We start from the raw sequence: 144,179 nt of genomic DNA on the forward strand, positions 1-144,179 counted from the left end.
ACATACTACTACAACATACAACATACAACATCTATACCTTCGCACATAAGGATACAAACATCCTTACAACAAGGTATTAGTACTTGTTTTACATTACAGACATTTACATTTACAGCATTGCTCATTTCTTGGTTAATTCCAAAACCGGGGTTTGACCTAAAGGCAAACCCCTAATCCCTAACCCCCCAATCGTCTTTGCTTTTCTATGTGTAGGTTGCAGGTACGCGGCTGAAATTGAAGATCTGGAATCCTTGTGCAGAGACGAACAGATCCCCCTTCGTTTCGCGGATTTTTCGGAGGACCGTGGCGCTGGGGCGCCATCGTCTCGACAACTTTTGCTCAAATTTGCAGGACAGTGCCGTATCGACATTTTACTGCTAATTCCAGGTCCGCAGCTTCATCCTATATCCCTATCTCAGTTTATAAGCGAATCTTTGTCACTTTCTATGCATTCCTAGCTTAATTCTTCTATCAACATTCTTTACAAAAGAGGGTAGCCTTGCTTTCTTAACCCTTGAAACACATTTAGCATCCAATCTTGCATTGTGTGGGATTGGATCTTGTGGGTTTCAACCCCTCTTTTGAATGTAAAGTCTCTCCCCTAAGTGAAAACCATCAACACTAGTGAATCTCCCTTCTCTCTCCTTGGAGTTGGAAGAGGGGAGAGCAACTAGGGTTCGATCGCGATTTTCCGCTTTACATCAGCTATGCCCATTTACCAGCTCTCCTGTCAACATTTATCTTCTTCTAAACTTCCAAAGCTCAACAAGCATCTCAGGACTTTCTTTTGGCAAGGTGCTAATGACAATCGTAAAATATCACTCATATCCTAGGACAAGATATGCAAACCTAAAGAAGAAGGTGGAATTGGCATTAAAAACCTTCATGATCAGGGCAAAGCCTTGGGTGCCAAGTTGGTTTGGAGGATGTTTAGTAGCCCCCACCTCAAATGGGCTCACTTACTGCACTAAAAATACCTTAATGGAGGGAATCCTATCCAAAAATTCAGAGAAACCAACCCTCCCAGAGGGTCCTACTTATGGAATTTTATGTTAGATTGTAGGAGGATTATCTCAGATAGACTTACTTGGAACCTGGGGTCCGGGGATAAAGGTCTTTTCTAGTCGGATTCATGGGGTGGATATAAGGCTATTGATAATATCCATAACTTTGGTGCTACTCGTATCCTTCTTGAATCTCATAGAGGACCCCTGTTAAACAACTATATCTCCCCTTCAGAGGATGGGGCTGGTTGGTAGTGGGTCGAGAAGGAATATGAGGATATCCCGGTAAGGGATAAACAAAAAATTATGGCAATTCTTGAATCAAGGAACATTGCCTTAGGTTAGAATGAGGGCAAGCTCATCTAGGATGGCTCCCTAAGAGGAGAATACAACTCCAAGGATGGGTACTCTCTCATCTCCAAATCATTTTTAAGACCTATGACTGAGCTTCCCTTGAAACTTTGCTGGGATAAATACTGTTTTCCTAAGGCAGGTATCTTCTCCTGGCTTGCGGCTTAGAACAAGCTCCTAACTACGGACAAATTTATAAGAATGGGGTATGAGGGCCCTAGTAGATGTCCTATTTGCGAGGCAGATCAGGAAGACACCAATCATATCCTCCTTAATTGCCCCTTTGCTCACAAATGTTGGATCTGGTTCACCAAGAAACTTGAATGATCTGCGGCCTTCCCCCACACAGTCTTTGGAATGCTCAAGGCATGGCCTCTCCTCAGGCATGGTTGTCTCTTTGAAGGTTTATGGACAACTCTTCCTTCTTCCATTATGTGGGAACTATGGAAGGAGAGAAATAGACATCTCTTTAAGAATGAAAAACTAGAGGTTCCCAAAATTATTAACAGGATAGAGTCAGCTATCACTGAGCTCATGAACAACTGACTGTCATCAGGCACTTTGAAGAATGCCTCTATCTCTTATTGGGATGAAAATATGATAAAACATTGGGAAGGCTTACCCTTTCCTCCCTTTGTAGGAGATGGTCCTATTTATAGTCTTCGATCAAGGGATGCATGCAGGTGGCAGCCCCTAGGCGATGGTTGGGTGAAGCTCAACTTTGATGGGGCATCCCGTGGCAACCTAGGGCAAGCAGGGATAGGATGTGTTGTTCATAATTGGGAAGGAAAGGAACTAACGACCCTTGCCTCTCTGGTTGGCATCAACACCAACAATTGGGCAGAACTTATGGCCCTTGTGGAGGGTCTGCATTTATGTAGGAAACTAGGAGTTAAGAACTTGGAAATTGAAGGAGATTTGGCTATAATTGTCAATGCTCTAAGGAAAGGTAGTATGCCTAATTGGAGACTAAATACTTTGCTGTCAAAAGCTCTTGACGTATGCAGAGATTTTGATAGGTTCACAATTAATCATATTTATAGGGAGGGCAATAAAAGAGTGGATGAGTTGGCCAACTTGGGAGCTGATGGCATCAATCTCCCATCTATGCCAACTTAAGGCAACCCCCTCCTTTGTTTTCATGTCCTAGGTGGTTGTTAGCATGTTTCTCCTTTCATCTCCTTATGTTTCTCTTTCCCAGACTCTATTTTAACCCCCTTATTTATTCCTCTTCTTGCCTCCTGTATTTACATGATTTCTTTTAACAACAGGGGGCTTTTATAATTTAACTTCACTGATAATCCTTCTTTCATCGAAATACTGTATACGGTCACTATGGCTATTTCCTCACCGATACCTATCTGATATCGAGTGGGTTATTATGTTGAAGAAACCGCGGGCTTCAGTGACCTCCTTTATTTTTTCCACCATAACACTTCTTCCATCGAAATCATCATGCTCTATTGGTGAATGGAACTATTGTCCCACCGAAGCCTTTCTTTATCCTCCCTTATCATCTTCCACCGATATAGTCACATCAGTGAAACCATGCATATTGGAGGCATGCCTTTTAGCTTTCTCAAAACCTATTTCCTCATCGGTATCTTTTATCGATGTAGCTTCCTTTTGTCTGATCGACATTATTCTTTTGATGAGAAAATTCCTCTCGGTGAGGTCTTTTTATGTTACACCGATGGTATTATCTCCTTGAAGACCTTTTCCCATCGATGAAAACCATCTCCGCCTTCCTCGATATCTTCTGTCAATGGAATTACTATCCTCAATGAGTCTTTTCAGAAGTTCATCAGTGCTTCCTTTCATTGATGGCCCTTCTATATCGATGAGACATCGTTGGGTCTCATCGATATTTTTTGAACCCGGATATCTTAATAGGATGCTATTTCACATGCTTGATGACTTATGGGCTACCATGGTATTAATGAATATGATGATTTCTTTGAACAATAGCGGGCTTTTATAATTTAACTCCACAGATAATCCTTTAGTTTTGGATACGTATTAGCCTCCTCGAAACCTATTTCCTCATCGATATCCTTTATCGATGTAGCTTCCTTTTGTCTGATCGACATTATTCTTTCGATGAGAACATTCCTCTCGGTGAGGTCTTTTTATGTTACACCGATGGTATTATCTCCTCAAAGTCCTTTTTCTGTCAATGAAAACCATCTTCGTTTTGCTTGATATCTTCTGTCGATGGAATTACTATCTTCAGTGAGTCTTTTCTGAAGTTCATCGATGCTTCCTTTCATCGCTGGCCCTTCTATATCGATGAGACATCGTTGGGTCTCATCGATATTATTTGAACCTAGATATCTTAATAGGATGCTATTACACTCACTTGATGACTTGTGGGCCACCATGGTATTAATGAAAATGATGATTTCTTTTAACAATAGGGGGATTTTATAATTTTTATGTCGAAGAAACTGCGGGCTTCGGTGACCACCTTTATTTTTTCCACCAAAATACTTCTTCCATCGAAATCATCATGCCTTGACGGTGAATGGATCTAGTGTCTCACCGAAGCCTCTCTTTACCCTCACTTATCATCTTCCATCGATAAAGTTCCATCGGTGAAACCATGCATATCAGAGGCATGCCTTTTAGCCTCCTCGAAACCTACTTCCTCATCGATATCTTTTATCAATGTAGCCTCCTTTTTGTCTGATCGACATTATTCTTTCGATGAGAACATTCCTTTCGGTGAGTCCCTTTTATGTTACACCAATTGTTTTATCTCCTCGTACACCTTTTCCCGTCGATGAAAACCATCTCTGGTTTCCTCGATATCTTTTTTTGATGGAATTTTTGTCTTCGATGAGTCTTTTCTGAAGTTCATTGGCACTTCCTTTCTTTGATGACCCTTCTATATCGATGAAGACATCGTTGGGTCTCATCGATATTTTTTTGAACCTGGATATCTTAATAGGTTACTATTACACCTGCTTGATGACTTATGGGATACCATGGTATTAATAAAAATGATGATTTCTTTTGGTGAGTCCTTTTTATGTTACACCGATGGTATTATCTGCTCGAAGACCTTTTCCTATCGATGAAAACCATCTACAATTTCCTCAATATCTTCTGTCGATGGAATTACAATCTTTGATGAGTGTTTTCTAAAGCTCATCAGTGCTTCCTTTTATCGATGGCCCTTCTATATCGATGAGACATCGTTGGGTCTCATCGATATTATTTGAACCCACATATCTTAATAGGATGCTATTACACCCGCTTGATGACTTGCGGGCTACCATGGTATTAATGAAAATGATGATTTCTTTTAACAATAGGAGGCTTTTATAATTTTATGTCGAAGAAACCATGGGCTTCGGTGACCTCCTTTAGTTTTTTCCACCGAAACACTTCTTCCATCAAAATCATCATGCCCTATCGGTGAATGGATCTAGTGTCTCACCGAAGCCACTCTTTATCCTCCCTTATCATATTCCATCGATAAAGTCGCATTGGTGAAACCATGTGTATCGGAGGCATGCCTTTTAGCCTCCTCGAAACCTATTTCCTCATCGATATCTTTTATCGATGTAGCCTCCTTTTGTCTGATCGACATTATTCTTTCGATGAGAACATTCCTTTCGGTGAGTCATTTTTATGTTACATCGATGGTTTTATCTCCTCATAGACCTTTTCCCATCGATAAAAACCATCTCCACTTTCCTCGATATCTTTTGTCGATGGAATTTCTGTCTTCAATGAGTCTTTTCTGAAGTTCATCGATGCTTCCTTTCTTCGATGGCCCTTCTATATCAATGAAGACATCATTGGGTCTCATCGATATTTTTTGAACCCAGATATCTTAATAGGTTACTATTACTCCCGCTTGATGACTTATGGGCTACGATGGTATTAATAAAAATGATGATTTCTTTCGGTGAGTCCTTTTTATGTTACATCGATGGTATTATCTCCTCAAAGACCTTTTTCGGTCAATGAAAACCATCTCTACTTTCCTTGTTATCTTTTGTCGATGGAATTACTATCTTTGGTGAGTCTTTTCTGAAGTTCATCGCCACTCTGCTAGGATAAGCTTTAAGACTAGAAGGAGGCAATACCTTACATTAATGAGCATAGGTATATAAACATGCTGGCATATCTTGCTCCCGGATATATGTGATCATGGATGTATAGCTATTATTATTGATGTAGATATTGCCTTCTTTTAGGACTAACACTTACCTAGCTATCCTCATCTCTATTTTACCTTTTCGGTCTCCTATATTCTTGATGTTTTGTCTCAAGTTCTGTTCTTTAGAAGCTTTTAGGATTTAATGTCTCTAGGATGCTTATCTTAGCTTCGTAATCTTGTTAAGTTGTGTATTTTCTTTAAGATGGTAGCTCCCCACAATCTCTTTGTAGGAATACTTATGGAATTTGCCTCATTAATATGTATTGAGTTTATGTTCTCCAATGGGTAATCACTCTCGCATTATGTTTCTAGAGATTTTTTGAGACTAATATTTTGCGCTGTGTATCCTAATAGGGCGACCATCCAGGTAGGTATGATATATTGTATAAGTTGACCTATTCGGTTTTGCTTTTCCTAACATTCTGGTGAGAGATTTTCTCAAGATTTTGTGCAGGATATGGAGCAGAGCATGCTTAACCCTATGTTTCAGGAATAGCAAGAACTGTTGCTCACAAATGGCAGCATCACCCCAAGAAAGGGGCAATTTGTTGCTCAACTTTACACAGAGGATTTCTACATACAATCCTCATTATTGTGGACAAGTTCCCTTTGTGATCTTTCTTTTCCATTTTGTATCATTCTTAATTTTTTCTGATCCTTGTGGGATCTGGGCTGGACAAGAGATTTTCTTCTCTCCATTCTTTCCTACCGGTGCCCACACCGAATGGAGGTGCAAACGTAATTCTCTATTTTTTAAAATTAATAAAATTCTTTGGCCTCGGCCTTTTATCGATCAAAAAATAATAATAATAATAATAATAATAATAATAATAAATTTTAAAAAAAATTAAAAAAAAGTATAATAATAATAATAATAATAATAATAATAATAATAATAATAATAACAGTAGCAGGAGCAGGAGCAGGAGCAGAAGCAGGAGCAGTAGCAGTAGCGGTAGTAGTAGTAGTAGTAGTTGTTCTTCTTCATGTAAGAATATAACACTTAAAAGAATTATAACATTTAGAATACTCCCATCAAAACCAGCTTAAAACATAATGAAAAATCAGCAGTAGTAGTAGCTATTCTTTAAAATTTTCAAACAATGTTCATCATCCCAATCATGCAAAATCCTCCGTAAACCAAAAAAAATATTGAAAAAATAAATTATTGTTTAAAAAATAAATTTTCATTAAATAAAATAAAATATTTTAAAATACCACTGTACCTTCATGAAAACTGCATCTGCTGATGGCATTTGGTCAAACATATTACCCTCCACATGCTCTACTCCTGAAATTTCAAATCTCTATGAGAAAATGAACTTGATTTAACATTTGCCACATTAATAATATTTGAAATAATGATGTTATTAATTATTGTAACCTATCTCAAGCAGAACATTCTTCCTAGATCAAGCACAACCTAAGATCTGCATGCAGATTATAAAGAAAACAACTTAAACATAAAAAATTAACCATTAACCATTAACTATGTTTTTTACTCGAAGGATAAATCATGAAATCTTATACAATAAAATCTAAAAACTAAATAATAATTATAATACACTGTGTCTCTCTTAATAAGAAACTGTTGGTTACAGACCTTTTGCTGGAGCAGCAGTCCTTACAACATGAGGAAGGTCGAAATTGATGCCATGAATATGGGGATATTCCTTAACAATTGTAGATATTGCAGAACCTTCTCCTCCTCCAACATCCACCACACTCTTGAAGCTCTTAAACCCATCATACACCTTACACACAGAAGCCATTACAGAGCTTGTCTGAGCAGTCATGGCATCATTGAACATTCTATTTGCCTCAGGATTCTTGCTGTTGTACTCGAAAATACTCATCCCATTGGCCTTCCTGAATGCTTGGCAGCCATCTATGACATTATCATGAAGATACTGATAACCTTGTGTCATAATATTCTGATTCAAGAACAATAGAGTGGGTGCACAAGACTGTTGCGGCTCACAAGACTGTGGGCTGCTGTAAGAAATATTTCATAGAGCTGGAGATGTGCTTCCATGGAAGACTCTACGGAAGGCATTTTTGTCTGATCAATTGTAAACTTGACAGAGGAAGGCATATATGTCTGATGTACAAACAATTGTCGTCAATTTATAGAAAAATCGTTGATGTTCTAGAGACGAAGGGAGCCGTGAAATGTTGGTTATTCTTAGATATTGAAATGTGTTCAACGGAATGTCGTCTGAGATGATGTTTACGAGTACCCAATTGTCAAAGTTTTTTTTGCATGTTTCGCTTGGTGTGATATATTCAAACTAGCCATTGATGTAGTCATATATTTAAACTAGCCATTATGTTTTTTTATGCATGAAGGTGGTCTGGTTCTCTTGTCCTTTGTGTGATATTAAGACCAGCCATTAATGTGTCGTATATTCAAACTAGCAATTAAGTTTTTTATGCATGAAGATGGTCTGGTTCACTTGTCCTTTGCGTGATATATTCAAACTTGCCATCACAATCCTAGACTTTGATTCCAAAGAAGATTATACAGCTTGCGTGTATTGTCATCCTTCGCTAATTAAAGAATAGACATAAATTACACATATACTCCCATCTTTTGCTACTGTCAACTCTTCTAATGTTGAAGACCGACAAAATCCGTACACATTTCAAAGTGTAGTCTAATACCTGTTTAAAGATGTTTCAATAACCATTCACTTAAAATTGCCAATACTTATGCTCAAATACCCTAGTAGTCACACGCTATGGGTACCAAGAAAGGTGCACAAATGGACCAATTATGGTCCAAAAATGCTAAAATATGGTCGGCTATTGGTACATGTGAAATTTTTTAATGGCCTTTTAGTTTTTTTTTGTGGTTTCTTTAAAGTTAGTAATTGGGCATTGAGTGTGCAAGGATTGTTCAGTTATTGGAATGGTAACAGTTGCTCGTTCTTTTCCCCTATATCAATGTTTTCTTGAATTTGTGCTATTATATTTTTAGGTCTATTAGAAACGTAACTAAAATTTATTTATTCAAAACTATTAATAATTTTACAACTTATCTAGGGGAAGCGTACTAGTGGTCAATAAAGTTGATTTCACACAACATAGATTCTAAATGGTACATCAGATTTTGATGATTTTTTTGTTGTCTTCGTATGCAACTTAACTGCTTATAGCTATTGTTTTGGCTTCTAAGTAGTTACAACTAATGCTATGGGATTCATTATGCATGCAATGGTAAAAAAAGTGGTCAATAGGCCCTTGGTCTACTGGTGAAGTTGAATGGCTCCAAATGAGCCCACCAGGGATCAAGTCTTACTGAGTGCAAGACTTCGATGTCATAAGGGATGAGGCCAGGATCGTGCCCCGGGCCAATTTGGCGGAATGGATACCCCTCAATCCTTGGCTCTTAGCCGAAGAGGTTCAACCAATTGGCTTGTGCCCCCATACCAGGTAGCAAAAATTACTTTGTGACGACCCTTGCTAGGCTGGTAGCTCGCGGGCTTCATGCCCATGCTGGGTTGTCATGCTCACAGGTCTAGACCTCCATAAAAAAAAAAAGTGGTCATTTCAAACTGTTCCCAAATACCTACTTAAAGATGCCCCAATAATTGTGCACTACAACCACCTCAATAATGGCCAATACTTATGCACCAATACCCCAATAGTCATGCATTATAGGTACGAATAAAGTTGCCCAACTCCTCAAATTAAACTCCAAAAATTCTAACTACTCGAGGTAAATTGGGTGGCTATTGGTACATGTGAAATTTATTAATGGGCTTTTAGTTATCATTTTTTTGGTTTCTTTAAAGTTAACAATTGGGGGGGTTGGGTGAGCAAGGAGTGAACAATAATTGGAACATGGACAATAATTGATGTTCTTCACATATATTTGATGAATAATGATGAACTACTAAGGTCCTAACCGGTACTGAGAGGGGGGGGGTGAATTAGTACACACAAAAACTGCTTCAACACTTTTTCATATCAAAACACAGCTGACTGGTTATCTTCACCACTAAACTTAACCATAGCTATACTAGTTAAACACAGATACTTCAGACAGCTAAATTGGTTAAACAAAAAGTACTTCAGACAATATTCAACAGATCTCAAATCTTGATGACTACTTCACCGATATAATCATGCATGAGTTGCATCAATAATACTACAACCATTTAACACTGTATGCATATCTAACTTAATCAAATAACACAATAATCACATGAAAAACTCACAACCCATAACACATAGATTTTTCACGTGGAAACCCAAATGGGAAAAACCACGGTGGGGATGAATACCCACAAGCTTGTTTGTGAACTCTTTTGAAGTCTGCTCTGTTAGGAGCCTAGTCCGATTAAAGAGTTTACAATAAAGGTTCTGTTAGGAACCGATCCTGTTAGTGATCACCCGGTTAACGGATGGCTATATACCCTATTAAAGGTTGAAACCTTGTTAAGAGTTACCTCGCTAGAGGATTTAAATAACTCAATGAACTTGAGCCACCTGGTTAGAGGATTTACAACAAAGACTGTTAAAGCTACTCAGTCAAGGGATTTACCCTCTATTGAAATGGTTAGAAGACAATATAAAACACTCTGATTTGATAACAACACTCTTTGCTAGGGCAAATCCTTTTCAGTTCCTTTCATCTGCAATCACACTTTGCAGATTCCTCACTCTGGTTTGGCAAGTATCAAATCTCCAACATGCGGACACAAACACAAATTTTGCCAACCGCTACAATAAAAACACTCATCGAGCTTATAGACAAAAATTAGGTCGGTAGCATAAACCTTAAACCCTAAATATATTTGGTTTATAATTACAAGCGGTGCAATCCTGACCCTCCAAACACATTACATAGAATGAAATGATCTAAGACAGATCTCAAGATATTCTGCATTGTCCAATCTTCATTGCATCTGGAAAATAGTAACCCATCACGTGCTCTTCACACACCGCTAAGAAAATCACTCATTCCCAAGGTAGGCATTCAATGCATTCAATCTTCACACAAAAGATCCTCAAAGATATCCTTCACGTGTACACAACTGACGTGGCACCTCAATCCTTATCCTTAACATTCACAAAACATCATCAATTGCACCACACAAGCCACACCAGAAACCCTAGAGCTGAACAGAGACTACCAACCGGTAGTCACACTTAGTGAATGCCAACACCAGTCCACTCCATCCCGGTTGACCATAACCGCTTCCAATCTCCATACCGTTGCATACTACTTCACCTGCTTGAGCACTTATTGGCATCAATGACAACACATATTATCATTGCTTCATCATATGCCAACAATCTCCCTCTTTGGCATTGATGACAATACTCAGTGTATCAGTGCTCAGTATATGCACAATTCTGAATAACATATATCAGTTGACATATACAACTTAAAGGATCACCACCACGACCTGAACTGGTTAGTGTGCACTTACTCAATCACTTCTGACATATAGATCTTCTCCCCCATATATCTTCATCATCATATATCTTCTCCCCCTTTGACAACAATGCCAAAGTGGAGGCACAATCTTCCAAGCTCCACTATGCTGCTCCCCCTATGGAGTAGCATCCTTCAACACATCAATCTTGTAAGATCTGACATGGTAGTATCTGACTGATGTTGAGAACACATCTTTAATTTACTTCATGAAGGGGCAGAACCCATAATTCACCTCTCAAATAGGTAAATGTAGTCTTCAGTAAGGGCTTAGTGAATGCGTCTGCTAGCTACTCCTTACTGGAAACATGTTCTAATACAACCTCTTTATTCTAAAATTTTTATCTCAGGAAATGATACTTGAGCTCAATGTGCTTGGTCCTAGCATGAAATACCAAATTTTTGGAAATGTTTATTGCACTAGTATTATCACAGAAAATACTCACTGATTAAGATATAGTCACTTTGAATCCATTTAGTACATGCTTCATCCAGATTGCCTGAGTGCACTTCATAAATGCTGCCACATACTCCGCTTCAACTATAGACTGGGAAATACAACTTTGCTTCTTGCTCATCCATGAGACTAGTCTTCCACTAAGGAAGAACGCTCCACCGGTTGTGCTCTTCTGGTCGTCCACAGTACCTGCCCAATCTGCATCGGTAAACACTTTGAGATCAAAGTCACCATTGTATTGATACCACAATCCATGATCAACTTTCCCTTTTACGTATCTAAGAATCCTCTTTACTGCTACCAAGTGGGATTCTCTTGGACTCTTCTGAAAATGGGCCACTATGCCCGCTACATGAGCAATATCTAGTCTGTTGTGCACCACATAGTGCAGCTTACCAATCATTGACTAGTACTCCTTCTTATCCACCAATGCTGTATCATCCTCCTTTCTTAATTTGGAGCCTGTCACCATCAGCGTTCTATCTGATTTTCTCTCCTCCATGCCAAAGGTCTTCAATACCTCTTTGATATACTTGGATTGGTAATGAAGATACCCTCTTTCATCTGCTGAATCTATAGACCAATGAAAAAATTTATCACTCCAATGAGAGACATCTCAAACTCCTTTTTCATCTCATCTGCAAACGCATGACTCATATCATCATCTCCACCAAAGATTATATCATCTACAAATACTTCACATATCAGAATCTGATCACCTATAGATTTTAGGTAGATGTTGTTGTCCTCACTTGTCCTCTAAAATCCTATCTTCACAAGATGAAAGTGTAACCATTCGTACCATGCCCTTGGTGCCTATTTCAATCCATACAAGGCCTTGTGTAATCTGCACACCATTTCACTATCTTCTGACAAAGCAAATCCGTCTGGTTGCTCAATATACACTTCTTCCTCCAAGATTCCATTCAAGAAGGTAGACTTCACATCCATCTGGTATACCTTAAATCCCTTTAATGCTGCAAATGCAAGTAGAATTCGGACACCTTCCAATCGAGCCATTGGGGCAAAGGTTTCTCCATAATCTTCTCCTTCTTCTTGAGCATATCCCTTGCATACAAGTCTTGCCTTGTTCCTTACCAATGTGCCTTCTTCATTCATCTTGTTCCTAAAGACCCATTTGGTACCTATGACATTCTTGTGTTCTAGTCTAGGTACCAAGGACCATGTTGCATTCTTCTCTATCTGGTCCAACTCCTCTTCCATTGCCTTTATCAAGTCTTCATCGGTAAGTGCCTCTGTAGTCATCTTAGGCTCAAATTCTGAAATCATGCAAGAAATTTCTTTCACCTTTCTTCTTTTAAGTATTCCTGCATCTTTGTCTCCTATGATCTGCTTTGGATCATGATGCAGTCTTACATACCCAGGAATGACCGTAGCAGGTTCCGCTTTCTTTTCCTCTTCTTTTTTTGCTTCATCTTCTTCTTCACTCACTGAAGCTTCTACTAGTACAGAAACACTGAGGTCTTTGCAGTGTTTGTCACTTGTTTCTTTCTTGATCAGTTCCCAAAAGGCTAAACCTAGTTAATCTTTCATTTCCTTGATGTCGGTTTCCTCAGGCTTCTCAGGGGTTTCATAAACCCTGACATTGATACTCTCAACAATCCTCTAGGTGCTGCTGTTGTACCACTTGAGAGATTTGATTTTAGTGGAATATCCCAGAAATATTCCTTCATCAGACTTAGCATCAAACTTACTTAGATGCTCACCTCTCCTAATATAGCATTTACTCCCAAACACTTTGAGATAACTCACATTAGGAGTTCTCCCATTCTAGTGGTTTTTCCTCTTTGAGGTTTTCCACGTATAATTATCTATGTTATGGTATTCATTTGTGTGATTGGCTTATTGATGACTTTACTTTTTTCAATTATATATGTACCGGTTTACCGGTTGGTGAATGCATGTTATAATAAGGTTAAAATTGAATATTCTGGTAGAACACTAATTCACCCTCCCTCTCAGTGTTCTTGGATTCCAACAATTGTTATTAGAGCCTTGAGCCTCAAAGGAATTTTAATAGCTTGATGGAGATTCTAAATCTGGAATCCATGGATATGAGTTTGGAAAAGCAACTTGAGGTAGCACTTGAACATTATGATGCTGAAAGGATGAAGAACTTAAAGTTGTAAGATGAATTGAATTCTACCAAGGAATTCATTCTTTTCCCAAAGGAGAGGCTGTCATTTGTTCAAGACAGGAGGAAGGAACTTCTACAAAGTTAGGACAATGAAGAGAAATATGCCTTTAACGAAAAATGTCAGAAGCCGAGTCAGGAGAGTATGGTCATGAGGAATTAAATGCAAGCCTTAAGTATGAGGATGTCAAAGGACATTGAAGACCAGAAGATGAATGAAGAAAACCTTGGGAGATATCTGAAAGATAGATCTGAAGAATGCATTCGGTTGGTACATGAAAATGATATGTTGAGAATTGATTTAGTGCAATCCCAAAGTAATGAACAAGAACTATTGCAAGTGAGTAAAAGGACAAATTCAAGGCTGGTTCAACATAGCTTGATGAATTATTGAAAAGTGAAACACAAAATGGAGATTGCAGTGGACTTGGATTTGAACAAGGACAAAGCTCTGGTACTGCAAATGAAGATCAAAACAAGAAGACACCGGTAAAGAAGCTTAATGTTTAAAAATTTAATGTTAGATGCTTTGTTTGTAATAAATTTGGTCACATGGCTAGACAATATAGAAATAGAGCAAATCATAACTTCAATTTTGCTCCCGATCAATGTTCTAAATGCAACAAGTATGGTCATAAGACAAAAGATTGCAGAATGAATGTAAAATGTTATGCATGTGGAAAATTTGGACATATGGCTAATCAGTGCATGTCAATCAATTATACCGGTTATAGAAAAGTAATTCAAAAGAACAATGGTACATGTTATGTATTCAACAAGACTGGACACATAGCTAAGTTCTGTAGAAGCAAAAATCCACTAGTTAACAATGATGGATCAAATGATAAAGGGAAAGAGAAGGTCAATTAAATCCGGTAAGATCATATCAAGAAATGGGTCATGAAGTCAGATGATCAATCAGGAGATGGAAATGCTCTAGTTACTCAGCTATCAGAGGAGTTTGTTTCTACACCGGCAAGAAGCTCATCCGGTAACTAAGGCAGATACCTTAGGGGTAGGCAAAACTCATGATAATACTACTTTAGCCCTAGGAAGAGATTCTAGAAGATGTTCCAGACATTGGAAAATTTTATCTGGTATGGAGATTTTTGACCGAGATCTGGTATGTTCCACCGGAAGTCATTCATATCAATGATAGATTAGGGTTTCTTGAAGTTTAAAAGGTTGAATCCACTTCCTTTTTTATCACCTTACATTCATAGTGATTGAGAGAGAGTATAAGGGGATTTAGTGTGATTAGATATCTTCTTCAATGTTTCTACCAGTGATCAAAAGAGTTTTTTAGGATTTCACCAAAAACTATTTCTCAGGTATTTATCATTCATTATGGAAGTGGCATCATCCTCTACACCTACTTTTATTGGAAATCCTACTGTTGTCGAGGTAAAGGATCATCTTGGGCTGATTTTCAAGCAATGTCCTCATATTGCCACCTTGGATGATTTGGTTGGCACATTTTCCTATGTTTTGGAAGGAGTTGTATATGGGGAAGATGTCAGAGCATGCATTCACTGGCACATTGAGGATCTAGGTACCATTAATATTAAAAGCATGTATATGAGTGAGTTGATGGGAGACTCTAGAAAGATCAAGTCTGAGTATAAGCACATTGAGGATCTAGGGTTTACTACCTGTAGCATCCTAAAATTGCGACACTTGAAATTTCGACCGCATTTGGGTCTTCACGATGGCGACGCAACACTAAACCTGAATGGAGACCCCGAAACTTGCTCATGACACCAAAAACTGCATTTTTCCAGCACCCTGCCTGATCCTCCTTGCACCCTGTTGTCCCAGGAGGTGGGACCAGAGTGCCCAACGCCCTGGTCCTTCAGGACCAGGGCGCCCAACGTCCTGGTCCCTGGCCCTATTTTGGGCCCGGTCTCCTATGGGACTTCAGGCCTTTTTGTTTGCAAATTGGAAAATAATATTTCCTGGTCGGCCTAAGGTCGGAAAAATCAGTCTTTTAACCCTAATTGGCAAGTATATAAACTACTTTTCCTCTCACATTTTGGGGAGGAGGGAAAAAGGTAGAAACGATATTCAAACATTCAAGCATTCAAGCACTCAAGCATTCAAGCATTCCTTCAAGCAACTGATCATTCTAAGTCTCCATTCAAGGCTAAGTGTTGCATTCAAGACAAGGATTCAACCATTGAAGAGGAGATCACTTACAACACATTACATACTACAACATACAACATACAACATACAACAACATCTATACCTTCGCATATAAGGATACAAACATCCTTACAACAAGGTATTAGTACTTGTTTTACATTACATTTACAAGCATTTCTCATTTCTTGGTTAATTCCAAAACTGGGGTTTGACCGAAGGGCAAACCCCTAATCCCTAACCCCCCAATCGTCTTCACTTTTCTGTGTGTAGGTTGCAGGTACGCGGCTGAAATTGAAGATCTGGAATCCTTGTGCAGAGACGAACAGATCCCCCTTCGTTTCGCGGATTTTTCGGAGGACCGTGTGCATGCCGGGCACCATCGTCCCGTCAACTTTTGCTCAAATTTGCAGGACAGCGCCGTCTCGACATTTTACTGCTAATTCCAGGTCTCCAGCTTCATATCATATCCCTATCTCAGTTTATAAGCAAATCTTTCACTTTCTATGTATTCCTAGCTTAATCTTTCTATCTACATTCTTTACAAAAGAGGGTATCCTTGCTATCACAACCCTTGACACTCATATAGAATCCAATCTTGCATTGCGTGGGATTGGATCTTGTGGGTTTCAACCCCTCTTTTGAATGTAAAGTCCCTCCTAAGTGAAAACCATCAACCCTAGTGACTCTCCCTTCTCTCTCCTCGGAGTTGGGGAGGGGAGAACGACTAGGGTTCGATTATTTTCCACTTTACATTTTGGTGAACCCGAAGTGAACATCCTTTCTGATTATTCATAGTTAGATCTGAAAATTGGATTCCTTGATTACATTTCCATGTTTGATCTTTTGCAAAATTTTAGAGGTTAATTGCATAAAAAACCTAAATTTTCTTTTTAAGTAATTAAACTTGTGAAATGTTTAATTGTTAATGCTTGTTTCAGATCTGCCCTTCTATTACAAATTATCAATTCATATTTGTGCTTTAATTTTGAAAATTAAGTGGTTAAGTGTCAAAACCCTAATTTTTGAAACCCTCTTGATTCAACCTTTGTCCGACAATTTCACTGATCAAAACATCTCCAAATCAGCTGTAACTTTGGATTCCGCAATAAAATCACAATATCTTTCATCCCTAAAAATTTGGAAAAAAGTTGCGAGGACCGTGTGCACCCCGAGCGCCATCGTCCCCGACATTTTTTTCGAAATTTCGGGAGCTAGATCTTACTGTATTTTTCTGCTAAAATCCAGAATTTTGGCTAATTTTATCAATTTTAACACCTTCAAAATTACAGTCAAAGTTGGTCTAGTGATTGCTTGGATTGAGGCTTCTAATCATTCAAAAAATTGTTGAAATCGAAATCTGTATCAAAATTGTGTTTCTTACAGTCCTAAATCTGAAAAATGTGTTAGCATTCATTCGAAATTTCATGATTTATTCAAATTTTTGCAATTTGCGACTTTTGAAATTAAGTGCTTAATTACAACAACTTTGATTTCCACTTTCAAAATTGAATTTTGTGTGAAATTGAGTCAACTTTCAAATTTCAAAACTTGCATTGCTTTTGGTATTCGCTCTAAAATCATAAAATTCAAAATTTCAGTTTCCCTCTCTTTTTCAAAATTCAAATTTTGCATTTTTCGACAATCTTGGTAGGGTTCAATTTTGAAATTGCAACTTTAATTTGGCCTATCTACAGATCGTAAAATCACTCAATTTTTTCAGGTTAGCTGTAAAATCATCATAAATTTCATCCCTGAAAATTTTGAAAAAAGTTGCGAGGACCGTGTGCACTCTGAGCGCCACGGTCCCGGACATTTTTTCCGAAATTTCGGGAGATTGTCCTGATTGTATTTAACAACTTAAATCTGGAAGATTGGCTGGCTTTATTGAAATTTTCTACCTCTAAAATTCAAAATCTTCTCTCTCTCTTTAGTGCATGAGTTTTACAACAATAAGCCCTACTTACACTATTCCCGTTAGACGAAGCCGTAGAATTAAGTCTTTCGAAGGTTTAATTACTGAGGAGATGGAACCTAATTTGAATGGTCTTTTTAATGAGGACATGGGTAATTCCTCTAATCCTCTTAATGATGAAGAAGCTCTCCATGAGGTTTCTGTAGAACAACTTTCAAAATTGGATAACCAATTTGATGATTTTCGACAGTGGATGTCTCAAGAATACCCTGATAGTCAAGCTCTTCCTTTAATTGAGGGTCTAAAACGTATGCTTCAAAGTGATAAGAATGGAATTGATATTTTGCGTGGTATTGCACACATTATGGATTCGAAAGTGATGCCTATGAAAAGTTGTGCCGAAACCTTAGGTTATACACAACCTCCTACTCAAGACAATCATTCTATTCCTTTGACAACTCCTATTGCTAGTATACCTACTTTTACATCAAACATAATGACTACTTCAACACAAGACATTCCTCCTATGATCACTAGTCATGGGGGCAATCCTTCTTCTTCAATTAACCCTCTTCCTTCATTCAATCCAATTGCTTCATTCATTCCTTCAATGAGTGTTCCTATTATATCTTTGCAAATGAACATGACGCAAGGGGGCAATTCATTTAACTATTCCATTCCTCCTTGTAGTGTTCCTCCTATCCAATCATCTCCTATGACTAACTATCATAGTGTCCCACCACCTTACTCTCTACCTTCTTTCAATAACATAACACCTCCATCACAATCCAACACATCTAATATGAACTCTTCGACTGAAGCGACCATTAACAATCTTGCAAAAAAACTGTCTCTTCTTTACAGCAACAAATTGCCTCTATGAATCAATCTAAGTTTAGTGTGCCCACATTTGATGTTGTGAGTTCACTTTCTCTTGAAATTGTTCGAGCTATCCCCCCTAAACATGTTGAAATTCCACATTTGGAGCTTTATAATGGTAAGGGTGATCCTCTAACACATGTTAAGACCTTTCAAACAATATGTACTGATTTTGCTTATGACCAAAGGTTGCTTGCAAAACTGTTTACTAGAACATTAAGAGACAAAGCCCTACAATGGTATTGCTCGTTGCCTTCCTATTCTATTACTTCTTTCGAACAACTTGCAAATGCTTTCATTCAACAATTTCAAAACAATATAAGTCCTAAAGTTACTTTGATTGATTTAATGTATTGTAAACAAGGTGTTAAAGAAAAAGTGACTGATTTCATTGGTAGATATAAGTATTTGTATGCTCAAATTTCTTTTCCAGTGCCTGACAATGATATTCAAAGAATCTTTATTTCTAATTTACAAAAAGACATTAGAGAAAAACTCCTATTTTTCTGATTTTACTTCTTTCCGACAGTTGTGCGCAACTCTTCACAATTATCAACTGACTGTGAGTGAAATGGAACAATCAAATCCTATGGCTCCGAGTGATAAGGGTGATAGTAGTCAACAACCATTTGGGAAGTTTAAACTGAATAGAGAGTCCATTAAATTCAATGAACACATCATCAACAACAATGTGAATGCAGCATCAGGTGCACCTCCTATTTCTAAGTTTTTCAGGAAAGAAAGAAAGTTTACTCCTTTGAATGAATCATTGCATAGTATTATGAATAAGTTATTGGAACAAAATGTGCTTACTCTTCCTCCTATAAGGCAAATTGATCCTGCAAAGATTAATTCACCTTATTTTGATAACAAATCTTTTTGTCAATTTCATCGTCAACCTGGGCATGATACTGAAAAATGTTTTTCTTTAACGGGGAAAATTCAAGATTTGATTGATAATAATACTATCTTTGTTTCTGGTGTGAATGATAAAGGCAACAAATCTGTAGCTCCTCCTAACCAAAATCTTCAGATTTTTACTGATCCATTGCCTTGTCATACCTCTAATGCGATTGATACTACTGATTCCTCTGTCTCACCTGATGATCTTGTGTCTATGACTCCGAATGTGATTAATTTTGTGGAGCAACAGAAAATCCCTAAAGAACCTTCCATCACATTTGATTCCAGTGAAACTGTCAGGGCACCTAATGGTCCTTTATATATAGTTGCAAAAGTCAAGAACACACCTTGTCGTGGAGTGCTTATTGATCCTTCTTGTATGGTTAATGTCATTACTGAAGAATTTATTTTTACTTTGCAATTGAATCAAGTTATCTATGACAAAACAGATGTGGTTGTGAAACTATTTGATGCATTTTCTTCTCCTACAATTGGTTCTATTACATTACCTATTGAGGTCCGTAACAAATCCCTTGATGTGAACTTTTCTATTATTCCATCTTCCGAACAATTTCGTGTGAAGCTTGGCTATCCTTGGCTATCTTGGATGAAAGCTATTGCTTCTCCTATTCACAAGTGTTTGAAATTTCCCCATAATGGTGAAGTTGTTACTGTCAATCATAGTCTCTTTAAACCAGCTGAAAGAGCTTCTAGCGTTCCTATTGATTATTTTTGGCGTAAACAATTCCAATCTCTTCCTCCGTGAAGTGATCATCTTTTCAAATCTTAACAAAAGTGGAAAACAGATATGATCCTATCTCTAAGTGAACCTAGAACACCCAAACTTGACATTCCTATCGTTCTTGAGAAGGAAGCTCTTCCTTTGAAAGATAAAGCTAATCTCTTTCCTCAAGAAGATTCCCAACCCATCCCTATGGATGTGACTATGCCTATGCCGAATAAACTTCCTAAAAGTAGACCTATACCTCCTCGTCATGATGGACTTGGTCTCCTTCCTAAACTAAATATTCCTCCCTTATATGGAGCAGTTCCTCCTCCTTCCTCTTATGGAGAGAAGAGACCTTCCTCTTCTCCTATTGTTCAACCTAAGAGACCACAACCTAAACACCCAAGTGATAAGGATGAGAACATTCCTCCTTCTCAATCTTCGCAACTTCCTACTAAGACTAGACGAAATCGTTCTGCACGTGAACGCCGACGAAAGCATCGTCTTAGAGCTCAGGTAGCTGCCTCTCAAACTTTGCAATCCCCAAAAACACCTTCAACAAGCATTATTCCATTTTCTCTTCAGCCGACGATTGAGCCGAAATCTCCTAAACATAAGATGCATGATGGTCTTGATCCTGTGCGAGTTAAAGATCCTATTTTTATAAATCTTGATGATGATATAGATGAAAATGTTATTCATGATGAAAATGCTACTTCTCCTGTTCATTCTGATAGTGAATATGAACTTGTTGATATTGATAACCATTTATCTAATGAATTTTCTAAAGCACTTATCCTAGCTCCTAGACAAGAACAACATGGCTTGGAACATGAACATAGCCCTTGTTTGGATCTTGTGAAAGCTCCATCTGCTGTGTTGGATGTTCCTCCTCTAGCGTGTTCCCTACCTTCCCGAAACATTGATCAGCAAGATCGGGGGGTAGATGACGTGCTAGACTAGTTTCATTAGCATAGCAGATTCTCTCCTCCTCTCTTTTGTTACTTCTTCTATATGTTATTCTCATTCTTCTATTTGTTGTCCTTAGTGTTGTCTACTTGAGGACGATGCAAAGAATTGAGATCTCTTGATCTCTCTCATGTTGACTCAAAAGACACATGTGTTCCCTTCTTCTAAGTGACCTTCCTTGATTGGGGAATGAAGAACAATTATGCATACATACATATGATATACATGAATTATCATACAGCATACTGACCCCGAGGAAAGTGAAGTCACCTTGTGCTTTGTGTTTTGTGTCTATTATCCTTGGGCTTATCTCGCACTTGGGGGCTAAATCCTTGTGATAACGTGCTCCTTTCCTTTCTCATTCTTATATGTATCACTACCTTAAAGCAATCACCCCCGGTGAGGCATGTGCGATCGCTTTAACGTAGGGGGGCATACATCCCGTTCATATCTTTTCGAGATACTTGAAAATTTCTTGACAAATTTAGCTTTGCCTTGAAAATTTTTGATATCTTTCTTGCATGACTCATAGTGAGGGAACTTTACTACTGACAGTCATGGTTCTCCCTTGTGATCTTCCTTTTTACTTTGTCAATCGAAGTCGTAAGATCCTTAGTCCACTGGGGGCTTGGTGTATCTTGCCTCCTTGACGTGGTGAAAGTTTTTCAATGTTGTTTCCTTGTACTTTACCAGAAGTATGAGCTTACGCATATACTCCCGCTAAAGTGGGGGCTAAATGTAGCATCCTAAAATTGCGACACCTGCAATTTCGACTGCATTTGGGTCTTCACGATGGTGATGCAACACTAAACCTGAATGGAGACCCCAAAACTTGCTCATGACACCAAAAACTGCATTTTTCTAGGACCCTGCCTGATCCTCCTTGCACCCTGTTGTCCCGGGAGGTGGGACCAGAGCACCCAGCGCCCTGGTCCTTCAGGACCAGGGCGCCCAGCACCCTGCGCCCAGTGCCCTGGTCCCTGGCCCTATTTTGGGCCTGGTCTCCTATGGGACTTCGGGCCTTTTTGTTTGCAAATTGGAAAATAATATTTCCTGGTCGGCCTAAGGTCAGGAAAATCAGTCTTTTAACCCTAATTGGAAAGTATATAAACTACTTTTCCTCTCTCATTTTGGGGAGGAGGGAAAATGGTAGAAACGATATTCAAACATTCAAGCATTCAAGCACTCAAGCATTCAAGCATTCCTTCAAGCAATTGATCATTCTAAGTCTCCATTCAAGGCTAAGTGTTGCATTCAAGACAAGGATTCAACCATTGAAGAGAAGATCACTTACAACACATTACATACTACAACATACAGCATACAACATACAACAACATCTATACCTTTGCATATAAGGATACAAACATCCTTACAACAAGGTATTAGTACTTGTTTTACATTACATTTACAAGCATTTCTCATTTCTTGGTTAATTCCAAAACAGGGGTTTGACCTAAGGGCAAACCCCTAATCCCTAACCCCCCAATCATCTTCACTTTTCTGTGTGTAGGTTGCAGGTATGCGGCTGAAATTGAAGATCTGGAATCCTTGTGCAGAGACGAACAGATCCCCCTTCGTTTCGCGGATTTTTCGGAGGACCGTGTGCACGCCGGGTGCCATCGTCCTGTCAACTTTTGCTCAAATTTGCAGGACAGCGCTGTCTCGACATTTTACTGCTAATTCCAGGTCCGCAGCTTCATATCATATCCCTATCTCAGTTTATAAGCAAATCTTTCTCACTTTCTATGTATTCCTAGCTTAATCTTTCTATCTACATTCTTTACAAAAGAGGGTATCCTTGCTATCACAACCCTTGAAACTCATATAGAATCCAATCTTGCATTGCGTGGGATTGGATCTTGTGGGTTTCAACCCCTCTTTTGAATGTAAATTCCCTCCTAAGTGAAAACCATCAACCCTAGTGACTCTCCCTTCTCTCTCCTCGGAGTTGGGGAGGGGAGAACGACTAGCATTCGATTATTTTCCGCTTTACACTACCATTTTGGATACCTGAAATTTGAAGATGAGATCATCATATATGTATTGAGTAGAGTGCATGGAGAATTCATCTAGTTGGACAAGCCTTATAAGATCACGAAGGAGGCCATTAAGACCATCACCGATTTGCCACAAATTGGTCAACGTCTAGAGAAAAAGATTTCAAATGACTAGGTTAACAAACTCACCAGCACAACTTCGGACCCATGATCGATGAGGTTCAACACCATTACCGATAGAGACATCAAATTTGGTAGCATGATCATTGGATACAAGGTAACTCAATCCAATCATCTCAATTCTATTTCTAGATTCTATATTTATGCCGCTTATAAAATCATGAGGGAAAATGATAAGTTAGATCTCTGGGGATGGATGTTAGATGAATTGTTAATTAACCTTAGGAAGATCAAAAGAGAGAAGAAGGGGACATTCTTGTATGGGAATCTTATTGTATGTTTGATGTTATTTTTCATTAATGAAACTCCGGGTTTAGGGAAGAGACAGTGGGCATTTGATATCTCGGTAGGAAGACAACTGAAACAATCTTTTTCTACTCAGGGTAGTCAGTGAGATGATAAGGTTTGGGGTTACTTCAAGGCATTCCAGAAGGCAATGAAATCTAGAGAAAGGGTTCCAAAATAAATTATTGAGAAATAATTAACTGAGATCTATTTTATGGTTAAAAAGGATGAAACCTTGATGGAAGGACTCAAATCCCAAAAGATATGGATAGAGGAAATGGGATATGAGGTTGATGTTGATATTCTGGATGCTTATGCAAAGATATTAATTGATGCACCTATTGATGAAACTGAGTAATCCTTTGGTGCTGCAAAACAAAAGAAGCAAGAGATTCAAACTAAATTTAACCAAAAGAAGAGGGAGAAACAACAAGGCAAGACCAACAAATTTGTTGAACAAGTTTCCCAAGACATCAAAGCATTAATGGATCTTGTTCCAGAGAAAGGAAGGAAGAGGAAAGAGCCTGAAGTTTTTATTGAGCCTATTCCATCAGACTTTGGAACTGAAGATGACACACCTTTAGCATTGAAGAGGGTATTGAGTAAGAAAGGTGAGGATCCTAAGGAGCAAGAAAGGAAGCAACTGGTAAGGAAGCTCACAAACAAGGTACTGACAAAGAAACGAGCTCCAAAGGAAACACCTTCTGCTCCAAAGGAATTATTGATCACTCTATCTATTGTTGGTCATATTTTGGTATTGGAAGCTCAAGTTTCAGCTTTGAAAGGGAAAAAGACAAAATCATAAGGAGAGTTTAAGGACTTAGAGGATTGGTGAGTCCTCGGTTGGACTCTTTGAGTGTACATAAGAGGCATGCATTGATTTGTTTTGTAGGCCCACACTGACAGAGCTTGAGGATAAAGATTCATATGCTCGCATGCTTAATGGACTTGTATCTATTTCTAGCACATTCAAATCCGTTTAGGATACTTATCTAGAGATTTTGCAGAAAGCCTATCCAGATATTTTCAACTATATTCAGCTTCGACAAGGTATTTTGGGACACATTCTTTGCATAGAATTTCATTCTTCGTCTCGATTTTTGGTTTTTTTTGGCATTGATGTCAAAGGGGGAGGTACAAGGGAAAAATATATTCTTCTCATCAGGAGATCGGGAGATATGGAGTATTTTGTACAGATCATGATCACAGATGGATATTCAGCTCAGGGGGAGTAGTCTTAGGGTGAAATCGACAGATGGAAACCATTATCATTTTTCACATGAGTGTAGCCATCAATGTCAAACAGAGAGATTGTTGGCAATTGACACTCATTTGATTTGTTTCATATGTTGTCATTGATGGAAACATGTTCCATCTTTCATTTCTTGGTTTGGTTTTTTATCGGCAGACACTTCACCGACACCAACATGTATCTTCACTGGTAGGAAGGATTCTTTAGGTACCGGCATTGGAGGTCAACATGACTTACAACAGGATCCGACAATCGGCAATTGATTTTGATATTTATGTATATATTTAATGAGCCGACATGTATATTCATTTTGTAATTATCTATGTAAGCAGACATGAGGCATGGAGGATTGTAAGGGTATATAGGTCATTTGATTAGATAATTTTGTGATATGTATGAGAGTGATCTTTTTTAATGAGAGGAATGTTGTAATGCAAAGATTATGTAAGAGGTTATTCCGGTAAGGGTTTAGGGTTTCAGAACCAGAACAGTCAGAGCTTGAACCAGAACTCTATTAGGCATAGAAGATGCAGTAAATGAGTTCAGTTTTATGTTTTCTTATTCAAAGTGATTGTAGTCAGTGAGACTTCTTTGTGATGAGAAGTGTGCTCTAGGATGTAAGCCTTCCTATAAGTGAAGGCCCCCATATTATGTAATATCTTTTCATGTGGCCAGTGGATTGATATTGTGGGTCACAAATCCCACCATGGTTTTTCCTCTTTGAGGTTTTCCACATATAATTCTCTGTGTTATGGTATTCATTTGTGTGATTGGCTTATTCATTGATTTAGTTCTTTCAATTATATATGTACTAGTTTACTAGTTGGTGAATGCATGTTATAATAAGGTAAAAATTGAATATTCCTGTAGAACACTGATTCATCCTCCCCTCTCGGTGTTCTTGGATTCCAATAGAAATATGGGAAGCGATTTCCTCCATGGAGAGGTTATTTTCACTACCAATAATGTCAGTTTTGTTAAGCAAGACAATTGCTTGAAGGGCCATGGGCTTGGCTACTGTAAGAAATATTTCATACAACTAGAGATGTGCTTTCATTTTTGTTTGAGAAATTGTAAACCTGACAAAGGAAGGCATATATTTCTGCTCAATTACAAACAAGTGACAATTTATAGAAAAATCATGTATATTCCATAGATGAAGGGAGTTGTGAAATGTGTTTAACGCAATGTCATCTGCGATGGCTGCGGCTAAAATGGTTCTAAAACCGCACGTCAGTAACATGAAAAGTCAATAACATATTTTTTTTCAAAAATTACACATCATTGATTGTAATTAGTAGTAGCAGCTATGGTTTTGATTTTTCAATTTAAAAAAAAAAAATCAATAACACAAATTTTATAACCCCATTTTGGAGCCAGTTTAACCGCATCCATTTGCAATGAAGTTTACGAGTACCCAATTGTCAAAACTATTTTGTACACGCATTGTAAAAAGTAACCATTGAATTCAATATGGTTCTCTTATCCTTGTGACATTCAAACTAGTCATTAATGTATCTAGCCTTTAAGTTTTTTATGCATGAAAGTGGTTTGTTTCACTTGTCCTTTGTGTGATACATTCAAAGTAGCCATTAATGTACTGGCATCCTTTGCTAATCAATGAATAGACATAAATTACAGACATTCTCCTATTTTTTTGTTGTTGTCAACTCTTCTATTGCTAAAGAGGGACAAAATAGGGAGGAAATTTGACAGATTTTGCATTTGGCAAAATTTTTTAATTGTTTTCATATGTGACTTAGCTGCTTATAGTTATTGTTTTGGCTTCTTGGTAGTAACAACTCATGTCATGGGATCTGTTGTGCATGCAAGGGTAAACAAGTATACATTTCAAAGGGTCACCTAATAGCCACTTAAAGATGCACTAGTAATCGTGCACTTGAAATTGTCAATACTTATGCACAAATGCTCCAATAGTTGTGCACTATGGGTATCGATAAAGGTGCACAAATGGATGAATCATGGTCCAAAAATGATAAAAAATGATCATCTATTAGTACATTAGAAATTTATTAATGGGATTTTAATTATTTTCTTTTAGTTTCTTTAAAGTTAGTAATTGGGGGGTTGGGTGTGCAAGGAGTGTTAAGTTATTGGAACTATAATGGCTATTAGTGCTCTTCCTTTGTAGCAATATTTTTTTGAATTATGTGCTATTATAGTTTTAGGTCTATTAAAAAGGTAACTAAAATTTATTTATCAAAAATTATACATTTATCTATTTTAAGTTAAATTAAAATTATTAATAATTTAACATCTTAGCTAGAGGAAGCATAATAGTAATCATTAAAGATGATTTTGCACGCTCACAAATTCCTAATGGTACATCAAATTTCGATAATTTTTATTTGTTTCTTTGTATGTGACTTAACTTCTTATAGATATTGTTTTGGCTTTTGAGTAGTAACGACATAATCTATCGGATCCATTATGCACACAAGGGTCAAAAAGTACACATTGCAAAGTGTCACTCAATATCTCCCTAGTAACCGTGCACTTAAAATTGCCAATACTTATGCACATATGCCCTAATAGTTGTGTCTTATGGGTACCAATAAAGGTTCACAAATGGGCAAACCATGATAAAAAATGCTAAAAAATGGTCGACTATTGGTACATGTGAAATTTATTAATGGAATTTTAACTATTTTATTTTGCTTTCATTAAGGTTAGTAATTGGGAGGTTGGATGTGCAAGGAGTGCTTCGCTATGAGAACTACAATAGCTACTAGTGCTCTTCTCCTATATCAATGTTTTTCTCAATTATGTGATATTATTTTTTACGTCTATTAGAAAGGTAACTAAAATTTAGTTATTGAAAAAATAAATTTATCTATTTTAAATTATAATCAAAATTATTAATAATTTCACACCTTATCTAGGGCAAGCATACTAGTAGTCATTAAAGAATATTGTGCACACTCGCAATTTTTAATGGTACATTAGATTTCGATGATTTTTTATGCTATCTATGTATGCAACTCAACTAGTTATAGCTAATTTTTTTGGCTTTTCGGTAGTAAAGATGCATGATATGGGATCCATTATGTGCATAAGGGCCAAAAAGTACACATTTCAAAGTGTTGCCCAATATCTCCTCACTAACCGTACACTTAAAATTGCTAATAATTTTGTACAAATGCCTCAATAGTCATGCACTATGGATACCTATAAAGGTGCACAAATGGACTAATTATGGTCATCCAAAAATGCTAAAAATTAGTTGACTGTTGCTATAAGGGAAATTTATTAATGAGATTTTAGTTTTTTTTCTTTTGGTTTCTTTAAAGTTAGTAATTGGGGGCTTAGTTGTGCAAGGAGTGTTTAGTTATTGGAAATCTAATAGCTAGTGGTGTTCTTCCTCTATATCAATATTTTTTTGAATTATGTGCTATTATATCTTTAGGTCTATTAAAATGTTAACACTAATCTATTTATTGAAAAAATAAAGTTATCTATTTTAAATTATAATCAGAAGTATTAATAGTTTTACATCTTATCTAGGGGAAGTGTACTAGTAGTCATTAAAGCTAATTTCGCACACTCATAGATTCTAAATGGTAAATTAGATTTTGATAAAAATTTTACTGTCTCTGTATACATCTTAACTACTTATAGCTATTGATTTCACTTTTGGCTAGTAACGACAGATGCTATGGGATTTGTTATGCGCGCATTAGTAAAAAAGTGGCCATTTCAAAGTGTCACTTCATACCTACTAACAGATGGCCCAATAACTATGCACTACAACCACCTCAAAAGTGGCCAATACTTATCCACAAATGCCCTAGTAGTCATGCACTATGGGTACCAATAAATTTTAACAACTCCTCAAATTAAAGTCTAGAAATTCTAACTACTAGAGGTGAAGTGGGCAGTTAATCGTAAATGTAAAATTTATTAATGGGCTTTTAGTTATCTATTTTTTGTTTTGTTTTGTTTTAAGTTAGTAATTGGAGGTTCCAATAAGAAAGGAGTGAACAATAATTGGAACATAAGAAGCAATTTATATTCTTCCCATATATTAAAATGCACTCATAAATAATTATCTAAAAATATACATTTTATTGAACCCTTATGAGTAAGGGTTAAAAAGAACTTTTTTGTTAAAAATAAAAGATGAGCCATAGGCTATCTTCTTCATGCATTATAAGTATGAAACTAATAAATGGATTGTATGTAATTATCATTAGATATAAATTTGATTAAAAAAATGAATTGTGAAGCTGAAGCATTCACCGGTTAGGAGCGACCTCAAAGAGATCAATCTAGACCGGTCAGCAAGAGTAAACACAATAGAAACACAAATATATGATGGAGGAAATGCAGAAAAGATCAAATTATTTCATGAAAATTGATTACTACCAACCGGTAACAACTGGGTTAAAGAAACCGGCTCACAGGCCTGCTAGAACTTGCTCAAAGTACAAAATAGGTCACAACGGAGACCTTAAATCTGAAGATCTATCTTCTACACACAATCTAACTTACTTAATTACATTATAATGTGCAATTACAATTATATATACAATCCAAGGGGATCTGGTCAGCCCAAAAAGGGATCAAAGCTTGAAGAACAAGACCTAACGTGTAAAACCAACAAGGTCGGCCACCACTAAGCGATTCCTCCAAAAAATCCAAAGGATGAAGTGTAGATAATGGGAAAAGGTTGACCACATGCAAAGGAACATCAAAATCAATGCCCAAGGCTCTTCAAGCTTTGGAAGGGGTTCTGGTAGATCACCAAAATAGGTCCAGGCAATCGGTAACAAGAAACTTTCAACCGGTAACAAGGAACTGTCATGGAAACTGATAACGATATCTTGATGAAAAATGATCCAAATGCGATGTGGTTTGGAAAAAAGAAATATGATCAAGTCTTCAAGTACAATCCAACTCCACAAGATCCAGTGAGCCAAAATCGGTACACATAGAAAGAAATGTTGAAACTGCAAACATAAAGAAAATGTTTTTGGTTGATGCAAGATTGCCATGAATTGGGGATGCTCCTGTATCAGACATAAGGGGTTATTGAAAAAGTGAGTCTCTCACTTTGCTGGGAATAGAGGAAAACCAAGGTGGTCTACCTCTGCTTAAGAAATCCAAGATGAATCTTCAACGGGTCTATCCTTCCACTTCACAAGATACTCATGAAGATCTACAATGTTAAACACTATTATATATTTTTTTAACCCCAAAGACACTGAGAGGTAGGGGTGAATGAGTGTCTGACTAGTAGATGAAAGATTTAAACTTATTTGCAACTTTATAACTGAAATTAATATAACGGTAAGAAAATAATAATGCAGTAAAGAGAAGAAAAAGAATCAACATCAATGCACACCATAACACAAATATTTTTTGTGAGGAAACCCGGTAGGGGAAAAACCTCGGTGGGATTTGTGACCCACAATATTTACTCACTCGCCAATATGAATAAATATTACTTAGTACAAAAGGGGTGTGCACATGCAGGAAGGCCAACTACCTAGAGTTCACTGCTCAACACAAAATGGAGTCCCACTGACTACACAATTGGATGGTTAAATCCAATAACAATGTACTTCTTTAAAATAGCATCTGCAATGCTGGATTTAAGCTCTGTCTGATACCTCTACCAAAACCTTGCTGGTAAATGGTTCTACTTTCACAGAATAATCTTTGGTCTGCTCTTCTTCTTATTCACTCTCAAAATAAATACATCAAAGTGCATATACGTTTATCCGATATCATACATACATTTTATTACCTACTTCACATACAACTACTTCTTACAAAATGACCTACAAGATCTCATACTTATATGAGTATTTACAATACATCATATTGGCCATATAATTACAATTTACATTACATAAACAATATTATTGCCAAGTCAGCTTTGGATGCCATTATGATCTATTGCCGATGTAAACTGGATGGCGGTGTGAATAAACCTTGTTGTATCTTTCGGTGTCGGTATGTGAAGTCTATTGTTGGTTAAACCTGTGAACCATGTTGAAGCTTGTTGCCACTTAGTTGAACCTAGTTTCCATCAATGACAACATCTACCATTCTCATCTGAGTGTATAATGCCAACAATCTCCCCCTTTGGCATTGATGGTAACACTCATGAGAAAAATAAAAAACTGTGAAATCCAAAACTGAAAGTGCTCCCCTTGAGAAAATAATCTCCTTCTATTCACTGTTCACCATGCCTTACTCTGTACATTTTTCTCATTATACCATTCCCCCTTTGACATCAATGACAAAGGATGTCAAAAGTACCAAAAAATCAAAAATTACTTAGATACCTGTAGCCGGTTATGTACAATCTGAAAAATATCTGCCAAAACCAAGTTAAGACTCTAGAAAAACTGTTGCTCCAGTGATCTGACTCCTTGAATTTTTGCCCTGGATAGTTCATTCTGGTGTGTTAGTAGATTATCCAATCTAGGACCAAGTTTATTCTTCAACTCCCAGGTTTTCATCTTCAACCTTGCTTTTTCCTTTTCCAGATTTTCAATCTTTTCTTCATATATAGCCATTTCTTGATCCAAAACTAATGTTAGTTACGAAGAACTAATCATGTTATCTGCAATGTCATCAATCTTCTTCTGAGTTTTCTTTATCTGTTCATTAATGTATTCAGTTAAATGATGAGGTTTGTAGGCTTCCCTATATAATTCCTTATATTCCAAAATAGTTGAATTCAATGACAGTAGCAATGAATCAATCAGTTATGTACAATCCTTTATTGTTTTTTCAAAGAAATCTTTCTTTTCCTTTTTTTACTCTTTTCTTAATAGTTTCCTCATTTATTTTATCTATAGACTGAATGTTAGAAGAAATGAATTTGGACAATGTGTCCAATTTACTTATTGAGCCAAGAATGTGATCTACCTTGCATGTTGGTGTAATCATTTGCGAAATCGATAGATATTCATCAATAGCCTTAAATTCTAAGGCATTGCATTCAGTTATCTTCTTTATTGAATCCAATAGTACATTAGTGACATTTGTTAGTCTAGAATCTACAGTAGAAGTATTCGGAGAAGTGCTAGGTTTTGCAATAATTTTATTCTCTTCTCCAGATACCTGTTCAGCCATCTTAACCCCTTCCTTATTCACTTTCTCTTCCTTATATTCATCCTTTTTTTCATTCTTATTCCCTACCAGTTCAAATTGTGTCTGTTCATTTTCTTTTTCTACAGATATATCAACATTCTATTGAGTGTCAACTACCTTTACCGGTTGTTGTTCTGATTTTCTTTCTTCTACAACAACACCTCTCATCAGATCAAGTTGCATCAATCCCTTGTAACAATTTTAACAAACTTTGAAGCATCTTTCATTATTTTATCTCTTTTCTTCCTCTGATTTTCAATAGTAACATCACTCTCTATAGTTTCTGCAGTGCCAAAGATCTTTTCAGTAGGTTCCCATGGGGCATCTAGAAGTATCTTGGCATAAGATTCCCAAATGTTGGAGTCCGCTTCATATCCCATCTTAGTTATCAAGATTTTTGTACGTATAAGTGCCTCCATTCATATTTCATCTCTTTTAATTACAAAGCAGATATGTTTGTCATATTTATCAACAATTCTTTGAGGGATTCATTCCCTTTGTCTCTTTTTTGCTTGAAAGTCTTTGAAATGCTCTTTTACCTTCTAGTCACCATCTAAGCGGATGTCGGTAATTGCCTCCTTTATATGTTTTCCAACAAAAATATCATAGGCAAAGTCTTTGTGGCCTATATCAGGAATCTCCTTTCAGAAATATAGCATCAGACATACAAGTAAATTGCAAAACTTGAAAGTTCTCTTCTTATCACCTTTAATCTTATCCAAATTTTCTATCAATTCATCTTTCAACCACTCACAAATATCAATTTGAGCATTTTTCATTACCATATCATTAGCACTATGAATGCATAGACTTGAAACAGAATTCAGCCTATTAGTATGTGCCACCTTATATCCAATAACCATACTAGCATATTTGACATTGTTATCAGTTATATCACTAACCCTAAGTGATATATTATCTAATGTTGCACTGGTTAAGTTCATAACCTCTTTGTTTGGAATTTTCTATTTCTTCTCAGGCCTTTTGTCAGTAGAAGGTAAACCAGTAACAACCTTAATTGCTTCCTTAGTGATTTTCAAAACTGAGTCTAGCCATAAAAATTCACTGTGAACTCTGCTAAGAACATAACAAACAATCTCATCTGAAAATTCAGGAATGTGAAGGATGTCTACAAACCCTAAAACTTCTACAATCTTGTTTTCTAGTTTGACTACACCTTCTTTGTCAATGATAACATTCATGAACATGTTCTTTATATCCTTGGACCCTAAATCTTCGATGTTACAGTGAATGTATGCCCTAGGGTCTTCAGCAAATTCAACTCCCTTCAGAATATTTGAAAATACACGAATGGAGTCATCCAAATTAGCTATCTTAGGGATTATTTTAAATACTAGTCTAGGACACTTGATATTTTCTACAATAGTAGGGTTTTCAATGAATTCAGGAACTAAAGATGAAGAAACCATGTCGTAAGATAAATACCTTTTAACTGAAAACCTTGGATGCCCTGAAAAATCCTTGTTGCTTTGCTTCTAGAATGTCGATACTCAACTTTTTCTCTCTTTGAATGCTTAAAATCTTAGGTTAATTGAAATGAGAAATTTCAATGCTTTATAACCAAAAAGTTAACTTACAACCACAATAAATGCTTTTCCGGTTAAGTGAATACTGAACATATGTGCTAGTAAAGAAGAATTGACTTATTACCACCATTTGAGGGTAAAATGCATGATCTTCAATTTGTTGCCTTACCCCTAAGGATTACTCCTTAGTTAGATGAAGAATCTCCTTCCGATGCAGGAATCCTCTATTCTGCTGGTGCAGAGACAGATTCATCATTTCTCTGATCTCTCTTCTTGACCCATTGTTTGGTGAATTCTTGCTTGATTTCATTTACCTTTCCTTACCTTTGTCATTAGATCCTTTGTTGTTTGTCGGTACATTCTTGCTTCTACAAAATCTTGCAATATGCCCAATCTTGTTACATGCATAACAAGTTACATTGTTTCTTTGAATAGTTTTTCCACAACCTTGACTAGTTTGAGTTTTGCATTGATTAGATAGATGTCCAAATATACCTCAAACATAGCATTTTACATTCATTCTACAATTGTATGAGTTATGACCATGTTTATTGCATTTGGAACATTGACCAGTGGACGAGTTTGTATTTTGATTATTCCTAAATCTACACTGATTTGCTCTATGACCAAATTTGTTGCAATTAAAACATATCTCATTGAATTTATAAGCATTAGGTTACCTTACCGGTTTGTTGTGATCATGATTGTTTGTAGTTCTGAAACTTTCTCCATGTTCAAATCCAAGTCCAACTGTTTCTCCATCTGGTTTTTGACTTTTCAGCATATGATCAAGCTTGTCTAAACTCTTTTTGAATTTGTCTTTGTATTCATTTGCAGCGACCAAATCACTTTCCAGAGTGATAACTTGTCTCATAAGTTCCTCTTTGTCATGTTGCATTTGAATCAAATTTGTTTTAAGCATATAATTTTCATAACTAAGCCTTAGAGATTCATTTGATCTTTCATTAAGTCTTTTGGCCAAATCTTCCTGATTCTTCTTTCTATCTTCAATATCCTTACATAGTCTCATGGTTAAATCTTGCATCTCATTCTTCCTCAAGTTGTTAGGCTTCTGCAAATAGAGGACCAGGCTCTGATAACAATTTTTAGATATTTGGTTAACCCCAAAGACACTGAGAGGGGGGGATGAATCGGTGTCTGACTGGTAGATGAAAGATTTAAACTTATTTGCAACATTATAACTAAAATTAATATATCGACAAGCAAATAATAATGCAGTAAAGAGAAATAATAGAATCAGCATCAATGCAGACCATAACACAAATATATTTGGTGAGGAAACCTAGTAGGGGAAAAACCTCGGCAGGATCTGTGACCCACAATATTTACTCACTAGCCAATATGAATAAATATTACTTAGTTCAAAAGGGGTCTACACATGCAGGAAGGCAAACTGCCTAGAGCTCAGTGCTCAACACAAAATGGAGTCCCACTGACTACACAATTGGATGGTTAAATCCAATAACAATGTACTTCTTCAAAATAGCATCTACAATACTGGATTTAGTACCGGTTTAAGCTCTGTCTGATACCTCTACCAAAAACTTGCTGGTAAATGATTCTGCTTTCACATAATTGTCTTCACTCTACTCTGCTTCTTATTCGTTCTCAAAATAAATACATCAAAGTGCATATACAATTATGTGGTATCATACATACATTTTATTACCTACTTCGCACACAACTACTCCTTAAAAAATGACCTACAAGATCTCGTACATATATGAGTTTTTACAATACATCATATCGGCTATAAAAATACAATTTACATTACATAAATAATATTATTACCAAGTCGGCTTTGGATGCCGATATGATCTGTTGCCGATGTAAACTGGATGTCAGTGTGAATAAACCTTGTTATATCTGTCGATGCCAGTATGTGAAGTCTATCGCCGGTTGAACCTGTGAACCATGTTGAACCTTGTTGCCACTTAGTTGAACCTAGTTGCAATCAATGACAACATCTACCATTGTCATCTAATGTATAATGCCAACAAACACAGGTGAAATACTCAGACTATCCTATAGCTCCACTTCATATGCATTTTCAAAACGAAACTTCCTCAAAATCTTGCAAGGTCCAAACTTTCTCATTTGCAACTTGTTATAAGTTCCAACTAGGAATCTTTCTTTTCTCAGATATACCATCGCTTGATCACCAACTTCAAATTCCTTATGTCTCCTCTTGTCATCTGCCTTCTCCTTATACTTTTTTTTCATGTCCTCCAAATGTTGCTTAACTTGAATATGCAAGGCTTCCATGTGATATGCAAAGTCTTCTTCTTCTGAACTTCTTTGGTCTTTACTACTAATATCTCTTAATTTTGATATACCTCTAGGATGCACTCTAGTAACAATCTTAAAATGTGTTCTTTCAGTACTCCTATTTACTAAATTATTATAGGCAAACTCTACTTGTGCAAGAATCAAATCCCAACTTCTGGTTTTATCTCCAACTAAACATCTTAACAAATTCCCCAAGCTTTGGTTAACTACTTCTATATGTCCATAAGTCTATGGGTGAAAAGTAGAATTGAACTTCAAATCTGTCTTCATCTTCTTCCAAAGTGTTCTCCAAAAATAGCCAGCAAACTTAATGTCTCTATCTAAAACTGTGCTCTTAGGTAATCCATGCAATCTCACCACTTCCTTTAAAAATAGGTCTGCTACATGTAATACATTTGATGTCTTCTTACAAGGTATAAAATGAGCCATCTTTGAGAATCTCTCCACTACCACAAATATAGAATCATTCCCTCTCAGTGTTTTAGGAAATCCAAGTATGAAATCCATGCTTATATCCTCCCAAGTTCTTATTGATACAGTCAAAGGTTTATACAATCCCACATTCTGACTACTACCCTTTGCTACTTGACAAACTCTACAAATTTGCATATATTTCTTTACATCCTTATCAATCTGGTACCAAAAGTACTACTCATTCACCAATGCTACTATTTTGTCAATACCAAAATGTCCATCTAATCCTCCACTATGTTTCTCCTTTATCAGATTCTCCCTCATAGAACTCTTAGGTATGCACAACTGAACTCCTCTGAACAACATCTCACTCTGAATTAAGTAATCCAACCACTTGATTCTATCTACCATAACCTATTCTCTACATGCTTTCCAAGGTTCTACAAAATCTGGGTCATCATCATACAAGGTCTTCAATTCCTCATTTTCTAATACCATCACTCTCATCTATGTCAGAAAATTCTCCCTTCTACTCAATGCATTAGCAACTTTGTTAGATTTGTTACTATTTACTAAGTTGTCATTAGTTTTATGTCCAAAGTCATTCTACATACTCTAGTCAGTTATTACTACCGAAATAGTTAGTCAGTAAGCACAGAGCAGTCGGTTACAGAAGTTACAAGTCACAGAGTTTAGTATACACCAAGCTGTCTACCAAGTAACATTCTATAACTACCGAGCAGCAAAGATGGCATATCGAGTTGATACACACTGAGTGCAACATGTTACCAGATTCATTGAACCTAGACACATATGGGAAACGTGTTACAAATATCGAGGAACAAGAAACCGTTAACACATTGGAAATCGCACTTATAGATTTTATATGATTTTGAGGTCATCTATCCAATGAAGTAATTTTGTATGATTATTCATTTAATGAATCATGTTTGTAAGATCAAAGCATGAACAAGATTACCGTCACAAGAGATCTATTTATACAGCATGAATTGAGGATCAAATGTGTGTATGTGTGTGAAGCAAGACATATGTGAAAAGAAAAATCATGGGAAAGCACAGAGTGTTATGACTATTATGATTGACAGAGACACACAAAGGTCACCGAGAAGGATTTCTGAGAATAGTCAAGGAACAGAGTAAACAGAAATGGTTGCCGAGTTATTTTATGATTTACCGAGGTATGCTATAAGCAAGGTAATTTCATTTTGAGCACATAGAATTTGCTATAACATTTCATAGGTGAAGTTGCAGATATTTTGTAAGATTTTGATAGAAATATTTTGAGTTGTAAGAGAAACCTTTAACAGGGTAAAAGACAATAAACAAAGTCTATAAATTGTAAAGCCTTTAACCAGGGGCAACATTTAGAATAACTATTGTAAAATCCTTTAGCAAGGTAGATCTAAAGATCTTGATACTCCTAACAGGGTAAGCTATCAGAAATAGCTAAACATGTAGCTCTAACTGAGCAACCTTTATTATTGTAGTAGTGAAGTTGTGGGTGCCATCCCCACCGTAGTTTTTCTCTCTAACAAGGAGTTTCTGCATAAGCAAAATATATGTGTTATGGAGTGAATCATGTATGATTGTAATTTATTTGTTTTAGCATTATATTATGTTACAGTAGTTTTCAGTTTATGTTTAATAGTAAAGTTATTGTTGAAGAAAAGATTTGAAGTACCCTAAAGAGAAAGATCTTATCAATGGAAGGCTACAAACAATCTCAGAGAATTGTGAATCTCTAAAATGAATTGGATCATGCTAATCAAGTGATTGCTGACATGCAGAAACAAATGCAAAAATCTCTAAAAGTTAGAAGAAGATTGTCTGATGATCTGCGGGACTCTCAAGAGCTAGTTGAACAAATTGAGACATCATCTAAGAACAGTATATCTGAAGAAACTAAAGAAATGATTGGAGCATTGAAATAAAAGAACAATAGACTGACTGATCAGATAAAAGAAATGAAAAGAGAACATGAACATTTTAGCACACAGATGACTGAAAATCTTGATGCATTGAGGATAGTCAAGGATAAATTAAGAGATCAAGAAAGAGAAAAACAACAACTTGAAGCATTAGTATCTGAAAAGAATGATGAAATCACAAGGTTGACTAGAATTCAACAAAATTTGTTAGATCAATTGGGTTATGCACATCATGAAGCAAATCTAAAAGATGATGAGAATTAAGCATTGAAACTTGAAGTATCAAGGATGACCAATGAACTTGAAACAATAAAGAAGAGTTATGAAGCATCAAAGATGTTGGATGAGCAACTGAATACAAAAAGACCCAACAAAGTTGTAGGACTCGGTTACAAAGGAAAAGACTCTATCGAGAAGAGAATCCACACTACCGAGAGAGGAGAATCATCAAAGCAAGCTAGAAACAAGAAGAACATCAAAGGAAAGAAGCCTATTTGCAACTACTGTGGAAAAAAAGGACATAGTGCCAACATGTGCCAAATCAAAAAAGGTAAGCAACCGAATGTCACTAGATCTAATGGTTATTGTTACAATTGCAATAAATATGGTCACACATCTAACCAATGTAGGACAAAGTTTGCTAGCAATTATCAGAAAGAAAAATTCAAAGGGTTTTGTAAAAACTATAATAAATATGGACACAGTACCGAGAAGTGTTGGTTTAAGAAGAAGAACTATATGTGGTTTGCACACCAAGCAAATACTAGAGGCTACCTCCTCATCCACTCAGCCAGAGGGAAGCACTTTAGATGGACTGATTTCACTATTAGCTTATATCACAACTCAGAATTCACTCATGGATAGTGTCAAGGATGCACTCTCTGCTGCTCTCACCGATGCTAGAACAAAGTACAAATCCATTTTTGACTAGTTGCCTCCACCGAACAGTAACTAGTTTTGATGTTTGTCAAAAAGGGGGAGTATAGTATATACCGAGCAGATCAGCGTATAGATAATTTTGATAGGAGGAGCAGTGATCACCGAGCAGTGAACATAGAATATTGATCACAGCGCATGCATAATCAAAGTTATGTATAGTATATTGATAAGGGGAGTATATCTGAGTATACTAGTTTATTGACAAATGTATATACTGTCATTTTAATCAATTTTGTAAGTATATAGATTTTTGAGTTATGACTTTGAAAGAAGTTTTGCCAAACATTTCAAAACTAATGTCAAAAGGGGAGATTTTTCCTATTTACTAAGTTGTCATTAATTTTATGTCCAAAGTCATTCTATATACTCTAGTCAGTTATTACTACCAAAATAGTTAGTCGGTAAGCATAGAGCAGTCAGTTACAAAAGTTACAAGTCACAAAGTTTAGTATAAACCAAGCTGTCTACCAAGTAACGTTCTATAACTACCAAGCAGCAAAGATGTTATACCAAGTTGATACACACCGGGTGAAACGTGTTACCAAATTCATTGAACCTAGACACATTTGGGAAGCATGTTACAAAGATCGACGAACAAGAAACTGTTAACACATTGGAAATTGCACTTATAGGTTTTATATGATTTTGAGGTCATCTATCCAATGAAGTAATTTTGTATGATTATTCATTTAATGAATCATGTTTGTAAGATCGAAGCATGAACAAGATCATTGCCACAAGAGATCTATTTATACAGCATGAATTGAGGATCAAATGTTTGTATGTGTATGAAGCAAGACATATGTGAAAAGAAAAATCATGGGAAAGCACAAAGTGTTATGACTGTTATGATTGACAGAGATACACAAAGGTCATTGAGAAGGATTTCTAAGAACAGTCAAGGAACAGAGTAAATAGAAAGGTTTACTGAGTTATTTTATGATTTACCGAGGTATGCTATAAGCAAGGTAATTTCATTTTGAGCACATAGAATTTGCTATAACATTTCATAGGTGAAGTTGCAGATATTTTGTAAGATTTTGATAGAAATATTTTGAGTTGTAAGAGAAACCTTTAACAGGGTAAAAGACAATAAACAAAGTCTATAAATTGTAAAGCCTTTAACCAGGGGCAACATTTAGAATAACTATTGTAAAATCCCTTAGCAAGGTAGATCTAAAGATCTTGATACTCCTAACAGGGTAAGCTATCAAAAATAGCTAAACATGTAGCTCTAACCGAGCAACCTTTATTATTGCAGTAGTAAAGTTGTGGGTGCCATCCCCACCGCAGTTTTTCTCTCTAACAAGGAGTTTCTGCGTAACCAAAATATATGTATTATGGAGTGAATCATGTATGATTGTTATTTATTTATTTTAGCATTATATTATGTTATAGCAGTTTTCAGTTTATGCTTAACAGTAAAGTTATTGTTGAAGAAAAGATTTGAAGTACTGATTCACCCCTCCCCTCTCAGTACATTAGCTTTCCATATTGGGCCTAACAAGATTCCCCACTTCTATGCTTCAATACAAAGGTGTAACTTTGCAAAAAATCTACCCATCTCATATGTCTATGATTCAACTTACTCTAATGGTTCAAATACTACAAAGTTTGATGATTTGTATACAACACAAACTCCTTAGGCGACAAGTAATGTCTCTACTTCTTCAAGGCTTGAACTATGGCATAAAAGTCCTTATCATACACTGAATATCTCTTCTAGGCATGATTCAATTTTTCATTGAAATAGGCTACTTCTCTCCCTTCCTGACTCAAGACTACTCCTATTTTTATTCCACTTGCATCACAATCCACTTGAAATATTTTATTGAAATCTGGTAAAGCCAACATAGGCTATTTAGTCACCTTCTACTTCAATAGTTCAAAACTTTTTCTTTCTCTGGTGGTCCAGTTAAATTCCTTTGTATCCCCTCTCATGGTCTTAGTCACAGGGTTACAAACTGAACTAAAATTTCTAATGAACTTTCAGTAGAAACTAGCCAAACCATGAAATGATCTTACCTCTCCAATGCTTTCCAGTGTATGCCACTCAACAATTTCATTCACTTTCTCAAGGTACATCTTCAAACCATCTTTAGCTATCATAAATTCCAAATAGACTAACTCATCCTTCATGAAAATACACTTCTTGATATTTATTAGCAACTTTTTTTCTCTCAACCTCTACAAAACGCATCTCAAATGCAACAAATGCTCACCCTTTGTCTTACTGAAAATCAAAATGCCATCCAAATACACAATAATAAACTTACCCAATAATTTTTTCAATACCTCATTCATCAGCCTCATGAAAGTACTCGGCACATTAGTTAACCCGAAAGGCATCATCAACCATTCATACAGTCCTTCATTTGTCTTGAATGTCATCTTCCACTCATCTCCTTCTCTCATCCTAATCTGATGATATCCACTCTTCAAATCTATCTTCTAAAAGTATTTTGGTCCACTCAAATAGTCCATTATGTCATCCATCCTAGGCAAAGGAAATCTGTATTTCACTGTGATATTATTTTTTTCTCTGGAATCGGTACACATTCTCCATTCTCCATTCTTCTTAGGTGCTAATATTTTTGGTACTGCACAAGGGCTCAAACTATCTTTGATCAAACCTTTCTTCAACAACTCCTGCACTTGTCTATTCATTTCTTCATTCTCTATCAGTGTCATCTAGTGTGCAGTTTTGTTAGGCAAACTAGCTCTGGGAACCAGGTCCATGCAATGACTGATGCTTCTCATAGGTGGAAATCCATCAAACACATTATCTGAAATGGTGTCTTCATATTCTGTTAGAAAATCTTTAATCTCTTCTGGTTGTTTTTCTTCTGATTCCAGTTTCTCGGTCTTCTTAGCAATTAAGGGAAAACATACATTCTCATGTCTTAATCAATCTATGAATCTCCTTCCATCCACCAAATAGATTCTAGCATTCATGCAGACTTCATTCTTCAAAGGTTCCTCCAAGGGCAACAAGGGTTTCTTCATCCCATTGGCCACAATAGTGTATGTATTCTTCCTCCCATCATGTAAATTACCTGTCTATCAAACTGCCAAGGTCTACCCAACAAAAGATGACAAATATCCATAGGCATAATATCACACAGGGCTTCATCATGATAATTCCCAATTTTTAATTTCACTTAACATTTCTCACTTACGAACAACTTGTGTTCATCGTGAATCCATGATATCTGATAAGGCTTAGGGTGTTTCAATCTTTCCAAATTTAACTTATTCACCATATCTTCTAAAATAAGATTATATGAATTACCCATATCAATAACAACTTTAGAGCACTGACTAGATATCTTATATCTTGTCTTGAACAAATTCTTCCTCTGCAAGGGCTCTTCATCTATCTTCGTATGACACGAAGCTCTCCTCACCATCAATAGTTCTCCATCTTCTAGTTTATTATCTGATCTGATGGGGTTTTCTTCCACCACTGCTTCTCTTCTGGTATTCTCTATCTTCTTACACTCACAAGCATGATGTCCTTCTCCTCCACACTTAGAGAAAGTTCCCCTAAATGCTCTTTTATCTTGTCTTTTAACATTCTCAATTAGGTACCCATCCAGTTCTCTCCTCCGGTAGAAATTTCTATCATATTTCTGGTATGAATTAACTTCTTTGCTTACTTCCTTGTCCTTGTTTTGATATGTATAGGTACCTCTTCCTCTGATATATCCTCTTCCTCTTTGAAATCTACCTCTGATAAACCTTCCACCTCTATGTCTGCTCATGTCTTTTTTTTAGCTTCTCTTAGCCTTTAGGGCATACTAGTAAGCCTCTTCAACACTTTGTAATTTGATCAAACTGAGTTCATCTTGTATAGACATACATAATCTATTCAAATATCTAGAAACTTGTTCAACTTCATCATCGACATGTCCGGATCTGATATTCAACTTGTAAAATGCTTCAGTGTACTCCTTCACAATAGATTCCTTCTGTCTCAAATTCTACAACTTCTAGAATAGATCCACTTGATAATTCACTAGCATAGATTTTGATTTCAACTTAGCAACCATCCAGTGCCATGTCTTGATCTCCTCTTTACCTCTCCTTTGTCTATCAACTTGTAGATTCTCCCACCAAAGAGATGCATGACCTTTCAACCAGGTATAGGCATATTTTACCTTTGTTTCTTCTGCAATGCTGTCAAAATCAAAATATTTCTCCATCTCTGAGATCCAATCCATCGATTCATCTGAATCCAACTTTTCATCATATTCCGATGGTGTAAAATGAGGTTTAGTATTCACCCTATTCAAAACCCTCAAAAACCTTTCATCATCCGGATCAACCACCGGTGGGTTTACTTGTTCTACTGGGGCTTCTTCTCCTTCATCTTCACTTACATCTTCAATATGTTGGCCTCTTCTCTAGGCTATCTTCACTGCTTCCAAGGGGGATTCTATACCTTGCAACATTTCCATCACAATAGGGTCGGAATTCCCACGTGCTTCACTATTCTTAATTCCTCTTCATGCCATCTTTTACGTCAGTCCTCTACAGCTATAGGTTGGATCTAGAGTCTATTAGCCTACAACAAAATTCTTAGGATACACAATCTCTTGAATGAAGCTCACTCTAATACCACTTGAAGCAGTCACCGGTTAGCAGGGACCTCAAAGAGATCAATCTAGACCAGTCAGTAGAGTAAACACAATGGAAACACAAAGATATGATGGAGGCCTGCTAGAACATGCTCAAAGTATAGAATAGGTCACAACTGGGACCTTAAATCTCAATATCTGTCTTCTATGCTCACTCTAACTTACTTCATTACATTCTAATGCACAATTGCAATTATATATACGATCCAAGGGGATTTGGTCAGACCAAAAAGGGATTAAAATCTAAAGAACAATTCCTAATGTTTAAAACCAACAAGGTCGGCCATCACCAAGAGATTCCTCCAAAAAATCCAAAGGATTAAGTGTAGATCATGGGAAAAGGTCAACCACATGCTAAGGAACATCGAAATCAATGCCCAAGGCTCCACAAGCTTCAAAAGGGGTTCCGATAGATCACTAAAATAGGTCTAGGAAACCAGTAACAAGAAACCGTCAACTGATAATAGGGAACTATCATAGAAACCGATAGTAATATCTTGACAGAAAATGATCCAAATGCAATGTGGTTTGGAAATAAGAAAGGTGATCAAGTTTTCAAGTAGAATCCAACTCCACAGGATCCGGTGAGCCAAAACCGGTACATGTAGAAGGAAATGCTAAAATTGCAAACATAAAGTAAAACAAAAAGAAAATGTTTTTGGTTGATGCAAGATTGCCATGAATCAGGGATGCTCCTACATCAGAAGCATTGTAGATTTTGTAAAAGGTTACAATTTATGACACTACAATAGGCTTGGATGAGAGCTAAAAAGGGATAGACTAAGGAAGGTCGACAAAAAATGGTGTAAATTCTACAAGTTTACAATTTTTGATGCTACAATAATAGACATGGTGAGACATAGAGATGGGTGTAGGGTGCCCCATTATTAAGGTGTCTGAAATTGATGAGGGTGAGAAAAAGTGTAGTTACAAGGTTTCAAATTCTATTCTTTAAAAAAATCAACTCAAAATAGTAGGAAAGAAGTGCCCAAATATATAGCCTAGGTGTTTTGAAAATCTCAGAATCTATTGTAACCTATTATAGTCCTTTCTACACTCTTTTACTGGTTTTATTATTATACTTGAACCTAAAAACACAAGAAATAAAGAAAAAGGATTGTTATATATAGGGGATGCACTAAGCTATACCCACTTTTAGTTTTTCCACCTCCACAACAACTACGATAATGAAAAAGAGTGCATGACCTAGGGATGATAAAGCCTAAATAGTAATAGAAATGCTAAATTGAAATTTATATTAACTCAAGTATGAAATCCTTGGAATGAAGTCTCCCATAATGCTTGACATTGATAGAATCAATTCCTACAAGATATTAGTGCATGCTTTCAACATGGGGGAATTTGTATTTGATCATGGTTGTTGTAATAAATTTGTATTCTTAAATGCCTTGCTTGTTGAATACAAATATATTATTGATTTTTTTGACTAAATGTGCTTGATTGTAGGCTAAGATGTATACTTTTCAATTGAGAGGGATTTGTATTTATATTCAACTTGCACCTTTTCAAATTTAAATTTTGGGGAAGGTTGACAATAGAATTAGATTACCACTATTTGCAAAGCCAAATTTTGTGCTTTAAAAAATGGGCTCTAATTGCATACATGGGCACATAGTGACCTTGTCCTATCACAACAAGCCATAGAAAATGTATTGAATAAGGGAATGCACAGTCTCAAAACTGAGCACAATTGGGTATAAATGAGGCATGCTCATCAAAATGGTTCCAAGAATAGTGTGAAATTATAATAGTATACAATTTACAATACTACGTGCTGATACTATTATAAATAGATAGCTTTTTTTCCTTTCTTCTTTTTCCTTCTATGGAGAAATGTGTTGCTAATGGTGTCTACCCAAATTTGCATTAACGTCAAATATATGTTATTATATATATTATCTAAAAGCTACCACCACCCTAAATTCTACTCTGCCCCATAATGCTAGACCTCCTAGCCAAGGTACTAACCCCTCCTAGGTTCATGGTTCACAATTAAAAATTTCTTTCAATGATGATGGTACCTCTTCTTCTAGAGCCATTTATCTAATAAATGCACTTATTTACTTATAAAAAAGACAAAATTTAAGCCTAGGACATGACTCCCCATTGCTTGTTGTTGATATCAACCTATAACCTATGCTTGAAAAGGGCAAAAAATATCTCAACACCCTAGCCAACTCTAAAATTCCTACTATTCGCAATGGAAAAGAGAAACTTTTTTGTCTTCTCCAACCTTCCCCTATTATAGATATTTTAGATGGTGATGGTGCCAAGGATGACATTACTAATTTCTTTAGAGATAGAAGGTTTACTACATTCCTTAAGCTCAATAAAATAGCAAAAATTGCCACTACTAATGGAAAAACTCTCTAGGTGTAGAAATCAAATCACACTCTAAGGACTCTACTTAAATAGTGAAGAAACCTTGAATGCCCCACCAAGGAACCCTAGAGGATAAGATCTAGTTTCAACTAAAATGTATGGAAACACTTTTTTTTTTTAAGTAATGAAGTCTCATCATGCATCTCATATATGAGTCGCAGTGGTCAACTTCAATATAAATTTGACTAATTGAAAATCAACTAAGCACAAGCGAAATACTACACTCTTGAAACTCCAAATGAGTTAACTGAAGTCACCTCTAAGGGTCCCCTAACATGGCTACATTAGTAATGCATTTAAAATAAACCAATAAATCTAATATCAACTAGGAGATGACTAAATCAACCTCCAACACTATAAGAGACACATATATGTTCATTCTAAAGCACCAATCAAAATGTTCCTATGATAACTACATCTTATCACATGAATGATAAACATACCAAATCATACTTTTGGCCAATTCCAACATTGTCCCACATAAAGATACATCAATTTATTACAATATGATACAAATTACATTTAATTTCTTTTGGAGTGTTCATAATACATAGTTCATCAATAAATATAATATTATATTAAATTACATATATTACAACCTTGCAAGGAATGAAGGAAGAAGAAGACTAGTGTTGAGGAAGGAGGAAATACTCTTTAGCTACTCACAATAAAAGTCCTCTTGTCTCGAATGATGGTTGGAAATTCCACTTGAGCATGTGGAACCCTTAGGTCCACCCATGCATGCCCATAGAAATAGTCACACTACCCAAATACTCATTTTCACAAGTAATGGACATAATAGGATCACATTAGAGTAAATATGAATCAACACCCAACATAAAGCATATCAAAAATTCAAGAATCACTAATCCATAGTAACCTGTTGGATCTCCATCAACACATTACTTAAAACATAGAGCAGTAGTCAAATAAGAATGGGTTCCTAACCAACAATAAAAAATACCAAAAATGGGAGGAAGCATCCTCACATGACAACAATGAAGTAAAGGAGGCACCATCAATACTAACATCAAACTTGTCATCCAACATAAATCACAACAAGATAACTAATTGCTTGACAACAATAATACCATAATGCACTACTCATATCTATAGCCTGCTAGGTACATAGGGAAAAACAGTAGTGAGTATCATCGTGTATCTCAAAGGGATGACTCATGCAGAACTTATTAGTCCACTCATATGAACAAGTAGACTAGATCTTGTCATTATTTTGCTTATGGTTGATTGTATGTTCGTGTTGAGTGTTACTCCATATTTTCTCTTGTGTGAGCATATTTATTTCCCTTTCTTTAGTGTGTGATTGTCTAGGCGATGTGACTATCTCCACAAGAAGAGAGGGGTTGGAAACTATGGGTTCCACATGGTTGTGTGGCATTTACAAACACTGTTGGGGACTAGAGGACTTGGATCATGTGCAATTGAAGAGTTCCTTCTCCTTCCTCAACACTTATTCTTCTCTTTCTCTCATTCCTCACAAGTTGTAAGCTATGCAATTCGATGTAAGAATTGTAATCATTGATGATATGTATGGAGGACTCCAATAGTAGATGTATGCAATTATAATAAATGGTAATTATTTGATGTATCTTTACATGGTCTGATGTTGGAATCAGCCACAAAGCATGATCTTGTATGCTTTTCTTTTAATACTATTATATGATGTTATCATCAGAATACTTCTACTGATGATTAAAGTGTATGTAGATGTAATTATTATTATATTAATGATTGAATTGGTTGTCTCACATAGTGTTCATGTGATGTTGATGAAGCCCTTGTTGGGTTGAGCTCTTGGTAGCCAATTTGATCTCAATCAGAACCACTTGGTGTATGTTTCAAGATGCCCAATTGTGGACTCTAGTTGTATTACAAAATTTAGTGTCCCTTTGATCTGGTTAAGGGTTAATTGAGTTGAGTGGTGGTGAAGTGACCTTATGTCTCAAGAATTGACTCACTTTCTCACCGTTATTGCTTAATTCTATCAATTCAGGGATTGGATGGTAATGCAAACTTCACAAAAGGTTTTAGATTGTCTAGGGCTTCATACACTCTATCTAGGAAGCTCTCTGGATTTAGATGAACATGTATCTCAATAATGACAACATGAGTTCACTAGCCTGAAGGACTCTAATACAAAATACACCTACACAAGAAAAATAAACCAACGTGAGTCCAAGACACCTACATAAGAATAAGAAACCAATGCACTCTGGTAGTGTCCTACTACAATGCTAGTGTCTAGTGGAGAGACTTAGTTGTTTTCCGGGAGCCCATACTTTGGGAATGGTATTTGTTGGAATCCAAGAATACTAAGAGGGGGGGGGGTGGATTAGTGTTCTACTAGAATGTTCAATTTTAACCCTATAATAACTTGCATTCACCAACCGATATACCGGTACATATAAATTGAAAGAAGTAACCAATAACATAGATGAATACCATAACACAAAGAGTTTATACGTGGAAAACCTCAAAGAGGAAAAACCACAGTGGGATTAGTGACCCACAATATCAATCCACTAGAGCCATATGAAAATAAAATACATAATATGGGGGCCCTTGCACATGCAGGAAGGCTTACCTCCTAGAGCACACTACTCCACACAAAGGAGTCTCACTGAATATAGTCACTTTGAATAAGAAAACATAAAATTGAACTCATTTAATGAATCAGCTATGCTTGATTGAGTTTCAGTTCAAGATTTGACTGTTCTGGTTTTGAAACCCTGAACCCTAATCAGAATAACCATCTCATTCAAAATCATCTATAGATCATTACATAATATTGATCTCATACATAAATGACCTCATACACATGATCTTCATATTACTAACACCACACACTCATATATCAAAAGTGATCTAACAACTAACCTATACACCCTTACAGTCATTCAAGACTCATGTCAGCTTACATAGATATTACAAAAATGATTATACCTGTCATTTCATTACATATATACATAAATAAAAAAATGAATTGCCGATTTTCAGATCTCGCAATGATGTCGGCCTCCTATACCGATATCCATAGAATCCTTCCTACCAGTGAAGATACCTGTCAATGCCAGTTAAGTGTCTGTCGGTGAAGTACCAAACCAAAGAATGAAGCCAGAACACATTGCCATCGATGACATCATATGAAACCATTCAAATGAGTGTCAATTGCCAACAATGTCCCCCTTTGGCCTCGATGACAACACTCATTTGAAAAATGATAATGGTTTCCATCTGTCAGATTCACCCTATGACTGCTCTCCCTAAGCTGAATATTCATATATGATTTGTTGGTATTATGGATGACTTCATCATGTGTTGCATTGGTTTTGTCATTGATGTCAACACTTATCTCCTTGGAGGTCTATATTATTGTTTTGGCTCTATTTTTATATTGGTTTACTATTGCACTTACACATTGTGGTTTCGGCATGGATATTGGCTTATACACAATCATTGGTATATTGTTCACTAGTAGTGATGATGACTTGTTATCATCTAGAGATCATTTGGTTATGTCAAAGACATGGATTGGAAGTTTGGATTTGGTGTTTTTCTTATTGGTCAAATCAGCTTGATAGATTTGCCTTTACCGACAGATAGGTCTAGGTTATGGACCGATACGTAATGTCTGATTCCAAATCAGCATGACATGTTATGGAGATGGTTTATTGATTGATTAATTGTATTGAGTTAACATGTTGTATTGAGACTTATTTGTAATTGATTTAATTGTAATATCATTTATTGAGCCGACCTCATCATGTGGTCTTAGGTTTTGTATAAATGATTGTAAGATCTCATTTTTAAGATATGATGGTATGATGGTATAGGATAAGGTGTGAGTTTATATTGAAGAGAAGAGATAAGCAGATCCTTGTGTGAATCACATAGAAATTATTTGAAGGTTGAAGGAAGGTTTTTGGCACTCATGTTCAGAGCTTAACTGATATTGAATAGAGCATTGAAGGTGCTATTTTGTGCAGTACATTATCATTGGATTTAACCATCCAATGTGTAGTCAGTGTGACTCCTATTTTGTGATTGAGAAGCGAGCTCTAGGCAGTTGGCCATTCTACATGTGCAAACCCCATTCGTATAGACATGCTATCTGTAGTAGTATCATTTGATTGTGGGTAAGGTTTGCCATAGTGGTTTTTCCCTTACCGGGTTTCCACGTATAAATCTTTGTGTTATGTGTTGTGGATGTTGTTTCTCTTTCTATTTCATGCATTAAGTTATATCAGCATTGTTATAACTGTTAATCTATTTTACCGACATTTAACTTTAGTTTACCGGCACTAAGTTTAAGTTGGAATAATTTGCATTTGGGTTATAATTTATGACAACTGGTTAACAACGTATTCACCCCCCCTCTCATTTGTCCTTTCCCATTCCTAAAAATTGGTATCAGAGCTAAGTTCTATTTTTGCAGAAGCCTAATAGCTTGAGGAGTTCATATTGCAACAAATATTTATAGGAAGGACAATCTGAAACTTGATGGAACTAACTATGGTATATGGAAGATCAAAATGGAAACACATCTAAACCGCATTAGAAGAGATATATGAGGTGTTACTAAGAATGGATATGTTGGTCCTACTCTAAATCAACCTAATCCACACACACTGGGTAAAGATAAAGAGAATGATTGCAAAGCAAGAGAAGCACTTTTGAGCACATTATTAGATTAGAAAATCATGGGATTATCAGATTGATCTACTGCTAAAGCTATTTGGGATAAACAGGAAACACTCAATGAAGGAGATACCACTGTCAAAATTGTAAAACTGGAACTGGAATGTTACTAGGTCAGGTATGAAAATTTAAAAATGGAAGAAGATGAAAGAATTTATGCATTTATGGAAAGAGTTAATGAAATTGTTTTAGGAATACAATATTGTGGAGGCATTTTAAGTGAAGATGAAATTCTTTGTAAAGTTTTGAGAGCATTGTTGTCAGCTTACAAAATGAAAGTGACTGCTATTAATGAATTGAGAACAATGCCTGATACATCAATTTCTAGAGATACTTTGGTTGGAAAACTTTGAGCATTTGAACTTCAAGAGTTTGGTCCTATTGCTACTATCAAAACTGATTTAGCTTTTAAAGCATCATCATCATCTGACAAGACTAATTGGAAAGCATTTTATGCAAGAGAACTTGAAGATATGAGGAGAGAAAATAAAGAACTTGAAGCACTATTCGCAAGGAAGATGCCTAAAGGTCCAATAGGAATTAAGTATGAAGGTAAAATACCTTTCAAATGTTTTAATTGTAATAAGGTTGGTCATATGGCTTCTAGGTATCCTGATAGACATGCTAGAATAAGGGAGAAAGCAAGAAGAACATATAAACCTAACCCTGAATATCAGAGATACATATTTAAGGAAAACAAAGATAAGTCATGTTACTATGCAAATGAAGGTGTTACATATGACTCAGATGAAGATCCATCAGATAGTGGATGAGATTTTATTGCATTAAAGAAAGATTCACCGACACCTATTGTCAAACCAGTAGAGCAGGCACTAGAAGAAAAAAATGATGAAAAGGATGAATGGATTGTAGATAGTGGATGCTCACATCATATGACTTGAGATAAAAGCACATTCATATCTTTTCAGGAAATTCATGGAGGTCTAGTATGGTTTTGAGATGATAAAGCTTGTTTAATCAAAGGAAAAGGCTCTATATTTTTGGATGGTAAGCATAGTACTGACTGTAGAAGGTTTGAAGCATAATCTTTTGAGTGTTGGTCAGTTAGTGGAAAAGGGATTTCAGTTACAATTCAAGAATGGAAAATACAAAATCATAAACCGAACTGGATTGGAAATTGCAACCGGTAATCAGACTAAAGGTAATATCTTTCATTTGAATACAAGTGAGAAAACATGTTTGATTGCACATATTGATGAAAGTTGGTTATGGCATAAAAGACTTTGTCATGTGAATTTTGATTGCATTGTAAATATCAGCTCAACTAAGGTAGTAAGGGATTTACCTAAGATTGTGAAAACTCATAATCCGGTATGTAAGGAATGTCAAATGGGAAAGCAAGTTAGAACAACTTTTAAGAGCATTACTGATAAATCCAATAATACTCTCGATTTAATTGATACTGATTTCTATGGTCCAACAAGAACAACAAGTCTACAAGGTGATAGATACTTTATGATAATAATTGATGATTATTCTACAATGTGTTGGGTTACTTTTCTCAGGGAGAGATCAAAAGCTTTTGGAAGATTCAAGATATTCAAGGCAATGATAGAGAACGAAACCAGCAAGAAAATCAAATTTTTGAGATTAGATCAAGGAAGAAAATTTACATCTAGATAATTTAATGCATTATGTGAAGTGAATGGAATCAAAAGACAACTATCAGCACCCCAGACACCCCAGTAGAAGGGAGTTGTGGAAAGGAAGAACATAACTATTCTGGATGCAGCAAGAACCTTGTTGATGGAAGCAAATTTATCTCATGTGTACTGGAGAGAAGCAGTGAATACAGTGGTTTATACTTTCAACAGAGTTCACATAAAAAGTGAAACCAATAAGACCCCTTATGAACTATGGTTTGGTCATAATCCTACTCTTAAATACTTTAGAATATTTGGAAGCAAATGTTATATTAGAAGAGATGAGTATGTTGGAAAATTTGATCCTAAAAGTGATGAAGGAATATTTCTTGGTTATTCATCTAGAAGTTAGGCATATAGATGCTATAATAAAAGATTGTAGAAAATCATTGAGAGCACTAATGTGAAGATAGATGAACATTTTAGAGATTCAAGATCTGTAGAACCAACAATAGAGATAATTATAAATGAACTGAAACAGATTGCACTGGTACAAAATGTAGATCCAATCACACTGGCATCATCAGATAACTTAACGGTGATTGAAGAGCAATAGCCTGTGAATGTAAATCAGAACAAACCCAGGTATGTAAGATTGAATCATTCAGAGAATCAAATAATTGGGAACAAGAATCAAGGTGTTATGACTAGAGAAAGACTGGGAAATGAAGAGGTATGTTTAATTTCTCAAATTGAACCAACATCTATTATTGAAGCATGTGAAGATAAATATTGGATAAAAGCAATGGAAGATGAATTAGAACAAATTGAAAAGAATAATACTTGGACATTGGTTCCCTAGCCTAAAGACAAAAATGTACTAAATGGGCATTCTGACATAAGCTTAATGAAGATGGTGAAGTAATAAGGAACAAAGCAAGATTAGTCTTTAAAGGTTATTAATAGAAAGAAGGAATAGATTATAATGAAACCTTTGCACCAGTAGATAGAATTGAGGTAGTTAGACTATTTCTTGCATTTGTAGCTCATAAGAACTATAAAGTTTATCAGATGGATGTAAAGTGTCAATTTTTGAATGGAGATATTGAAGAGGAAGTTTTCATTGAACAACCTGATGTATTTTCTTTGACAGAAGATAAGAATATGGTTTGTAGGTTAAGGAAAGCTTTATATGGATTGAAGCAAGCTCCCAGAGCTTGGTATGCTAGATTGGATAAATATCTCTGGAAGCTTGGTTACACAAAAGGTAATGTTGACAAAAATTTGTATTACAAATTTACCAATGATGATATTTTGGTTATTGAAGTATTTGTGGATGATATCATTTTTGGAGCTGATGAATAGTTATGTAGAGACTTTGCTAATAAGATGCTGGAAGAATTTGAAATGTCTATGATTGGAGAGAGAAAATTCTTTTTAGGTTTACAAATTTCACAAACTAATAAAGGTATATTCATATGTAAAACAAATTACTTGAAGGAATTTTTGAAGAAATTTGGTATGGAAAACTCTAAACCGGTAAGTACTCCTATGACTACAACTGATAAATTGACATTGAAGGATGATTCAACTCCTATTAATTGGACAAGGTAAAAATCTATGATTGGAGGTTTACTATATTTGACACAAACAAGACCTGATATAATGAATGCAGTATGTATTGTATCTAGATTTCAAAGGAATCCTAAAGAAAATCATGAATCAATTGTTAAAAGGATTTTCGAGTACCTACAAGGCACAACAAATCTTGGTTTATGGTATCTTAAAGATGACAATTTTGATTTATGTGCATATACTGATGCAAATTGAGAAGGAGATGTAGATGACAGAAAGAGTACCACTAGTGATGCATTCTTTCATGGCAGAAGGTTAATTTCATGGATAAGTAAGAAGCAGACTTGTACATCATTATCAACAATAGAATCCAATGTTGCAGCAACAACTAATTGTAGTTAGGTATTATGGATTAAGCAAATGTTGAAGGATATAAAGGTAAAATGCAAAGAACTGATCATCATTTATTGTGATAATTCAGAAGCAATTGATATATAAAACAATCTGATATTTCACTCGAAGACAAAACATGTTTCCATTAAGTATAATTTTTTGAAAGAGAATGTTGAAGAAAATGAAGTAAGATTGGTTTATGTGAATACTAAAGAGAAAATTGCAGATATCTTTACTAAGCCTTTGCCTAAGGAAATATTTGAATATCTCAAAGGGAAGATTAGGGTAATTTCCCCACTGGCAGAGACTTCAGTGATGAAGATTTGCATCAAACTGGCAGGAACTAACAACAACAAAAAAAAATCCGGCTTTGATGGAGGAGAGCTACTGCTCAGGGGGATTAGTTAGTTGTATGATATGTTTTAATTCTTAATTTCTTTGGCATTTGATGTCAAAGGAGGAGAGATATCAATGGAAAAACATTATTCATTAGGGGAGAGATATATACTCTTTGTATTTTGGTTTTGATTTCTAGTATTGTTGGATTTGGTGTTTTTCTTATTGGTCTAATCGGCTTGACATATTTGCCTTTACCGACAGATAGGTCTAGGTTATGGACTAGTATGTAATGTCTGATTCTAGACCAGCACAACATGCTATTGAAATAGTTTATTGATTGGTTAATTGTAATGAGCTGACATGTTGTATTGAGAATTATTTGTAATTGATTTAGTTGTAATATCATTTAGTGAGCCAACCTCATCATGTGGTCTTAGGTTTTATATAAATGATTGTAAGATCTCATTTTTGAGATATGATGGTATGATGGTATAGGATAAGGTGTGAGTGTATATTGAAGAGAAAATATAAGAACATCCTTGTGCAAATCACACAGACATTATTTGAAGGTTGAAGGAAGGGTTTTGGCACTCATGTTCAGAACTTAACCAATACTGAATCCAGCATTGCAGATGCTATTTTGTGTAGTTTTTTATCATTGGATTTAACCATCCAATTGTGTAGTCAGTGTGACTCCTATTTTGTGATTGAGAAATGAGCTCTAGGTGGTTGGCCTTTCTGCATGTGAAGGCCTCATTTGTATACACATGCTACTTGCAGTAGTATCATCTGACTGTGGGTAAGGTTTCACACCATGGTTTTTTGCTTACCGGGTTTCCACGTATAAATCTTTGTGTTTTGTGTTGTGGATATTGTTTCTCTTTCTGTTTCATGCATTAAGTTACATTGGCACTACTATAACTATTAATCTATTCTACCGACATTTCACTTTGGTTTACTGGCACTAAATTTAAGTTGGAATAATCTGCATTTGTGTTATAATTTATGGCAACTAGTTAACAATTGATTCACCCCCCCTCTCTCAGTTGTCCTTCCCGGTTCCTAACATGATCATGATCTGTAAAAATGCTCCATATCTCTTGATGTCAAGGATATATTTTTCACCAATACCTCCCCTTTTGACATCAATGCCAAAAAAAAAAAAACACCAGGACAAAGAATGAAATTTTGTACAAAGAATGTGTCCCAAAATACCTTACTGGAGTTCAATATACTTCAAAATTTCCAAATAGGCTTTCTCCAAAAGCTCTAGATAAGTATCCTAGTCAGTTTTGAATGTGCCAAATACTTATACAAGTCCATTAAGTATATGAGAATGGGACTCTATATCCTTAAGCTTTGTCAGTGCGTGCTTACAAGCCATATCTATGCATTCCTTTTTATGTGCACTCAAGGAGTCCAACCGAGGACTCGCCAATCTTCTAAGCACTTTATCTCTCCTTATGATTTTTTCTCTTTCCCTTTCTAGAGATGAAATTTGATATTATAATACCAAAGTTTTCCCATCAATAGATGTAGTGAAATAATTGGAACCATCAAAAGAATTGACTATACCTACAATTTTATCCTGAGAGTCTCTAATGCCTTTCTCTATATCTGCAGTAAGTAATCTGGTGTTACATCATATTCTATATATATTTGTACATTTCCTTAAATCATTATCAATTAACTTCATCTTTTCAGTAATCTCTTTCTTTTCTTATTCAATGAACCGATCAAAGGTGGCTCTCTGGTGCAGGAGCACCTAGTTTTATTAATGCTTTTTTCAAAATTTTGGAGTGATTGATCATGTTTGGGGTCAATAGTGAATAAAGGACTATTTAAAATTCCAAGTGTGTGGTTTAATGTTATTTGTAGTTTTGTTGTCTCTTGTTTTATCTTATTTGCTCAATTTTGACCAAAGTGCCTTTGTAAGCCAAAAATAGCATCATTTTGGAAAATTGGGTAAAACCCCTTGTAAGGCCTCATAAGGATTTTTGACATGTTATTTTAGTGTTAGGGAACCATACTATGGGGTTTAGAGTGAGTAAAATTGCATAAGTTGCAAAATTGCAAAATGGAGCAAAAGTTGTAATTGTTGCTTGACAACTTTTTGCAACTTTTAAAAAATGATCAAATCGGTAGCTAAGGAACCAATGGGTGGTTGGTTATGACCAATTAGGCTTATATAATTCTTTTTAAATCATTTTAAATGGGTTGGAAGATCCATGAGCAAATTTTGAATGATACTTGAAGGCAATTTAAAAAATTTTGCATAAGATTTGTAATTTTGGTTATAGCAGTCCGTACCAGATGGTTTGATATTGGTATTGTCCTTTCATGGTGGTTTAGTAAATATTGTTGTGGTTCTTAGGAAGTGATTTTACTCTTTTTTTTAGTGTCAATTTAGTGCTTGTCTACAAATTTTCTTTAATTGCACTGCTTTTGGTTTGAGCAAGGGATTATGACCCTAGCTATGGCTCCAACATGAAATCCCATTGCTTTTGCTTAATGGCCATTGGGATTAAAGTCATGGAGCCTATTTATAGTGTAAATATTCTTTTTTAATGTCCTGGAAGTTGCATTTAAGATATTTGCGAGCATATCCTAGGTGAGATTTGCCATAGCATGGCTAGGGATTATGACTGTTATTTTTATCATTGCTTGCAGGGAAGATCAAATGTAGTTGTGCCAAGTGTTTGGTAGGAAAGAAGGAAGCCTAATTGAGTCTTAGTAGAATCAAGGAGGTGTGATAGGGTGTGGAAATCAACAAACCCTACTGAACAAGACAATTAAACCATTAAACCCTCAAAAAGAGCCATTTTGGGGTCCATACCGGTACAAACATATCAGAAAACCTTACCTCCTAATTCTCAAAGAGTGTCCAAAATGGTGGTCAAATCACAAAATATCTTAGGGGGTCCTTTGGAATATTTTTGAGTAATTGGGCAAAAACCAGGAAGGTAGGGCTAAAAGGGGCTCTTACGGGCTACTAGGCCTAGAAAATAGTAACAAGAGAAAGCGATAGGGAAATGGAGAGAAACCAGTCACATAACCATATGAAGGGAATTGAAACACCTTATCAATATTATCTTAGACCCCTGCAAGTGAACGTGGGAGATTTTGAAAACTTGATGGTTGGATTTACTCTAGTGAATTCCAACCATGATTTTTTTGAGTAATAGGAGCAAACAAGTTGTTAGGGAGCATTCCAAAGGAGTTTAGTTGTTTTACTTGATACTAGGCAAGAGAAGGGTGTGAAAAAGTATGGAAGCCCACTATAACATCTTTTACCAACCTACTAATCAAGGTGCAACTCTTTTGTGAGATCCACCCTATCACTCTCTTAGCATGAATCTTTTCAATGCCTATTGATTAGATATTTGCTGCAGTGATTGAAAATCATTAGAAATGTGCTCAATAATTATTTTGAGCTTTTTGAATGGGCTTGCTCCTTTGTCAAACTAGCACTCCGGGACAAGTTTGTGTAAAATTGGAATTGACTGATCAATTATTCCTTTGTCCACTGATCCTTCCTTCATCATCTTTTGAGTAGCAATCATCATGAGCTTAATAGAAATCATCTCAGTTATGCTTTTTTTCTTTACCTACGAGGTGTCAATTGACAACAAAGATGTGCTGGCTACCAGTTCCCTATTGGATTCCTCCATCTTTTCCTTTGATGGTTTATTACCTTTAAGAATATCCTCTTTTGCACTGGTGGCTTTGCCACTTGGTGTATTATCTGTTACTACCAGTTTGACATTAAATGTATCCTCCACCTGTACATTATGATTAGGAAGACTATTGTCCTCAACATCTGTAACCTATACATTTTATGTATCTACCAATATATGTATATTATCTACTTCTATTGGTATCTCCTCTATATCCTATACATTAGATTCCATCTGGGGCTCTACATTCAATACCTTAGTCTTGACTTTTGGTGAAGAGAATAAAGTAGGATTGTCAACAAAGAATTGTACCCATGCCTTGTGAGTTTCACTGATTATTTCATTAACCCTGCCTTCCATAAGACTAATTATCCTATGCTTACTGTGAAAAATTGTTCTGTCTCCAACTTCAATCATCATGTCCAACTCATTTGGAGTAATTGAATCACAAGTAGTTAATAACTATTGAATTTTTATGTGCTTGTCCTCCTTAGCGAATAATCTACTAGCATCTAGATTGTCATACAATTATGTCAGTATTTGCTTCTCAATTTCTAACAAAGGCTTCTTAAATATATCTAAGTATAATAAAACTGCTTCCTCAATTTCTTTTTTCTCATCATCATCTAAGTTCTCATTATAGTATTGTATATTTTTCAAAATTCTATCCTTGGTGATTTCATCTATCAGTTCTGCAGAAGTCTTGGGAGGGATTATAGATACATTACTAGTTACAATAGCAAGGTCTATGTCATCCGTCTTCTTTCTTCCGTCGATACCAAAAGGTGCAAAAGGTGTAAGAGATGTTTCCTTTGGAGCTCTTTTATTTGCAGGTTGGCTGGCCGGTACCTTGATTGTGACCTTTCTTACTAGTTGCTTCCTTGCCTCCTCCTTAGACTCCTCCCCTTTCTTCCTCAATACACTCTTGAATGCTAGAGGAGTGTCATCTTCAATTCCAAAGTCTGATGGAATAGGCTCAATGAATATTTGAGACTCTTTCCTCTTCTTTCCTTTTGTCAAAACAGCATTCATTAAGGTCTTGATGTCTTGTGAAACCTTTTCAACAAATTTGTTGGCCTTAACTTGTTGTTTCTCCCTCTTCTTCTGATTAAATTCAGTTTGAACCTCTTGCTTCTTTTGCTTTGAAGTACCAAAAGACTTTTTAGCCTCATCAATTGGAGCATCAATCAACATTTAATCATAAGCAACCAAAATCACAACATCAACCTCATACCCTATCTCCTCTATCCATATCTTCTGAGGTTTAACTGCTTCCATTAAGGTTTCATCATTTTTTACCATAAAATAGATCTTGGTTGAGTATTTGTCAACAATGTGTTTAGGAACCCTCTCTCTCGATTTCATTGCTTTTTGAAATGCCTTGAAATAACCCCAAACCTTATCATCTCTCTAGCTACCCAAGCTAGCAATAGATTGTTTCAATTGTCTACCTATAGAGATATCAAATGCCAACTGTCTCTTCCCAAAACCAAAAGCTTCATTAAGGAAAAATAACATTAAGTAGATAATGATATTCCCATACCAGAATATCCCCTTTTTCTCTCCTTTAATCTTTCCAAGGTTAATGATCAATTCATCATTCATCCATCCACAAAGATCTATTTTCTCATTTTCCCTTATAATCTTATGTGTGACATATATGCAGGAGGTAGAAACATAATTGAGATGATTAGATTGAGTTAACTTATACCCAATGATCATGCTACCAAATCTGATGTCTCGATCAGTGATGGTGTTGACCCTCATCGATCGTTGATCCGAAGTTGCGCCAGTGCATTTGGTAACTTGATCATTTGAATTCTTTTTCTTCGGACATGATCCAATCTGCAACAAAATGGTGATGGACCTAATGGAATCCTTCATGATCTTATATGGTCTGTCCAACCAAATGAGCTCTCCATGAACTCTTCGTAGTACATATCGAATGATCTCATCTTTGAATTTAGGGATATCAAGAATGCTAGTAAACACTAGATCCTCAGTGTTCTTATACTCGAGTTTGATCTTTATAGAGCCCCCCATCAATTCATTCATGTACATATTCTTGATGTCACTGGTACCTAGATCCTCAATGTGGCAATGAATATATGCTCTGACGTCTTCCACATAAACAAATCCTTCCATGACATGCAAAAAATGTGCCAACCGAATCATCCAAGGTGGCAATATGCGAGCATTGCTTGAAAATTGGCCTGGGATGATCCTTAACCTCAACAACAGTTGGATTTGTAATGAATGTAGGTTCAAAGGATGATCCAACTATCATGATGAAAGATGATTGTGATAAATACCTAAGAAATGGTTGTCGATGAATAACCCTAGAGAATTCTTCTGAGAACTGGTGGAATCATTGATGAAGATTTATTATCGCACTAAATCACCTTAGAATTGCTCTGCATTACTCTTAATTGCTCTAAATGCAAGGTGATAAAAAATGAAGTGGATTCAACCTTTTAACCTTCAAAAAACCTTAATCCGTTAGTGATATAAATATCTTCTGGTGAAACATACTGGATCTCAATTGAACATCTCCATGTCGGATAAACCTTTTCCAATGTGTAGAACATCTTCTAGATCTCCTTACTTTTCATGAAATTTTCCTACGCCTAAGGCATATGCCTTAGTCACCGAATGAGCTTCCTAATGGTGCAGGAGCAATCTCCTTTGTTGGTTGAGTAACCGAAGCAATTCCATCTGCTGATTGATCATCTGACTTCCTGACCCATTTCTTGGTATGATCTTGCTGGATTTAATTGATCTTCTCTTTCTCTTTATCATTTGCTCGATCATTGTTAACTAGTGGATTTTTGCTTCTACAAAACTTAGCTATGTATGCACAACATGTAACATTATTCTTTTGAATTGCTTTGCTATAACAAGTATAATTGTTTGACATGCACTGATTAGCCATATGTCCAAATTCTCCACATGCATGACATTTAACATTCATTCTGCAATCTTCTATCTTATGACCATACTTATTGCATTTAGAATATTGACCAGGAGTAGAATTATAATTTAAATTTTCTCTATTTCTACATTGCTTAGCCATGTGACCAAATTTATTACAAACAAAACATCTACCATTAAATTTGTAAGCATTAATTTACCTTACCAATGTTTTCTTATTTTGATCTTCATTTGCAGTACTAGAGCTTTGACCTTGTTCAAATCAAAGTCCATCAGAATCTCCATTCTGTCTTTGACTTTTAAATAACTCATCAAGTTGTGTTGAACTAACCTTGAATTTCTCTTTGTAATCACTTGCAATAGCAAAATCATCTCTCAAAATTATCATATGTCTTTCAAGTTTTTATTCATTACTTTGGGATTGCACTATATCTATTCTCAACAAATCATTTTCATTAACCAACCAGATGCATTCTTCAAATCTATCTTTCAGATATCTCCCAAGATTTTCTTCATTCATCTTCTGGTCTTCAATCCACTTTGACATTCTCATAGTTAGGGCTCTCATTTTTTTCCTCATGAGCATATTCTCCTAACTCAGCATCTGACATCTTTCATTAAGGGCACCTTTCTCATCATTATCCTGATTTTGCAGAAGTTCCTTCCTCCTAGCTTGAATAGATGACAACCTCTCTTGTAAAATAAGAATAAATTCCTAGGTAGAATTCAATTCATCTTGTAATTTTAAGTGCTACCTCAAGTTGTCTCTCCAAACTCATATCCATGGATTCTAGATTCAAGATCTCCCTCAAGCTATTAAACTTCCTCTAAGGCATAAAGCTCTGATACCAATTATTGGAATCCAAGAACACTAAGAGAGGGCGGGGTGAATCAGTGTTCTACTAGAATGTTTAATTTGAACCTTATTATAACATGCATTCACCAACCGGTAAACTGGTACATATTTAATTGAAAAAAGTAAAGCAATCAATAAGCCAATCACTCAAATGAATACCATAAAACAAAGAATTATACATGGAAAAACTCAAAGAGGAAAAATAACGGTGGGATTTGTGACCCATAATATCAATCCACTGGCCACATGAAAAAATATTACACAATATGCGGGCCTGCACATGCAAGAAGGCTTATAGCCTAGAGCACACTGCTCATCACAAAAGAGTCTCACTGACTACAGTCACTTTGAATAAGAAAACATAAAACTAAACTCATTTTATGCATCTTCTATTCCTGATTGAGTTTCGGTTCAAGCTCTGACTGTTCCAATTCTGAAACCCTAAGCCCTACAAAGACACATTAGGTAAGGAGATACAATTCACTTCCTTAAGTGAAAGTAAAGAGAAGAAAACCTTTACAGTTAGCAAAAATACCAGAAATAAGACCTATGTTGAAGCTACAAGAAATCAACCTGTGAACTGGTATGTCAAACCATGAACCGGAAGGCTCACACATCATACCGTAATGAAAATTATAAAATCAAGCCCAAGGTAGATAATGAAGGATTCACTAAAGTCAACAACATGAGAGGAAGACATCTGGTGAGATAAAGGTTTGCCGATCCAAAGCAACAAGACTAGTATGTACCAAAATTCCATGGTTACTGTTACCGGTATAATAAGTTTGGTAATAGAATTGTTGAATGTGGTATGATAAATAAGCCCCCTATTAGTTTTGCAAGTAGAAATCAATTTATTGTACTCCAGGATATGGAAGTTGTTTGTTATTAGTGTAATGGATTTGGTCATAGGAGTTATGAATGTAGGAGAAGGTAACTAGTGTCCTACAATAGTTTTTCAAGTTTATCTTTCAATGCCAATGCGAAATGCTATTATTGGCCACATTGTGAAGCACTACAAAATGAGGACAACTAAGTGAAATAAATTTGTACTAGATAAGAAACCAAAAGCAAAACTAGAGTAGAAAGATTTTGCAGGAAAGAAGAAGGTTACCAGCCCAGTTTGGGTTGAGAAGGACAAGAATAAAGTAGAATCAAGTTTGATTGTAAAGACTGCCCTACATGCAGAAAGAAGAAATCTATGGGTTGTAGATAGTGGATGTTCCAATCACATGACTAGAGACAAAAATAAGTTCAACATATTTGAAGAATAGAATGGTGGATCATGAAGATTTTGAGATGACTCTTCTATCAAGATAAAAGGAAAAGGAACCTTGAACATAGGTGGAAAATGAAAATCACATGATGTATACTAGGTGGAAGGACTAAAACGTAATCTATTAAGTGTGACTCAGATGTATTAGAAAGGATACAAATTCACTTTTGACTCTACCGATTGTCAGATAAGGAAGGATAATAGCAGACAGATTGTTGCAGAAGGAAAAAGGACAGATGAAAATGTGTACAATCTAAAAGAATGCTATGAATCCCAATGCATGATGGGCCAGGTAGATGAGAGCTAGTTGTGGCACAAAAGGTTGGGTCATAATTTTTTTGATAATGTGGTCAAAGTAAGCAAGAACGGTTATGTAAGAGACATACCATCAATTACAAAAATGGCAAGCGCCTTTTGTGATGAATGCTTAAGAGGCAAACAAACTAAGGTAACCTAAAAGACCAAAGAACAAAATACGTCAAGGCGGCAAGCGCATTTTGCTGAATTGACTTGCCTCTGTTATGTTCTATGAAAACTAGTCAAAAACAATAATGTCTCTATTATCTACTATGGTCTATGCGGGCAAGTTTGTTTGTGGAAAGCAATTTCCTCTACTGTTATCAGATATTGAAATGTCTTCAACACAATGTCCTTTGCAATGACATTTACAGGTACCTACTTGTTTATAAAAAATAAAATGTCATTATAGGGACTTAATATCTTTCAACATGAGGTCAAGCAAATTTTTATCAAGGGGATAAATATTCAAATAGTCTAATTTAATCTAAAAATTAAGCTCATGAAAAAAATCTTTAAACCTAAAAATAAATTAAGCTTTGTCCCTTGACAATGAAGCTTTGGTATGTTCCTTAAAATTTTAATTTATATGCATTAATGATTGATATCTTATCTTAGTCCTAAATTAGGAAACAATATGAAGGATCTAAGTCAATTATTTTACTTTGAGACAATATATACCATACATGCTTGAACAAAATGAAATTACACTGGAATCTTGGGAGACTAGTTATAAGGATTTTCTAAACATCAATATACAACTATCTTTATATATATATTAGTAAAATAATTTTATAAAAAATGTTAATCCATTCAAGGGATGACACAATTCTAAACTAATGTTTAGGTATTGTATATAAAGTGGGATGCCCATTATCCATTCATGAATGAATATAAAAATGCCAAGAATTCATTTGAAGATAAAATATAACTTAATTACATGTGAGCACATAGATCCAAACTCGAATTAAGGTCAATATTATCTAGCTATTAAACTTAATATTGTTAGCTTGCAAACCAAATACTATCAAACCTTATACATGATTATAAAGATAATGCATTTGTAAATTCTCCATCAAATGACTATATGACAATCTCTAGGACCTATTAGTATTAATCCATTTTCTTAATACCCTACGTGCCTATGAAAATCAAGAGTAGGGTCAATTTATAGGAGACTACTATAAATAATGCACATACATATAAGTTGTAACCTGTAAGGAACTGCTTGTCCTAACCCTAGTTAACCATCTTAATAACTCACAGTTACTCTTAAAGTTAAATTATCATTAATGCACATGTGATGTTTAGGATAACTGACATGCAACTAATAGATAAGTGAATTGAACATCCATGCATCTCATGTCAAACATGTGAAACTAAATGTGCATGTAGTAAAAGTAACAAAAGTAAAGTACACATGAAGATTAAATAACATGCATAAACCATAATTGTTTATGATGTCAAGTTAAGTGTGCACATGCATAGAAGTAAATCATGTGCATGAGTCATTACGAGTTAGATTAACATGAAAAATACACAATTAAATAACTAACTGAAAGTTAAATGCGAACATGCATGCATGTGAAAAAGAAATCTAATCTACAGAAAGTAAATTATGCATGTTAGTGGGTATGTTATTAGTTTTTCTTTTTTTTCTCTTTTGTTAGTTACATTGCATGGTGACTTCCTATCGTGTGACATCATGGACCTTATAGGTCTTTTACATAAATTTTACATGTGACCATGTTCTGGTCTTTTACAATAAGATAAAATATAGATCTTATAATATTTACATAAAATATATTTGGAATCTCTGATTCTCTATTTCCGGATGTGGCATCTTCATTATCCAGGACAAAATTCCTCTCGCAAGACAAATGATGGACATATGACTCAAGCATTTTATCCAGCTAACCAAACGAAGCATAAGCTTCCAAATTTGCTCTTGATAAGATCTCATCCCTCATGACAGAGTATCCTAGCAAGCTAGTACCAACTGGGAGGAAAGGAACTGTGCATTCATGTAGAACTAACAACCCATCCTAGTTGAACTAACTGCATTCATAATGGCAAGGAGAAAAATAAATAATTTTGATGGCTATCATTACCCTATTGGGGAGGTGAAGAAAAATCACCCTTCCCTAGTTAGCTCATAAACAAGCACCCTATTCCAAAAGCATTCCTCATAGACAAAACAATTAACCCTCCCCGGGTTAATATCAGAAATAATATTTATTATATTTCAAATTGTTTTAATTTTTCCTTTCCAATATTAAAAATCAATTTCCTTATTTCTCATTTATAGAAATAATTCATTAGTAGAGTTATAAGTTAATTATTTCCATACAATTTCTAAATAATAAATAGTTAATTAAATAAGTAAATAATTAAAAAAAACTACTTTTATATATATATATATATATAAAAGGTAAAGGAGAAGATTGATTATAAAGCATCTTATGATTGCTAAAGTAGAAATTCTATTTTCACGTGGGCTATGGAAAGTGCTTTATTTAGGCTTTCTAAAAAAAATACCTTTTTCCTTAATGGAGCATGGAAGATTAGATGAAGGGAGGAGGGCGTGAAGAAAAATGGAATGCCAAATTTGAATATTAGACTCACTTTGACTCCATGCATGAAGGATGCATGGTATAATAATAATTTCTAAAAACAAAAATTACAACTTATAATTTTAATTTTATGATATTGTTTTATTTAAAGATTGAGAAATATTGAGTCCTTATTATAGAATTCAGCTAATGAAATTCTAATTTAATTATAAATTAAATGCAATTTTTTTTACCAATTGCGTACCTAATGCATTGAGTTTTTTCAAAAATAGATTAATTTCGCATGATTATATTTTTAATTTCAAAATAACTGTTTTATTTAATTGTTACTTTGCATGTTTATATTACAGTTTCCTCAAACTTATTAAAAATTATTATATTTTCTCACTCACGCACACCATATTATAATTTAAAATCTAAATTTGACTTTATTTATTGTTATTATTTAATAACTCAATCTTCGAGTTAATATATTTTATATATTTATAATGCGCATGCATTGCATCATTCAATCACATCATAAATCAAAGAAAAGTTAACTTTCTTCTATCAATTGTTGTTTGTTATCAAGCTAACACTTCAAGGTACATTCTAGTATAAAACATCAATTGGCTTACATTAGCAATATTAGGCACTTGTTATATTTATATTCATTTTCCTACTATTGTAAGGGCATGCATTTGGAAAGTAATATTCTAGAAATTATGAAGTTTTTGAGTAAACTTTAGCTTCTGTGTCAAGAAGGAAGATCATGCAATAACATGCATTGTGCTATGAGTGCTCTATGATTGATATAACCACATTGTATGCACATAATAGCAATACTATTGAGCACAAATGGTGATACTCAATGCAATGTCCACACAGTAGTTGTGCATGAGTGATAGATGATGATCAAACAAGACCAGTTGTACATTGGATGTTGGAGCATACTACATTAATAAAAAAATTGGGTTTTGGTCACCAAATGTTTTAATAGTACCTTGTCAAGCCTAAGAAATTACAATATCTCATTATAAAATTTAATAAGTATTATTTTTGTGTAAATAGTCAAGAACATGTTGTTGGACTTACAATAGGAGTTGAACATAAACATATATATAGCCATGGTTGAATACTTAAATATTTTATCTATAGAGTTGTATTGATTATCATTTGAGTTATTGAAAAGCATTGCTCTCATACAATCTCCTTGTGTTTTCTTCCTTGTTCTGAGTGTGTTCTACATTGTGATTGTATTTTCCATATAATTGTGCATACCTTCACTTGGTACCTCACAACGCAGTTGGATTAGATCCAGTTTCATAGACTAATTTTTGGTTTATGGAGAGACTATTATATGGCTTTGAAGAGAGTTTAGGGTCCTCCATAAAATTTGAGAAAGAATAGAAGGTAGTGTATATATGATCCAATGTATTGTTTATTGTGTAGAAGTTGTGGTGTCATTTCTTAATAGGAAGAGGGTTTAAGAAGAATAAAATAACAAAATAGAGGAGTTATTATCAATGAGGAAGGAACTAAGCACCTAAAATAAAAAAATATTAGTAAAAATTATTATGACCTCAGTGAAATATTGGAGGCAATGGAGAACACTCAACCAAGAGATACTATTGTGGAATAGAGTGATTATGAAGCACACGCTACACACAAGGAAAAGGTTGATGTGGACCCAAGAACCATCTTCTAAATTTATGAGTTGAGACATATCCCTTCCAAGATACTATAAAAATAGACCCATTTTGTTTATTTACTTAATCCCAAAAAATTTATCTATGCCTAGGGAAGTAGGGATTCATTGCATAGTAATTGAGCTTTTAGTAGGTCATCATGAACTTCTCACAAGTCATGTTCCATAGACTCATAATCTCCATACTAGGTAATGGTCCCTTTATAAGATCTTGGAAGCTTTAACAACACATATAAAATACAAAAGTTTGTAATGTTTCTTTTCAATTTCATCATCTATTATGCCTACTAAATCAGAAATGCATAGAGAAAAAGGCCAATTTTAGTTGATATATAACACTATCAACCAATAGAAAAATGGTATTTCAATATTATTTTAGAATCCTCATGAGTACACACAAAATTGGATCATGTTTTGAGTAAATTTCTGGCACATCATTTGGAGGAAAGTTTCCAAACAATCCTTATAGGTACCAAGAGGATGTAGTGTGGTAATTTGATGTAATCATTGCTACCATCTGCATAATATCATTGGCTATGTTTAGACCAATACATAAGTAGTAGTATATTTGTTTGATGTTAAATTTTCAATTATATCAAATTATTCTAAGCATATGTTATACTAATTGCCTAGATTAATGTGAATACCTTCACATTGTTGACTATAAAAAACAATGACCATAATAATTGTGGTTTAGGATCTCCTCATAAATTGAAATAAATGAAGGTACATGAGGAGGTGAAGTTTTATGAGTAATAGTCATAAATAGTTTTTGTAAAGTGTGGGAAAAGGAACAAACACACAAGTTGTATCCATAGGATCTATATCCATATGTGTATATATCATAGAAATGGTAAGATGCTTGGGTACCTATTAATGTTCAATATTTTCAGATTGCTCATACATTGAAATACTATTAGCAAAAAAGATTTCAATTTCATTTTAGTGTAGAAAACTAACAATTTCCCCCATGATTCATGCAAACAATATGAAGTATACTATTATTTATGAGATTTACAATTTTATTCTTCAATACCATACAAGTGTATGTATGGTGTATATTAACTCTACAAAATTTGTAGAGGGGTTATTCATTATAACTCTTAAATAATCCTTAGGAGGAATCCAATACATTGATGGAATTAGGGTTGACAAAAAATATAAGGAATAATTGAAGAACATTATCCAATGGTTTGCTAAATTTTGGAAATTTCATAGGCCCTTAATATTTGAATGATATAAAATTGGATGTTGTAGATTTTTTATTCAAACTATATTTATATTATTTCTTGTCATTTCCTTATTTGAAATATATTATTATTGACATTTTGAAGGCTTGGAGAAACTAGGTGAGGCCCCACAATGCCAACCATTAGCTTCAAAGAGTTAAAGTTCAATCTTTTTTACATGTACCCACAAATTCTACCACATGAGTATAGGAAGCTAATTCCATAGTCATTAGCAAAACCATTATGTCTCTAGGAACATTTAGTTAAATTAGATAGTTGTTTCTACACCCATATTGATACATAAGTGTTGTATGAGAGAGGTGGCTATCTTGTCAATATAATGGTAGAAACAGGATCTAAGGATAAGAAGTATCTAAGGGCATAGTCCTTATAGTTGATAGAAATAATTTAGGTACTGCTTTATCTTCATATGTAATATCTAGCGTGCATCATTGAAAATTTGGGTGAACTTTGTGACCTACTTTTCTATAATATAACCCAAATATAGCTACAATAAAGCCAATGGACAATGGGTATGTAACAACCTTAGATGCAAAATGTGTGCAATGTGAAGGATTATATGTAATAGAGTCAAAGCTACATGCATAGTATCAACCTTCTTCTTAAGTTGATCAAACTACTTCACTAGTTTATTAAAGGATCAGTAGAAGTACAAGTAGATGTGGTAGAAGAAGAATGTGTATAATGGAGGAAGTCTAAAGAGAGCGAGAGGTAAGAGAGAATAGAATGGAATCATAGTGGATGGAAAAATCATAGTCTAAATTGTCATAGAACGATAAGAAGGAATGATGCAAGAAATAGTAGAATTCACTAGTCACTCGTTGAATTCATGTCTAATGATACCATCGACAACTCACATGATGACAGGGTCTTCTCATTCATGTTGTCTATATATATAATATATAATACAACATTCACTCTTCCCATCAGTTTCTTGTTCATTGCACTTATGGATTTCGCCAGTTAGTTTTCTTCGTAATGAAAAATTTGCATCGCCTTGTGACTTGGTTAAGATTTTTTGTCTTCTTCGAGTTGATTATGGTTGTACTTTGCAACGTAATTTTTTGTTTTAAATGTTTACAATGTTTGAATTAATATTTAATATATAATATATTTTTATTTTTATTCGGTTAATAGTAAGATATTGTGTTTTAAATGTGAAGGGCATATTTTGTCTAATTTATAGATAATTATTTAATTAAAATAAATTTTTAAAATAATTAAAATTAATTTAACATTTTATATGTTTTATAATATTAACTAATAGTAAGATGTTATCTTTAAAATATTACATGTGTTTTGTCCATCCATCTCTCTTTAATGTAAGTAAATCAAAAAAATTAAAGGATTAGGGTTCATCCCTACATTTTGGTAAGCTATATGCACAAAAGGACATCATCTTTCACAAATTTGAAGTCCAACTATTCCTAGCTAATTCCTTTTCACTATCACACAACAAAACTTTGAATCATATGGGTGATTTGATGAATAGACAATAGGACATAATAAACAAGCGCTACCTACTTGTTGTTTTAATATTGTAACAGAAGTAATAAATATATAAAGAGTGTGTAAATTATTTTCTACTTTTATTTTTAGAGTTGTCAGTAAATAACAAAAGATGTATCTTAAAAATTAAGATTATCCATTTCATCCAATATGTGTTAAGGATTGAAAATACAATAGCTTGTAATTGATATATTATAGTCAAATTTTATATAATTAAATATTTTATAGTCTTGGATGACACTAACATAATGATATTATACAAAAGAGTAACATTTTTTGATAGAATATATATGTATTTATTTGTAGTATAAAATTTTGTTGAATGTTTAGTCTCATTTTTTTTTTTTTGATGAATTTCACATAATCTTTTATTTTTTTACAAATGACTAATACTATTAAGTTCAATGAGGTTGCATTTTAGTATTCTCTATTTAAATTGATTTATATAAAAATAAATAATTTCAATGAACAATAAATATATTTTGTAATATAGCATTTTATTCTTTTTTTTAAATTTTTTTTTTTTTGCAACAACGCTCACAAATCTTTCCATCCCATTAAGAAATTTTCCTCTTCACTTTAATTGTCTAGGTTAATTTTTGGTTAAAATGATACATGGATCGAGAAAATATTAAAAGAAAAAAAACAACATTATTTATTGTTATATAATTAATATTATTTCTAATAGTATAAATATCTGATATATTAGTATATAATGTAAATTAATATTAAAATCAAAACAAAATAAATATATATAAATTGTACCAAATATATTTTCTTATGTTTAACATTATATATTGTTTAAATCATATATGTATATGTATATGTATATGTATATACACATAACATGTGTGTGTGTGTGTGTAATGTATAGTGAATATATAAAATATAAATATTGTCATGATAAAGACTTTGCTCCTTCTAGTTAGGTTATCTTTCATCTAAAAAAGAGTGAACAAATTTCGATCGTAAACAAAAAAGTAAAAATAACTTATCAAAATTAAACATGTTTACATGCATCAAGAGGAAAAATTTTGTGGACACCTCTCTTTGTTTGACCATTTGAACAAAGGAAGAATGAGATGACATTGAGTATGATTATTGCAATGCACATTGTTACATACTAGCAAATAGAAAGTGGGGCAACTAAGGGTAAATGCCTATTTTAAGACATCAAGTTAAATCAATTGTTCTACATAAGAGAGAAGTAAATTACACTAATTCAAATAACATATTTTCAAATCTACATTTAATGAATTAAGTCTAACATTAATATTATACATGTTTATTCACTCAAGCTTTACATCCCTAGCATAATTAAGAAATTTTGAATGTACTAAAAAAACACATAACTCTATTTTATAGAATGAATTTAAGATTTGAACATTGATGAATTGTTCTCCCACACTAAATGGATAGCACACATGACACCTCTTGAAAAGAATAAGTTGGATTTACTTTAATGGGAATTATTTTCTTAAGATTTAATTTGATATCAATAATTTCTAATCAATGCAAATCATGCATATCCTCAAAAGATAGAATTAATCTTAATAGTTGGAATGTCCTTAATGATGAAATAGACATGCAAATGCTACAATAATCCATTAGTACACATAATGATGTGTCCTCCAATTATTGTTCCAAATTATCTACACTCATGTCATTTACTATGAATAATGATCTTGTTGCACTAAATAAAAAAATCATGAATTGTTGTAACAGATGGAGGAGATGGAATGCAAGGATCAAGAACAAGATTACATGTGAGAATACCTAAGTTAAAGTAACAAAATTTCTAATCAAAATCAAAATCTATACTAGAAGTGTGATCATCATTTAAAGATTCAAAGTAATTAATAGGAACAAAACCTAAAAAGGAGTACGAGAAACATGAATGATCCACAACCCTAATAGAAATAACCACTCTACTCTCCAAGTCTCTAATAAAAACTGTAATGATATAATTTGGAATCAGGGTCAATTAAGACAATAAAACCATTACTAATTCAAATTGACTAGAACAATTGCAAAGAGGGGTCAACCTAATAGATCTAGCCTCAATCAAAATAAGGAAGGGCTGAAAATTTGATTTGATTCAACTTTGTTAGGGTTTCTTCTTTCCAAGGGGTTGATGATAATTGATAATTATAAATTAGGGTAAATTGAGGGATAATTTAAGTAAACTAGTGAATAGAGGATGCTAGAGATGTCCCATGGAGCCATAGACTAGGACCTGGGCAAAAGAATAGATTCAAAACATGAACCTATTGATCACTATTGACTCTATCTGAATTATCAAGTTCAACTCTTGCACCTATTTCCAACAAACAAAAAGAAATTGATGTAGGAGTATCCCTGGTTCATGGCAATCTTGCATCAACCAAAAACATTTTTCTTTCCGCTTGTTTCTTGATCTACAGTTTCTGCATTTCATTATGTGTTTCTTTGCATTTTCTTATCGGATCTTGTGGAGTTGGAATTTGTGTGTGGACATGTTCATCTACCTTATACTAAGTTTGCGAGACATTTTGATCTTTTTATGGTAGGTTATCACTTTCAAAATATGAGACAGTTTTTGGCTTAGAGCACCGAAACCACTTGGACCTATTCGGCTATTGGCAGATCTTGAGGATCACTTTCGTAGCTTGTAGAGCTTTTGTTCATTGTTTCCAATGTTTCTTGGCATGTGGCCGACCTTGTTATTTTACATGTTTCATCTTGTTCTTCGACATTTGTTCCATCTTGGACAGACACTGATCATTCTTGATTAGATAAATCAATGTAATTGAGCATTAGAATTCAGTATTTAGAATATAGAAGAATAATCCCGAGGTTACGAGGTCTAGAGTTGGCTTGTATTCTTGCCTTAGCTTGAATGTTGCATAAATCAATCACATCACATATACATGGTTCAAAGTCACAAATAAAGTAAATAATAGCTTATAATAATAATAATAATAGAATTGGGATAAAATAATACCATCGACCTATTGGAAGTATGTGTTGTTGTGGTTGGTATTGAGGTCAAACTTGTTGTTCTGCATAGCTATTGTTCTAGAAAGTCTTTAGTGTAGAGATATCATATTGTATTTGTGTTGCAGTTATTCTATGGTTTGTTCAAAAAGTGTTACTGATGTTGCTTGGTGTTGTTATCTTCTTTGGTTATTTTTTTGGCATTGTGAATATGTTAGTTTTGTGGTCAATAAATATCTTTGTGTTCTCAAAATGTTATAGTAGTTTTCATCGCTGGTTGTGATATTCTATGTTAATCATACTTTTGGTTCAAATATGATTTATGGAAGGTAATTTGATATGTCATGGGTCTCAACGTAGCATGTGGAGATCCGAATAAGAGTAACTTGCATTGGAGAATATTTTGTTGGTGTGTTAAGTATCTTTGTTGATATGTTACTTATTGGAATGTTGTGGGTTATGTTTCAGTATTTGTGGATTTGTGGATTGAACTTAGGAATATTTGTTTTGGTCCCCTCTTTCTCATAGAGTGGATCAATGTGTGTGTTTTTGGTTGAGAAGGTGTATTTTTGTTTCAAGTTGACTTGGTTTAGGTTTTTGATGATATATCTAGTATATGAAAGAATGTATGTGATTAAATTTTATGTGAGCATAGAATAGAGTGTGATGTGGATATAGAGAGAAAAATTATATGAAGAGAAGAGAAGAAGAGTTGTGCTCAGATGATATGCAAGTTGTTTGAGACTATGGCATAGGTATAAGATAGTATTTTAACAAATGAGGTACGTGTTGTTGTTGGTCGCTTGATACAGAGTTCAAGGATAGATTCACAATTAAGAGATACTTCTTTTCAAATCAATTTGTTGTATCTTTCCCTATTGTAGCTAGCATTAGGTTTGCAAGGAATTTATGTATCTTTCCCCAAGAGTAGTTGGCCTTCGTCTGGAAGTCTAGAGTAGTGAGCTCTTTCATTGTAATCTGACATATATAATGGAAATATTTTATGGGTAGGTGCTCACCATGGTTTTTCTCTGTTTGGGTCTTCCATGTAGAAAATCTTGGTGTTGATGTGTTGGTTTAGTGTTGTTGATTAATTGTTTATGTGCTACATTAATTTTAGTTTAGATTTATTCACCCCCCCTCTCAATCCTACCTTGTCTTTAAAAATTAGTATCAAAGAAAGGTTCCTCTTGAGTAAGCTTAACTACTTGAGGTAGATCCAATAAGGCATAGGACGTGCATTACAAAGTACTGATATTTAATGCCATAAAATTTCCATAGTGGAAGGAGGAAATTTAAGCACATTTGGAAACATTGCAGAATGGAATATGGGACATAATTCAAACTATATATACACCCATGTAGGGTGGTCGTAAGCCTCCATATGAGAAAAATTTACAAGAGACTAATGTAAAAGCTAGAGCTATAATTTTTAGTTGTATAAGTCATTTAGTGTTTGGAATAGTAAGAGGATTAGAGGAAGTGAAAGTTGTATGGAAAAAATTGTGTTTGACATTTGAAGGAGATCATAAGAGAAAATGGGCTAGTCTAATGAATCTAATGTAGAAGTGTGAATATCTAAGAATGCTTGAAGATGAAGGTATTGAGAACTATATACATAGAGTGACTAGTCTTGTTGATGGTATTAGAGTTGCCAGTGGACATTTGGATGAAGGTGATTTTGTTCAAAAGATCTTGTTGACCCTGCCAAAATCCTGCAAAGCAATGAGGTGTTCCATATAGGAAAGAAATGATTTAATTATACCATTGATCAACTTATTGGTACCCTAGCAGCCTTTGAAATTTTTAAGATGGAGGAAGAGAAAAGAGAAAAGAAAGAGGCAACATCTAATGTTTCAAGACATGATGATCCGAAATGTAGTGGCAATATGGATGAAGTTGAGGCAAACTTTGTGAAAATATTGCAGTGAGGCACTGGGAGATACAAAGGTAAGATACCTCTGAAATGTTTCTTTATGGTAGAACTGGATATTATACTTCTCATTACATTTACATGGAGGACTATAAGAGACCAGATGATGATGAGAATAAAAATAAAACTAGAAGAGGCAACTTTAACAGAAGAGATAAAAAGGTCTTATGTTCTATAGAGGAACACTCATCCGAAGATGAACTTGAATATGAATCAAATGAAGAATCCTTGTTTTTGGTAATTGAAGAGAAGAAGAATGCATTAGAGAAACTAGAAGAGCAAAAAATAGTCAAGACTGAATTGTATGTAAAAATAAAACCAAATACATTGTTCATTGATTCTAGATGTTCAAACCATATGACTAGTGATAAAGATAGTTTATCAATCTCAAGAGATATGATGGGGGATTAGTTAAATTTTCCAAATAATATGGAGAAAATATTTTACGTATTGGAAGTGTTTCTATTGATGGTAATAATAAAATTGATGATGTTTATATCTTGAAGGATTAAGACATAGTCTATTAACTATTAATTGTTAATTAGATCTATATGTAATGTTGATAAAAGGGTGATGTGGAGATCAAGTGGAAAGGATTATCTTCAGCCTCTCATGCACCTTATATTTTAAAAGAGGGGTGAATTCACTAGATCCAATCTCAAGGCAAAGAGATTGAATACTAAATGAATTTACAAAGTACCCCTCTTTTAGAATGGACAAGTTGAATTAAGAAATTTGAGACTAAGTGTAAAGATGACGAAGAAATATTTGTAACTTGAGATAGATATGCGGGATGAAGCTATGCACCTAGAATTAGCATTAAAATGCCAAGACGAAGCTCCCCTGCAAATTTGAGTGAAATTTGTTGAGACCGGGTTGAAAGTGTACTTGGTCCTCCAAAAATTCATGGACCAAAAAGGGTTTTTCTGTCTCTGAAAATGAAGTCTAAACTAGCAAATACAACTGTGCACCTGCAACCTACAAAGAGAAAAGAGAGGAAATATTGTTGAGATTGGGGGTTTTCCTTTAGGTTAAACCCCAGTTTGGAATTGACCAAATGATAAAAAAATACTTGCAAGTAAATGAAAGGAAATGTATGAAGTAGAATTAACCTCAAGAAAGGATGTGATTGAAATGTAAATAGAGTTGTTTGAAAGGATTTGTGAAGTTGAATTCTTTGAATGTTGACAGGGATATCCTTTTCAATTGTTGAATCCTTGACTTGAATGCAACACCTAGGCTTCAAAGGGAACTTAAGATGCTCAATACTTGAAAGGAATGCTTGGATGCTTGAATGCTTGATTCTGCTTATCGTCAACTTTCTTCTTGAATTTCTCTTATGCAAACAAGAGGGGAAAATACTTGTTATATACTTGCCAATTAGGGTTTGTAACCAATTTTCCGTCTTAGGCTGACATAGAAAAACCTTTTCCCACTCATGATTGATAAGTCCAATACGAGGTTTATGCAAAGGGGGCCCAAAATAGTGTAAGGATAGGGGCATGGGGGACAAGGGCGCCATGCCCCTATCCTACCCTAATTTAGGACAAAAAGTAGGAACAAGTAGTGCGGAGTGCAAGGAACTGTATATTTGAGCAGGTATGAGCATATCTCGGTTGTCCAGTTAGTGCTTACGGATTTGTTCTCCAATGTGAAGACCCAAATACTACAAAAAATTGCAAGGTCTCAATTTTATGACACTACATTTAGCACCCACTATAGTAGGAATATAAGTATATACCAATACTACTGGTAAAGTACAATGAAACAAGATTGAAAGACTTTCACCATGTCAAGAAGGCAACATACACAAAGCCCCCGATGTGCTAAGGATCTTACAACTTCAGTTGAAAAAGAAGTGAATATCAAGAAGGAGAACCATGACTGCAAGTAGAAAGGTTCCCCTCACTATGAGTGATGAAAAAGAAAGGACACTAAAAATTAGAAAGCAAAGTCTAGCTCACTAAGTGACCTAAAGTATCAAGAAGGAAAATATGAGTGGAGTGTATGCCCCCACGTTAAAGCGATCATACACCCCTTATCGGGAAAAATTTCTTTAAGGTGGGATACACCGAAGAGAGAAAGAGAGAGGGAGAATGTTATCACAAGGATTTATCTCCTAATAGAGGAATAAACCCAAGGATAATGAAAACACAACACAATGAACAAGGTAGTTTTTCTTTCCTCGGGTTTAGTATGTTGTATGACAACTCATGTATATCATGTATACATATGCATAGTATAGTTGTCATTCCCCAAAGAAAGGAAACTACCTGGGAAGAAAGGGAATACAAGTGTCTTTTGAGTCAACATGAAAGAGACCAAAAGAGATCTCAATTCTTTGCATTGTCCTCAAGTATACTTTACTAGGGAAAATAGAAGAATAGGGATACACATAGAACAATGGTCACAAAAGAGCAAGAAAAGAGAGAGAGGATCCACAATGCTAATGTATCTAGTCTAGCATGACATCTACCTCCCTATCTTTTTTATTACTATTTTGGGAAGGTGGAAAAAATGCCAGAGGAGTGCCATCGAGCACAACAGATATATCTATCACAAGATCCAAACAATGACTATGCTCATGTGCTAAGTCACTTTGTTAGATTCTAGGAATTAGGAATAAGGGCTTTGAAAATTTTGCAGATAAATGTTTGTCAACATCCACATGTTCATATTCACTATCAGAAACATTAAGAGTTGTGTTGCCATCATAAATAATATTTTCACCTATTTATTCATCAAGATTTATAGAAAGAGGAGCTAGAATATGAATAGAAGTAAAACCGCCACATGTTATTTGCATCTTATGATTTGGGGATTTAGGTTCAATATCTTGCTAAGGAGAAAAGGGAATCATGCCGACTGTTGGAATTTTAAGAGATTGAATGTTTTGAGGAACAAATTCATGAGTTTGAGCACAATGCTTTCATTGGTGTTGTCTCACACGACGGTTCCATCGAGTCTTAGCAGAAGGCTGAGAACAAGGAGGAATGTTTGTTGAAGGAGGAGGAAGAATGTTCTCATCTTTGGTAGTTGGTGGTTTAGGTTGAGGTCTTTTAGGTTGAAAAATAGGAGAGGAAGGTCACTTCTCTATATAAGAGCAAGGAGGTAGAACTGCACCATATAAAGGAGGAATGTTTGGTGTAGGAAGGAGACTAGGCCCACCATGAGGAGGAGGTACAAGTCTAACCTTAGGAAGAATATTATTGTTCTTCTTAGGAGAAGACATGGTCTCATCTATAGGAATAGGTTGAGAATCTTCCTTAGGAGGAAAATTATTTCTATCCATTAGGGGAAGAACTTCATCTTCAAGAATGATGGGAATATCAAGTTTTGGAGGCCTAGGTTGGACTAAGGATAAGATAATATATTTCTTCTATTTTTTATAAGATTGAAAAAGAGAATTGCTTCTTAGTGGAAGAGATTTAAATTATTGAGGTGAAAATTAATCAATAGGAACACCTAGGCTTCTTTCGGTTGGTCAAAATAAGCTATGGTTAGCAGTTATGATTTATCTATCGTTGGGAAATTTCAAACATTTATGGATTGGAGAAGAAATAGCCTTCATGGAAGATAGGCAAGGATAGGCCAACTTCACACGAAATTATCTAGATGAAGGAATGATAAAAAAGTTGATTTCCATAGATTTAGTGTGAACCTTAATAGAGAGTGTGATTGAACCAGTGGTAAGACAAGAAAATCCATCAAACAACTTAACGACCACATTAGTATCATCATAGATTGGTAAATATGAAAATGTTAAGTATAAATATATTCCTCAGTAATGACATTAACTACACAAGAGGGATCAGTAAGCACACCATGACAAGGTTTGTCTTGAATCGTCGCAACTATGTATAAAGGGCCATCAAGTGCTCTAATGGTCTCACTAGGGTCAAATTTGATACATGGATCTTTAGGTGTTTCTTGTTTCTCTACCATACTCACCAAATTTTGAGCTATGAAAGTGACATCAGAGGAGAGAAAGAGGTGTGTTCAATCTCAATCACATTAGAGGTATGAGAGGGTAAAGGATTAGTAAAAATCTTAAGATTCTGATTAGGAGGAGCTACTGTTTTGTTTCCCTTATCATTCACACCTACCATAAATATAGTTTTATTATCAATCAAGTCTTGAATCTTACTTTTTAATACAAAACATTTCTCAGTATCATGACCAAGTCGCAAATGAAATTGACAAAAAGAATTATTATTAAAGTAAGGTGAGGCTGCCTTAGAAGGGTCAACTAATTTTATTGTAGGAAGTTTGATAACATTTCTTTGTAATAACTATGACATGATTCTATGTAAATATTAATTCAAAGGAGTAAATTGTCTTTCTCTTTTGAAAAAATTAGAAATAGGAGGCACACCTGTTGTAGCATTCACATTGTTGTTGTTGATGGTGTCATTGAATTTGATGAATCCTTTGCTTGGTTTAAACTCCATAAATGGTTGTTGAGCACTATCACCCTTATCACTTGGAGCCATAGGAGTGGATTTCTCTAGTTTACTCACATCCAGTTGATAATTGTGAAGTGTTGCGCACAACTACGAAAAGGAAGTAAACTCAGAAAGGAGAAGTTTGTCTCTAATCTCTTTTTGTAAATTAGAAATAAAAATTCTTTGAATATCATTATCGGACACTTGAAAAGAAATTTGAGAACACAAATCCTTATATCTACCAATGAAATTAGTCACTTTTTCTTTAACACCTTGTTTACAATGCATTAAATTAGTCAAAGTGATTTTAGGACCTTTGTTGTTTCGAAATTGTTGAATAAAAGCATTTTCTAATTATTGAAAAGAAGTAATAGAATAGGAAGGCAAAGAGAAATACCATTGTAAAACCTTATCTCTTAATGTTCTAGTAATGAATTTGGAAAGCAATCTTTGATCATAAGAAAAGTCAGTAAGAGGGTATAAAATGTCTTGGCATGTGTTAAAGGATCAACTTTTCCATTATAGAGTTCCAAATGAGGGACTCAACATGTTTAAGAGGGACAACTCTAACAATATCAAGAGAAAGTAGGCTCCCAACATCAAATGTGGGCACACTAAACTTGGATTGATTCATAGAAGCGATTTTCTATTGCAACGATGACACAATTTGAGAAAGGTTATTTATGGTTGCTTTGATTGAGGAATTTATGTTTGATTGAGAAGGTGGTGTTATGTTATTGAAAGAAGGCATTGATTGAGAATAAGGTGGATGAACACTATGGTAAGTAGGAATAGGTAATGATTGAGTACAAAATTGGACACTTAAAGGAGGGATAGAATGATTGGATAAATTGCCACATTGTGTCACATTGATTGGTTGAGAGACAATGGGAATACTCATTGAAAGCATAGATAAAGATGGAGGATTAATTGAAGAAGAGTGATTTCCCCCATGATTAATGGTTGTAGGTATGACATTATGAGCTGATGTAGCCATGATGTTTGAAGTGAAAGTAGGGATTCTACTCATTAAAGTGAGCAAAGGAATAGAATGGTTGATTTGTTTAGAGGTTTGTGAATAACCTAAGTTCTCAACACAACTCTTTATAGGCATGACATTAGAATCAACAATATGAGCAATGTCATGCAATATATCAATTCCATTCTTATCACTTTGAATCATGTGCTTTAAACCTTCAATTAATGGAAGAGCTTGAGTATTAGGGTATTCTTGGGACATCCATTGTTAAAATTTATGAAATTAATTGTCCAATTTTGAAAGTTAATCTATGGATACTCTAGTCAAAGCTTCTTCTTCATCATTGGATAGATAGAAATGTCATTAGGATGAGAAGAATTAGCATTATCCTCATTGAAGAAGTCACCCAAATTAGGCTCCATCTCTTAGGGAATTCAACCTTGGGAAGCCTTAATTCTAATACTTCATCTAATGGTGATAGTATAGGTACGACTAATAGCACTAGAGGGAAAATTTGAATTTAAAATTTGAATTTGGAATTTTGGGAACAAAGTTTGAAAAATTGAATAATGCAAAAAAAATGATAATTATACAATTTGAACTTTGTTGAAAGAAGAAATGACACAATTTCCAAAATAATTTCGAGGATAAAAAAAATTGAAATTCTACATTTAGGGCCAATGGGATACAACATAGTTTTAAAATTAAAATTGACAAAAATTCTATTTTTAAAATCAAGGCAGATTATAATTAACCACTTGATTTTAAATGTTTTGTTGAAATTTGTGATGTTGAAATTGGGAAGTATTTTTTGTTTTAGAGGGATCAAAATTCAACAAAAATCGGCCAATTTTATGGATTTAAGCAATCAAATACAATCATAATAGTCTCCCAAAATTTAAGGAAAAAAGTCGAGCACCAAGTTGAAAGTGCACCTGGTCCGCCCAACCTTTTTCAAAAATTTTCAGGTTTGAAAGTTACGATGATTTTAGATCTAACCCCAAAAAATTGATTGATTTTATGATCTTTAGATAGGTAAAATTAAGGTTTGAATGTCAAAAGAGGACCCTATTAGGGTTTTGAAAAAGATAAGAAATTGAATTGCAAATTTGAAAAATGTCAAACCTAATGGATAAGGCCACCTTGAATATTTTAAGAAAATTGAAATTGATTTAAATTTACACAAAATCCAAGTAAATTTGAAAATTAGAGTTTTAGAACCTAACCACTGAATTTTAAAATTTTTAATTTTGGAAAAAGGAGGGAAATTGAAAATTTGAATTTTAGGCAAGAGGAAAAATTTGAAAATATTTCCAAATCTGAAAATTAAATGTAAATCCAATTTTTGCACAAGTTCAAGTTGTTTTTTGAAAATTAGGGTTTTGACAATTAACCACTTAATTTTATAAATTTGATTTGCTGATTGAACAAGACAATGAAGAAACAAAATTTCATAAGCAATGTAATTTTTAGATCTAAAACAATAGATTGCAATTTTTGCAAAACACAAGTTCAATGTCAATTTTAACAACTAGGGCTTTGAACCAATTAACCACTAAGTTTTGCAAGTAAATTAAACTTGTAAGTGAAAAATATGCAATAATGTGAAATGTCAAGCATGTAAGATGTCGGGTTCACCAAAATGTAATGTGGATAAAATGGTGATGAGGAGATCAAATGGAAAAGCTTTACCCTCCTCGAGAAAGGATTGAAATTTTCACAAAGGATTCTCTTCAACCTCTCACGCACATTACATTTAAAAGAGGGGGGTAAATTCACTAGATCCAATCTCAAGGGATTACATTTAAGTTGAATGCTTGATTTCTCTTGGGGTCGATTTCCCTTATCATCAACATCCTTCTTGAATTTCACTTATGCAAACAGGAGGGGAAAATGCTCCTTATATACTTGCCAAGGTTCTTAGGTTAGGATAAGAACTTGTTGTTTTGCAAGTTCCATTTTCTTGGTTAGGTGACCTTGTTCTCTCACTCCCTTTCACCCTCAACTAGAGAGTTCAACCCCTCTACCACAAGATCTTCATTCCCCACACTACATATACAGGGATGGATGAATTTTGGATGGATTCCCAACCCCACTCCCTGTTCAAGATCTTTGACCTCTACCGGTTCCAATTTTTACAAACAAACTGCACTTTTAGGCCTAATAGGAGACCTAATTCTAGTAGCCCTGTCTGTGTGGTAATATGCATTTAACTCCTAAACTTCCTTAATAACCATATTAACTCTATTACTTTCCTGAAAACCTTTTGGGTTTTATATACAATATTGCAAAACTGGAGGTGGGTTTTTTCATTAACATGTTGAACCCTTACCAGGCTAATTGGTCCTAATTGCCCCTTCCTAGGCCTAGAAAGTAGGGATTGGTCAAAACTCCTTCACTGGTCCATTTTATTGAGTGAATTGATGATATTTTTGAGATTGTTCTTTCATATGGAATTTCATTCTAATCATACTTCACCTCCACCCACCGGACTCACCCAAGTAGGTCCTTTTATCCGTATACCTAATGCTTGCAAACTCAATGTGCCAAGCCTAGGATATGGTGCCAAATCTTTGATTTATCTTCCCCTGACTAAAAACCAAAAAGAAAACATAGTATACAATGCAAATTAACATTACATAAGGTTACAAAGAGGATATCCACCATGGAACATTAAGTTGGAGCTATTTTACTCCCAAAACTCTAGTTTTTAGGACCTTTGAACCCGCCAACAACAAAATGAAGATTAATCACAGACTACAACACTTCAAGACTCAAAACCAAAACCAAAATGAAGGTAAGACACAATTCTAACAATCCATGAACCTTTTTTGGAATTCTCAATCCATAGAGGCCATACAAACTTGCAAAGAATAGGTAGTGACTCAGAAATAAACACCAAATGGGTAACAAAATTAGTTTATTTGCTTTAGATCTTCAACTACCAATTATTTTCAATCTTTCCAAGCCTTATAATAGTCTTGGAGTAGTTACACAAGCTAACAACTAATTTTGTTAACCAACTAGCTGTTGGTGTATGAAAATGTTGAAAAGTTGCTATGAGCGAATTTTGCAATTTGTTGCATAGTTAAGCAACTTTTCTCAAACCCAAACTTGGTCACTTTCACATGACTCATATGACCTCAACAACTTAAAAACAACATCAACAAACCTACATTAACCCAAAAACAACTTATCCTATTAATTTCTCTAGCTAGCACCCTTAAGAGCTCACATCCCAACATTGGCCAAACAAAGACTCTTAGGGCCCTTACAATCATTCGAGCACATAGTCAATGGCCTATTGGCCTTATTAAAAAACGAAAAACTATTGGCTTGATGATGATTGTAATGTATTCATCAGTTGTTGTCATTGACAAAACACTATCACACACACATATGATTATATTTACTATCGGTGTAACTTCAATTGTTTACACTGTCAACCAATATACTTAGTGGTTAATCTCTAACCGGTACTTTATGTCAACCGGTATGTGCATAAGAGACAACTTGTGGTTATAATAAGTTAACATCAATATGAAGATCAAGATGGAGATCAAGCAGAGATTAGAGGACAATGGCTCATATGTTTTATTCAAACTTGTATTGATTGTTCCAACCCGTATTTGTTGATTTTTGTGATGAGTTACTAACACCAATTTCTTGGCAGTAATTTTTGTGATGAGTTACCAATGCCAAATACTTGGTGGTAATTTTTGTGATGAGTTATGATCACTTGCCTAGATACACTACACCTAGGAAATTTTGTTATGATTTCCTTAGGCTGGCATGAAATCTGAATGTCTATACATCGACATCTCAGTAAATCTTTTAATGATGATGGTATGCATGAAGAGAGAAATTTTTTGTAGGAGAGTGATAAATGTTAAGATGAAGAGTGTGTTGAATAGCAGTGTTGAATATGCTTAGAAGGATTTGATCAAGCAAGTATTGTGCTACTCAGAATAGATCAAACCATTCTTATTGTTTTCTAACCATTACAGTAGAATTGAATTCCCTAACCGAGTAAGCTCTATCAAGCTTCAATGTATAAATCCTTTAATACGGTTATCAATTAGTTTTAATTCTGAAATCCTCTACCGAGATTACTCCTAACAAGGTACTACTCTTAACAGGTTATAAGATTCTAATCAAGCTTTGGGATCTCTAACAAAGATTCGCTCGTAGCAGAGCACTTTGTAGACCTTAATCGGTCAGTTATCTATGACTGCTGATAGTAAACTTGTGAGTTCCATCTCACCATGGTTTTTACCTATTTGGGTTTTCCATGTACAAACATTTGTGTTATGGTGGATGCTTTACTTTTTGTGGATTTTATTATATCATTTTGGATTGCATGCATTGTGTTTAAAAGCTTTGTTAAGTTCACCTACTGGTTAGTGTTTGAATTAGTTTTATTCTTGGTGTCACTAATTCACTCCCCCTCTTAGTTCTTTTCAAGTCCACCAATTGGTATCAAATCCTAACTTCTTTAAAGCCTAATCACTTAGAAGGGAGCCTTGAAACTACCATTGGGGACATGAGCTACTTCGAGATGGCTAGAGAGATAGATTCTAGCAGAAATGAACCTGAAACCCTTAGGGTCAAACTGAAAGCTTCACAAGTCAAACAAAGATAGCTAACTAAAAAAATATTAGAGATGTCTGATAATAGTTCTTCAGATGTAGCCAATATTGATACTTTAGCAGAGGAAATTGAAAAGTTAAACGATGAAAAACTGAATCTGAGGAGAGATCTAGAAGGTCTCACTATTTGCATGAGTCAGGAACTGGAAGCTAGAAGAGCTACTGAAGATCTTATCAAGGAAAGAGATCAAGAGATTACAAAGACAAAATGGGAAAGTGTCACTATGCATGAGCATTTGATTGTTGAAAGAGAAGAAAAGGAGAACCTGCAGCTAGATCTTGAACTGGCATCATCTCTAAGAGAGAACCTGTCAAAGCATAATGAAGATCTCACCAACTAGCTTACTGAAGGCAATGAGAAATTAGAGAAGTTCAACAGAAAATCTACCATGCTGGAAGAACAAATTCAATCACTAAGATTGAAGGGTGATATCTTTGGACTTGGTTTTCACACAACTGAAAAAGGTGAAACCTCTTATACAAAGAGAAACAATCCTAAGAACAAATATGTTCCTAAGATCAGTAAGCCTACCAGCAAGAAGGTCTTTAAACCTGTTTGTTTTGTTTGCCATAAACCTAGTCACATTGCAAATGTTTGTAGAGATAAACCTAACAAAAATGCAAGTTACAATGCTAATGCTAGGTATGTGTCCAAGATATTTGAAGGTCACATGAGGAATGTATGGACATAGATCTGTTGAGTGCAAATATGGAGCAAACAATCCTGTACCACACATGCATCTAAGACCAAATGGTGACCGGATGAGGAACTTTGACAACCAGGTAAAGCTAAACTGGCAAAGATCCTACAACAACTGATTTAGTCTATTTGAGATAGAGAAAGTAACAAATGTTATTTGCACCATCTATAATAACTTTGGTCATGTGGCTATGAACTACAAAAGAAGAACAGGAAGAGGAAATGCAGGACCTTGGAGATCATCTTGAATGACCTGTTATCACTGTAGCAAACTGGGGCTCTTAGCAAAATTTTGTAGATCCAGAAATAGAAAACCGGTCACTTCTTCTAAGGATCAGAAAGGAAAGTAGAAAGTTAATGTTGAAGAAACCAGAGGGGAAATCAATCGGATTTGGAAGAAGAAAAGTGATGACTCACCTAGAGAAGAAACTGTTCCTTCACCCAGTGAAGAGAACCCTCCAGCGGTGACTTAAGCCTTTTTAATATGGCTAAGGGGAGCTTAACGACTAAAATACCTCTGGACCCCTTATGAAAAATGAGCGGGAAAAGAATTTTGAAACATGAAATTTTGGTAACTTTTTGTCAATATGTTATCAACCGGTTTTCCCCTTGTGCGGTGAAATTAGGGTTTATAACCCTAATGGGTGAGCATTTAATGCAGTAGGTAGAAAGGATAAAAGAAAGTTTTACTTTGAAATTTTTACCCTAACGCATTCTAGAATGAAATTTGGAGCACTTGCTGAGCTGAGAAAGATTTTTTTGCTGTTAATTGCTAAATTGTTTTGAGATTTGTAAAATTTAACTGAATTGAAGGCTACAGAAGGTCGAACTAGTGTGCACTTGGTCATCTCAACTGGTAAATGGGGCAACATGCATGAAACAAGGTATTTCTTTTAGCATACTACTTCGAATCTTGTTCATCTGAAATGACATCAACTTCAAAGACTATAGAGAGGTTAATGATTAATTCTCAGCCTATGGAAGTTGTAGAGGCAGAATAGATTGTGTCATATAATGCATTGTCACAAGTTTCGAGTGGAGTTTTAGTCAAAGGTGATTTGTCTAGTTACATTGACTACAATATAGAAAATTTAGGATCTCTATACATTTACACATAGTTGAAATCACTTTGTGATGAGAATGGTAAGATCAAGACAATGTATGCTAGGGTTTTTGAAAAGGGTTTTCATAATGCCTCTTATTTTCTTGAAGATTTTGAAGAGGTGCATATCATAATAATTTCAAGTTGAGTTCATGGAGAAAACATATATTTAGAAAGAACTCACACAATTACAAAGGAAGCCATTCAGGCTAGGACTAGCTATTTGTCAACTAGTGAAGTACCTGAGTTAAGGAGAATTTCTAAGAATATTGTCCTCAACTTAGTCGGTTCTACACCTGATGAGCATTCTTTTCCTATTAAAAACATTAAATACCCTACAGTAAAACTAGAAGAAATGGTGATAGGCTACCGAGTATTTTACTCTAGTAGACTTAACAGTGTTCCTTCAACAGCAGTTCATACAGCTCACAGAATGATTGTTGATAATGCAAATTATAATCTCTATGAAGCTATCAGGATTCAATTAATTTTGAATTTGCAATCTATCAAGAAGGATAGAAGTTTCAAATCCAAGTTTGGTCAGTTATTAGTTGGATTATTCTTTTATTTTTAGAACTTTCTATGAGGAATTGAAGACATTGAGTGGTCAAAGGACTCATCGGTCTTGGCACAAATTAAGAACAACATCAAGGTTGTAAAGAATACTTTCCCTATTTCTATGAATAAGTATTTTAATGAGTTCCAAAAGAAAATGAGTCCGAGAATGAGACTACCAGAAGAAGTGGTAAAGCCCTTTGAAAAGGATATAATCTTCACAATTACCATTGATTCTTGTCTGACTAAAGCAATTGAGCCAACAGAGGAAGAAATGGAAGACATGAGTTATGAGGTAAACTATGATCTACTAGTTGGTTATGATGATACCCTATTAGCATCACCTAAAGATAAAAAGAAGGAAAAATTGGACATTGTGGCAGTCCAAGATGCACTTGCACAAACTAGTACAGCACCTGTTAAAAGTGCAATAGGAAAGAATAAAAAATCTGATGTAGCATCTCCAACAATAAAGAGTACTAGGGTTACTCAGAGTGTCATAACCAAAGAAGAACTGAAACATAAATTATATATTAAGAAGGAGACAAAGAAGAGAGGGAGAAAATTAATTTTGCAACTAGAGTCTGAGGGACTGGATTCTGATGAAGAACCAAAGAAGGCAAAAACAACCGGCAAAATATCCAAGAAGGTTAAGGAAGTGCAAAAGGCAACTGTGCCTATTGATATAGCATATTTCAAGCCAGAAGCCCATTTTGAAAGAACAATGAAGACACTAAGGAGGAATAGGTTTGACAATGTAAAAGAGCATTTTGATTCCTTCACCAAAAATGAGAAAGAGCAAGTGATTCAATGGGTATTCACTCATCCGTGTCATTAAAGTAGATATCCACATGAACTAGAAAAGGATATCTTAAATTATTTGAACACTATTCTTTTGAATAAATGGGAGGAAGCTATTAAATTAGACAAATAAATCATTGATGAATGAGGTTTTTGTACAATATTTCTTTGAATTTTCTAAAGATGATATTAGTGCCTTAGTTGCTTGATACAAATCTTAGTTTACATTCAAAGAAAGAAGACTAAAGTTACAAAGTGTAAATAGGGCAAATATTGAAACTGAGACCCATAGAATTTCCTATGAAATCAAAAGGATGGAAGAGCTCATCCAATCCTCTATGAATGAGGATAATATTGTTGATGATGCTAATCGATCGGAATTGGATGAAGAAGAGATTATTCAACCTAATGAGGTCTATCCTCTCAAGAAAAAGGATGACTCCATTATTTATGTTGTTGATGATGTTCAGGACACAGTTGACCTATCTGGAGATAACACTGCACTAGATATGGAGCCTCCTACAAATGTTGATGTACAGGTTACCTTAGTTGAGCAACCAAAAACTCGACTAAAAGTGGACATTCCATCGACAACAAAACAATTGGAGAAACCCCAATCTTCACCGGTCATTCAAGTTATTCAAAAGAAGCCTACTAAAATTGTTGTCACACAGTCCTCTAAAAAGGAAACAAAGAAGAATGTAGAGAAAGCAATCATTAAGGTTGTATCCTCCAAACCAGCAAAGCAGAAACAACTTGATTAAGATGATGATGATTCTCTGAGTATCTCAGGACCTATTGATATGAAAATTTTGAATGCATCAAAAATGATGAAGATTTCAAGTGTCATGCAATCTAGGGAGCATAAGAAGAGACAGAAAGAAAAAAGGGTTGAAGTAGAGACAAATTAAAATGCAGTAGATATTTTACCTGGTCTGCTACCAGAAACATCTACAACACATCTATCTACACCTATTAGAAAACTTGGTCAGTTAGTTGCAGATGCATCTGATCAAATCAAGTCCCTAGAAGATCCTTCTCAACTGTATGCTAAAAAGAGTCACAAGAAGAAGTATCAAGAAAAAATGGCAAAGGATATTGATAGTGGGAAAATTGCTTTGGCACACAATAAAGATTTGTTGAGAAATTTCATTGAAATGAGAGGAAAGTATCTTGCTTCCACCTCTAATGTCTCTTTATTTTATTCTTACATTTCAAAAACACAAATAGAAACAGAGCAAGAGCTAGAAAGGACATGCAAGGCATATGTTCCACTTTAGGGCTCAATATTTGCCTTTAACAAATCTATAGCTGATTTGCAAAACATGCTGGATATCTATGATAATGAGAAGGAAAAGAGACTTCGGTCTCTAAAGGAACTCAAGAGTCTACTCACGTCACAAGTAGACATATTATAGAGAGCCTACTCCAATGCATAAGCTATCTTAACTACTCCAGAAACCTGCACACTAGACTCAATGGAATAATTCCATTCATAGATACTGTATACATTCAAGCATATTGAGAAAGTGTTGGAGTCATGGACAAATACTTTGTCACAATTGAAGACGAGCTAAATTTTTATTTTCATGAGACTTGCTTATGCCTAAATTTTGATACAGTTTTTTTTGTTGTATATGCTAAACACTTTGATACAAAATTTATTTCTATCTATCTATCTATCTATCTATCTATCTATCTATCTATTTATATATATATATATATATATATATATATATATATATATATATATATATATATATATATATATATATCTATCTATATATATATATCTATATATATATATATCTTTATATATATATATATATATATATATATATATATATATATATATATATATAAAGATATATATATATATATAGATAGATATATATATATAGATAGATAGATATATATATATATATATATCTATCTATCTATATATATATATCTATCTATATATATATATATATCTTTATATATATATATATATATATATATATATATTGCTTTTTCAATTTGGAATTGTTCTCAAAGGGGGAGTAGAAATATGTATGTGTGTTTTAAAAATTTTTGTATAATGTATGCATTAAAGGGAAGCATGAGTAAATGTGTAAATTTATTGTGCAAGCACACTTAGCGGTATTACTAGGTGTTGCCACTGTGATGCTAAAAATGTGTTATATAAGAGGCATACACATATAATGAGACAATAAAATATAATTGAAAAGCTTAATTTCAAAACTAAATCAAAGATGCAAACCATAAGCCTTCCTTGAGATGTCCCATTTTCCTCTATTCTTGAGGACCTTGAAGGTGTTGGATTGATGGGCTATCAGCGGAGCAATGACCTCCAAAGTGACAACTCAAGAGTTGAGAAGCTATTTGATCATGATTGACTATGGAGACGATATGAAATGCATGATTTAAGAAACTAGATTAACATGCTATGATAAATCCAAAATCTAAATGCTAGATAATTGAAATGCAAATTGCCTATAGTAATGATGCCTAAATTGATATGACATGGGATCCATATTTCTCCAAAATGAGGGATATTTATAGCAATTCCAAGGCCAAAGTTGAGGTGGCAGGAATCGACAGCCTAGATTTGATCTGAAGATATCAAGGGCCAAGATTGAGGAAGTTGGAGAAGAGGTTGAAGGAAGTGACACTTGTCATCTCTGTGGTGACAAGTGTCAAGGAGCCTTTCTCATGAGAGGGCAAGTGTCCAAGGGAGGAGACATGTGGCAAAAGTGCCATGTGTCTCAAGCAGAGAATATCCACACCATGGGAGGTTAGGATAAGGAGGTTAGAATGTGAAAGATAAGATAGGGTTAGTTAGACCCAAGATTAGATTGAATGGGTTAAGTTAGGGGATGGTTAGGTTAGGTGGTTAAATTTAAGAGCCATGTACTCATTTGAATTTAGAAATTCAAATAATTAGAATATAGTAATTAATCTCAACAAACTTGGGTTTGTTAATCTTAATTAGGGATTAGAAGAATTGATTAATATGAGGAGACATAAATTAATTTAGAATTAATTAATCAAAGGGGGATGAGATGAACTATATAAATAAATCATTTAGATTTATTTACTAGTAGATGAATAGAGAAATTAATTAAATTGCTTGTGAATTCAATTAATTGGGAAGGGGAATTAATCAAATAACTGCGTATTTAATTAACTATCTTCAGACCATTTTTAGGTGTATACAACCATCAATGCCAAAATGGGGAGATTGTTGGCTTGATGATGATTGCAATGTATTCATCAATTTTTTCATTGATTAAGAACTCTCTCACACACATATGATTATATTGACTACCGGTGTAACTTCAATTGTTTACACTATCAACTGATATACTTAGTGGTTAATCTCTAGCCAGTACTTTGTGTCAACTAGTATGTGCATAAGAGATAACCTATGGCTATACTAAGTCGACATCAAGATGAAGATCAAGATGGAGATCAAGTGGAAATTTGAGGACAATGGTTCATATGTTTTATTCAAACCGGTATTGATTGTTCCAATTGGTATTTGTTGATTTTTGTGATGAGTTACCAACACTAACTACTTGGCGGTAATTTTTTTGATGAGTTACCAACACCGACTACTTGGTGGTAATTTTTGTGTTGAGTTATGATCACTTGTCTAGATACACTGCACCTAGGAAATTGTGTTATGATTTCCTTAGGCTGACATGAGATCTAAATGTCTATATATCGATATCTCAAGAAATATTTTAATGATGATGGTATGCATGAAGAACAAAAGTTTCTGTAGTAGAGTGATAAGTGTTAAGATGAAGAGTGTTGAATAAAAGTTTTGAATATTCTTAGAAGGATCTGATCAACCAAGTATTGTGCTACTCAGAATAGATCAAACCATTCTTGTTGTTTTCTAACTATTACAATAGAATCAAATCCCCTAACTGGGTAAGCTCTAACAAGCTTCAATGTATAAATCCTTTAACAGGGTGATACATTAGTTTGGATTCTGAAATCCTGTACAAAGGTTACTCCTAACAGGGTACTACTCTTAACATGGTACTACTCTTAACAGGGTATAAGCTTCTAATCAAGCTCTGGGATCTCTAACAAGATTCACTCCTAGCTGAGCACTTTGTAGACCTTAACCGATCAGTTATCTATTACTGCAGAAAGTTAACTTGTGAATTCCATCTCACCGTGGTTTTTACCTATTTGGGTTTTCCACATACAAACACTTGTGTTATGGTGGATTCTTTACTTTTTGTGGATGTTGTTATATCATTTTGGATTACATGCATTGTGTTTAAAATATTTGTTAAGTTCATCTACCGGTTAGTGTTTGAAGTAGTTTTATTTTTGGTGTCAGTGATTCACCCCCCCCTCTCAGTGCTTTTGAAGTCCATCAAAAACATGGTTCCAACATATGAAGGTAAGACACTAGTCTAATAATCCATGACCTTGTTTTGGAATTCCCAATCCGTATAGGTCCTACAAACTTGCAAAGAAGAGGTGGTGACTTAGAAAAACACACCAAATGGGTAATGAAATTAGTTTATTTTCTTCAGATCTTCAACCACTGATTATCTTCAATCTTTCTAAGCCTTATACTAGCCTTGGAGTAATTACACAAGCTCATAAGTGATTGTGTTAACCAACTAGCCATTAGTGTATGAAAGTGTTTCAAAGTTGTTATGAGCAACTTTTGCAACTTTTGCAATTTATTGCATAGGTGAGAAAATTTTCTCAAACCCAAACTTGCTTACTTGCACATGACTCATATGGCCTCAACAACTTCAAAACAACATCAAACAACCTACATTAACCCAAAAACAACTTATTCTATTAAGTTCTCTACCTGGCGCCCTTAAGAGCTGACATGCCAAGATTGGCCAAACAAAGACTCTTAGGGCCCTCACAATAATTTGAGCACACACTCAATGGCATCTTGGCTTTATTACAAAATTAAAAAACATGATTCCAACATCCTGGAAACAAATTTAACAAAAATTTCTAAGTGCCCCTATACCATACTCCTGGGGGAGGAAGAACTCAAGTCCCTTTAGTGGATAGGGCTTGAACAGTGGTTCCATACTATAGTATATCTCGTATTGTCATCCATGTAGCTTCATATTCAGGGAGACCTATCTATTTGACTAGCTAGTCTCTATAGACTCCTTTCTTAGTCCTTTTTACAATCTTGGAATCGAGAATGCCTATGCTCCTATTGACAGTCATTATAGGAATATTCTGATTGTCCTAATACTAGATCCCAAGCTTGACTATGCTACTTGGTGAGACATCTTAGTAAATTACCCAAAGAACTATTAAATACTTTAGTTTGACCATCAGATTGTGGATGGTATGCAGATGAAAAAGAAAGGTTGGTACCAAGTTTCTTCCACAAGTTTTGCCAAAAGTGGCTCACAAATTTTGTATCTCTATCACTCACAATTCTAAGAGGTAAACCATGGATCCTTACAATCTCTTTGAAGAAGAACCCTACTATGTAGGAGGCATCATTAGTGCATTTTCAAGGCAAAAAGTGTGACAACTTGCTGTATCTATCCACTATGACGTAGACATTGTCATATCCTCTTGGAGTTCTAAGTAAACCAAGAACAAAGTCCATACTCACACACTCCCATGCACTTGTTGGTATGGCAAGAGGTTGATATAAACCTGCATTGCTTGAGGTACCCTTAGCCTGCTGACAAATAGCACATTTCTCCACAAACTTCCTAACATTTGATTGTAGTCTAGGCCAATGGTAGAACCTGCCAACCTACTCTAAGGTCTTATCAAGACCAAAATGTCCACTAAGACTGCCTTGATGCTTCTCCTTGATGATATTATCTCTTATAGAGCATTGTGGTATGCAAAGTAGGTGTCCTTTAAACAATAAGCCTTCCTATAACATAAAATAAAAATGGGCAACATGACAAGCATTAGAAAACTTTGAGCAAACATCATATGGTTCACCAAAATCTTTGTCACCTTGGTAGAAGTCTTTGAGGTCATTTATCCCCACACTTTGTAGCTGCATCTCCTGAATGGTTAGAACTCTTCTACTTAAGGCATATGCTACCTTATTGGTGACTCCTTTCTTGTGCTTCATAAAAAAGGTGTAGGCCTACAAATACTCAACCCACTTGAGGTGTCTTTGATTCAATTTCTCCTACCCATTCAAAAAACTAAGTGCATGATTATCAGTATAGACTATGAACTCTTTAGGTAACAAATAATGCCACCACTTCTTGAGTGCGTGCACCATGGAATATAACTCTAGATCATAGGTAGAATACTTTTGTTTTACTTCACTGATCTTCTCAGAGAAAAATGTAACCAGGTGACCTTCTTGGCTCAAAACGGCCCCTATAGCCAACTTGCTAGCATTACACTCCATAGTGAAGAGTTGACTGAAATCAGGGAGCCTAAGGTTCTAGCATTACACTCCATAGTGAAGAGTTGACTGAAATCAGGGAGCCTAAGGTAAGGGAGTTCTTCTACCTTTTTTTTAAACAACTCAAACCCCTTGTATACTGCACTAGTCCACTTAAACTGACATTTTATCCCACCTTTGATGGTGTTCAAGATAGGTGCACACACATGGCTAAAACCTCTAATGAATTTCCTATAAAAGGAAACCAAACCATAGAAACTTCTTACATCTCCTATTGACTTAGGAATAGGCCAATTCACTATTGCTTCCACTTTTGATGGATCTATTTTTAAACAACCTTGGGAAACTCCATAACTAAGATACACAAATTCATTTTTTAAAAACTCACTTTTATCCAAGTTGATCATCATATTTTCTTGATGTAGCTTCCTCAAAATTTTATTTAAATGTTCGATATGCTGCTCCTTTGACCTTCTAAAAATCAGAATGTGATCAAGGTAAACAATGACAAACTTACCAATGAACTCTGCAAGAACTTCATTCATGAGTTTCATGAAGGTGCTAGGTGCATTTGTGAGCCCAAAGGGCATCACCAACCATTCATAGATCCCTTCGATTGTTTTTAAGGTTGTCTTCCATTCATCACCAGGTCTAATTGTAATTTGATGATAACCTAATTTAAAATCCACCTTAGAAAAGTAGCAAGCTCTACCTAGGTAGTCCATTAGATCTTCAATCATTGGCATTGGAAACTAGAATCTAATTGTGATTTTGTTTATGCCCCTTAAATCAATGCACATCCTCCACTTACCATCTTTCTTTGGTGCCAAAATAGTAGGCACTGCACATGGACTTAAACTATTCTTTATCAACCCCTTATCTAGAAATTCTTCCACTTGCTTTGCTATTTCCTCATTTTGAGTAGGTGTCATTTTGTAAGAATATTTGTTTGGAAAAGTTGAAATAGGTATGAGGTCTATTCGATGATTAACATATCTCATAGGGGGTAAGGTATCTGCTATCTCATTGACAAATATGTGTGGTTTTAGTCTTTATTTCTCCTTTGGGTTTCACTATGAGAGCACATCCTTGGTTTCCTTCATGCTTCATTAATTTAAAGAACTCTTTCCCACTAAGAAACATAATACTTGATCCAACATGTCTTTCCTAACCCTGATCAATCAAGGGATCCTTTTGAAATTTTCTACTCTCCCCATCATGTATGGATTTGACATCATACTGCCAAGGGCATCCCAATAGAAAGTGACATGCATCCATGGAAAATATGTCACATAGCACACTATCCTTGTAATCTCCTATTTCAAAATCTACCCAAGGTTTCTCATCTACAAGCACATGTTGACCCTTACTCAACCAAGACACCTTATAGGGGATGGTATGCAGCAACATTTTCAATTTTAGTTTGTCTACCATCTCAACTAATACAATGTTATTAATAGACCCTGAATCCAATATAACTTTATAAATTTTACCATGAAATTTCTAGGTGGTTTTGAAATTTTTTTTCCTTTGAGTAGGTTCTTTGGGCTGTGGTACCTTCAACAAGATCCTCCTTAGCATCAAGTTCTCTCCATCTAGGATTGGTCTTGCCTTGCTAATTGGTGAGGTAACACTTTGACAGTCTTCTTCTTGCACCAACTGAGTTATCCTCTCTCCCATGTGAGAGCTTGTAGTCTTTTCAGGACACCGGCTCATGGCATGCCCCACTTGATGACAATGGTAGCATTTTCCAGTGAATATGATGGTTCCTCTTCCTAAATTGCCAAATCTACCTCTTTATCTATTTCTCCCACTAGAGTTGCCTCTAAACTATCCTCCTTTGTTAGGATTATCACCACCATTCTTTGATTCATTGCCTTCTTCATTCTTGTTGGGATTATAGCCCCTTCCAAAGGTGCCTCTTCCTTTATAACCTCTACCACCTCTACCCCTTTGATTATGTTCACCTTTCCTTTTGATCTTATCTGCTTCTCTCAAGATTAATTGAAAGCATTTATAGACTATGTCAAGTTATATCATATTGATCTCATCTTGAATGTTAAGTTTAAGGCCATTTAAGTACCTTACAACCTTATCCACTTCCTCCTCTTTCTTCCTAGCTCTTAGGGTAAGTTTTTTGAACTCCTTTGTATAGGTACTCACATCCATTTCTCTTTGTTTCAAATTCTGCAACTTCTTGTGCATTTGCACCCTATAATCTATACGTAGGAATTGAGTTTTAATCCTTATCTACAATCTCTCCCAAGAGATGATATTATTCCTCCCGGTGTGTTCTCTTTCTGCTTGCATCATGTTCCAACTTCCTTGTATTCAAAATGATTGTTCAAGACTTCTATCCAATCCAATAACTCTTCTCCATTTAGGCTTCTGTTGTAGATAGGTAAACCTTATATGTTGTCTTTACTGAGTGACTTGAGGGCATCCAAGAAGATCTGCGGATCTTTGTCCAACTCCTTTTTTTTGTTATCACTCCTATCTCATCTGCATCTTCGTCATCAGTTCCAACACCCCATTCAGTGACCTTGCCCTTGCCCTTATCTTTCTTGGTTTCTTTGGGCTGTGGTACCTTCAACAAGATCCTCCTTAGCACCAGGTTCTCTCCATCTAGGATTGGTCTTGCCTTGCTAATTGGTGAGGTAACACTTTGACAGTCTTCTTCTTGCACCAACTGAGTTATCCTCTCTCCCATGTGAGAGCTTGTAGTCTTTTCAGGACACCGGCTCATGGTATGCCCCACTTGATGACAATGGTAGCATTTTCCAGTGAATACGATGGTTCCTCTTCCTGAATAGCCAAATCTACCTCTTTATCTATTTCTCCCACTAGAGTTGCCTCTAAACTATCCTCCTTTGTTAGGATTATCACCACCATTCTTTGATTCATTGCCTTCTTCATTCTTGTTGGGATTATACACACTTCCAAAGGTGCCTCTTCCTTTATAACCTGTGCCACCTCTACCCCTTTGATTATGTTCACCTTTCCTTTTGATCTTATCTTCTTCTCTCAAGATTAATTGAAAGCATTTATAGACTGTGTCAAGTTATATCATATTGATCTCCTCTTCAATGTTTTGTTTAAGGCCATTTAATTACCTTACAACCTTATCCACTTCCTCCTCTTGCTTCCTAGCTCTTAGGGTAAGTTTTTTGAACTCCTTTGTATACGTACTCACATCCATTTCTCTTTGTTTCAAATTCTGGAACTTCTTTTGCATTTGCACCCTATAATCTATAGGTAGGAATTGAGTTTTAATCCTTATCTACAATCTCTACCAAGATATGATATTCTTCCTCCCGGTTTGTTCTCTTTCTGCTTCAATCATGTTCCAACTTCCTTGTAGTCAAAATGATTGTCCAAGGCTTCTATCCAATCCAATAACTCTTCTCCATTTAGGCTTCTGTTGTAGATAGGTAAACCTTATATGTTGTCTTTACTGAGTGACTTGAGGGCATCCAAGAAGACCTGCGGATCTTTGTCCAACTCCTTTTTTTTGTTATCACTCCTATCTCATCTGCATCTTCGTCATCAGTTCCAACACCCCATTCAGTGACCTTGCCCTTGCCCTTATCTTTCTTGGTTTCTTTGGGCTGTGGTACCTTCAACAAGATCCTCCTTAGCACCAGGTTCTCTCCATCTAGGATTGGTCTTGCCTTGCTAATTGGTGAGGTAACACTTTGACAGTCTTCTTCTTGCACCAACTGAGTTATCCTCTCTCCCATGTGAGAGCTTGTAGTCTTTTCAGGACACCGGCTCATGGTATGCCCCACTTGATGACAATGGTAGCATTTTCCAGTGAATACGATGGTTCCTCTTCCTGAATAGCCAAATCTACCTCTTTATCTATTTCTCCCACTAGAGTTGCCTCTAAACTATCCTCCTTTGTTAGGATTATCACCACCATTCTTTGATTCATTGCCTTCTTCATTCTTGTTGGGATTATACACACTTCCAAAGGTGCCTCTTCCTTTATAACCTGTGCCACCTCTACCCCTTTGATTATGTTCACCTTTCCTTTTGATCTTATCTTCTTCTCTCAAGATTAATTGAAAGCATTTATAGACTGTGTCAAGTTATATCATATTGATCTCCTCTTCAATGTTTTGTTTAAGGCCATTTAATTACCTTACAACCTTATCCACTTCCTCCTCTTGCTTCCTAGCTCTTAGGGTAAGTTTTTTGAACTCCTTTGTATACGTACTCACATCCATTTCTCTTTGTTTCAAATTCTGGAACTTCTTTTGCATTTGCACCCTATAATCTATAGGTAGGAATTGAGTTTTAATCCTTATCTACAATCTCTACCAAGATATGATATTCTTCCTCCCGGTTTGTTCTCTTTCTGCTTCAATCATGTTCCAACTTCCTTGTAGTCAAAATGATTGTCCAAGGCTTCTATCCAATCCAATAACTCTTCTCCATTTAGGCTTCTGTTGTAGATAGGTAAACCTTATATGTTGTCTTTACTGAGTGACTTGAGGGCATCCAAGAAGACCTGCGGATCTTTGTCCAACTCCTTTTTTTTGTTATGACTCCTATCTCATCTGCATCTTCGTCATCAGTTCCAACACCCCACTTAGTGACCTTGCCCTTGCCCTTGTCTTTCTTGGTTTCTTTGGGTTGTGGTACCTTCAACAAGATCCTCCTTAGCATCAGGTTCTCTCCATCTAGGATTGGTTTTGCTTTGCTAATTAGTGAGGTAACACTTTGACAGTCTTCTTCTTGCACCAACTGAGTTATCCTCTCTCCCATGTGAGAGCTTGTAGTCTTTTCAGGACACCGGCTCATGGTATGCCCCACTTGATGACAATGGTAGCATTTTCCAGTGAATACGATGGTTCCTCTTGCAGAATTGCCAAATCTACGTCTTTATCTATTTCTCCCACTAGAGTTGCCTCTAAACTATCCTCCTTTGTTAGGATTATCACCACCATTCTTTGAATCATTTCCTTCTTCATTCTTGTTGGGATTATAGCCCCTTCCAAAGGTGCCTCTTCCTTTATAACCTCTGCCACCTCTACCCCTATGATTATGTTCACCTTTCCTTTTGATCTTATCTTCTTCTCTCAAGATTAATTGAAAGCATTTATAGACTGTGTCAAGTTATATCATATTGATCTCATCTTGAATGTTTTGTTTAAGGCCATTTAAGTACCTTACAACCTTATCCACTTCCTCCTCTTGCTTCCTAGCTCTTAGGGTAAGTTTTTTGAACTCCTTTGTATAGGTACTCACATCCATTTCTCTTTGTTTCAAATTCTGCAACTTCTTGTGCATTTGCACCCTATAATCTATAGGTAGGAATTGAGTTTTAATCCTTATCTACAATCTCTCCCAAGAGATGATATTCTTCCTCCCAGTTTGTTCTCTTTCTGCTTCCATCATTTTCCAACTTCCTTGTAGTGAAAATGATTGTTCAAGGCTTCTATCCAATCCAATAACTCTTCTCCATTTAGGCTTCTGTTGTAGATAGGTAAACCTTATATGTTGTCTTTATTGAGTGACTTGAGGGCATCCAAGAGGATCTACGGATCTTTGTCCAACTCCTTTTTTTTGTTATGACTCCTATCTCATCTGCATCTTTGTCATCAGTTCCAACACCCCATTCAGTGACCTTGCCCTTGCCCTTGTCTTTCTTGGTTTCTTTGGGCTGTGGTACCTACAACAAGATCCTCCTTAGCATCAGGTTCTCTCCATCTAGGATTGGTCTTGCTTTGCTAATTGGTGAGGTAACACTATGACAGTCTTCTTCTTGCACGAACTGAGTTATCCTCTCTCCCATGTGGGAGCTTGTAGTCTTTTCAGGACACCGGCTCATGGTATGCCCCACTTGATGACAATGGTAGCATTTTCCAGTGAATACGATGGTTCCTCTTGCAGAATTGCCAAATCTACGTCTTTATCTATTTCTCCCACTAGAGTTGCCTCTAAACTATCCTCCTTTGTTAGGATTATCACCACCATTCTTTGATTCATTGCCTTCTTCATTCTTGTTGGGATTACAGCCCCTTCCAAAGGTGCCTCTTCCTTTATAACCTCTGCCACCTCTACCCCTTTGATTATGTTCACCTTTCCTTTTGATCTTATCTTCTTCTCTCAAGATTAATTGAAAGCATTTATAGACTATGTCAAGTTATATCATATTGATCTCATCTTGAATGTTTTTTTTAAGGCCATTTAAGTAGCTGACAACCTTATCCACTTCCTCCTCTTGCTTCCTAGCTCTTAGGGTAAGTTTTTTGAACTCCTTTGTATAGGTACTCACATCCATTTCTCTTTGTTTCAAATTCTGCAACTTCCTGTGCATTTGCACCCTATAATCTATACGTAGGAATTGAGTTTTAATCCTTTTCTACAATCTCTCCCAAGAGATGATATTCTTCCTCCCGGTTTGTTCTCTTTCTACTTCCATCATGTTCCAACTTCCTTGTAGTCAAAATGATTGTTTAAGGCTTCTATCCAATCCAATAACTCTTCTCCATTTAGGCTTCTATTGTAGATAGGTAAACCTTATATGTTGTCTTTACTGAGTGACTTGAGGACATCCAAGAAGATCTGTGGATCTTTGTCCAACTCCTTTTTTTTGTTATCACTCCTATCTTATCTGCATCTTCGTCATCTATTCCAACACCCCATTCAGTGACCTTGCCCTTGCCCTTGTCTTTCTTGGTTTCTTTGGGCAGTGGTACCTTCAACAAGATCCTTCTTAGCACCAGGTTCTCTCCATCTAGGATTGGTCTTGCCTTGCTAATTGGTGAGGTAACACTTTGACAGTCTTCTTCTTGCACCAACTGAGTTATCCTCTCTCGCATGTGAGAGCTTGTAGTCTTTTCAGGACACCAGCTCATGGTATGCCCCACTTGATGACAATGGTAGCATTTTCCAGTGAATACAATGGTTCCTCTTGCAGAATTGCCAAATCTACGTCTTTATCTATTTCTCCCACTAGAGTTGCCTCTAAACTATCCTCCTTTGTTAGGATTATCACCACCATTCTTTGATTCATTGCCTTCTTCATTCTTGTTGGGATTATAGCCCTTCCAAAGGTGCCTCTTCCTTTATAACCTCTGCCACCTCTACCCCTTTGATTATGTTCACCTTTCCTTTTGATCTTATCTTCTTCTCTCAAGATTAATTGAAAGCATTTATAGACTATGCCAAGTTATATCATATCGATCTCATCTTGAATGTTTTGTTTAAGGCCATTTAAGTACCTTACAACCTTCCTCCTCTTGCTTCCTAGCTCTTAGCGTAAGTTTTTAGAACTCCTTTGTATAGGTACTCACATCCATTTCTCTTTGTTTCAAATTCTGCAACTTCTTGTGCATTTGCACCCTATAATCTATAGGTAGGAATTGAGTTTTAATCCTTATCTACAATCTCTCCCAAGAGATGATATTCTTCCTCCCGATTTGTTCTGTTTCTGCTTGCATCATGTTCCAACTTCCTTGTATTCAAAATCATTGTTCAAGGCTTCTATCCAATCCAATAACTCTTCTCCATTTAGGCTTTTGTTGTAGATAGGTAAACCTTATATGTTGTCATTATTGAGTGACTTGAGGGCGTCCAAGAAGATCTGCGGATCTTTGTCCAACTCCTTTTTTTGTTATGACTCCTATCTCATCTGCATCTTCGTCATCAGTTCCAACACCCCATTCAGTGACCTTTCCCTTGCCCTTGTCTTTCTTGGTTTCTTTGGGCTGTGGTAGCTTCAACAAGATCCTCCTTAGCATCAGGTTCTCTCCATCTAGGATTGGTCTTGCCTTGCTAATTGGTGAGGTAACACTTTGACAGTCTTCTTCTTGCACCAACTGAGTTATCCTCTCTCCCATGTGAGAGCTTGTAGTGTTTTCAGGACACCGGCTCATGGTATGCCCCGCTTGATGACAATGGTAGCATTTTCCAGTGAATACGATGGTTCCTCTTCCTGAATTGCCAAATCTACCTCTTTATCTATTTCTCCCACTAGAGTTGCCTCTAAACTATCCTCCTTTGTTAGGATTATCACCACCATTCTTTGATTCATTGCCTTCTTCATTCTTGTTGGGATTATAGCCCCTTCCAAAGGTGCCTCTTCCTTTATAACCTCTACCACCTCTACCCCTTTGATTATGTTCACCTTTCCTTTTGATCTTATCTTCTTCTCTCAAGATTAATTGAAAGCATTTATAGACTATGTCAAGTTATATCATATTGATCTCATCTTGAATGTTTTGTTTAAGGACATTTAAGTACCTTACAACCTTATCCACTTCCTCCTCTTGCTTTCTAGCTCTTAGGGTAAGTTTTTTGAACTCCTTTGTATAGGTACTCACATCCATTTCTCTTTGTTTCAAATTCTGCAACTTCTTGTGCATTTGCACCCTATAATCTATACGTAGGAATTGAGTTTTAATCCTTATCTACAATCTCTCCCAAGAGATGATATTCTTCCTCCCGGTTTGTTCTCTTTCTTCTTGCATCATGTTCCAACTTCCTTGTATTCAAAATGATTGTTGAAGGCTTCTATCCAATCCAATAACTCTTCTCCATTTAGGCTTCTGTTGTAGATAGGTAAACCTTATATGTTGTCTTTATTGAGTGACTTGAGGGCATCCAAGAAGATCTGCGGATCTTTGTCCAACTCCTTTTTTTTGTTATGACTCCTATCTCATCAGCATCTTCGTCATTAGTTCCAACACCCCATTCAGTGACCTTGCCCTTGGCTTTCTTGGTTTCTTTCTCTTAGGCTTTACTAAGCATGTCTTGGAACAACTTCCTGATGGCCTCTTGGCTAATTTCCTTTGGTGGCATGTTGTTGTCAACTAAATCTACCTTTGGGTTTGATATACACCACCTTGTTCAATCAATTGGCTCTGACACCAATCAGATGTAGAGAGTTGACTCTCACCTATTTGTGCTACCTTGTCTAGGTATCTCCTCCAAGCTACAGAAGAACCATCCAATGATTCTACACTGCACACCCTCCAAGGGTCTACAAGACTTACCCACTCATACCTTCCCAAGGTCCTTAGGTTAGGATAAGCACTTGTTGTTTTATGAGTTTCATTTACTTGGTTAGGAGACCTTGTTCTCTCACTCCCTTTCACCCTCAACTTGAGAGTTGAACCCCTCTACCACAAGATCTTCATTCCCCACACTACAAAAACAAGGATGCATTACTTTTGGATGGATTCCCAACCCTACCCCTTTCTCAATATCTTTGACCTTTACCGATGCCAAGTTTTACAAACAAACTACACTTTTAGGCTTAATAGGAGAACTAATTCTACTAGTCATGCTTGCAGGGTAATCTGCATTTAAATCCTAAACTTCCTTAACAACCCTATGAACTATTTTACTTTCCTAACACCCTTTTGGAGTTTACATATAATATGTAAAACTAAAGGTTGGTTTTGTTATTAACATATCTAATCCTTACTAGGCTAATTAGGCCTAATTGCCCCTTCCTAGGCCTAGAAAGTAGGGATTGGTCAAAACTCCTTCACCGGTCTATTTTCCTGAGTGAATTAATGATAGTTTCTAGTTTGTGCTTCCATATGGAGTTCCATTCCAATCATACTTCACGTCCACCCACCAAACTCACCCAATTAGGGCATTTTATCCATATACCTAATGCTTGCCAACTCAACATGCCAAGCCTAGGGTATGGTGGCAAATCTTTCATTTAGCTTCCCCTGACTCAAAACCAAAAAACAAATATAGTATATAGTGCAACATAACATTCCACAAGGTTTGAGAGAGGATATCCACCATGGAACGTTAGGTTGGATCCATTTTTCTCTCAAAACCCTCATTTTTAGGACCTTTGAACCCGCCTGCAAGAAAATGAAGATTATTCACAAATTACGACACTTCAAGACTCAAACCCCCCAAAAAAAAGAAGGTAAGACACCAGTCTAACAATGCATGACCCTGTTTTGGAATTCTCAATTTGAACAAGTCATAGAAACATGAGAAGAACAGGTGGTGACTCATAAAACCACACCGAATGGGTAAACAAATTAGTTTATTTGCTTCAGATCTTCAACCACTAATTACCTTTGGTATTTCCAAGCCGTATACTAGCCATGGAGTATTTACATAGGCTCACAACTGATTGTGTTAACCAACTAGTCGTTGGTGTATGAAAATGTTGCAAAGTTGCTATGAGCAACTTTTGCAACTTTTGAAATTTGTTGCATAGGTGAGAAAATTTTCTCAACCCCAAACTTGGTCACTTTCACATGAATCATATGACCTCAAAAATTTCAAAACAAGATCAATGAACCTATATTAACCCAAAAACAACTTATCCTATTAAGTGCTCTACCTAGCACCCTTAAGAGCTCACATGCCAGCATTGGCCAAACAAAAACTCTTAGGGTGCTTACAATGATTTGAGCACACACTCAGTGGCCTCTTGGCCTTATTACAAAACTAAAAACATGATTCCAACATCTTGGAAATAAAGTTAACAAAAATTGCTAAGTGGAGTTTTTCTGAGTACTACCAGATGTGTGACCAAAATGGAAAAGAGTGGTAAAAAGGTTGTAGAAGGGGTTAGAACAAATGGAAATATATACTATATCAAGTATAAAATGGAGAAAATGTTTTCTAACTCAAAGTAATGAATGTTTTTTGGGGCACAAAAGGATGGAGCATGTGAATTTTGATAACATGATTAAGATTTGTAGATCTGAAGTAATTAGAGACTTTCCTAGACTTGTGAATCCTACTAATATAGTGTGCAGAGAATGTCAATTGAGGAAGTAGACAAAGAGAAGATTCAATAATAAGTAGTCCACTACAATACCACTAGAGCTGATTCATACAAATTTGTATGGACCTTCAAGGACAAGAGGGTTAAACAGAGAGAAATATTTTCATGTTACGTATTGGTGATTTTTCTAGAATAACTTAGGTTACATTTATAAAAGATAAGTATGAAGCTTTTGATAGTTTCAAGGATTTCAAATCCATGGTTGAAAATCAAGTAGATGCTAATATTAAGTGCTTAAAATCAGATAGAGGAGTGTTGGCTTGATAATAATTGTAAAGTATTCATCATATATTGTCATTGATTAAACAATCACATACACATATGACTATATTGACTACCGGTGTAACTTCAATTGCTTACACTATCAATCGGTATACTTAGTGGTTAATCTCTAACCAGTCCTTTGTGTTAACCGGTATGTGCATAAGGCACAACCTGTGGTTATACTAAGTTGGCATCAAGATGGAGATCAAGTGGAGATTCAAGGATAATGGTTCATATGTTTTCCTCTAACTGGTATTAAATGTTCCAACTGGTATTTGTTGATTTTTGTGATGAGCTACCAACACCAACTACTTGGCAGTAATTTTTGTGATGAGCTACGAGCACCGACTACTTGGAAGTAATTTTTGTGATGAGTTACCAACACCAAGTACTTGGTGGTAATTTTTGTGATGAGTTATGGTTACTTGTCCATATACACTGCACCTAGGAAATTGTGTTATGATTTGCTTAGGCCGGCATGAAATCTGAATGTCTATATATTGACATCTCAGTAAATCTTTTAATGATGATAGTATGCATGAAGAGAGAAAGTTTTTATAGGAGAGTGATAAGTGTTAAGATGAAGAGTGTGTTGAATAGCAATGTTGAATATGCTTAGAAGGATATGATCAAGCAAGTATTGTGCTACTCATAACAGGTCAAACCTATCTTGTTGTTCTCTAACAATTACAATAGAATCAGATCCCTTAATTGGGTAAGCTCTAACAAGCTTCAACATATAAATCCTCTAATAGGGTGATCCATTAGTTTGGATTTTGAAATCTGACACCGAGGTTACTTCTAGTAGGGTACTACTCTTAACAGGGTAAAATCTTCTAATCATGTTTTGGGATCCGTAACAAGATTCTCTCCTAGTAGAGCACTTTGTAGACCTTAACCATTTAGTTATCTATTACTGTAGATAGTTAACTTGTGAGTTCCATCTCACTGTGGTTTTTACCTATTTGGGTTTTCCACATACAAACACTTGTGTTATGGTGGATGCTTTACTTTTTGTTGATGTTGTCATATATCATTTTGGATTGCATGTGTTGTGTTTAAAATCTTTGTTAAGTTCATCTACTGGTTAGTGTTTGAAGTAGTTTTAGTTTGTGTGTCACTGATTCACCCCCCCTCTCAGTGTTTTTCAATTCCATCAATTGGTATCAGATCCTAACTTCTTTGAAGCCTAATCACTTAGAAGGGAGCCTTGAAACCACCATGGGGGACATGAGCTACTTTGAGATGGCTAGAGAGCTCGAAGCTAGCAGAAATAAGCTTGAAACCCTGAGGGTCAAACTAAAATCTTCTCAAGTCAAAAGGAGAGAGATAACTGATAAACAGTTAGAGATCTCTAATTATAGTTCTTCAAATGAAGCCAATATTGATGCTTTAGCAAAGGAAGTTGAAATTTTAAACGGTGAGAAACTGAATCTGAGGAGATAGCTAGAAGGTCTCACTATCTGAATGAGTCAGGAACTAGAAGCCATAAGAGCTGCTAAAGATCCTATCGAGGAAAGAGATCAAGAGATTGCCAAGATGAAGTGGAAAAATGTCACTATGCATGAGCATTTGGTTGATGAAAGAAAAGAAAAGGAGAACCTACAGCTAGATCTTGAACTTTTAACATCTGCAAAAGAGAACCTGTCTAAACATAATGAAGATCTCACAAAATAGCTTACTGAAGCTAATGAGAAATTGGAGAAGTTCATCAGAAGTTATACCATGCTGGAAGAACAAATTCAATCACAAAGGATGAAGGGTGATATCTCAGGACTTGGTTTTAATACATCTGAAAAAGGTGAATCCTTCGGTACAAACAGTAACATTCCTAATAACAAATATACTCCTAAGATCAATAAGCCTACATGTAAGAAGGTCTTTAAACCTATTTGTTATGTTTGTCATAAACCTAGTCACACTGTAAATATTTATAGAGACAAACCTAACAAAAATGCAAGTTACAAATGCTAGGTATGTGTCCAAGAAATTTGGAGGTCATTGCTTCACATGTGGAATGTATGGACATAGATCTATTGAGTGTAGATATGGAGAAAATAATCTTGTACCACACATGCATCCAAGACCAAATGACGAATGGATGAGGAATTTTGACAATCGGGTAAACTTGAACTGGCAAAGACCCTACAACAACTAGTTTAGTCCATTTGAGATGGAAAAGGTAACAAATGTTATTTGCATCACCTGTAATAACTTTGGTCATGTGGCTATGAATTGCAAAAGAAGAATAGGAAGAGAAAATGTAGGACCTTGGAGATCTTCTAGTATGGCATGTTGTCACTGTAACAAACTAGGGCACTTAGCAAAATTATGTAGATCCAGAAATAAAAAACTGGTCAATTCTTGTAAGGATCACAAAGGAAAGCAGAAAATTGATATTGAAGAAATCAAAGAGGATATGAATCGGATTTGTAAGAAGAAAAGTGATGACTCACCTAGAGAAGAAACTGTTCCTTCACCCAGTGAAGAGAACCCTACACTGGTGACTTAAGCTTTTTAATATGGCTAAGGGGAGATTAACGATCAAATTACCTCTAGACCCATTAAAAGAAAATGAGCGGTAAAAGACTTTTGAAGCATGAAATTTTTGTAACTATTTGTCAATATGTTATCAACTGGTTTCATCCTTGAGTGGTGAAATTAGGGTTTGTAACCCTAACGAGGGAGTATATAATGCACTAGGTAAAAAGGATAAAAATGAGTTTTTACTTTGTCATTTTTACCCTAACGCATTTGAGAAAGAAATTTGAGCGCTTGCTGAGCTGAGAAAGATTATTTGTTATCAATTGTTGAATTGCTTTGTGATCTCTATAATCAAGTTGAATTGGAGGTTGCAAAAAGTCAAACTGGTGTGCACTTGGGCATTTGAACCAGTAAATGGGGCAACGTGCATGAACAAGGTATTTCATAGAACATCCAACTTTGAATCTTGTTCATCTGAAATGGCATCATCTTCAAAAATAGTAGAGAGGTTAATGATTACTTCTGAGATTATGGAAGTTGTAAAGGTAGAACAAATTGTGTCATATAATGCATTGTCACAAGTTCCGACTAGAGTTTTGGTCAAAGGTGATTTATCTAGTTATATTGACTGTAAGATAGAAGATTTAGGATCTCTATACATTTACACACAATTGAAATCACTTTGTTATGACAACAGAAAGATTGAAACAAAGTATGCTAGGGTTTTCAAATAGGTCTTTCATAATGTCACTTACTTTCTTGAATATTTTGAGGAAGCACACATCAAAATCATTTTGAGTCGAGTTCATGGAGAGAACATGTATTTAGAAAGAACTCACACAATAACTAAGGAAGCAATTCAGGCTATAACTGATTATTTCTCAATCAGTGAAGTACCTGTTCTAAGACAAATTTACAAAGATATAGTATTCTCTTTAACTGGTTCTACTTCTAATAAGCATGATTTTTCTAATAACAATATTAGAGACCCTGCAGTGAAACTAGCAACAATGGTGATAGGCTACTGAGTATTTTACTCTAGTAGACTTAATAGTCTTCCATCTATAGAAATTCATACAGTTTATAGAATGATTGTTGATAATACAAATTATGATCTCTGTGAAGCCATCATAAGGCAATTATTTCAAAATTTGCAATCTATTAAAAAGGACAATAGCCAAAACTTCAAATATGGTCAACTATTAGTTGGTTTATTCTTTTATTTTTCAAAATATTTTACGGGGAATTAGAGACATTGAATGGTCAAAATATCTACCGGTCACTACACAAATTAAGAACAACATCAAGGTTGTAAAGAATACTTTTCCAGCTGCCTTGAATAGGTATTTTAATAAATTTCAAAAAAAGATGAGCATGAGAATGAGATTACCAGAAGATGCAGTATGGTGCTTTGCAAAAGGCATAGTCTTTACTGTTACCACTCACTTTTTCTTGATGGAAGAAATTGAGCCAAGAGAGGAAGATATGGAAGACATGAGTTATGAGGTGAATCTACTGGTTGGTTATGCTAATACCTTATTAGCATCACCTAAAGACAAACAGAAGGCAAAATTGGACATTGTGGCAGTCCAAGTTGCACCAGTAGAAACCAATACTAATCTTGTTACTAATGTGAAAGGAAAGAGAAAGAAAATAGACTCACATCCAGTGATAAAGACTACAAGGGTGACTCAGAGTGTCCTAACCAAAAAGTAACTGGAACCTAAAGTATATACAAAGAAGGAGAATGGACTAGAGAAAGAGAAATTGAAAACTTATTCTCCAACCAGAATCTGAAGGTTCAGATATTGAAGAAGAACCTAAGAAGATGAAGGCTACCAATAGAGTAGAAAAAATAGTCAAGAAAGTGCCAAAGGAAACTGTGCCTATTGATATAGCATCTTTCAAGCCTAAAACCCATTTTGAAAGAACAATGAAGACACTAGGGAGGAATAGGTTTGACAATGTCAAAGAGCATTTTGATTCCTTCACTGTAAATGAGAAAGAGCAAGTCATTCAACAGGTAATCACCCATTCGTGTCACTATAGTAGATATCCACATGAACTAGAAAAGGATATCTCAAATTCTTTGTACACTATTCTTTTGGGTAAATGGGAGAAAGCTATAAAATTAGAAAAAGAAATCATTGATGAGGTATTTGTACAATATTTTCCTAGACTTTCTAAGGATGATATTAGTGCTTTAGTTGCTCGATACAAATCTCAGTTTACGTTCAAAGAAAGAAGACTAAAGTTACTCAGTGGAAAGAGAGCAATTATTGAAACTAAGACCCATTGAATTGCCTGTGAAATCAAACGGATGGAAGATATCATCCAATCCTATATTAATGAGGATAATGTTGGCAATATTGCTAATTGACCAAAAATGGATGAAGCAGAGATTATTCAAGCCGATGAGGTTTATCCTATCAAGAAGAAGGATGAAACCATTATTCATGTTGTTGATGATATTCAGAATTTAGTTGATCAACCTAGAGACAACACTGCACCAGATATGGAGTCTCCTGCAATTACTGATGTACATGTTACCTTAGTTGAGAAACTGGCAACTCAACTAAAAGTGCATAATCCACTGACAATAGAACAACTGGAGAAACCCCAATCTCCATCGGTCATTGAAAATACTCATAAGGAGAAAGGTTGTCACTCGACCCTCTAAAAAGGAAACATAGAAGAATATAGAGAAAGCAATCATTAAGGTTGTATATTTTCAACCGAAAAAGAAAAAGAAACTTGATGAGGATGATGATGATGCTTTAATTATTTCAAGACCTATTGATATGAAAAAAATGAGCACATCAGAAATTATGAAGATTGCAAGTGTTATGCAATCTAGGGTGCATAAGAAGAGATTTAAAGAGCAAAGGGTTGAAGGAGAGACAATTTAGAATGCAGCAGATATTTTATCTGGTCTGCTACCATAAACATCTACAATACATCTATCTACACCTATTAGAAAACTTGGTCAGTTAGTTGCAGATGCATTTGATCAAATCAAGTCACTAGAAGATGCTACTCAAATATATGTTGAAAAGAGTCATAAGAAGAAGTACGGAGAAAAACTAGCAAAGGATATTCATAGTGGGAAAATGGCTTTGTCGCATAATAAAGATTTGTTAAGAAATACTATTGAAATGGGAGGAAAGTATCGTGCTTCCACTTTTTAATGTTTCTTTCTTTTATTCTGATATTTCAAAAAGACAAACAGGCACAAAGCAAGAGCTATAAAGGATATGCAAGGCATATGTCCCACTTTAGGACTCTATATTTTCCTTTAACAAATTTGTAGCTGATTTGCAAAATAGGTTGGATATCTATGATAATGAGAAGGCAAAGAGACTCCGGTCTCTAAAGCAACTCAAGAGTCTGCTCACATCACAAGTAGACATATTATAGAGAGCCTACTCCAATGGAGAAGCTATCTTAGCAACTCCTAAAACCTGTACACTGCACTCAATGGAAGAATTCCATTCATAGCTACTGTCTATATTCGAGTAAACTAAGAATGTGTTGGAGTCATGGACAAATACATTGTCACAATTGAAGACAAGCTACAATGTTATTTTCATGAGACTTGCTTATGCTTGTATTATGATACAGTTTTTTTGTTACTGTTGTATTTGCTAAATACTTTGATACAAATTTTATATATATATGTGTGTGTGTGTGTGTGTGTGTGTGTGTAAATTTGTTGCATATGCACCCTTAGCAGTATTACTGTAAAATTTTCTAAGTGTTGCCATCAATGCCAAAGGGGGAGATTGTTGGCTTGATGATAATTATAAAGTATTCATCATATATTGTCATTGATGAAACACTCACACAAACATATGATTATATTGACTACCGATGTAACTTTAATTGTTTACACTATCAATCAGTATACTTAGTGGTTTATCTCTAACCGGTACTCTGTGTTAACCGGTATGTGCATAAGAGACAACCCATGGTTATACTAAGTCAACATCAAGATGAAGATAAAGATGAAGATCAAGTAGAGATTCAAGGATAACGGTTAATATTTTTTCCTCTAACCGGTATTAACTATTCCAACCGGTATTTGTTGATTTTTATGATGAGCTACCAGCACCGACTACTTGGTGGTAATTTTTGTGATGAGCTACCAGCATTGAATACTTGGCAGTAATTTTTGTGATGAGTTACTAGCATCGACTACTTGGCAGTAATTTTTGTGATGAGTTACTAGCACTGACTACTTGGTGGTAATTTGTGTGATGAGTTATGCTCACTTGTCCAGATACACTACACCTAGGAAATTTTGTCTTGATTTCCTTAGGCCGACATAAAATATGAATGTCTATATATCGACATCTCAGTAAATATTTTAATAATGATGGTATGTATGAAGATAAAAATAATTTGTTGAAGAGCGATAAGTGTTAAGATGAAGAGTGTGTTGAATAGCAATATTGAATATGCTTAGAAGGATCTAATCAAGAAAGTATTGTGCTACTGAGAACAGATTAAACCTATCCTATTGTTCTCTAACAATTATGAGAGAATCAAATCCATTAACTGGGTAAGCTCTAACAAGCTTCAGTGTATAAATCCTCTAACAGGGTGATCCATTAGTTTGGATTCTAAAATCCTCCACCAAGGTTACTCCTACAAGGGTACTACCCTTAATAGGGTATAAGATTCTAATCAAGCTTTGGGATCTCTAATAAGATTCGCTCCTAGTAGAGCACTTTGGAGACCTTAACCAGTTAGTTATCTATTATTGTAGATAGTTAACTTGTGAGTTCCATCTCACCGGGTAAAAGCACAAAACTATGTCACATTTCAAGCTAACTTATTAGTACAAGTGAATTTAAGTAATTCTAACTAAAAAATTTTTTAGTCAAACATATGGTCTATGTAGATTCATTATAGCTAAGTTATATATGGGCTACAACTTTTCCAATTGGAAGTGTCTACTAAATGTATATTTTATACTACTTTTGGTCTAATTACAAAAAAAAATTAAACTCGATGTTTCAACAACTCCTACTCTTATAAATAATTTTTTTTTTGAAATGTAAAATTACCCTTTTATAGATCTATAAGTGAATTTTCCAAAATATATATCTTTTAATATTTTAATTGGTTTTTATATTTTATATTTTATTTTTATTAAAAGTAGGTCATCAACACTAAAATATAAGGTTGATTATTTTTATTAAAAGATAAGGTTGAGTATCTTTTCTAATTTGGATAAAGAATTAAGAAAAAAGGTGGTGGGAATTGGAAGAGTTATATTTCAACACACAACTTTTCAAATTTATTGAAAAATATCTATTTATTAAAAATAGTAAAAAAAATATACATGTACTAAAGTTATAAGTTATCAATATACAAAAAAAAAATCATGAAAAAGGTAAATTTTACTAAATAAACTGTGGTGGCTTGTGCAACTTCAATTTCAACATTTTTTCAGCAACTAACTTATAGTGTTAATTTTATAAAAAACTACATTCAAATAATTTTTTTAATTTTTATTAAAATTATAAACATAAAATAGACATAAGAATATAAATTTTATTAGTTTACATTATTTAAAAATTCAAAATATATATTTCACTTTCTATTGATTTAATTTAAAAAAATGAATCAACATTGACCATTTCCTTTATAAAAGTGTGACATAGCTTTGTACTTTTACCCCACCATGGTTTTTACCTATTTGGGTTTTCCACATACAAACACTTGTGTTATGGTGGATGCTTTAGTTTTTGTTGATGTTGTCATATCATTTTTGGTTGCATGCATTATGTTTAAAAGCTTTGTTAAGTTCATCTTCTGGTTAGTGTTTGAAGTAGTTTTAGTTTTGGTGTCACTAATTCACCCCGCCTCTTATTGCTTTTCAAGTCCATCAGATAATTCACTTCATGGGAGTTTGATAATTTTTGTGAAATCCATGGGGTTTGAAGAAACTTTTCTACTTCGAGGTCTCCTCAATAGAATAGTTTTGTGGAAAGAAAGAATAGGTCAGTTATAGAGATGGCTAGGTCTTTGTTAAAGGATGCTAATCTAGTGAATGTGTGTTTGAGAGAAGTAGTAAATACTTATGTATATATATTCTTAACAAAGTGGCAATCAGGGTAAATCATACTATAACACCTTATGAATTGTGCAATGGAAGACTCCCTACTATGAAATATTTTAAAATTTTTGGGAGAAAATGTTATATCAAAAGAGGTGAAAATAGTCTTGGGAATTTTGACACTAGAGAAAATGGAGGGATCTTTCTAAGATATGCTAAAAATAACCAAGCTTACTGTTGTTTCAACAAATGGATTAACAAAATAGCAGAGAGTATGAATGCAAAGGTATGAGAAGGGTGGAATCAGACTAAACCTAACACTGAAAAAGAGGTTGAGATTATTCCAACAATTATAGAGAAGACAAGTGATTCGGAAGAGAAAAAGGAGAAGGAAACAAATGAAGAAGAAGAAGAAGAAGAAGAAGAAGAGGAAGACACAAAAAAAATTCTTGCTAAGTATATCCATAAGCATCATTTTTAAAATCAAATAATTGGAGATAAGGCAAGAGGTGTTCAAACAAGAAGGAAATTTGCAAAAGCAAAAGAACAAGCCAACTACTATATTTTATCAATTATTGAGTCAAAGACTTATGAGGAAGTAAATAAAGATGATAGTTGGGTAAAATCAATGGAAGACTATGAACAAGACTTGGGAGCTAGTACCTAGCTGGGTGCACAACAATGTGATAGAAACTATATGGGTATTACAAAACAAACTAAATGAACAAGGACAAGTCACAAGAAATAAAGCAATGCTAGCATGTAAAGGATATTCCTAGGTGGAAGGCATATATTTTGAAGAAAATTTTTCTTCAGTAGCAAGGATGGAAGCTATATATATAGATTATTCCATTTTATGCTTACAATCACTTTAAATTTTATCAAATGGATGTCAAGTCAACATTTTTGAATGCAGATCTAGAAGAAGAACTATAAATTGAGCAACCAGATCGGTTCAAACTATAGGAAGATCCGTATATGGTGTGCAAATTGAAGAAAACATTGTAAGCGATCAAATAGGCTCCTTGGGCATAGTATGCAAGATTAGATAGGTATTTGATACGACATAATCTCACAAAAGGTACAACAAATAGTAACCTTTATTTCAAGATTAATGAAGATAAGTTAAACTAATTGTTATAGTTTATGTAAAAAATGACATTATATTCAAATCAAATGATAACTTATGTAAAGAATTTGATAAAAAAATGCAAAAAAGGTTTGAAATATTAATGATTGGTGGGTTATCTTTCTTTTTTGGGTTACAAGTTATTCAATCTAAAAATGGAATTTTTATCTCTAAAAGAAAGTATGTGAAAGAAATGTTAAAGAAATTTAAGTTTGATTTTTGTAAACCTGTTACAACTCCTTTGACCATTGGATAAAAGCTAAGTGAAGATGATGAATCTTTGGAGGTTGATCAAAAGAAGTAAACATCAATGGTTGGTGGATTCTTATATCTAACAACATCTAGACTAGATATCATGCAGGTTATTTATTCGGTGGCTAGATTTCAGGCTAATCCAAAGGTGACAAATGAGGAAGCTATGAAAATATTTTTTAGATAATATTTTTGAGATATTTGAAAGGAACTATGGATTTTGGACTCTAGTACAAAAAGGGTAGAGATTTTATTTAGAAACCTTATACCGATCAAGAATGGGTTGGAAGTGTTGATGACCAAAGTAATAGTGGTGGTGCTTTCTTCTTAGGAGGTAGATTGGTCTCCTAGTTTAGTAAGAAATAGGATTTAGTTTCTCTATCTACTATCGAAGAAGAGTATATTGTAGCACCATCTTACTCTACAAATAATATGGATGACAAGACTCTTAAATATATCAAGGTAACATATGGTGAAGCAACTCCTATTATGTGTGACAATGCAAGTGCAATAAACATTTCAAAAAATATGGTTATGCATTCAACAACAAAACATATTTCAATCGAATATCACTACTTAAGAGAGAAGGTTGCTGAGAAGAAAGTTCGATTGGATTATATTTCTACAAGTGTACAAGTTGCAGATATTTTTACTAAGGCATTGGCAAAAGATACATTTGAGTTTCTTCAAGAGAAGGTTGGGGTTATTGTCCCTCCTTCTCAATAGGTGCATTTTGAAGATGTATCTTTCTAGGGGAATCTTTCATGAAATTTTTTTTTCCTAGATTGATGATGTTGAGGACTAGAGTGTGTGTTCATGTTGTGGCCTTTGTCTTTGATGACAAATGGGGAGAGAAAGAGAAAGTTACTCTGGGAGAGACAGATAATTGAGCACTATTAGATTGAGCAGATTCAACACTATGTTTTGTAGATTGGTCGAGTGTTTGTATTGGTCAAGTGTTTCCATCAATGACAAAAGGGGAGATTGTTGGAAGTATGCATTGTTTGGTTATCATTGATCTCAAACTTCTTGTTCCAGATAGTTGGTCCAAAAACTCTATGGTGCAGAGATATCTTGTTTTATTGGTGTTGCAATTATTCTATTAGTTGTTTCGAAAGTGTTCAAGTGCGGAAAGTGTTACTGATGTTGCTTGGTGTTTTTATCTTCCTTGCTTATGTTTTTGGCATTACGAATATGTTAATTTTGTGGTCTGAAAATATCTTTGTGTTCTCCAAATGTTATACTATGTTTCATGTCCGATTCTGATATTTTATGTTAATCCTACTTTTTGGTTTGGATATGATTTGTGGAAGGTAACTTGATCTGTCATGGGTTTCATCATAGTGTGTGGAGATCCAGATAAGAGTAAGTTGCATTGAAGAATTTGTTTTGGGCTGATTAATTGTTTATGTGGACACACTATGTGTTGGAATGTTGTGGGTTATGTTTTAATATTTTTGGATTGGTGGACTAAACTTAGGAAGATGTTTTCTAGTCCGTTCTTTCTCCTAGAGTGGATCACCATGTGTATTTTTGGTCTGGAAGGTGTATTTTTATTTTAGGATGACTTTCTTGAATTTTTGATGATATATTTGGTATATAAAATAATTTATGTGATTGAGGTGTATGTGAGAATAATAGAGAGTGTGATGTGGATATAGAGAGAAAAATTCACTAAAGAGTAAAGATTAAGAGTTGTGTTTGAATAATATGCAAGTTGTTTATGACTGTGGTAGAGGTATGAGATAGTGTATTGACAGATAAGCTCAGTGTTGTGTGTATTGTTGTTGGTCACTTGATGTAAAGCTCAAGGACATCTTCATGATTAGGAGATCCTTCTTTTCAAATCAATTTGGTGTATCTTTCCCTATTGTAGTTAGCATTAGGTTTGCAAGTCATTTTTGTATCGTGCCCAAAGAGAAGGTAACCTTGGTCTACAAGTTTGTGTTGGCAATTAACACTCATCCAGTTTAGTTGTGTTTTCATTGATGACAACATACATCATTTTAGGTTGGACACTTAACCAATACTCACTGGTATTCATGATTCAGAAACTGACATACAGGAAAACCGACAAACTAGGAACCGGTATATGAGGGCGACATAAGAGATTGATCCAGGAGGTTTACACGGCAGCGATCAATGACATCGGTCATGAAGTTTAATGCATTTGTTTTTGTCTAGGCCGACATGTAAATAAATTGTAATATCTTTGTAATCTGACATAAGGAATTTATGTTTGTGATTGAGAAGGGTATTTAAGTCAGTCCGGTTAGGTTATTTTATATATACATAGAGAGAAGAAATATCTAATGATATGATATCGTGAGAGTGATATTGATCAACTGAATGGGAATATAATATTATGTAGCCGGTCTTGACTATTGGTTTAGAGGTTTGGGATGCAAAGTAAGTTACCGGTAAGGGAGGACACAGTGAAAAATGGTACAGATAGTGCTTGAACTAGAACTCATCCAACATAGTAGATGCATTTTGTGAGTTCTCAATTTTGTTTGTAACTCCATATTCGGTGTTTGTAGTCAGTGAGGCTCCTTTTGTGATGAGAAGTGCGCTCTAGGCTATTGGCCTTCTTGCATGTGCATGCCCCTATTATATAATTATTCATTTAGCCAGTGGATAGATATTGTAGGTCACCAATCCCACTGTGGTTTTTCGTCTTTGAGGTTTTCTACGTATAAATCTATGTGTTATGGTGTATGCTCTTGTGGTTTCTTAATTTCTACTTATTGTTATATTATTTTATGGTTACTGGTTACTGAAATACTTTGTTAATAAGGTTAACATTGATGTCACCAGTAGAACACTGATTCACCCCCCCCCCCCTCTCAGTGTTCTTGGATTCTAATAGTTTGGAGCAGTGATCTCTTTCGTTCTAATCTGATGTACATAGTGGATATATTTTATGGGTAGGTTCTCATCGTTATATTTCCCTATTTAGGTTTTCCACATAGAAAATCTAGTTGTTGTTGATTAATTGTTTATGTGTTGCATTAATTTTGGTTTAGACCGATTCCCCCCCCCCCCCAAGTTCCGCCTTTTGTTCAACACAACAAAATTCATTTAAGAATATATCAAACTATAAAGGAAAATCATAGAGGTACAACTTTATAAATTATGTGAATAAATTACATGATGCAAATAAATTTCTTAAAAACTTTAAAAAGGAAACCCTCTTCTTACATAGAATGATAATAGAAATAGGATATAGTAATGCCATCAACCAAATTCATGTAGGAATATACCACTTAAAGACTTATTACATTTAGAACACTCTCATCAAAACCACCCTAAAACATAATGATAAATCCTGGAGATTTAATTTTAATAATTGCACAAATAAAAAAATCAATAGATACCAAAATTAAAACACATACACATGCACACACATAAACACTCATAAATTATAATATAATTTGAAATAAATTCAATTCCCATAAAGAATGGTAATAGAATTAGGATATAGTCATTGCATCAATCAAATTAATTCAACAATTTACCACTTATTAATGGCCTATTACATTTAGAGCACTCATTAAAATATACCAAAACATAAAGGAAAATCATACAATAGAATTTTTTAAATTATGCGAATAAAATACGTTATTCATATAAATTTATTAATAACCTAAAACAAAACTTATTCTCATATAAGATGATCATAGAATTAGGATATAATAAGGACATCAACCAAAATATGTCATGTATTAAAGTCTTATTACATTTATAACACTTACGAAAAATAGTTCAAAACATAATGAAAATAAAATAATTAATGCATACAAAAATTAACACACACTCTTCATGTTTAAATCACACAATCCAAATCCTTATAGAAATATTATTTTATTTAAAAAAAATTCCACACACTGACATTCTTTATGTTTAAAACAAACAATCTAAATCCTTATAAAAATATTGTTCTAGTTCTAAAAATATTCTTCATTTAAATCATATTCACAAAATGAAAATTTCATACTTGTTTGATAACAAACTTACCAAATAACTCATATAATGCTATTAAAGATCACAATAGTAATTTATATAAATAAAATATCAAATTATTCAAGTGTTGTCCAATGAAATGAACCACAAATGGTTTAGAGCTTTGCTATATGCATATTACCATTTATTATTATTATTATTATTAGTATCATTTTCAAATGGTGTTCATCATCCCAATTATGCAAAACTGTCTGTAAGAAAAAGAAAAAAGAAAAAAAAAAAAGAGAAAGCCAAAAAAATAGTTTTTGTTTAAAAATTGTTTTTCCATTTGAATAAAACATAATTTTTGAAAGAAACAGTCTACCTTTATGAAAATTGAATCTGCTGATGGAATTTCTTCAAACATATTACCCTCCACATGCTCTACTAATAGATGGAAGAGCTAACTGACAGATAGCACATGTTTGCCAGGTTTTCACCATTTTTTTTTATTGCACTTTTTCTCATATTTAATTTTTTTTTTTTTTTCATTATTTTTCACTATTTTTGTATTATCTGCTTTTTCAGTGTTTTTGGATTTTTTCTACTTTTTCACTATTTTTGGATTTTTTTTGCTTTTTCAGACATAAAACTTCTTCAGATGCATGCTATTGATGGGTTTCTCAAGCTGAACTCCGTCTTGTGTTGACAACTAATATGCTCCTGATCCAAATACTATTGTGACCACAAATGGACCTAACCAGTTTGGTTCAAACTTTCCTTTCTTTTCTCGATCTACCTTGTTGCGTGGATTTTCCTTTAGTACTAGTTCTCCAACTTTAAAGACTTTAACCTTATGATTATAAATTTGGCACATTATTTGTTGATATACCTTTAAATGATCAAAGGCATTTTGTCTTCGTTCATGAATCAATTCTAACTCTTGTAGTCTAGCTACTCGTTGTTCTTCATCTGGGATTAGACCTTTTAATGATACACATAGAGAAGGTATCCCTACTTCGATTGGCAATATTGCTTCTGATCCATATACAAGAGAGAAAGGTGTGGCACCTATTGGTGTGCAGATACTGGTATGCTAGGCCCATAGAGAAGGGTTCAGTTGAATATGCCAATCTCTTCCAGCATCGTTCACTATCCTTTTGAGGATTTTCATAATAATTTTGTTAGATGCTTTTGCCTGCCCATTACCCTATGGATAATAGGGTGTGGAGAATCTATGCTAGATTTTGAACTTTTCACATAGCTCTTGTAAATCCTGATTTTTAAATGGTCGCCCATTATCAATGATAATGGTCATTGGTATTCCATAGAGACAAATGATGTAATTCAAGATAAATGCACAATTTGTTTTCCTATGGTGTTTGTGAGAGGTACAACCTCAATCCATTTTATAAAGTATTATGTAGCTACTAGGATGAATTTGTGTCCACTAGATGAGGAAGGATTTATCTTTCCTACTAGATCTAGACCAAATTGACAAAAAGGCCAAGATGTTGCCAAAGCATGAAGTTCTTGTGCTGGTGCAAGAATCAAATTTCCATGGATCTGACATTGTTTGCATGTTATTACTATTTGAAAAGAATTTTTTTCCATAGTCGGCCAATAATAGCCCAAATGTATGATTTTTTTCGAAAGGGTAAGACCACTTGAACAAGTGCCACAAATGACATTATGTACTTCATTTAAGGCCTTCTCAAATTCTTCTTGTTCAAGACATCTTAAAAGAGTACTGTCTAGACCTCATTTAAATAGGGTATTCGTAACGAGAGTAAAATGCAAGGATTGGCAAATAAAGTTCCTCTTTTGGTTCTTTGATAAATCAGGAGGTAGGGTGTTATCTTTCAGGTATGTATAAGTTTGGCCATAGCGGAAGGAATCATGCCCAACAAGGTGACATATAGTTTGGGAATTAGGAAAATTATGAGTGGGGTAAAACAACTCTTCCACCAGGAATTCATAACGCTCTTGATTTTCCTGTGTCTGAAGTAGAGAAGCAAGTGTTTCCATGGCATCTACTGCTTTGTTGTCATTCCTTGGAATTTTCTCAAAAGTTATTTCAACTAAAAACTTCTTGAAATCATCTACCATCTTTTTGTAATAATTTGTCATCCTTTGTTTGGTAATCATCATTAATTTGATTGATGATAAGTTGAGAGTCTCCAAAGACTTGAAGTTGTGTAATGTTCCATTCTATAGTCATTTTGATACCTGTAACCAAAGCTTCATATTTTGCTATGTTGTTGGTACATGGGAAGCTTAATATGTATGCTTTTGGAATTATATGACCTTGTGGTGTGATGAACAGAATCCCTGCTCTTGATCCATGTTGTGTTCCATTATTGACGCCTACTCCTAGACTGACATTTGGGTGATGTATTATAAGATCTGGATCCAACCCTGGAATGTTTGCATATGACCCTCTTTTGATTTGCCTCCTTTTGAAGAGTTCTAAATATTTTTGTCTTTCTAGTTCTGATAGAGAAATTGTTGGATGTAGATTAATTGTGCCAATGTTAACTACCTCTATTGGTTTGATCATGTTAGATGACCTCTCTTGTAAAAATTCAGGTAATGTGTCAAATGTCCCATCTTCCAGCGCCTCGAGGAAGTTTTCACCGTTAGATGCGTCCTTTCTTTTTACTTTTTCGCGGTCTAATGTTGCCAGTAAATGGTTTTCAACTTTAGATCTGATATTTTTTTCTTTATTTTCATTTTTTCAACTAGGAGATTTGGCACCCACTTGACTTGAAGATACGTTAGTGAAATTCCTGGTGGAAGTTGTTGTAGGTTTGATTTCATTAAGATATACAGATATGGCATGGTCATTAGGTAAGGTATTAATGGCAGTATGTCCTTCATTTTCCTAGTCCATAGGTTCAAGAAAGATTAAAGATAAAGGATCTTCTTGTTGAATAGTTTCAAAGATATTAAGGGTCATGATAGAGATGTTAGAGCTTTTAGTATGTATTTCAATGTCTAGAATGATATTCTCGTCAGAATGACCTCTTGCAAGTAGCTCCTGATCGTCCTCAATTAAGTCCAAGTCAAACGAATGTGATTCTGATTCAGGTGGGCTAGTTCCTAATGTTTGTCCTGCATACGCATGAACTTCATCGACACCTATATGTGTTTCATCTCTTTTAATTTGAAGTTGCTCTTGTTTGTTTTTCCTAATAGAAAATATTCTTCGTTCCCTTGATCTCTTAACTGCATTTTTTTTCCATGCTTGACAAAATTGATGCAAATGATTGTTCCTTGGATTGTGTGCTTGAAGTTGCTACCTCTCTGTTATGTGGAACAATGACCTCTTGAGTTGATTTCAGATTACTGCAACACTGCAATGGATTTGAGTTTGCTGAGATGGTGATTTCCTCCCCATTGTAGGGAAACTTTAGGTACTGATGGCATGTTGATGTAATAGCTTGTATGTCTTGTATCCATGGTCTCCCCAAGAGTATGTTGTATGGTAAGTCTGAATCTAGAACTTGGCATGCTGTGTCTTTTTGCAAATATCCCACTCTGAGGGGTAATAGCAAAATTCCTTTAGAGTAATGTTCTTCTTCACCATATGCTTTGGTTTTTATCTTTTTCAAGGGATCAACTGCATCTTCTAAATAACCCAGAGCACAGACAAGACTCAAAGAGAAAATGTTCAATCCAACTCCCCCATCTATCAAGACATGTTTAACAAGTGTTCTATGAATGAGGACTTCAATTTGCAAGAGAGTGTTATGGGGATGCTGCAATGAATTAATGCTCGGATATGAAGGAGATAAGCTTTGAATAGGATCCTTTGAAATAGGTTTGATGGTAATTATAGATATCCCTTGGGGAACTTCATCTTTGGATGTATTCTTTGGTGATGATGCTATGGAAGGTTCTTACAAGCTTTCAAGAGGTGTAGGAATAGATGCCTTTGGCGAATCAATTTGTTTATAGGGGGATGAGCCATTGCTAGACATAGGTGCATGATTTTGATCTTTCTTAGTCAAATCCTTTAGAGATCTCTTTAAGAGTTGCATTAAAGAGCCACCTTTGTTTGGATATGTATTTGAATCTCTGTTAGGTTTTGACATAGTTGGAGTTTGATTTTGGGCTTGTTTGATTGCTTTGATATGTTGACTTGTTATGTTTTCTTCTTGTATTTTGCTTTGGTATGCCATGTTGCTATGGTTTTCAGCTATTTCAAAAGTTTATGTTTCCATTTCTACAATCTTCCATCTCTGAGATTTAGTTAGAGCAAGCATACATGTGTGTTTGATATTGTGGTAGGATTTGATTGTCCAAAAAGTTGTTTTGAAAAGGGATCAACTATCAAGGTAAATGTGATAGCACGATATAACACGAAAAGAAGATTCAAGTGTTTAAAGGTTTGCAAGTTTTTCAATCTTCAGTTTTGGAGTGCAATAGTGATGATTTGATCAAAACCAAGTCCAATAGGAATGATATATCCTATGATAGAGAATGAGGTTATTATGATCAAACGTTGTAGTTTTGTGATAAAGGATGATAGATCGTGATGAGAAACTATGTTTGAACGATCAGTTTATCAAAGAAAATGTGATGTTGCACTTTAAGGTGTTAGATCTTTAAACTTGTTGGAGGTGAAAACTTGAGAACCTTTGTATGTCTTACTCTTGAATCTGTTTTAATAGAAAATAACCTGATTGAATGACCCAAGAAGATGACCTAGTCTCTATGTCTGGCTGTTTGAGAAATGGGTTGTTTTTGTTTTCTGATTTTGATGTAGTTTATCAGAAACGATGACAATATAACCAAAAACGCTGCTATACGAACCAGAAATGATGCTAAATTGACCAAGAACACTGCTATATGGACCAGAAAGGCTGACAAACTGATCAGAAAAGCTGCTATATGGACCAGAAATGCTGTTAAACTGACCAAGAACGCTGCTATACTGACCAGAAATGTTGCTATACTAACCAGAAATGCTGCTATATGGACCAGGAATGCTGCTATATTGACCAAAAACGCTGACAAACTAACCAAAAACCTTGATAAACCGGCCAAGAATGCTGAGAAACAAACCAGAAATATTGACAAACTAACTAGAAACGCTGATAAACTGACCAAAAACACTGCTATACTGACCAGAAATGCTGAGAAATGTGCTAAACATGCCATAGTACATACTAAAAATGCTAAATGACAGACTGAAAGCATTGAAGTACAAAAAACATAAAAACATAGTTGATGAATCTCCTAAAAATGTCATTTGAGGTTCTGAAATGCCATAATAGAGACCAACAATGCGATTCAGGAGCCCAAAAGAGCTAATCTACACTCTGAAAGAGCTAATAAACCTGTCAATGAAATTTCTTGCAAGCAAACTTGTTAAAGATCAAAGGGGCTAGCCCCACGGTGGGTGCCAATTAATGTGATGCTAAAAATGTGGTATATAGAAGGCATAAACATATAATGAGACAATAAAATTTAATTTAAAATCTTCATTTCAAAACTAGACTAGAAATGCAAACCATAAGCCTTCCTTGAAATGTCCCATTTTCCTCTATTCTTGAAGACCTTGAAAGAGTTGGATTGATGGGCTCTCAATGGAGCAATGACCTCCAAAGTGGCAACTCAAGAGTTGAGTAGCTACTTGATCATGATTGACTATGAAGATGATATGAAATGCATGATTTAAGAAACTAGATGAATATTCTATGATTAATCCAAAAGCTAATTACTAGATGATTGAAATGCCAATTGCCTATAGTAATGATGCTAAAACTATGAATGCAATGGATCCTTATTGCTCCAAAATGGTGGATATTTATAAGATTTCCAAGGCCAAAGCTGAGGTGGCATGAATCAATGGTCCATATTTGATCTGAAGATATCAAGGGTCAAGATTGAGGAAGTTGGAGAAGATGTTGGAGGAAGGGACACTTGTCATCTCTATGGTAACAAGTGTCAAAGAGTCTTGCTCATGAAAGGGCAAGTGTCCAAAGGAGGAGACATGTGGCAAAAGTGCCATGTGTATCAAGGGGAGAATATCCACACCACAGGAGGTTAGGATAAGGAGATTAGGATGTGCAAGATAGGATAGGGTTAGTTAGACCCAAGATTAGGTGGAATGAGATAGGTTAGGGGATGGTTAGGTTAGGTGGTTAGAAGTTAGGAGCCATGTGGAGAATTTGAATTTAAAAATTCAAATAATAGGAAAAGGCTAATTAACTTTCAACAACTCATAAATTGATTTGTTTTAATTAATTAGGGGATTTGAAGAAATGAATTTAATGGGGGGGGATTAATCAAAGGGAACTATTGAGATGAACCTATTAAATAAATCCTTAGATTTATTAATAAGTAGATGAAAGGGATTTAATCAAATTTCTAATGAATTCAATTAAATTGGAAAGGGGGGTTAATTAAATTGTTGCTTATTTAATTAATTATCTTCAGACCATTTTTAGGTGTATACAAGTATCATGCCCGTGCTCAATAAGAATGTTGTAACCTTATTTTGTGCTATACTTACCATTATTAGTCCCTGCCCAGATTACTCCATCCTCATCCTTACCCAAAGAGATTTTCCTGGGCAGCAATACCATTTCCAGTTCTCTTACTTCATGGGCTGGAAGTCCCAAATTATCAAACAGTTTCCACCTCCAAACTTTAATACCCTCGACTGTATTTTCCTTAATATAATTAGACACCTTATCTCCCCATAGTCTTGCCAGGATAACCCTAGAGGTGTCAAATTTGTTATTTTTGCCTAGTGTAGGGTAACCTCCCCAGGAATATAACCAGAATAGTGCTTTCTTGCCATTCCCAAGATTCCATATTAGTTTTTTTGATACTAATTCCATGCAATCCATCATGAAATTCCATATTCTAGATCCCTTGGGTGGTGAAAGAACTCTAAAGATGCTTGTTGGGTCGCTATTATGGAGATATTTATTGTATAGAATCATGGCCCATTTTAAGTGGGGATTGTTATGCATTCTCCATACAAATTTATCCCCAAAATCTTTGCTCTATAGTATCATATATTTTGTCCCCAAGCCCCCTTTCTCTTTAGGTTTCCAGATTTTATCCCAGGCCATCAGAGGCTTTCTGAATTTCTCACTAGCTCCCTGCCAGAAAAAATGTTCTAATTTGTTTATTTATTTCATTCTTTTTTTCCAAAGGGAGGTCTATACCAGAGAGTTGGTAAATGGGCATAGCCGATAATATTGATTTTATCATAGTGGCCTTGCCAGCTGATGATAGCCATTTCCAGCTCCATGAACTGGTTCTATTTAATATTTTTAATATAATTTGATCCCACAAATTTGAAGATCTACAACCTTTGTCCAAGGGGATGCCCAGGTATTTGCATGGCATTATGCCTTTATTGAATTTTAAGGTTTTTCATATCTTGTCTGCTAGTTTCTCTTTAGTGTTGAAGAAGAAAGTATTTGATTTTGTGGTGTTAATTTCTTGTCCTGACACCATTGAGTAAGTCTATAGAATTTTTTTAATGGCATTGGCTTCTTGAACACTACTTTGTCCCAAGAGCATGGTGTCGTCCATAAATTGTTGATGTGTGATTGCCTCCAGGCCACTAGTAATGTTAATTCCCTAAATAGATGATTGTTCTCTTGCAGTATTCAATAGTCTTCAAAGGGACTCAACCATTAATATGAAGAGGAAGGGAGAGATCAGATCTCCTTTCCTTAGTCCCTTGGAGATATTGAAGAAACCAACTAGGGACCCATTAACGAGGATTGACATTTTTGGTGTTGATATACATTCATATATAAGATTGATCCATTATTTAGAGAAGCCAAAAGCTTCAAGGCATTTACATAAGAAGTGCCAGTCAACCTTATCATAGGCCTTTTTTATGTCAAGTTTGATGAGCATACTCGGGTCTTTATTGGTTTGAACTATATGTATCACTTCTTGGGAAATAATGATTCCATCATAGATTGAGCGTCTAGGAAAAAAACCTATTTGTTCCTCTCTAATTAAGAAGGGGAGTAGATTGTGAAGTCTATTTGCTATGGTTTTAGTTAGAAGTTTGTATAATGTGTTACAAGAGCAATAGGTCTGAATTCTTCAAAACTCTCAGCTTTGTCTTTTTTTGGTATCAAGGCTATGAATCTTTTGTTTAATTCCTTACGAATCTTCCTTGAATTCCTAATTCCTTCTAATGCCTCTATGACTTCATCCCCAATGAAGTGCCAGCATTTCTGGAAAAAGGTGGTCGGGAATCCATTTGGCCCAGGGGCCTTGTCTGGATTCATTAGGAAAAGGGCTCTCTCAATTTCTATCTTAGAGAATTCAGCATTTAATAACTGGTTTTGATCCTTGTTTATTATCTGCAGAATGCACTTGAGTACTTCATCCTGCAAGGATAATATAGAGCCATCCCGATTGTTAAAATGTTCATAAAGTATTCAATTTCTTCTACACCTATGACATCCGAGCTGCAGCTGGGAGCCCCAGATTCTGTTTTAATTTTAGTAATTCTATTAACTAGTCTCCTCTACTTTGTGCTATTATGGAAGAACTTGGTGTTTTTGTCACCAGACTCCAACCAATTTTGTCTGGACTTTTTCTTCCAAAAGATTTCTTCTCTAGCCAAAGTTTCCTCATATTCTGTTAATAAGGATTTTTCCTTCATGTAGAGGTTATTATCCATCTTGGAACTAATGACCTCTTCATTCACTTCTTTTAGAGCTTCCTCTATTTCTATTTTTTTCTTAAAGAGGTCCCCAAACTGATTTTTGTTCCAGGCTATTAGATTTTGTTTAACTGCTTTTAATTTAGTGATTAATTTGAAGGGTTTAGAGCCTGTAACTCTAAATTCCATCCACCATTTTTTTATTAATTTTAATATTTTTTCATCTCTTAGCCACATTAATTCAAATCTAAAAGGGCTTTTAGAGGAAGGGATGGATTTGGAGATGAAAAGCTAGATCCGGAAATGGTTAGAACCAGAGAGAGGAAGGATTTTTGCTTCAAAGGTTTTTGAAATGTTGGCAAGATTTCCTCTTATGAAGAATCTGTCCATCTTTTTTGCAATGCTACAAAAACCTTTCCTTCTATTATTTCATGTGAACAAATTTGTTTATGTTTTAATCTCCATGAGGTTGCAATTGATTATCCAATCTCTGAGACAATTGGTGGCCTAGTTGACCTTTTTTATGCCCCCCCATTTTTCTGATGGGTCAATAATGGCATTGAAGTTGCCTCCAATGATATATTGATCTGGGATAGAGGTAAGCAATTGTTCTATCTCATCCCATATTTTGTTTTTGTCTTTATTCTGAATAGGTCCATAGATATTTAATAAGACAAAATTTAAATTACTGTTTATATTATTAATCTTGCCACATAGCCAGTTTGGGGTCTTATAAAGAAGGTTAAAGGCCACTAAACTAGGGTCCCATATTACTGCTATCCCTACCTAAGCCCCCTTGGCTGGGGAGCCTTCCAAACTCCTTATACCCAGTTTTTTGTCAAATTTTTCTCTCATCTTTGCATAATTTGGTTTCTTGTATCATTATTATATTTGGGTTAAATTTAGTAATGCAATGTTTTAAGATACGCTACTTGTTAGGGGCATTCAGGCCCCTAACATTCCATGTCAAGAGCTTCATCTCTCATTGGGAAGGATCTTCCCCCTCCCTGCATGAAAGAGATTTGTTAAAGTAGTTTGGCCCTCAGCCTTGCCCACTTTACTAATGAGTTATAATATTGATTTCCTACCTCTTCTTTTTACCTATTTTGCACAATCCGGGGAATCAATAATGTTTAGTGTTTTGGCTAAGCCCAACTCCTCTTCCCGTTTACCCATAGAGGCTTCAACTTCTGAAATTTTAGCCTTTGAAATTTTCCCTTTGAGGAGACCTGACATTAGTATTCTCTTCTGATAAGCCAATTCCTCCTGATCTGCTACTTCATTTATAAAGGATTCAGTCAAGTCATTAACCGTTTCATTGCCCACATACTTAAAAATTATTTTATTCTCCTTAGTGATCCTCCTAGCATACCCCCCCTCTATTTCCTTTGTATATTTAATAGGGGGCTGATGGGTGGTGACTCAAAGACACCGATTTCATGTGTGTTCTCTATTTGGGTAACCTTTTCTGGGCTATGTTTCATCTTCATAGAATAATCCACATCTATCTTCTCACTTGAGTGATCCTCCATGAACCATTTAAGGAGGGTTTGGTCACCCATAGGAGGAATCAGGATGTCTTGGTCCATTAGTGAGGGAATTTCAAATGCGCTCTCAGAGCTGCAATCAATTCCCCTTCCTCCAAGTCTAGGGTTGGGGTTTCTCTTGGAAGTGGATTTGTATCTGGATTGCTCCTTGTATTCATGTATGTTGATTCTGTGTTGGTATTTTTTCTCTCCCCCAGTTTTTCCGTAACTAAACCACTTTCAGTCGAGCTCAAGGTGGCATTTACCATTTCCTCCGATGTTATTTTTTGATCTTTTTTGTGATATTTAGGGCTAGGGAGGGTTGGGAAAGGCAATATTAATTCAATTTTTTCCATCCCGCCCTTATATATCTAAGGTCTTAGAACATACATCGAATGGTTAGTTATTATTTTCATAGGTTCAAAGCTTAAGTCTTTTAGATGTAGTTTAGCCATTATTCTAGTGGTAGTAGAGTTTCTATAATTTTTTTCAAAACCTACAAAACCACCCAATGAATCCCCTATTCTAATTAGGCAGTGCTCGTTAAGAAGTTCAACTGGGAGGTTTGGCAATTCTACCCATCTGGGAACTAAGCAATTCTCAAACATTTTAGGGGAAAATTTTTGCCTCCATTTAAAAAAGGAAAAGTAGTAAGCTTTAAAGAAACAAGTTTGATTGTTAAGTAAATTTTCCTCTAGTTCTAATGAATTGTAGAGAATAAACAGATAATTGTCCTCTAGGGTTGTGATACTTACCTGTCCCTTGGCAATCCAAACTAGCCACTGGATGATTTTTGAGGTGGAGACGCCATATCTGTACCATTTTCAAAACAACCCCCGCCTCATATGTTCTTCCCAAAGGTTGTCTGTGTATTGATTGTTGATAATAATTATTTTTTGAGCCATTTTGGAGTAACCTTTTGCTTTTTGCTCCTCTTTGAATTTCCATCTTTTATTTACCAGGATGTTAACCCGAGGAGGGTTCACAGGGGGGTTTGACAAAGGCTCCACCCTAATCCATTTTTCGCCTAATTTTGTCAAATTTTCTCTAGCGGCGATAGAATTGCCTGGAGGTGAAGACTTTTGTGGATTCCACATATTGGCCATCCCCATTCCTATCTTGTGATGGGGACCAATAGCCGATCTAGGGTTCCATTGATTCCCATCCCAACCAGAGACTCCCGTGGCAGGAGCATGGTTTATTTCTTGAGATTTTGAGGCCTCAATGTTGATTGGAGGACCCCTAGGAACCCTAGTCACCTCCTTGCATCTTTGATTCCAAGAAACCAGAATGGTATTTGCCCCCATAGTGCAGGATTTTAAGGCCTCAAATTTGTTTGTAGATTCTACCTTATTAAAGTGGGTGAAGTTTTGGGGATGTCCTGTTAGCTCGGGACAGTGCTTGGCGGCTCCATAAGATTTCTTCTACCTTGTTCCTTTCCAATTTGTAGTCGAGTGTTTCTATAACCCACTTTTCGTGGATCCAAGTTTTTGCAGAGCCATTTTTTTAAAACTAAATCCCAATCCTCGCCTAACACTTGTTATTTAACTTTAAAAAATTATATAGATAAGTAATATCATGTTTTTAATTCATTATTAGATGCTATTTTTTAAAAACATTTTAATATAATATAAGTGTTAAATATATTTTTAATATAAGATAACAAAATTGTAGATTTAAATATAGTTTTTATTTAATTTTTTATAACATATCTAATAATAAGTTTAATGTCTAGCTAATTAATTATATATTTAAAAAATTAAATAGTTTTCTTAAAAAAAAAAATTTACGTTTATTTGATATGGACAAAATTCTTTATATGGTCAACAATTGAAACTAATACTTAAATGTTGAAGATGATAGAAATCGTCATGTTTGTTCAATTTCCTCCTATGAGTGGCTTTTAGGCAATCTTTTCAAATTTTCTTGGTTATTTTGCCTCTTTGAAGCCTCTTTCATCCTTATCTTATTACGCTAATTTTTTTATGGTATTTTTAAATTGCTTCAAGCCAAATAGAAGCACAATTTTACAAACTATTCTAGCCAAATAGTATTTTATACTTTTTGTCATACAAAACTTCAAATCTAGATAAATTTTATACAAATTAAACTAAATGGAGATAATATTTCCACCTTGATGATTGATCTATAGCATATATTCATAACAAATCCTCAAACACCTAGTTGACCTTTTAATTTATACATAATTATCTAGATTGTACACATAACTAAAATTTAATTTGGCTACAAAGCCGACCATTAATATGGTCTAAAATCATGATGTAAATAATTTATCCCAATCATAAGTAATCATATCTATAATATTGTATAACCCTACCAATTCTTTGACAAATTGAGATTTTATAATAATATCTTACTCAAAAACATTCCTATCAATGAAATGGACAACTTTAGTTAGCCTGTCTACTAGTACTAGGATAGTGTTGTGCTTATGGAAATTTCTAGGAAAACTTAAACTAAAATCCATGCTAACCGCTAACCATTTGTGTTCTATAATGTCATGTGGATACAACATAAGACTATATTGCTTATGTTTTTCTTTTACCTTTTAGCACACCAAAAATCAGCCCCAAATTGAGTCATAATAGCCTTCATTTCTAGAAAAAAAAATGTGTTATTTCAAACTATGTAATATTTTAGCCACTCCTAGATGAGTAGAATATGGCATTTTGTGCACCTCAAATATAATTATAAGCCTTAAATTTTTAGTTTCTAGAATATAAATGCATCTTTTGCATCTCAATAGATCATTAATATCAAAATAATATCCTATTTTTTAACATTTTTATAAGGCATAAAATTTATGATAAAATGAATCAAACTTTGTTGAACTTAGCTATGTTTTTATTTATCTTTTACTTTTTTCTAGCTAAAAATGTAAACCAAACAATGACAATCTATTTTTAAGAAAAATGTTTTCACAAGAGGCAATAACTACATAAATTGATAGCATGCATGATAGAGACCCACTCTAAATAATGGTTACATAATTTTTCCCATGGTCCATGGATTTTCATGGCTCATCAACCACAACTTACCCATTTGTTTTCAAAGGTATCCAAATCCCTCTAATGAGGCATATATCCACATAACGCTGCCTATTTTTCAAATATAGAATCAAGAGACCTACCTCTCTTATTTCACTCGATCTCTCCTACTCTATTTGGAACCTTGTAAGTGGATGCATAGTTGATTTGAACCTAAAACTTATCTATTAAGACCTTTCTTGCACAAAAAATGCCTTTTACTAAATGAACAACCAATTGAGTTCATGTATTTCATAATTCTATACAAAAATAAATTATTTTTTTGCTCTAATTAACCTTCCATGCTTCTTCAATGTACCCATTGTACACCAAAATGCAATTGTTAGTTTACTTAATTTTATTTATGTTCTACTATAAAAAATAGGACTAGGAAATGGTTATCTAACCATATATTTAGCAAGTTATATAAAGTGTAAAGGTGCATGGGAGATGGCCTGCTTATATAACTTGCTAAATATATGGTTGCATACTCACTTGGGACTACGGAGGGTAAATGACAACTACAAAATATTTTACATTTTCTAAATGCTCCATAAATTTACAAATTTTTTTAAAATATATTTTTTTAATTTTTATATAATTAATATTAGTTATTATAAATATCTAATATATTAATATATAATAAAAATTTATTATCAAATTAAAGAAAAAATGAAAAAAATAAGTTATACATGTAATATTTACTTCATTTAATGTTATATATATTAAATGAATGAAAATATTAAATATAAAAAAATATTATATACAAATATATATAAATACTAAATATTGACTATATATGAATGCTTAATATGTGTTAAATATAAATATTTTTTGCCAAACGTTCTTTCTCTTCAACTAGTCTAATATCTATTGCAAGAAAGTGAACAAATTATAATTGCAAATAATAAATTAATAGTAGTTCTTGTTAAAATTAAGCTTTTTAACATTTATATCAAGCCCATAGAAATTTGGTGGACACTTTAAATTGTTTAAACAAAAATCCCTTATTACTTTTCCCTTTAACCTCCTGACCTCTTTGGAAAGTTCCATCAAGGATTCTATGGAATTGGACTAAAAAAACCTAGATAAACTTCTCATCCCTTTTCATCAGGTGCTAATCCTTTACCTCTACTAATGTCATCTTTCTTTGTGTCCCCCAAAATAAATTAATTCTATTTTTGTTCAAAACATTGTATTCTCAGTACCCTCTGCCTACTACAATCTTGGATGCCTCTAGTAGCTCCAAAGGAAAAAAGAAGGTCATTCAAAACCTAGGATATATCGAGGCCTCCCCCTCTGCTAGTAAACTACTCAATAAATCTTCCTCCTACATGTTACTCCTAGTACAACTAGTCATCCTTGCTCCTTTTGTCATCACTGCATCAACAAAACTCCCCACACTAGCCAGAACATGACATATCAAAGTATCTACGAATTTAAATAGGATTTAACCATAGTATCTATGCAAATGAGGCCAATCAAAAAACATAAAACACCTCTTGCTAAGAAATTTAAAAAACCCTTTGCCCAACTTATAATTAAGGAAATTACCCATGAAGGTGAGAATTTAAAAGATTTCAAAGAGGAGGAGGTAATATATGCCAATGGTTCTCATTCTAGAAGGTCTAATATGATTTCAGGTTGAGAAAATATTAGTGACAAGGAGGTTGTGGTTGACGACTTGGTTAATGAGTGGAATTTTGTTAATCAGGGGGAGAATGAAGATACTGGTGATGTTAGGAAAGGCTCAAAAAATACTAGTAACAACAAATCCAAGGGAACCAATGTACAAGACACTAACAATATATAGATAGCTCCAATAAACCTACCAGCAGACACCCACACCTATATTAAGTGAGAAACTAGATGAAGATGAAACTCTCTATTCTCAAGAGTAAAATCATGGAGATGGATAAGAAGATGGCGAGAGTTTAAAATTTTATTTCCAATGTGTTGTATAGACTGACCACCAAATATTGTGACAATGAAGGAAATCATAAGGAACTTTACAAGTTTCTCATTGAAGATTGGGGCCAACTCTTTGGCTAGCCCCCTATAATCCATATTTTTTTTGATAGTTTTTATTTAATAATCAACCTTTTTAATTATTTTTTATATACTATGATACTATTGTTAAGACTACTATGCACTATGAGTTATTTCTAGTAAACTGGCCTATCTGGTTTCCTTCAAGGTCTTTTGTAAAGGGTCAACACTCTATTTCTCATGCTTTTATATATCAAAAGCATACATTATATGCTTATATTGTATGTGTGTATTTCTACTAGAGGATTCACTTCATATATCAATGATATAAGAAATATATGTTACTACTTATCAAGTTGCCATTAGTTTCATGTAAAAGTTATTCTATATACTCTAGTCGGTTATCTCTACCGAGATATTCAGTCAGTATGAACAATCTAGTCGGTTACAAAAGAAAGTAGTCTCAAAACGTAGTATACACCGAGCTGTCTACCGAGTTTCATTTCATGTCTACCAAGCAGCAAAGATGACACACTGAGTTGATATACACCGAGTGAAATGTGTTACCAGATTCATTGAACCTGGACATACATATGAAAACGTGTTACAAGATTGAGGCACATCTAACTGTTATCACATTGGAAATTGCACTTAAAGATTGTGTATGATTTTGATGTCATCTAACCAATGAAATAACTTGCATGGTTATTCATTCGATAAAACATGTTTGTAAGATCAAAGCAATGAATGGATCACCATCATAAGAGATCTATTTATACAACATGAGTTAATAATTAAAAGTGTGTGTGTGCACATGAGTGTAAGAAGACTGTTACAAAGACACAAATGTCACCGAGAAGGATTTAAGAGAACAGTTAAAGAACAAAGTAAACATAAGGGTTTACCGAGTTACTATATGGGTTATCAAGGTATGCTATAAGCAAGGTAACTTATTCCGAGGACATAGAATCTACTATAACATTCCAGATGTAAAGTTACAGATATTTATAATGATTTTATTGTAAAATTTTGAAGTTGAAAGAGAAACCTTTAACAGGGTAAAAGACTTTAATCAGGTCTATAAATTGTAAAGCCTCTAACCAGGTGCAGCATTTAGATTAAGAGTTGTAAAATCCTCTAGCAAGGTAGATATAATAGATCTTGATACTCCTAACAGGGTAAGCTATTAGAAATAGCTAAACATGTAGCTCTAACCGAGCACTCTCTATTATTGTAGTAGTGAAGTTGTGGGTGCCATCCCCACCGTAGTTTTTCTCTCTAACCAAGAGTTTCTGCGTAACCAAAATATATGTGTTATGGAGTGAATCATGTATGATTGTTATCTATTTGTTTTAGCTTTATATTATGTTACTGCACTATTCGGTTTACGCATAACAGTAAAGTTATTATTGAAGAAAAGTTTTGGAGTACTGATTCAGCCCTCCCCTCTTAGTACATTAGCTTTCCATATTGGGCCTAATAATTGGTATCAGAGCTTCAATCTTGGAAAAGGGTATAACTACCTAAAGAGAAAGATATTTTCAATGGAAGGCTATAAATAATCTCGAAGGATTGTATATCTACAAGAAGAACTGGATCATGCTAATCAAGTGATTGCAGACATGCAAAGAAATGCAAAAATCTCCAAAAGTAAGAAGAGGATTATTTGATGATTTGCAGGACTCTCAAGAGTTAGTGGAACAAATTGAGACATCATCTGAGATCAGTATATCTGAAGAAACTGAAGAAATAATAGGACTATTGAAAGAAAAGAACAAAGCACTGGCTGATCAACTGAAAGCAATGAAAAGAGAACATGAATATTTCAGCACACAGATGACTAAAAGTCTTGATGCATTGAGGACAACCGAGGATAAAGTAAGAGATCTAGAAAGAGAGAAACAACAACTTGAAGTCTTAGTATCAGATAAGAATGATGAAATCACAAGGTTGACTGGAATTCAAAAAAATCTGTCAGATCAACTAGGTTATGCACATCATGAAGCAATTCTGAAAAATGATGAGAATCAAGAATTGAATCTTGAAGTATCAAGGTTGACCGATGAACTTGAATCAGAGAAGAAATCCAAAGAAACACTCAAGAAGAGTTATGAAGCATCAAAGATGTTGGATGAGCAACTGAGTACAAGAAAACCCAACAAAGATGAAGGACTCGGTTACAAAGGAAAAGACTCTACCGAGAAGAGAATTCATACTACCGAGAGAGGAGAATCATCAATGCAAGCTGGAAACAAGAATAACATCAAATGAAAGAAGCCTATTTGGAACTACTGTGGAAATCAAGGTCACACTGTCAACATGTGCCAAATCAGAAAAGGTAAGCAACCGATTGTCACTAAGTCCAAAGGTTATTGTTACAATTGCAATAAATATGGTCACACATCTAATCAATGTAGGACAAAGTCTGTGAACAATTATCAGAAGGCAAAATTCAAAGGGTTTTGTAAAAACTGCAATAGATATGGACATAGTACCGAGAAGTGCTGGCTTAAGCAAAAGAACTATATGTGGTCTGCACACCGAGCAAATGCTAGAGGTTACCAAACTCACACACATCCTTACCGACAGTATTCTGTAGTACGATGGGATTACATTACAAGGATATGGTGTGAATGTTGTGGAAGATATGGACATATAAGTGCCAACTATTTTATAAGATTTGGAATGAACAACCAAAGATCATGGAGAAATCCTGGTATGGCATGTTTTCATTGTCACAAAGTTGGACACCTAGCTAAAGATTATAGAGATCAACCTAGAAAAGACACTAAAGAAATAAAAGACAAATTAAAGATGATTTGGAAAAAGAAGGAAATTGTGTCAAATAAAGAAAGCACCTTACCTACTGAGTTAGGTGCACCTATTCCAAATTAATCGGTAAAGGTATGAAGGGACTTCATTCTCTCAAGGTTAAATCTTAACAGTTCCTATTTTATCATGTACTTAATTCAAATCTACATAATTAAGATGTAATAGTAAGTTTGAAATTATATCAAAGTCTTTTGAAGCACTATACAGGAAACCTGTCTAGTCGGTGAATGAAGGAAGTTTGGTTACTCGATTAAAGCAGAAAAAGGAAAGAAGGTTTAGTGGGACCGAGTGCACTTAATGTTTTTGACCTAACCCGCACAAAGCCTGATAAGGCATATGGTGTATTTAAAAGCATTTTCATGGTCATTTACACTTACCATGTTTTCAAGAGAGTAGAGCAAAGCGAATCAAAGGCGATGAAACCTCCTACAAAGAAAATTCAAGATATTTACATCAATCTCAATGCATTGTTAAGCTGATTTAGCAATCGTATCTAGTTGCCATTATCTACTAAGTATAAAGTGTTAGTTCTTTAAAATCCTGAAACCCTAAGGATCCTTTGTTAGCTTTTATCTGAAATCTACAATGGCGCCCAAGATCCAAGATCCCATAGTTGTCAAGAATGTAGAGAAGCCCTCAATAAAATACTCTTTGACTCCCAAAGTTGTATCTGAACCAGATGACAAAACCGCCTTTTCACTCATCTCGGATAGAGTGTTGTTAGTCGAGGATGTGAGATTCTTCACCAAATGTCATGTTGAAGAACTCGGTCATGTTGAAATTAAAGACACCTATGATGAGCTGTGCACAGATGGTAAATTGAATAGCAAGTATGAGCACATCAAGATCAAGGGATTAACTAAAGCCCTAACCTATCCCCGTGTGTTCAAACCCCAGTGGGTTAAGTTTCTTCTAAGTAGAGTTCACGATGATTTCATGTGGCTAGAAGAGCAACCATTTAAGAATACCAAGGAAATCATTCATCTGATTACCGGTTACCCCATTCATGATCATGCCTGAGCCCAAAAGATGATATCACAGAAGGAATTGATCAGTTTAACCGGAGTAGAATCTGATTGCAAAGGATTAAAATTGAACAATTTCATAGATGAAGAACTAAAATTTGCCATTAGAGTAATGGGCTACTATTTCTTCCAATCAGCAAGGGAAAACAATGTACCATATGCAACAGTAGACCTGGATTACAAAATTATGAAAAAGGGAATGAAAATTGACCTATGTGGGGTATTGCTGAAGAACCTGTTTGAGAATCTGAACACCATCAGGAAGCCAAAGAAGAACAACTCGGCTAATACTCTAAAGTTTGGATCATTACTGGTATGCATGTTTTTCTATTTTGAAAAATTCTTTCCATCAATCGGTAAAGTTGTTTGGGAACTACATCGACTAATCACCCATCAGATTAATGACTTCATCAAGAAGTTAGATGATAATTTTAATGATATTATGGATGATTAATTCAATAAATTTCAAGAGAAAATGCATAACAGATATAGGATTCCACCCCAGCTAGTGGAGAAATACAAAAATGATATATGTTTTAAAGTTGACACTGATTACTGTTATGTGAATGTTATGGAACCGAGGACTCAATCTTTGTCACCGGTGGGTTATGAGATTGATTTTGAGATCACACAATAGAAAATTGATGCATTTCTCTCATTACCGAGGCATGCTACCAAGCTGATGTATGGAACCTATGAGGAAGTGAAGGAAAAGGTAAAGATGAGCATTGTAGTACCCAAAGCTACAAGAAAGGCAACAAAAATTATAAAGGCATTCTCATAGAAATTTGGAGAAGACTCTTCTTCTACACCTATCAAAGGCACCATTTCCATTACCGAAGAGGAATCTAAAGCCCAAGAGGCGGCAATAACACTAAGCACTGAATTGCCTAAGGGAAAATTGTTGAAGAGAAAGAAATAGGACACATCAAAGGCCTCACCAACTCCACCTCCAAAGCGACCTAACACAAGAGAATCTACAGCTTCACCGAGTAAGAAAACAAAAAGTGTTACTGTTCCCAAGGTAAAAAAGACCTACAAGAAATCTACTCGGAGACTCATTCTAGCAAAAGAGTCTAGTGATACTGAATCAGAGGATGCAAGTAGATTTCAGATTGTCAAGAGAAAGAAGGTAAATGTACATAGTGTTGAAAACTTCTATGCTAATCTGAAAGAATATGGAGGATTCAGATCATTTAGATATGTCAAGTATGAAACTAGAAATAATGATGAGAAGAGACAAATTGAAGAAGTTGTCATCTACACACTTCTAAAATTCCGGTTAGCTAAATTGGAACTAGCTAAGTCACTTCCAAATGAACTTTATTTGCATATTGATAATAGGTGGAAGAATGCAATGGACTCAGAGAAATAGATCAGAGAAAGAAGTCTGGTTCATCTCTTTCTTGACATGTCAGTAGCTGAAATAAAGGAACATATGACAACCTACAATTCAAAGTTTCTTGTCAAACAAAGAGCTTTAAAACTGATGAATGGGCTATATATTGAAGTGGAAAATGAGACAAAAGAAAAGTGGTAGGAAATATTTAAAATCAAGGATGTCGGTGAGCAAACTGAAATTGAAATTGTTGATGTCACCAAGCAAGATCCTGATGTTACCGAGAAAGACCCTGCTGACACCATTCAAATAGATGAAGATGTCATGGATATAGAGGCACCGGAATAGGAAATGATAGAAGGCAATGCATATGTAAAACTTGTGTCTAGTGAATCAGTCTTGGAACAAGTTCAACCTTATCCACCGGTAAAGCAACCTGTCTCAACTGAAACCCCTCATGACATAGAGCAAGGCAACGAAGGTCACACGTCTACAACAAGAGAAGATACTAATCAAGAATAGACATCTCAAGCACCTTCTATCATTGAGAATGTTGCAACTGAGACACCAAGTACCAAGACACCAAAGGACTCTACAGAGGCTAAGGAAAACGATCAAAGTGTTGCCTCTACCGAGCAACCTATTGAGGGTCATCAAGCCTCACAAGCCCTTGTCTTAGTTCTATCAGTGAAAGGTAAAGAAAAGAAGATGAAAAAGCATAGTTTTAAAGTTGATTTGTCAAAACCAATGGTGTTGCCCAATGTAGACATAGAAAAACTAAAGGGGCAAGCACTCATTGATTTCAGTGAACTGTGCAAAGCCAAGGCCGAACAAGAGAACCAAATGGCCATTCAAAAGAAAAATAAAGTACTTCAGAAGGTGAAAGCACTCTTAATAGATATGCTACCTGAAGCTACAGTATCAACAGATGCAGCTATCCACATTCAACTGGATGAACTCCTAACAAAGGTAGAAACATTTGGAGTAGATGCATCAAAATATTTGAGCAAGCTAAAAGACAAAGAGCTCACTACAAAAATGATAGAAGAGGTACAGAAAGCTATAGCTATTGGAAAAGTTAAACTTGTCAAATTTATTGCTGAGTTGACTCCTCAACTCAAGCACATTCTTTATTTATTTCGAAAACTCTGCACATTTTCTTTATTCATTAAAGACATTAAGAATAAAATAGAGGCAATTGAGAAAGAGATCACCGATCTCTCAAGCAAGTTGACCACAGAGCCAAATTCAGTTCAGAATTTTTACACAAAGCTACAACAGCTCATGGCTCAACAATTGGACCTAAGAAATGAAGAACACAAGATCCGGATAGACATAATGACACTTCAGACATTATTCCTTCCTCATCTTTCATCCATCCAAGAACAGATCAATCGAGCCACCTCCTTATCTACTACACAAGAGGGAAATACTCTAGATGGTTTAATATCATTATTGAGTGATATTCAAGCACATAATTCTTTAATGGACAATGTAAATATTGCACTCACTATCACTCTCACCGAAGCACAGACCAAGTACAAATCCATTTTTGATCAGTTACCACCCCGAATGGTAATTAAGTTTTGATGTTTGTCAAAAAGGGGGAGTAATATGTTACAGTATCTAGGGGAGTGATACAATATGTGATATAGTATTGGCAGAGTGTAGCATTCAAAGCATCAAATTATAAAATCAAACAAATGGAGTATAGTATACAGGGGGAGTATACCGAACAGAGCAAGCAGAGTGTCCAAGAGTAGTGCACCGAGTAGTAAACAAAACAGTAAGCAAAGCACACAGAACAGATCACCAAGCATGCAAAATCAGGAGTTTTGTATAGTATATCGATAAGGGGAGTATATCTAGATATATTAAATTATTGACTATTATATATACTGTCAGTATAGTCAAATTTTGCAAGTATATAGATTATTGAGTTATAACTTTGAAAGGAGTTTTTGTCAAACATCTCAACTAATGTCAAAAGGGGAGATTGTTACTACTTATCAAGTTGCCATTAGTTTCATGTCAAAGTTATTCTATATACTCCAATCGGTTATCTCTACCGAGATATTTAGTCGGTATGAACAGTCTAGTCTGTTACAAAAGAAAGTAGTCTCAGAACGTAGTATACACTGAGCTATCTACCGAGTATCATTTCATGTCTACTGAGTAGCAAAGATGACACACTGAGTTGATATACACTGAGTGAAACGTGTTACCAGATTAATTGAACCTAGACATACATATGAAAACGTGTTACAAGATCGAGGCACATCTAGCCATTATCACATTGGAAATTGCACTTAAAGATTGTGTATGATTTTGATGTCATCTAATAACTGAAATAACTTGCATGGTTATTCATTTGATAAAACATGTTTGTAAGATCGAAGCAATGAATGGATCACCGTCATAATAGATCTATTTATACAACATGAATTAATAATTAAAAGTGTGTGTGTGTGTGCATGAGTGTAAGAAGATTGTTACAAAGACACAAAGTCACCGAGAAGGATTTTAGAGAATAGTTAAAGAATAGAGTAAACAGAAGGGTTTACCGAGTTACTATATGGGTTACCGAGGTATTCTATAAGCAAGGTAACTTATTCTGAGCACATAGAATCTGCTATAACATTCCAGATGTAAAGTTACAGATATTTGTAATGATTTTATTGTAACATTTTGAAGTTGAAAGAGAAACCTTTAATAGGGTAAAAGACTTTATTCAAGTCTATAAATTGTAAAGCCTCTAACTGGGTGTAGCATTTAGATTAAGTGTTGTAAAATCCTTTAGCAAGGTAGATCTAATAGATCTTGATACTCCTAACAGGGTAAGCTATCAGAAATAGCTAAACATGTAGCTCTAACCGAGCACTCTTTATTATTGCAGTAGTGAAGTTGTGGGTGCCATCCCCACCATAGTTTTTCCCTCTAACCAAGAGTTTTTGCGTAACCAAAATATATGTGTTATGGAGTGAATCATGTATGATTTTTATCTATTTGTTTTAGTTTTATATTATGTTACTGCACTATTCGGTTTATCCATAATAGTAAAGTTATTATTGAAGAAAAGTTTGGGAGTACTGATTCACCCCTCCCCTCTCAGTACATTAGCTTTCCATATTGGGCCTAACAATATATGAACAAAGGGTACTAATTAAAACTCTTAAATCTATATCCACAACTCAGTTCCGTATTCTTAATATCCTCTCTATGTTAGAAAAGTATATGTTGGTTAACAGATTTTTCCTTTCAAAATAACAAATTAATTGACTCTGATTTACCCAAATACAAAGACAAAATTACTAACAAATAATTGGGTAAAATATTCATTAGTTTCCCTTTAAACTTTAGAAAGCAACGTCTCCCTTCAAATGATCAAAATTTTGGATATTTAAATATATAAATGACATAGCTATATGTTTAATGAGAAAGTAGTGAAGGCATTAACATTT

At 34.9% G+C, this 144,179-nt stretch overlaps 1 protein-coding gene across 1 annotated transcript; it reads right to left on the reverse strand.

Annotated features, from left to right (window-relative positions):
* Positions 1-6,547: 6,547 nt before the first annotated feature.
* On the reverse strand, positions 6,548-9,023 carry LOC131874865 (caffeic acid 3-O-methyltransferase-like). Its single transcript, XM_059218793.1, has 5 exons — positions 8,976-9,023; positions 7,508-7,627; positions 7,130-7,460; positions 6,753-6,817; positions 6,548-6,571 (listed from the first exon to the last, which is right to left on the reverse strand). Exons 1-5 carry the CDS (start codon positions 9,021-9,023, stop codon positions 6,548-6,550), a joined length of 588 nt encoding a protein of 195 aa, XP_059074776.1.
* Positions 9,024-144,179: the final 135,156 nt, after the last annotated feature.

Source organism: Cryptomeria japonica, chromosome 4 (genome assembly GCF_030272615.1).
Source record: "Cryptomeria japonica chromosome 4, Sugi_1.0, whole genome shotgun sequence".
Lineage (NCBI taxonomy): Eukaryota > Viridiplantae > Streptophyta > Pinopsida > Cupressales > Cupressaceae > Cryptomeria > Cryptomeria japonica.

Coding starts and splice junctions, on each gene's coding strand:
- LOC131874865 (XM_059218793.1), bottom strand. CDS start 9,023: ATGGGCATGAAGCCCGCGAGCTACCAGCCTAGCAAGGGTCGTCACAAA. Junction 7,461..7,507: donor TTACAGCAGCCCACAGTCTT/GTGAGCCGCAAC, acceptor TTCTTGAATCAG/AATATTATGACACAAGGTTA. Junction 6,572..6,752: donor CAGATGCAGTTTTCATGAAG/GTACAGTGGTAT, acceptor TTATGTTTTAAG/CTGGTTTTGATGGGAGTATT.